Source organism: Thalassophryne amazonica, chromosome 15 (assembly GCF_902500255.1).
Source record: "Thalassophryne amazonica chromosome 15, fThaAma1.1, whole genome shotgun sequence".
In the NCBI taxonomy this organism is placed as follows: Eukaryota; Metazoa; Chordata; class Actinopteri; order Batrachoidiformes; family Batrachoididae; genus Thalassophryne; species Thalassophryne amazonica.
In genome coordinates, this window is record NC_047117.1 from 68,322,976 (window position 1) to 68,467,154 (window position 144,179).

Consider the following 144,179-nt stretch of genomic DNA (forward strand, 5'->3'; position numbering starts at 1 on the left):
AAGGAGATGATGGAACACCAAAGGAAATTTAAGAACATGTACATCAAATTTATTGTATTAATTCAGCATAAAATACTACCACAGCCTTGAAAGTCATTTCCCTGACGCCAATGGAATCTTCTCAGCTCTATAATAAAATTTATTTATTTATGGCTTTCCTCTGCCCCCCGGTGATTGGGGTCACCACAGTGGATCAAGGAAAGATCCACAGTGGGATTTTGGAGTTTTACACAAGATGGCTTTCCTAATGCAAATCCACTTGTACATGAAAAAACGTGTGCAGCAGCAGGATTTTCAGATTTCAGGGCATCACAGCTTGTATCATTCACTGTGTGAAGACCAAGAGCCGGGCCAAAGTGTCTCCATAGTTTTATTTCATCAGGGGACAAATTCAGACAACCATAACATCACTTTCTGCTCTACAGATGGGCCAAATATTTTCAAAGACTTCAAAAAGCAAAACAGGCCATTCTATAGTGCATTCAAAGGAGGAAAACAAAATCACTCAAGCACAGAGGACACAGATGTCCTCTGAGGAGCAGCAGTGATCAACGGTGCAGAAGGATCCACACTTTAGAAAAGTGCAAACTGAGCCAGAACTTTCAGGTTTCATCAAACCTGCTACTATTCTGTTTCTTACTGAGCAGGCAAACCCACAACAGTAGTAAAACTCCCCCTTCAGGGCTGCAGGTACAGCATCCACAATCCAAGCATAGTTTTTAAAATTAATCAAATAAAGACTGACACATTTGACTAACTTTGCCCTCATTTGCTGTCAGGTCTCTCTCTCTCACAGAGCAAATCGTTTCATCTCTCCAAGCTAATGTCAGGCCTCGGTGTGAATCAAGTGTTGCAGTCTCTTGCACAAGCTGCATATGAAGACCAAAGGTAATATAAGTAATGCACTGACGGAAACATGATCTGTCAGAGGAGAAGCTTTAACATTGAGGAAACTGCAGCATTTGTCCTCTAAGGGAGTTCAGGTTCCGTTTACGTTGTGCTCTGAACTGTACGTTTGGATTCAGCGGTGAGGGTGACGCGTTCAGGGCTGACTCTGGATGCGGCGGCGCAGCTCCTGGGCTTTGTCCCTCAGGTCGGGCCTGCTGTCTGTCTGGAGCGTAGACAGGGAGCGCTGCAGCTGCTCACGGCTCTTGGCAGACATAGAGTCCCACTGGTCGCTCTCTGCGGTGCCACACAAACACAACATCATTAGCATGTAAGAAAGTGGGAAAGGCAACAAAACCAAACACTGATGCTGTCTGTCAAAGAAGCAAGATGAAGTTTATTATGTCTCAGTCATACAAGGCCATTCTTAAACATGCAATACGAGGTCTATTAGAAAAGTATCCGACTTTATTATTTTTTTCAAAAACCATATGGATTTGATTCATATGTTTTTACGTCAGACATGCTTGAACCTTCGTGCACATGCGTGAGTTTTTTCCACGCCTGTCGGTTGCGTCATTCGCCTGTGAGCACGCCTTGTGAGAGGAGTGGTCCAGCCCCCTCGTCAGATTTTCATTGTCAGGAAATGGCGGAATGATTTGGGCTTTTTTTCCATCAGAATTTTTTCAGAAACTGTTAGAGACAAGCAGCTGGAAACCATTCGAAAAATTTATCTGGCTTTCGGTAAAAATTTTACGGGCTTCACAGAGAGTAAGGACTGTTACTACAGTTTTAAGGACGCGCCACACTCCAAGTCGCCATCAAAAGGCAGAAAACACCACATCATTTCTAAACGGATGGCCTATCTCGGCTATCAATGCTTACCAGCCCAGTGAGTATAAGAGAAATTGTGGAGAGCTGGGCATGTCCCAACTTGTCCCCTGGCACTCTAAAACAGAGGTGTTCCTTTGTCTCGCTCGATCAGCGAATTGGTCGTGACGCCAAAGCCTCCGCGCAGCTTTCCATGACAAAATCTCTTGTTAAAAGTGAAATCTGCCGGAAAATGGCTGATGTCCAGCTCTTGTGATAACCAGAGAAACTGCACACGACGGTCCTGGCTCCACACAGCCATCCGTTTAGAAATGATGTGGTGTTTTCTGCCTCTCGATGGCGGCTCAGAGCGCGGCGCACCGTGCGCCATTGTGGGGCATCCTTAAAGCTGTAGTAACAGTCCTTACTCTCTGTGAAGCCCGTAAAATTTTTACCGAAAGCCAGATAAATTTTTCGAATGGTTTCCAGCTGCTTGTCTCTAACAGTTTCTAAAAAAATTCTGATGGAAAAAAAGCCCAAATCATTCCGCCATTTCCTGACAATGAAAATCTGACGAGGGGGCTGGACCACTCCTCTCACAAGGCGTGCTCACAGACGAATGACGCAACCGACAGGCGTGGAAAAACTCACGCATGCGCATGAAGGTTCAAGCTTGGCTGACGTAAAAACATATGAATCAAATCCATATGGTTTTTGAAAAAAATAATAAGGTCGGATACTTTTCTAATAGACCTCGTATGTTCAAGAATTAAATTTCTAGGAAATCCAAATGCTTGGGTATGAATACAATAAAACTGCTTGCAGCAGCACTGGTCCAGAGTCATGTAGATTATGACTTGTCACAGGCTATCAAGAACAAACTACAGGTTTGTCAAAACAAATGTATCAGAACTGTACTCCAGCTTCCAGCCAGAACTCATCTAGATGACTCGCACTCTGCTCAACTTAATTGGTTACCTGTAGAGAAACGTGCAACTCAGTTTAATCTATGTTATCAAATTGTTCTTGGTAACTATCCCAAACATTTCCACAACTATTTTTGTTATGTCTCTGATGTACAAAGCAATAGAACTCGAGCTAGTCAGTCATCTTTATTCATTTGAAGATACATCACTAATGTTGGTAAAATTATTTTAAATATATTGGTGCTTTTAGCTGGAATCAATTGTTTGGTGTTCAAATTGTGATAATCTTAATTGTTTTAAGAGAATGGTGAAGTCATTTCTGCTCAATAGTGTTTTAGAAAGCCAGTCTACTCATTTTGTGTAAATTTGTCTTATTTTAACTGCTTTCTCTGTTCTGGTCAGTGTTTTTTGGTTTGTCTTTTCTTAATTTATTTTATTCTTTTGTTTATTTCCAATTGATCTAGATTTGACCAATCTTTGCCGCCTATTTTGTATTTGTTTTATGTAAAGGACCACAAGGGAAATAAGTCTTGACTTTTTGTGTTATCCTTGAAATTCCATAGTAAATGTATTGAAAATATGCATATGTTTTAACACACTGTATTTTATTGTACATCTTATGTGGAATTTCTAAAATCAATCAATCAATAGCACACTTGTGGTCAGATGTTTACATACACTCAGACATGAATATTATGACTACATTGTGCTTTGACTTATTACTTTCAACTGTTATTTTTGTGGTGCACCACAAACCTACATGTATAAAAAAAATGGTGCACAAATGTTACCATCCAGGACCCAACCTGGTTCTGTGGTGGATGAGACCTGTGTTGAAAGTTCCAAAATGTCCAAAGCCTCTCAACAACAACGATGGACTAAAGCTGATTATCTTCTCTGCACCAACATAAGGGTATTGTATTGACCAACACAGTCTGATCCTTAAAAGCAGATCACAAGTCTGTAATGTGTTTTGGATCCATTTTTAAAGACATGCAGACTGAAAGAACAGTAGCTCAAGCAATTATATGCAAGTACAAGTTATTGTGAGGTGGTCTGGAAGAAGATCCAAATTGTCACTCTCAACTGAGAGGAAACCAGTTTGGATGGTCAGGAATCCCTTGCCATGAATTAGAAGCTGCTGGAACACCAGCAGTCAAGCAGATGTTCTATCACTACAGATTGAGAGGCTGCTGTCCAAGAAAGAAGCTCTTCGAAAACAAACATCTTCAAGCTCAACTAAAGTTTCCAGCATGACTGTGGAAGAAGATTTTATGGGTAGATGAGACACAGAGTTTGGAAGAGTACAGTTGAAGCATTCAATCAAAAGAGCATTGTACCAAACATAAAGCATGATATGATGCTACCATCATGCTCTGGGGCTGGTTGGCTGCAAGAAAAAGTGGTGCATTGCACAAAGTAGATTAAATAAAGGAGGACTACCTCAGAATTCTGGAAACCTCAAATCATCAGCTTGATAGCTGAAGCTTGGACACCATTGAGTCTTCCAAGAGGACAACTACTCCAAACTCACATCAAAGCTGATTGTAGAATGGATAAAACAGTCCAACATTAAGCGTGACCTAAACTTTCATCATGACCTAAGCGTAAACATTTTGAAAAGTTTAGAATTTTAAAAGCTGGTGAGGTGAACTGGAAAATTTAAATATTGCCCATGTTTTCCTTGTAAAAGAGATCTCGATCTCAATGGGACTAACCTGATTAAATTTAATATTTACTAAAAAAGTGTGGCCACTGGCAGAAAACCAACAAATTTAACTGAACTCAACCGATGTTGCCAAGAAGAGTGGTCAACTGTCCAACCAGAATTCTGCCAGTAGTTTGTTGATGGCTTCCACAAGCTTCTATTTTCAATAACGAACATTCAAGCAACTACTTTGTGTGCTGTATGTATATTTTTGTTGTTAAGTGTGGTAAACAAAATTTCAAACTTCAGGCATGATTAAAATCCAAAATTGGACAGGATGTAAAGTTAAACATGTCTGTCTGCAATGAAAGCAAAGCATCACATCTGCAGAATTTGCCACCGCTGCTCATGACAGCCTTTTCATCCACAATTCTAGGATGACTTACTTTTGGTTACCAAATTTGCGCACATTAAATTATCTTTGCATTTTTCACAGATTCTTAACACAGGCAGAAAAAAAAGAAATACTCACCTGCAATTCTCTTCACAATCAATTCCACAACTGACAAGGCCTCCGTCCTCACGGAAGAGTAACTTTTGTTTTCTGGATACAAACAATAGAAACAATTTGAGGGACTGACACACACACATGAATGTTGCAGAGTGCGTCTGGAATGTGAGTATTTTACCTAGAGGATATGTAAGAGCAGCGCAGGTTTCTAACAGAATTTGGGACAGAGCACTGACATCTTCACTACCTTTGTCCAGCAGAATTAACCTACAAACAAAAACAATACCAGCTCACGCACATGCTCATTTATATATTTCAATCACATTCTCAAAGCAAACTAATTCAAGGCTCCTAGTGTGACTTTAAAAAAAAACACAAAAAAAAAAACAACCAAGTCCATGCTCTATTTAATTATTACCGCTGGAAATAAGGCTTCATGGACTGTAGAACAGCCAGCTGGACTTTCCAGGTGCTCAGCTTGAGCTTGTCACACATTAGACAGCACACGTCCACCTGGAAACAAGCTGCAGACAAACAGGAAATACACACACACACACGAGAATTTTCAACATGTGTGGCACAAGACCCAGGTGTAACATGGGACAGAATGGTCTCAATGTACAGGCTGTCAAATCTGTTTTTTTTGGAGATTTATTGGAATGAACCAGTTTTCATGAGGCCCTTTTTTCCCCTCAGTCGCTCAAATGAAAAGAACAGAGTGTATGTGGCCGAATGCAGCCACCTTGAGAAAAACCTAAACAAAAAAATCCACAGCACACAGCACCTATTTTTCATAGAATGACCACTCAGAGTGCTTTTAAGTTGAAATTACCTGAATTTTTCAGAAAGATGCTGTGATGTCACTACAGCACCTTACAGGCAACTGGGAGAAGAGGCTTTGACAGCACACTGGACAGACACTTGGTTCTTGCTGAGGGTGAGTACTTTTTAAATCACCCTACATTATAAGATAGCAGAGGTGGGAGTAAGTCACTGTCAAGTCATCAACCTGCAACTCCCAAGTCAGCTGTCAAACACTTGGTGGTCATTATGACTTGGGACTTGCTGATTCACAACTTGAGAGTGACTTGATGGTGACTTACTCCCAACTCTGTAAGATAGTAGTTAGCTGTTTATTGATGTTACAAAAACAAATCCAACATGTCACATTTCTTTTCCCACTGAAAACACTGAATCCACTGGGATGAAGAGTTTACTGGCTCAGCTCAGCGCATTTCCACCAGGGGAGAAACAAACAAACAAAACCTGCCTAAGAGCAGATTTCTTTAAATCTTCTGATGTCAGGTAGAAACTTACTCTGGGTCTCAGGGTTTCTGGGCCAAGTCTTCCCCAGAGTGTCAAAAGCACAGACAAGCGATTCAGTCTGCAGTTCCTTCTCCTTCATATCCCCACCATCATCATCATCACTGTCCACTGACCTCGGCGACACACCACCACTCTTTGGGCAATTCTGTTGGTAAAAATGGAATGAAAAAAGTTTATTAGAGCTTCATTAAAGATGATCATGGTCTGCAGATTTGTATGGTGTTGTTTTTAAACACAGCAGTAGCGTGTGACAGTCATTCTCTTACCTTTTTGATTAGGGGGAAGAGGATTTCAGCCATGTCCCTGAAACGGTCCTCCTGAGTGCTGTCAAGCACATCCCCAGCACAGCGCAGAGCAGCCAGCTTGTACACAGGGCTCTCCTTGCGGCATTCCTTCAACACGACCTCAAGCACCTGTGAGATCGTTGGCTGACCCGTGCACGGTTTCTGCAGCTCAGCGCTAAACCCGGACATAGAATGAGAAGAACAGCGTCAGAAGAACCTGAATGCTGTTACTCAAACTAAAATTCTATTCATGGTGACAACTTGCACCTGCATTTTGACACCACTGATCCGATGGCTTTCAACAGCTCCTCCTGAGCCAAAGGGAAAGTAAAGTCAACACAATGAGGAATTTAACTCCCATTCTGTTACCAATCAAGACAATGTTTTGTTTTTGAATGCGTGTTCTTCTGACATTACCTTTCCAGCCCATGTGCGTCCCAACAGTCCCTGCATTAAAGCAGTCAGCACCAAACCAAGGTGTGGTGCCACCAATGAACCCATCTGTTCCTTGGCAACAGTTGCCATGGCAGCTGCACCCTGAGCCTTCATCTTCCAGGACTGGGACTGCAGTGCTTTCTGTGTAATAGCGATTAGCTCTGTCATGTAGAGTCTGATGCCTCCAAAACTTCCTGGTGTCCAAGTAAAATTCAAAGAATAAATGTCAAAAATGGTGCACACAGATTATAATGACATATGATTATAGTGCAACAGATAACAGAATATTTACAGAGGAATCTTTCAAATGGTGAAACAAGCACCAATTCAGTACAATACTTTAGATATTACTCTTTTGAAAACAAAAAATGACTGCCGACTTGAATTTTCAATAGGTGGCCAGGTAGGGGTCAACTCAACAATTACACAGAGTTCAAAATTTTAAAAAGCTCCAATCGTATTGAAAACTATACCACATTATTTGTCTGATCATAAAGATTCCAAAAAGGTATAGTTTGGACTATCTATGGGGTGAAAACTGCAAGACTGGTGACAAAGGTCAATTTCAGTTTGTACAGAGGTCAAAAATTAAAGTTGCTCCAATTTTGGTAAAACGTGATGCAAATTATTGGTTGAGTTAAAAGGGTTTTAAAAAGGAATAGATAGCACCGTGTGTCGTGCTTAGTTATGTTATGGGTAACGTCACATGTCATAGAATCCAATGGACATCGACAATGTTTGACTTTTACTTTGCAGACCAAACATTTAACACAGTCAAAACTATTCCACTGTCTGATTCATATAAAAGATAATTTTTATACGCAAAGAGATAGTCAGTGACTTGGAAAAGTTCATGTATCCATCCCCTGACTTGTCTAAGGAATATTACTTTTAAACGAGCACTACAGAGATGATGTGAAACTTTATAGGAACCAGTAAATTATCTGTCATCAAATGATATTTACTGATGTTATGATAATGTATCCCAAAATATTTCTAAGCACAGTATTATGTGCGTGCCCACGGTAGGTATGCCTTTCCTTTTTACAGTGTTATTTACCTGGAACATTCTCCTGCCACACCTCAGACCACAGTGAGGCATCATGGCTCTCTCCTTTCTCCTCATCAGGACCTGGGGCCTGGTGCATGCCCAGGAAAGCCAGCGGCAGGGCCACAACTGCGTGGCTCTTCAACACATCAGGACTGTAGTGGCTGACGGCGTGCACGGTCAACGCACACGATGACTTAAACACTGGTTCTGGCAGTGAGAGATAAAGTGAGAATGATTTTATAACCCATGTTTAAAAATCAGGGCAGCACAGTGGCTTTGTGGTTAGCACTGTTGCCTCACAGCAAGAAGGTCATGGGATCGAATCCCACCTGTGGAGTCTGCATGTTCTCCCAGTGTTTGCTTCGACTTCCTCTCATATCCAAAAAACATGCAGATTAGGTGAATTGGAAATTTTAAATTGTCTATAGGTGTCCGTGCGGATGTGTATGTTTGTTTGTCTATATGTGGGCCTGTGACAGACTGGCATCCCGTGCAGGGTGTACCCCACCTCATGCCGTATGACTGCTGGGATAGGCTCCAGCCCCCGTGACCCAATCTTGGATAAGCATTTGAAGATGAGTAAATCAACATTTCAAACTATATGTTTTCCACAGTTGAAGATGAGTAAATCAACATTTCAAACTATATGTTTTCCACAAACTCACCCTCTTTCTCCAAGTACCAAGTATTAAGCTTCAGTAGTAGTTTTTCCACACTGCTGTCTTTTGCTGTCTGATAGAGGAAACAAAAGTCAATATTCTGTTTGAGCATAACAAAACTAATTAGCTGTTCTAGGGGCAAGCAGTGCACTGGTGTCATAGTCAGCACCAGTATGACAGTGCACCACAACATGACCTGCGCAATAACAATTTATTTATTTTTTGTTTCTTAAATGATAACAATGTAAAGTAACAGATGAATTCATGAATAATAATGCCAATTATCTAACAATGTGGAAATCAATAATCATTCAGCTGTATCTGAGGTTTAGATTAGCACTGCAGCATTGAGGCTGTGATGATCAAATCTCCATTCTCTTTACATGCAAGTTAAACTGCCTGTTAAATACTTTTCTGGCTATAAAGTCATTTTCACATGAACGCACAAGATAATGGTCATGGAAAAATACGAGGTCTGTTAGAAAACTATCCGACCTTTTTATTTTTTGCAAAAACCATATGGATTTGAATCACGTGTGATTGCATCAGCCAAGCTTGAACCTTCGTGCGCATGCTTGAGTTTTTTCACACCTGTCGGTTGCATCATTCGCCTGTGAGCAGGCTTTGTGTGAGCAGTGGTCCACCCCTCTCATCGGATTTTTATTGCAAATAAAGTGTCTGAACGATTTGGAGCTTTGCTGCATCAAATTTTTCCAGAAACTGTGAGAGACCTCCAGGTGGACACCATTTGGAAAATTCAGATGGCTTTCAGGGACGATTTTATTGGGATTACACAGATTAAGGAGTGCTCCGGCCGGTTTAAAGACAGATAGTCAGACGACTGAAAAGCCACCGAAAGCCATCTGAAAGCCGTCCTGTGAGACCAACACAGAGGTGGTTTTGTCCCGTGCCATGAGCGGCTCCGTGGCGCATCCCTCCGCTTCTCTTTCCATGACAAAAACTCCTGTAACAGTGGAATGTGCCGAATAAGTGCTGATGTCCACGTCTTCTGCCATTTCTGTGGAAGTCAGACGACATCCCGGATCAACAAAGCCTTCACTTTGGAAATGTTCTGGTTGTTTCAGCGGGGTTTCAGCCTGTCGATCGGCGCTCGGAGTGCGCCGCGCTCTCAGCCGCTGTGGGCGGTCTTTAAACCGGCTGGAGCACTCCTTAATCTGTGTAATCCCCATAAAATCGTCCCTGAAAGCCATCTGAATTTTCCGAATGGTGTCCACCTGGAGGTCTCTCACAGTTTCTGGAAACATTTGTTGCAGCAAAGCTCCAAATCGTTCATACATTTTATTCGCAATAAAAATCCAACGAGAGGGGTGGACCACTGCTCACACAAAGCCTGCTCACAGGGAAATGACGCAACCGACAGGCGTGAAAAAACTCAAGCATGCGCACAAAGGTTCAAGCTTGGCTGATGCAATCACACGTGATTCAAATCCATATGGTTTTTGCAAAAAATAAAAAGGTCGGATAGTTTTCTAACAGACCTCGTATACTTAAACTGTGATTCTATTGTGTGAACTGTCAGACCGTTGTACTGTGGGCCAGTTTAAGTGTCAACATTTGTTAATTAAACACAGGCGTGGATGTTAAATGTAAAACTGAAAATCATGATTCACAAGTTTTTCATCAAGATTTTCATCAAGATTTCTGAACGAGAAGATTTAAAAATGAAAACAGCAGATTTAAAGTCAAATAATAAAAATAGCACATTTGAATACAAAAATGTTAGAAGTTTTTGATCTACTTGTTACATTTTCATGGGTTTAAGGTAAAATACACACTAAATGCTCTAACTGTACAGCAGGTTATTAAAAGACCCCCCCCCCCCCCCACTGACACACACAGGACATGCTGTTATACCCAAAACCTGGGAAACATGGGCATTACACAGTCACCATCCAAAGTAAGAAATACTGTGCTATCAATTTTAGGCCATATCGCCCCATCCCTAAGATGGCCTATCAAAAATCTATGCTTACCCTGACCACGTGCCCCAGAGCGAAGGCAAATGATTTCTGAACTATAGCACTTCTGTCATGGACACCATTCAGCAGGGCACTCATCAGTTTACCTGGTGACACACAAAACACCACAGAGTGGTCTTCAGCTCAGTGAGATGACGTGGTGACCACATCTCGGGAACAGACACAAACGGGCACTCTACCTGAGTATGGGGTGAGATCCTGGGGACACTGTACAGTGAGGGAAACAATTACACTAGCACAGCCACCCTATGCACACAAAAGAGACAAACGTCAAGAGACTGGCTTGGCACACAAAATGATGTAAAATGTCAAGGCATGAAGGGATGAATGGATGACAGGCAGACTGACAGAAAGAGGAAGTGAGCAGATGTAGACGTGCGTGTACCTTGGTGCCCAAGCCAACTCCACTCTTCAGCAGTTCACAAAGCCTGGGGACCAGCTCTCCAAGCACAGAAACGTCCAGGTGCTGCAGACACTGAACGCAAACACAAACCAGCTGTGTGAAAATGGTGTCTAAACCTCACCGAGGTTCAATACAGCTCATGAGGCAGTTCCTTTTACCATGTTGATGGTCTCCATCATCGGGGAAGACTTGGCAGCACTAAGCCTGGCAGCATCCATGGTGCTCTGAAATAACATGGTGACAGTGATGTCACACCTGTGATAACTTTACACACTTGATCTGTCAGATTTAGGAGAGAGTAAAGCAGATTGTTGGAGTTACCTTTTCCTGTTCTGTGGCTCTGAGGCTGAGGTAGTTGAGGACCTGAGGCTCCAGGGTGCTGAGCGCCTCCAGCAGGGCCGGGATAAGCCGAGAAGCATGAGGCTTCAGTCTGGCACCAGCAGTCTTACTAACTTTTACCAGGGTTTGGATACTGGTGAGGACAAAGCAGAGTAACCTGAGAAAAGCACACCATGAGGACAACAAGCAAACGTTGCACAGCAAGACTGCACTCTGGGCTCAAACATAGGAGACCGTGTTAAAAAGTGTAACATCACACTGGTCTTCATATGAATCAGTACATAAAAAACACCATTAAACACAACCCTGTTCCAAAATAGGACTTGCGCTTTGGAAAAAAGACACCCATAGAGAGAAAAGAACGAACTGTATCAATGTCGATATACAAAAGTCTTTAAAGGTGCTTTTCACACATTCTCCATTCCATCTGTTTCAATCAGACCATGGTTTGTTTACTGAGATAATTCAAGTCATTTGGTCGAGGTTTTGAACACTCATCTGAACTCTGATGTGGACCAAACAAGAAGACCATGGCCCACAAGATGGAACTCATGTCTGGTTCCAAGTCATAATAATAACAATAAAAGTCAATCTTGTTTTGGGAGAATCTCTGCCCTGTTGCCCGTCATACATGATGTCCTGTATTACTGAAAGAGGGACACATAACAAAACCACAGATACAAAGACACTTTACCTGAGAGCTCGGACCTCTGCCACGTTGCTAACGATGCCTTTTTCCAGCAGAGTAGGCAACAGTACTGCTACAGTTCTCTGAGCAGCAACACCTGAAGACTCACACATCCGAGTACACACCTGGACACACAAACAGCGTTGCGCTATGAGTTTCTGGACAGGCGCATGTATAAACGTAGATGCCAACTACACAATGAGGCCAGTATTCTGGCAGTTTTTACCTTACTGAGTGTTTTCAGTGCCAGATCTGCAGCCTTCCTCACCGATTCCTGAAAAGAAACAAGACATTCAGAAATGAAACCCACTTTGTCCATTCTAGAACAAAGTATGCAATTTTTACTCTACAAATAATGTATGTGCTAGTGCACGTACACATCCTATGCTGGCTGTTTGATACGTACTCAAGAATAATGTTCTGAAACACGGGTGTTGCAAAGACTTTCAAATGTTGTAAAACTGTGTTTCGAGTTAGCCATCACACTGCCGTGCTACCAGGAAATTTTGGAACATCCCCAGCCACACATTCAATCCATTCTTTGTGTTTTTATTTTCCCATTTTGTTGTATATTTCTTCCAGTATATCACCACATAGTTGCATCACATTTCTCCCTGGAGTTGTTAGCTTAAATCAATGCACTGAAACGTGTGTTGCAAAGGTTTTGAAAAGTTGTGAAGCAGTGCTTTGAGTTAGACATCACTAATTTGCAGTTCTATCAGTTATTTAATTCCAGGTTTATTTTACAATTCTGATGTACATTTTGTACCATATTTGCCTTCATAGTGGGCATCATGTTTCTCCCACAGCTGCTAGCTTAGCTTATTAGCAGACATTAACGTGAAGATGAGCACCTCCACTAATGACCCACTAGTTGGCAGCCACGCCTATGAAACATTTGGAACATTACATAAAATAAACCTGCATTTTGGACTGACTGTTGCATCAAAGTTAACCACCATCAAATCACTTCACCTTCATTATGTTCTCTTTTAATTGGTGAGTTACAAGAAATATTTGAAGAGAGATGTTAAGAATCTTGTGTGTTCAGCTGTCTTGGAAAGAGCAATAAGGAAGACTAAAAAAAAAAAAAAAAATAGTGTTTCCTAATTACCTTGATGTCATCAAGGGCTCTGAATAGTGTCTCCCACATTTCTGCCAAGTGCTCAATGAGGTCATCAGCCTGGCGGCCATGGATTAGATCATTAAGGGCCAGACAGCTGAAAGAAGAAAAAAATGATACATACAAAGTAGAGCTCCTGATTTAACATCACAGTGCATGTTTCTAGCCAATAATCTTTGCGAAACAGTTGTAAAGACACTGATCAAAGTCACTCAAACCTGCAAAAGTCTGAATTACAAGACATCATGAAGGACTCGTAGTTTTGTTACTATCATTATTGTACCTTGACTCGCGGATCCTCCAGATGTTACTAGTCAAGTTGGAGATGACATCCTGCAGGATCTCCTTAAGGTATTTATCCACCTGAAACACGTCGGCAAACCAAACATGATCACATACATGTAGACCGGGAATCTCACTGTATCAACCTTTTGATGGTCAAACTGAACGTGATCAAATAAAGAACTGTACAGCGCTAGATGGTGATACGCTCAAATTACACACATGGTACACAATCAAATAATGAATTAACCTCAAAGTTTAAAAAGCTCTGAGTAACTGAGTAAGCAACTCCCTTCAGGAAGACTTGGCAGTAATTACACTCATGCACAGAGAACAGATCTAAGCCTGCTGATCCTCCATCTCTAAAGACCCTTTTTTGCCAAAACATCAGTTAGCTGCTGATTCTTAAATACAAACAACATTTCTTATACATCTAAGTTCACGTAATTCTTTCTTTCTAAGTGTATAAAGACTCACCAGTGTCTTGTCAGTGACTAAAGCATCCCAGATGCTGGTCATGGCCTGGCGAACGCTCAGGTTGGGGTCAAACTGGTAGCGGTACAGACGGGGCACAAGCTGGGGAAGAAACGGAGCTAGCTGCTCGCCGGCCTTCGCTGCAATCATGTGGAAGCCAAAAGCTGCTCCCTGAACAGAGGTGAGGTTAGGTGAGGAGTGAGACACAGTCCAGAGTAAGAAATGGGTGTCGTTAACAGATTAGGAAAACAGTTAATAAACACAACACATGGGTTTGATGTAAAATTAGAAAAAATTAGGACAAAAAATGTAAGTAAAAAACAAAACAAAACAAACAAAAAAAAAAAATTGCCAAAGTGGACATGTACATGGCATTTAACTGGTGCCACAATCTGTAAATGTGACTTTTTTTTTTTTAAAGATGAGGAACATAATTAATCCTGAGATTATGCCACACAGTTATTTAATAGGGGTGTAACAATCACCGATACAAATCTGAGATTGCTTTAAAGTCAACACACAGCTACATATGATACTCAATAAGCAGACTCCTGAATCACTGTAAACTTACTATGAACTGGTTGATGTCTCAATTTTAATGTTAAGAGTCAGATAAATTAAGTTATGCTGCTACATCTGCAACTTCATAATCTCATAAGTGTTTCAAGGTCAGTGTGAGGTACATCAATAGTGCAAAAAGAAAGATTTATCCTTAATTCCTCACCTTGGTTAAATAGTTAGCATACACATTATTTCTTACTAGTCTCTTATTTTAGAATCTGTCAAACAGGAGTCAATAAACACAAGCTGAATAATAAACCACTTTGTGTCACACAATCATAATACAGTAACTGTTGGGGAACTAGCATGTTTACGTCTCGTAGTCAACTGCATTTGCTGGCCGTACCTTGCGAGAGTTCCACATGGCGTGGTGATTGGCCAGGTTCATGAACTTGTAGACAAGATCTGGTTGATTCAGGTCACTGGCCAATGAGCAGAGCTCCTTGTATGTAGACAGGCTGTGGCTGCCGGAAATATTCAAAACAAGTAGAAGAGAATTTTAGGTGACTGATCAGTCCCACACATTTTCACAAAACGGCTAACCTTAACGTTAAGTTAACAAAAAAAGGGAGGTGTCAGTGTTCACTGCACAAATCTGACTGTGTTGCATCTGCCAGAGTAACATTTTATCCAATTCAGCAAATGATCATAGTTGTAATGTAGCATCAAATAAAAACGCTGTCTGTATTGATTTTCTTCTATTTTGTTTTGAGGATCAGTACTTTACTTGAGTTTTTAAGTTTCGGTCAATTTCCATCTTTATACAATGAGAGTAAGAATTTGAGTTGCTGGGGCAAATATTTTACTTTTGGTGTCCATTTCAATTTAATTTGTGTTTGTCTGTGTCTCTATAGTGCTTTCACAGTTTAAAGTTTCATTTAAAAGTCGCCATTTTGTTTGACGTTGAGGTTAGATGAATGCGACAAAGCTGCAACGGTCCAACAGTGAAGCATATTTCAAATACCTGGGATGTCCTTTAATGGCTTTTCTTTTCCCACCTAATCTAAAACAAAGTAAAAATAGTGCCATGGGCACTGTAGCTCACCTGGATGATACAAGACATCACAGTTTCAGCTACAAATGTGGGCATGGCCAAACTCCAAAGGTCATATCAAGGTCAAAATTTAAAAAAAGAAAGAAAAATCTTCTAAACCTTTCAGGTATGTTTTGGAACTACCTTCTAGCTACTACCAAATTGTAGCTCAGGGGACCTTCGGTGGAGGTGAGCTAAAAGTGATTAGTGCAGTACTGACTTTCATATTTCATTTAGGCATATGTTGTAACTGTGAGCGATGTCGTTCTAAGTGTCACATGATGTCCACTTGGACGCCGTACCATACAGAATACAGTATATTACTTTATAAAATACTGCTGCTTTACTCTTTAAAATAAGAGAATCTGCTTGTACTTTTTCTAACAATATTTATGTACTGTTAATGTCAGCTACATCATGTGATCTTCTCCAAACTGAATGATGTTTACCAAAGTAATTTTCTCATACGGTATCTTTACTTTTACTAAACTGTAGTTTTCTGGCATCACTGCAAATGCCCACTGAAAATGTGCTTGCAGTGTTTCACTTCTCCCTCTTTTCTCATCTTTTTGCAACATGCACATTTTTTGTCATGAACTTCTAACAGTGGTAACAGAATTTACCCATCTGGTGTTTTTCCCAATCCTTCTCCTTGAAACACCTCCGTGTCTTCTGAGACAGCATGTTTCACTCTGGAAAGAATGATCACATTTTGTAGAATTCTTTCTTACATGTTTACGCTTAAAGATTGGTGCAATTCCTTCACCTTTTAAATTTACTCTCTTTCTCACTTAATCAAGTATTCACCTTTTGCCAGTCATGAGCGTTTCCACCAGGGTGGACACCAGTTCCTGCTGGTCACCCTCTCCTCCCATCTCGTAGACCAGGCCAAGCCCTTTGGATGCCACATCCTGACTCAACTCTGAACCAAAGAGGAGAAGGGATGGATGTGAAAAAATGAAAAGAATAGAGAAGCATTTCTGTATTGTGGCAGACGTACATATGTTTTGGGTGTTGTAAAAAACAGATCAAATTAACAGAAAAATTTATGTCCCAATAAATTAGCAACTCACCATCATGGTCTGAGAGAACAGAAATAAATGCTGTCTGAATCTCCTTCAAATGTGACTAGAAAAGAAGAAAGGAAGAAACATTTTGAATTACTAAAGTGACTGATTTCACAAGCATGAAAGCAACTCAACTGGTTTTCTTTCTACATTTTGGTTAATTGTGCTTTCCAAATTAAAGACTGTAAGCCACTGGAGGGACAAAACCATGCTGAAACTAAACATGCTGAAGCCCTACAGCAGAGATTAGTTTTCTACGCCAGAGAAGAAAATATGAACAAATGTCTGAAAGGCAGCTACAAACAACAGACACCCACACTACTAGAAAGTAATCAATTAGCTACCTCAATCAAGAACATGTTTATATCTTTAATATTTCCAACATGTCTTCTTCAAATAAACCTCACTCATGAATTTGAATTCCACTATATCTAAGCCCTTTGACGGTCCTGGATCCACTTCTTTATTTGGTTCCACTTCAAAATTTATCTTTATATGTCTTTCTAAATATTAGTGATTTTCCCCCACTTTCATTAATGGAATAGGACATTTTACAGCCACACAATCTGGACTGTTATCTGGATCTGCACCAAATCTCACATGTTCTTAAATATTAGCACTCTACATATGCCTTTTGCCCCGAAAAAGCTCTGTCCATTCTCTTGAAAAATTATGCATATTGTTTTTACTATAATCCTGCTAACAGTCAAACCTAAGACCTAAACCCAATTATCTCTCCTGGAAAATGTTGGGTTTTTACTTCATGTAGTTTTAAGTTTCTTTAAAATCCATGAACTGGTTTAGAAGGTGTTGAACTTACAATACTTATGGACAAAAACAAAACAAACAAAGGTCCTCTGAGTGTGATTAGACAAGCTGTGATAGCCAACCAGCATACAAATCTCTATCCTGCCATAGTGTAACTGTCATACAGTAAGCATTAATTTACATCCTACACAACAATGTAAAATTTGAATGTACTTAGCATTTTGTAAATACCAACATTAAGGGTCCTGACTACTTTACAGTACCGTAATTTCCTTGTGCTGACTGAGTTTTTTGACCAGGGAGAGCAACCAGATGCAGGCCGCCTGTCGGACATGCGGGTTCTGGCTGGGGATGTACTTGGACAGGATGGAGTTCAGGACCCACGGAACCACATCATTGTTTTTCACATCTGACAGGGTAAAGAAGAAAGTGGAAATGTTTTATTAATTTATTTCATGATGTACATTTAACGCATCAGACTGGTGGGGCACATTTCTAAAATCAGGCAACAACTAGAGATCTGTGAACAACCTCAAAAAATGACCCCCTCACCCTCTCTGCCATAGTAGTTGTTTGTGGGTATTATATCCATCCTTGTCACAAATAATGAATGAACAGTGTGTGTGTGTGTTTCTTCGCTTTCTGTACAGTAATAAATTTGATCTTTTTTTCTTCATGTTTTGATCTGAAATAGAATGTGCAGTGTTCCCAATGCATTTGCATGTCTTGAAATCAATGCTATTATGAGGATTTTGAGCTTTACTCACTTTTTTAAACACATTTGTACACTCACACTGGTACTTACTACATGGTGGGCTGTACTGGTCTTCGGTGCATGTCCAGGGGTCTCTAGCAGCTCCAGAACTTGTGCCAATTGCACCGCTGGTGATAGCCTCTCCTACTGTGAACTGCAGCTCCACCTGCTTGGCCTGTTAAAGCGGGACGTTAAAGACAGAACATATTCTTCAATTATGACTTTGGTTTTGTCCTAGAAAAGCCTTAAATAGTTTATTTTAACCCAAATGCCTGTCACTGTGTTTCATACCTCTACAGAGTCCATGAGACCCTGCAACAGCTTCTTCTGGTGAGCAAAGTCCCCATCTCCCACTGGAAGGTAGCCCAAAGTCCGGATTGACCGCTCCTTCATCTGAGCAGACACAAAAACAGACCTTTAGGTCACAAATTATCCAACTACAGACCCACAGCCACTTCTTTCACTGGATTATCAGGTTACCTTGATGCTCTCTTTGCCAGAGGTGATGCGAGCCAACAGGTTGTCCACTGCGGACAGTTTGGTGAAACCATCACCCTCCGCAGGGATCAGCAGAGCCCCGTTCCTCCCGATTTCACCGAGCGCTGTACAAGCTGCTACTGCCAGCATTGTACTACTGCTGTCCAGGAAGGCACCTGGAAGGAAACACACCCAAATACAAATATGTGTAACCCCACATAAACTGAAATTGTTTGTTTTATATTTGGTTTCATTCAAATTACTTCACACTGGCATTAAACTAATGTAACAGGCTTTTTACAGAAATTCAACGTCGATGAACAACCCTTTAGAAATTTATATGCAGTGCATGCAGAAAGTGTCCACAGCGCTTCACTTTTTCCACATTTTCATGTTACAGTCTTATTCCAAAATGCATGAAATTTATTTATTTACTCAAACTTCTACACACCCATACCCCATAATGATGATGTGAAAAAAGTTTTGAGATTTTTGCAAATTTATTAAATAATTTTAAAAAAATGAAATCACATGAATATATTGTAAGGAAAATAAGTATTTGATACACTGTCAATTTTGCAAGTTTTCCCACCTACAAAGGATGGAGAATTTTTATCGTTCAACTGTGAGAGACAGAATCTAAAAAAAATCGCCAGAAAATCACATTGTTTTAAATAATTAATTTGTATTTTATGGAAACTTAATATTTGGTACAGAAACCTTTGTTTGCAATTTCAGAGGTCAGACGTGTCCTGTAGTTCTTGACCAAGTTTGCACAAACTGCAACAGGGATTTTGGTCCATTCTGCTTCAGGGCTGCCACTGGGTAACATTGAGTTTCAACTCCCTCCAAGGATTTTTTGCAGGTAACAAGTGCAGAATAGGAGGGCTGTGCGAGCCAGAGCTGTTGCTGGTTGGTAGGTGATCAAATACTTTGTCATGCAATAAAATGCAAAACAATTATTTAAAAATCATATAATGTAATTTTCTGGATTTTTTTTTAATTCAGTCTCTCATAGTTGTAGTGTACTTACAATAAAAATTGCAGACCTCTCCATTCTTTGTAGGTGGGAAAACTTGTAAACTCGACGGTGTATCAAATTCTTATTTTTCGCACTGTAAGTATTCACAGCCTTTGCCATGAAGTTCAAAATTGAGCTCAAGTGCATCCTGTTTCCACTGATCATCCTTGACATGTTTCTACAGCATAATTGGAGTCTAGCTGGGATAAATTCAGTTGACTGGACATGATTTGGAAATTGTCTGTAGACCTCTGAGACAGGATTGTCTGGAGGCACAAATCCGGGGAAGGGTACAGAAACATTTCTGCTGATTTGAAGGTCCCAATGAGCACAGTGGCCTCCATCATCCGCCAACTGTAGAACTCCAGATCCACCAGATCTTTTCCTAGAGCTAGTAGAGAGATGACCAAGAACCTGATGGTTGATCTGTCAGAGGTCCAGCATTCCTTTGTGGAGAAAAGAGAACCTTTCAGAAGGATAACCATCTCTGCAGCAATCCACCAATTAATCCTGTATGATAAAGTAGCCAGACGGAAGCCACTCCTTAGTAAAAGGCACATGGCAGCCCACCTGGAGTTTGCCAAAAGGCACCTGAAGGACTCTCAGACCATGACGAACAAAATTCTCTGGTCTGATGAGACAAAGATTGAACTCTTTGGTGTGAATACCAGGCGTCATGTTTGGAGGAAACTACGCACCATCCCTACAGTGAAGCATGGTGGTGGCATCATCATGCTGTGGGGATGTTTTTCAGAGGCAGAAACTGGGAGACTAGTCAGGATTGAAGGAAAGATTAATGCAGCAATGTACAGAGACATCATGGATGAAAACCTGCTCCAGAGGGCTCTTGACTTCTGAATGGGGCGATGGTTCATCTTCCAGAATTACAATGACTCTAGCAGACAGTCAAGATATCAAAGGAGTGGCTTCAGGACAACTCTGTGAATGTCCTTGAGTGGCTCAGCCAGAACATCTGTGGAGAGATCTGAAAATGCTATGCACAGACACTCCCCATCCAACCTGATGGAGCTTGAGAGGTGCTGCAAAGACAAATAGGCAAAACCGCCCAAAGATAGGTGCAACAAGCTTGTAGCATCATAGTCAATAAGAATTGAGGCTATAATTGCTGCCAAAGGTGCATCAACAAAGTAGGTGTGAAAACATATATACATGTGATTTCTTAGGTTTTTATTTTTAATAAATTTTCAAAAAACAACTTTTTTCAAGTTGTCATTATGAGGTGTTGTGAGCAGACGTTTTAGGGGAAAAAAATGAATTCACTCCATTTTGGAATAATGCTGTAACATAAAATGGGGAGAAAGTGAAGTGCTGTGAATACTTTCCACATGCACTGTACATCATCTTTATGGATTTCATGGTTATTGTACCATAACAGCTCATTGTCATCAAAAAACACAAAGCCACCAGAAATGACTAAAAAAAAAAAAAAAAAAAAAAAAAAGAATAAATACCGATTGTCTTGGTGGCCATGCCAAGAAGTTCATGATCCTCCTGGGACGTAATGCTCATTTGTTGCGCTAAGTTGCGGGTGTGATCACTGGAGACAACAGCTTTCTTCTTGCTCATGTATCTTCCCACCATATAGCCGAGTGCCAAGATGGCACCATGTTGCGTCTCAGGACTCTGAATTAAGAAAACAATAATTTAGATAATTTAATAGACTACCTATTAATTCCTTGACACAAGCAGCGTTCCCTACATGGTTGTCTTTGGTAGTTTTGATGAGATTGTTGACTGCTGTCTGCAGCTCATTGCCGGTCATCGTTGAAACCACCACGGCATACAGCTGGGCTGCCAGCTCCCGCATGTCTTCCTTGTTTGTGTTCATCAGACTCTGGAGAAGAAATTTGTTCTTACAACTGAATCCACTCAACTGCAATGTGCTTCATGTTCTCAACTTCAGTGCCAGAAAGCATCTGATTAAATTTGTAATAGTTGTTCAACTGATAAATGAACACAGTGAATGTCAAAATTTCTTTAACTCCAGTTGCAAAAATAAAGAGTGTACTCACTTTAATCCAGTCAATACGATTCGCAAATCTAGGAGCCAGCTTTTCTGGGCAGACTGACACCACTTCCAAGAGACAGTACATGACTGGGATTCCTGTTTGGAGGAAACTGATTGCAATCAAAGCTCAGTAAAAACACAACATACAGAGTGTACACTGAAGAATGCACCATTACCATTGTATATAGTAAAGGCAACACGCAACACACACACACACGCAACACACACACACACACACACACACACACTTGTGACTGCAAAAATATTAGAAAAGTAAAAATCTCATGTTCTAACAGTTACAACCCCTTGCAAAAATTATGTAATCACTGGCCTCTGAGAATGTTCATTCAGTTGTTTAATTTTGTAGAAAAAAAGCAGATCACAGACATGACACAAAACTAAAGTCATTTCAAATGGCAACTTTCTGGCTTTAAGAAACACTATAAGAAATCAGGAAAAAAAAATTGTGGCAGTCAGTAACGGTTACTTTTTTTAGACCAAGCAGAGGGAAAAAAATATGGAATTATGAAAAACAAAAGAACGCTCCAACACATCACTAGTATTTTGTTGCACCACCTCTGGCTTTTATAACAGCTTGCAGTCTCTTAGGCATGGACGTAATGAGTGACAAACAGTACTCTTCATCAATCTGGCTCCAACTTTCTCTGATTGCTGTTGCCAGATGAGCTTTGCAGGTTGGAGCCTTGTCATGGACCATTTTCTTCAACTTCCACCAAAGATTTTCAATTGGATTAAGATCCGGACTATTTGCAGGCCATGACATTGACCCTATGTGTCTTTTTGCAAGGAATGTTTTCACAGTTTTTGCTCTATGGCAAGATGCATTATCATCTTGAAAAATGATTTCATCATCCCCAAACATCCTTTCAATTGATGGGATAAGAAAAGTGTCCAAAATATCAACGTAAACTTGTGCATTTATTGATGATGTAATGACAGCCATCTCCCCAGTGCCTTTACCTGACATGCAGCCCCATATCATCAATGACTGTGGAAATTTACGTTCTCTTCAGGCAGTCATCTTTATAAATCTCATTGGAACGGCACCAAACAAAAGTTCCAGCATCATCACCTTGCCCAATGCAGATTCGAGATTCATCACTGAATATGACTTTCATCCAGTCATCCACAGTCCACGATTGCTTTTCCTTAGCCCATTGTAACCTTGTTTTTTTCTGTTTAGGTGTTAATGATGGCTTTCGTTTAGCTTTTCTGTATGTAAATCCCATTTCCTTTAGGCGGTTTCTTACAGTTCGGTCACAGACGTTGACTCCAGTTTCCTCCCATTCGTTCCTCATTTGTTTTGTTGTGCATTTTCGATTTTTGAGACATATTGCTTTAAGTTTTCTGTCTTGACGCTTTGATGTCTTCCTTGGTCTACCAGTATGTTTGCCTTTAACAACCTTTCCATGTTGTTTGTATTTGGTCCAGAGTTTAGACACAGCTGACTGTGAACAACCAACATTTTTTGCAACATTGCGTGATGATTTACCCTCTTTTAAGAGTTTGATAATCCTCTCCTTTGTTTCAATTGACATCTCTCATGTTGGAGCCATGATTCATGTCAGTCCACTTGGTGCAACAGCTCTCCAAGGTGTGATCACTCCTTTTTAGATGCAGACTAACGAGCAGATCTGATTTGATGCAGGTGTTAGTTTTGAGGATGAAAATTTACAGGGTGATTCCATAATTTATTCCTCAGAATTGAGTGAGTCCATATTTTTTTCCCTCTGCTTGGTCTAAAAAAGTAACCGTTACTGACTGCCACAATTATTTTCCCCGATTTCTTATAGTGTTTCTTAAAGCCAGAAAGTTGCCAACTGAAATGACTTTAGCTTTGTGCCATATCTGTGATCTGCTTTTTTTCTACAAAATTAAACAACTGAATGAACATCCTCTGAGGCCGGTGATTCCATAATTATTGCCAGGGGTTGTATAACCCTTGCAGTAGTGAAAGGTAAATTCCAGAAACACGTTTGTTTGTTCCACTACCCCTCAGACGTGCTTGAGCCAAGTTTCACAAAACTTGTTGTGTGCATTTAGGTTGAACTCAGAATTCCTTGGGCAACAGTCAAGGTCATTGGGGTTAAAGGTGAAAACTTTGGTTTGCCTGTCTGTTTTTTCCCAGACTCCTCCAAGGTCCTTTTGTAGATTTATATGAAATGTGTTAACTTAATGACGGTTGGCCACAAATTCTCGCTATCGTGTATAGGCAAAAATCGACCTAGAATGCATCGCATCATCAGCATATAGTGTTTTTTGTCAGATAGTCAAACTTTCAGTCACATAGTGAATAGTTTACTTCACAGCACCTGGCAACTATTTTTTATTTTTGCGGGTCTATGAGGAAGCTGTGCAAGTTTATCTGATTTTGGAAGAGTGTGAGCAGGAAGCCTTGGAGAGGAACTGGCAGCGGGTGACTACAGCAGACAGTTCTGTTAGCCATCTCAGCAGGACTGCTGCAATGTGGATAAAGGTCTTTTAAACAGCAAGCCTTGCTTTGTGTTTGCGATGTCTATACTTACCTGCTTATTGACTGTGAATGGATGAACGAAAGAATCAAGAAACATAAATGTGATGGTGCCTATTGGATGTTTACTTATCAGTCATGTAAAACCTGGAAGTATTGAAGCTTTGGAGCCTGTGACACCTCAGACAGCACAGTAATATACTGTGTGGTTGCCATGTGCCACTTCGGGAAATGTAAACACAACGGAATGCGCTAGTTTTGCTGGGTATGCATTCATTATTTATTACTTAGTTTGTCCAAGCCCGTTTACATGGACTGGATGTATTTTTAATGCTTTAAGAACACTGCACAAGTTACAACGCAACCAGGTGGAAGTACAGCTGGCCATAAATCTCTGCAAAATAAGGAATAACAATAGTGTGCTCCCTATGGAGACTCCTAAGACATGGAAAATTGCAGTGAAAAAATAAAATAAAATGAGCAACAGTCAAGGAAACTGAGTTTTAAGTCAATGTGGAAAACACTTTAGGTCAATCAGTTGGACCGACTGTCTTTATGCTCAGGCGTACGGTTACCTAGAACACAGAACAGCTTTATCTTCTCACCTCCTACAGCAGACAACAGCTGTTGCAGCAAATCCATGTAGACATGAACAGGGTTTGCTTCACATCCTTTTGACAGTGAGGGCTGAGGGTCAGAGGTCAGCATTGTGTGAACGTAGCGGCCAATAGCTGGCGCGTCATCCTGCATGTCTGCCAGGCGTGTTGACATGGATGTGGCCCCAGCGCTGTACGCCAAGCACATCCTCAGGTAGAGCACAATCTGTGAGAAAAGACGAATACAGAGACTAAAGGAAACATACTGGCTGAATTCTGAAAAGTCATTCCATGAAGAGATGAGGAAGTGTAGCAGAAAATTCACAGCCTAATATTTACCTCTGAAAATGCTGACGGATTAAATGGAATTGCAGAGGTTCCAACAATGTACTTTGCTGGAGTCTTGATTCTCTGATTGGCCTAATGGTGACAAAACCATAAGTAGAAAGACACTCAGAGAGTATGAACTACTGGCAACAGAATAACAATGGTCAACGCCAATATAAATGCCACAAACCAACAGAGGAGGGCTGTGCGAATAGTGAATTTTTTGCCCATGTGAAAAAAAATTTAATCCTGTTCATATTTGTGGTCAGACATCATGGTTTGGTGCAAGTTCAGTTTTTACTTTAATCAGCATGAGAGCTGCCATCTGCCATCAACACTGACACAAAGTGTAAATGTAAACTTCCTTGTTTCATTCAATGTTTAGAAACTGGATTTCAACTCTTACCATTTGTGTTGGGATGAATTTACTGCACATCGCGCTGTGTATTGTTTTTTGTTTGTTTTTATGTGAAGCTACACTGCCTTTAAAATTTCATAAATTTTATGCTTTACTTTTGCGCAAATGACTATCTCATAAAACATCACTCTGTACAGATTTGAAATCACTGTACACAGTGTGACTATTCGGTTAACTTCTCATCTGTGAAATTTTCCACTAATTCATACAAACATTAACTTTGTCATACGTTGGCGCCGTTTCCTGTCTAAACTCAAAAGCGGACTGACCGGGAACAGGGACAGTGACTCAACACAAACACGTATCAGTACGTTTTCGCTTTTAGATTAATGTTTCTGAAGAAAAAGGGAAAATAAGCAATTCCATTGATGCTTCTCAAGTTTCTGGGTTAAATAATCTGTTCACTTGCTTCAACTGGCCGTTTAAACGCAGCAGACTGGAAGGTGTGGCCACGCCTCCTGCACTGAAGTGGGAGAAAGACCCCGCCTTCCTGCACAGATCATGAAACTGGAGGGGACACAGTCTGTGGAAATGCGTGGAAATGTCGGTGAGTGATGGAAATAAATATGCATGTGTCTATAATCATTCTGTGCAGACTAATACCATGCATTCTGCGTGCATTCTGCGCATCGAACTGTCGCATGCGTACAGTATGGTTTAATACAAATATATGTAACAGTATTGTGACACCCCTAGTTATTATACATTAGTGGTGTAATGCCGCGTTTACACATAAGGACGACAAGTCACGAATGCCACAAAGTATACTTTCTTGGCTGCTGATCACGAATGTGATGATTTGAGGTAGAGGCATCAAGTGTCCTCAGGAACTGCTGCAACCTGTTACCACGTGTTACGATTAATGGCACGTGTTGCAGGAGAATTATCAGGAACAATTACACACGGTCAAGAATAATGTTCCGTGCTACTGCACGTAACAGCGCATCGTTACATTCTGTCACGTTGTGAATGAGGCAAATTGTCTCCATGCATACACCTATATTCATCCATCAGCTGCTGACGGACTGCTGTTAGTTTAAATGAGTCAACACCCCCGAGTCACACTAACTGCCAGAACGCTCGTAGCACGGGCCGAGGCGGAGGATTAGCAGCAATCTTCCATTCCAGCTTATTAATTAATCCAAAACCCAGACAGAGCTTTAATTCATTTGAAAGCTTGACTCTTAGTCTTGTCCATCCAAATTGGAAGTCCCAAAAACCAGTTTTATTTGTTATTATCTATCGTCCATCTGGTCGTTACTGTGAGTTTCTCTGTGAATTTTCAGACCTTTTGTCTGACTTAGTGCTTAGCTCAGATAAGATAATTATAGTGGGCGATTTTAACATCCACACAGATGCTGAGAATGACAGCCTCAACACTGCATTTCATCTATTATTAGACTCAATTGGCTTTGCTCAAAATGTAAATGAGTCCACCCACCACTTTAATCATATCTTAGATCTTGTTCTGACTTATGGTATGGAAATTAAAACTCCCTTCTGTCTGATCATTTCTTAATAACATTTACATTTACTTTGATGGACTACCCAGCAGTGGGGAATAAGTTTCATTACACTAGAAGTCTTTCAGAAAGCGCTGTAACTAGGTTTATGGATATGATTCCTTCTTTATGTTCTCTAATGCCATATACCAACACAGGGCAGAGTAGCTACCTAAACTCTGTGAGTGAGATAGAGTATCTCGTCAATAGTTTCACATCCTCATTGAAGACAACTTTGGATGCTGTAGCTCCTCTGAAAAAGAGTGCCTTAAATCAGAAGTGCCTGACTCCGTGGTATAACTCACAAACTCGCAGCTTAAAGCAGATAACCCGTAAGTTGGAGAGGAAATGGCGTCTCACTAATTTAGAAGATCTTCACTTAGCCTGGAAAAACAGTCTGTTGCTCTATAAAAAAACCTCCGTAAAGCTAGGACATCTTACTACTCATCACTAATTGAAGAGAATAAGAACAACCCCAGGTTTCTTTTCAGCACTGTAGCCAGGCTGACAAAGAGTCAGAGCTCTATTGAGCCAAGTATTCCTTTAACTTTAACTAGTAATGACTTCATGACTTTCTTTGCTAATAAAATTCTAACTATTAGAGAAAAAAATTACTCATAACGATCCCAAAGACATATCGTTATCTTTGGCTGCTTTCAGTGATGCCGGTATTTGGTTAGACTCTTTCTCTCCGATTGTTCTGTCTGAGTTATTTTCATTAGTCACTTCCTCCAAACCATCAACATGTCTATTAGACCCCATTCCTACCAGGCTGCTCAAGGAAGCCCTACCATTAATTAATGCTTCGATCTTAAATATGATCAATCTATCTTTATTAGTTGGCTATGTACCATAGGCTTTTAAGGTGGCAGTAATTAAACCATTACTTAAAAAGCCATCACTTGACCCAGCTATCTTAGCTAATTATAGGCCAATCTCCAACTTTCCTTTTCTCTCAAAAATTCTTGAAAGGGTAGTTGTAAAACAGCTAACTGATCATCTGCAGAGGAATGGTCTATTTGAAGAGTTTCAGTCAGGTTTTAGAATTCATCATAGTACAGAAACAGCATTAGTGAAGGTTCCAAATGATCTTATGGCCTCAGTGGACTCATCTCTGTGCTTGTTCTGTTAGACCTCAGTGCTGCTTTTGATACTGTTGACCATAAAATTTTATTACAGAGATTAGAGCATGCCATAGGTATTAAAGGCACTGCGCTGCGGTGGTTTGAATCATATTTATCTAATAGATTACAATTTGTTCATGTAAATGGGGAATCTTCTTCACAGACTAAGGTTAATTATGGAGTTCCACAAGGTTCTGTGCTAGGACCAATTTTATTCACTTTATACATGTTTCCCTTAGGCAGTATTATTAGACAGCATTGCTTAAATTTTCATTGTTACGCAGATGATACCCAGCTTTATCTATCCATGAAGCCAGAGGACACACACCAATTAGCTAAACTGCAGGATTGTCTTACAGACATAAAGACATGGATGACCTCTAATTTCCTGCTTTTAAACTCAGATAAAACTGAAGTTATTGTACTTGGCCCCACAAATCTTAGAAACATGGTGTCTAACCAGATCCTTACTCTGGATGGCATTACCCTGACCTCTAGTAATACTGTGAGAAATCTTGGAGTCATTTTTGATCAGGATATGTCATTCAATGCGCATATTAAACAAATATGTAGGACTGCTTTTTTGGATTTGCACAATATCTCTAAAATTAGAAAGGTCTTGTCTCAGAGTGATGCTGAAAAACTAATTCATGCATTTATTTCCTCTAGGCTGGACTATTGTAATTCATTATTATCAGGTTGTCCTAAAAGTTCCCTGAAAAGCCTTCAGTTAATTCAAAATGCTGCAGCTAGAGTGCTAACAGGGACTAGAAGGAGAGAGCATATCTCACCCATATTGGCCTCTCTTCATTGGCTTCCTGTTAATTCTAGAATAGAATTTAAAATTCTTCTTCTTACTTATAAGGTTTTGAATAATCAGGTCCCATCTTATCTTAGGGACCTCATAGTACCATATCACCCCAATAGAGCACTTCGCTCTCAGACTGCAGGCTTACTTGTAGTTCCTAGGGTTTGTAAGAGTAGAATGGGAGGCATAGCCTTCAGCTTTCAGGCTCCTCTCCTCTGGAACCAGCTCTCAATTCAGATCAGGGAGACAGACACCCTCTCTACTTTTAAGATTAGGCTTAAAACTTTCCTTTTTGCTAAAGCTTATAGTTAGGGCTGGATCAGGTGACCCTGAACCATCCCTTAGTTATGCTGCTATAGACTTAGACTGCTGGGGGGTTCCCATGATGCACTGAGTGTTTCTTTCTCTTTTTGCTCTGTATGCACCACTCTGCATTTAATCATTAGCGATTGATCTCTGCTCTCTTCCACAGCATGTTTTTCCTGGTTCTCTCCCTCAGCCCCAACCAGTCCCAGCAGAAGACTGCCCCTCCCTGAGCCTGGTTCTGCTGGAGGTTTCTTCCTGTTAAAAGGGAGTTTTTCCTTCCCACTGTCGCCAAGTGCTTGCTCACAGGGGGTCATTTTGACCGTTGGGGTTTTTCCGTAATTATTGTATGGCCTTGCCTTACAATATAAAGCGCCTTGGGGCAGCTGTTTGTTGTGATCTGGTGCTATATAAATAAAATTGATTTGAACAATTTCGATCGCTCCAGTTTGCTCCTCAAAATCTACAGCAGAAGAACTTTGTGACTGCATGCTGAGGAGGAGGAGACTGAAAGAGCCAGACGTGTGGCTCCACGCGGCTCTTGTCTTTCGTGTTTTCCCAAGCATCAGGTGCAGCAGGTGGAACACCTGCAGGAGTGCACTGATTAGCATTGGAATGAGACTTTTAGCCAACTTGGCGTCACTGTCCTTCTTCAGCATACTGCAGCAATGAAACAGAATGTGGTGCAGCAGGGTTTAATTGTGCGGACATCAGAGAAGAACCCCGTCACACTCTATTAAGTATCACCACTAATCAAGACGGATCAATACACTCAGTTACGACCTCCACGACATGAGGCAAAATGAGGGTGGTGCGTGACATTCGTGTAAGATTTTTTGACAGCCAAAAACATGCTCCACGAAAATCACGAATATCACGCACCAACATGCACTATTAAGAAACCTATTCAGAAGTGTTATGTCATGTTAAGAATGACGCAAATATGACATTCATAACACGTCCTGCCTATGTGTAAATGCAGCATAAAGCTTTTGTGATGAAATATCCCAATTAAACTGGTCAACCTACAAATTTAAGAAACCAATATAATTTATGGAGAAAAATACACACACACACACACACACACACACACACACAAAAGTCCAATTATCTCCCACTGAAACACTTATGTTCCTACATGGACATCTTCACATGGTGAGATACCGCTACATGACACTTCACTGACACCTACAAAGCAGTTTAGGAGTGTCCTTACAATGTCAATATCATACAATACAATGAACACAAGAGTCCAAGGCAAGTTGAAGGCTTTAGAAAAAAATTATTTTGCTTTATGCACATCTTTGCATGGTGTGCTGCGATTGTGTGACGTTTCACTGAAATCAACCCAACATTTTACGAGTTGCCCTGAAAGACGCATGAACAGATGATTAACAAACATTCCTAAATACCTGCTTTCCTGTAGATCTCATTTTCAGAAGCATAATTTAAATTTGTGCTACAAATTCTTGTTTATGATATGAAATGCCTTTGCTGTTATTGTATGTACATGAATATATACAACAAAATTCATCCTCTGTATTTTAATCTATCCTAATTACAGTAACACACAATCCAACCACTAGGATCAGAGGGCAGCCACAGTCTGGCTGCAAGTCTATGTGTTCAGAAGCTCCCTTGGTCAAGGGCAGACAAAGGAGCAGACCCTAAATGAGCATGTTTTTTTGACAGTGGGAGGGAACAAGAGAACATGCAAACTCAACACAGAAAGGACCAGGTGGGAAGCGATCCCAGGACCTTTTTGCTGTGAGGCAACAGTGCTAACCACCAAGCCACACTAACCACTACTAAAAAGGTTTTCTGCTCCAAAAAAAGAACAATTCAAAGAAATTACTGAAAGCCCAATACTGCTTCGACGTTCAAAGCCACAACGAGCATATCTAAACTTCTGACCACAACTATGGTATCATATTCCATTTAGGTCACGCTTATGGGAACACCAATGAAGAAGAAATATGTAGAGATTATAGCTCTTCCTGGTATCATGATATGGGCTTTTGAAGATGGATACCACACACAAGAAAAAAAAAACAAACAAAAAAAAACAGAACATCACCTTCTCCTGGACATAGTCCACCATGTCGGGAAAGGAAGGCATTGGCTTTTGTCCCTCCTTCTCAGACCTCTTGGCCGGAAAACCCCTCAGCACTCTCTGGGCTTCCACACACACCTCCTCCCTCCTACAAGGTTGAAGGTCAGCGAGTTTTCATGATTATTTTATTTTTTACCCGTCACACCTGCATTTTAGTTTGATGCTGATCTAAATTTTTTGTCGCTCTCAAATCACGTTTCATTCACCACAACACAGAATTTATCTACATACTGAGACTTACGAATCTCCAGCAGCCAGTAGTAGCAGGTATCTTGAAGGTACATGATCAGAAGCAAACACTGTGCTGGCAAACTTCATGGCTACCTGACGGACTTGTACCTCTGGCTGTCAAATAAATAAATACATAAAAAAAAACACCCCATCATCATCATAAAAAAAGACTGATTTGAGCAATGCTTCATTTCTTCTAACTCATATTTCCATTTTACCTTTCCAATATAAGCAGCTACTAGGGCCTCCATCAAGTTCAACAGTGCCCCCTGTAGATTGGCATATGCTCCAACCATCATAGACAAAGCTTCCTGAATGGCAAGACGAACATCGGGCTCTGCCTAAAGAAGTCCGTGCAAATAACAGAAAAATAATAATGAAACCACCGTCCTTTCTTATAATAGAGGCTGTGATGTATTTTATATGGAGCTGAGCTCTAAATACATTGCTTTTCTTTTGTTCAAACTTTAACCTACCTTGCACATAGAGTCAAAAAATTGCTGCACAAGTGCAACATCCTTCGTGAAAAGCTGTGGCATGCGGCTAGCAAAGGGGACATGAGATGCAACAATTACATTTTTAATGCCAGACGATCCTCTCAATATTAAGGAAAAATGATAAAATGGTAATACCTTGATAACTTTCCAACAGCAGAATATGCAACACACAGTAACTTGGGATCCTATAAGGACACAGACAGACAAGTGGGTATGAAGTCTTACATACACTAAATATTAAACATGTGCTGCCATTTATAGTTTTACCTCCTTGTATTCACTGATGAGTTTGGTAAGACCATTTAGCAGCATTAGTCCCAGTGGCTTGTTTGTGTCAGGACATCTGTAAACACAGGAAAAAGATTGTTTTCAAAATGCCAAAAAAGGTAATAAAATGAAATAAATCCTGCATTAGTTACATTAAAAAAAAAAAAAAAAAAAAAAAAAAAAAAAACATGTTCCTCTTACACCATGCAGATGTGATGGACAAACTGCAAAGTGAGAGACAGCAGTTTGTTGTTGGTGTTGGCTCCAAACAGGCCATCATACACAACCTAAGGAGGAAAGGAAACCAGTAAGAATGACCACAAAGTAGAACTGAGGAAAGTTACATGGGTTTTATTTTGTTGTTGTTTTGGGTTGGAAAATGTTTGGGAACCATTAGCACAGCTTCAAACAGTACTTTATAGTTGTTGGAAGTGCACCAGGAGATGGCAATTCAGCATTTTAATCATGACCCCCTGCCAGCTGATAGGCCCAGGACAGGGAACATGGACTCCAGCTCCATCAGTAAGTGTGCATGTGAATTCACCAGCCAGGTTTCATTTCAACATTATAACTGCATGTTAAAATCTTTGGTGCACATAATGAGACCAGTCTTGTCATTTTTTAATCACGGTTTGAATCTGCAGCAGCGCTCCAGTGCAATTAATGTGTCAAATTTGCAGATGTATTTATGAACTGCTTTGGAATCGTATGCTCCATTTTCAAACATCTACTGTTGTGTGGCACTTTAAGATGTACAGGTGTTTGCATGATTTGTATTGCTTTTCGGTCCACAAGCACGTGTTACAAATCTACCTGAATATTAGCAGGAAAACACTCTGCAGCAAGGCGTGAGCGCAGAAGATGCGGAAGGATCTTCAGTTTGACTCTGGTGCTTACTGGCTCATGTTTCAGCTCCTGTTTCACAGTGGTGCCCTAAAACATAATGGCAGTATGGGCAAAATCTGGAAGCTAAATCACAAGATGGAACTGAAAATAGCAAGAGTTCCATTTACGTACCTTTGTTTTGAGAGGAACATCCCCCAGATACACTTTGTACAGCTTATTAATAATTAGAGGATTGTTCCAATCTATGATGCTGGGGAAGGGAAAAAAAAAACAAACAAAACAAAAACAAGACATAGATACAAATAAATAATGTGTGTAAAAATACAATTCTTCCAGCAGGTGTTTTGAGCTTGTTTTGGCATATTTATAGAATAAGATTTATCAAATAATTATCACAGGTCTTTTCAATCTCAAGCTTTCACGGCCTGAAAGTAACAGTAATGCCTAAAAACAAATCATATTTGAGGTAAATGGTCTGTCACTTGTCAATTTGTAACATTCCCACTAAAGAACAGATCCAGGAACGATAATATCACCTGATGCGATCATAGAAGTCCACAGTGATTACGGAATGAATTCAAAAGAACAGACGGACATAAACTGGATAACTGATGCAGCCACAGGAAGATGAGCAACTGGGGAATATGTCAAACAGACAACAGGCAGAGATGTTGATGATCCAACCTCTATCACCTACCTCTGCTTGCTCTTCAGCTCCAGATCAGCGGCCGTGGCCACACTGTGTCGTGTGTCGCTGGACGCCACCACCAGGTGCACCACTGTCTCCACTTCAGGAACTTGCTTTGCCTCAATGAACTTCACAATTCCCAGCTTACACTGTAGTAACAAAACACACACAAATTAATTATCTGACAGTCAACAAAAACAATGAATTGCTGTCATGCTTAAATGGAGCATGTTATCCAACTTTTCAGCACACTAATATATTATTGGTAGCCCAATTTCTATCCCACACAGTCACCACCATTTTCGGTGGTCATAAACAACTGGACAAAGTAAATATAAGGATATAAATCATCACTCTTGAATTAAAACTGATCGTCTACATTATAGGCACTTCTTGATTATCTCATTTCAAGTCTTCTCTGGTGGTGCACAAGGGGAAAATTACAAAAAATTGGGTCACCATCCAACTGCTAATGAACCTGACTGCAAATGTTAAACAATATAAGCCCTTTATAGCAAATACGCACACTATTAAACAAGAGGTTTAAGATCAACACTTTAAAATTTGGTGAACAGCTATTAACTAAAAGCAAACAGTTTAAAACTGAATGCATCATCATCATCATCAATTTTACTGAGCAAAACAAAATGCACAGTCACACATATGCAACTGTGATCTTCTGTCAAAGAGCTATTCACCTGTTCTAATTGCTCAGGACTCCACTGAGTCTCCCCTATCACTCTTTTGGCAGCATAGACACTCATCCCAGGGGGAGGCTGGGGAAGCCCCTGACCTGAGGCAGACGTCGCTCCATCTGAGCTTCCCTGGGAGGAGGAGGAGGGAGCAGCACGAGTCAGGGATTCATTTAGCACAAACCTAGAGAAGTCAAAGTGAAAACAAAATCAACAGCTTTGTACAATTCCAACAAAATTATACTATTAAATAATCGACAATGTGAAAAACAGCATGATTTGCAAACAATAACTCTGATAGCATTTTGCAATGTCTCAGTAAATAGAACTTGCTCACTTAATCGCTTTCAGACAACTGCCAGACTCAAACATCTCACCTTCTCAAATATAGTGTATATGTAGACAGGTGTGTGCTTTTCCAAATCATGTCCAATCAACTGAATTTACTCCAGGTGGACTCCAATTAAGCTGAAGAAACATCTCAAGGATGATCAGTAGAAAAGAAAGGATGAACCCGAGCTCAACTCTGAGCTTCATGGCAAATATTGTGAATACTTATGTACATGTGACGTCTTAGTTTTTTATTTGTAATAAATGGGGGGGGGGAGACGACAAAGCTTTTTTCACATTGTCATTATGGGGTATTGTGTGTAAAATTTTGAGGAAAGAAATGAATTTCATCCATTTTGGAATAAGGCTGTAACATAAAATGTGGAAACAGTGAAGCGCTGTGAATACTTTCCGGATGCACTGCAGGGTTATTCAATGGATGTTGCTGAAAGGATCTGACTTTAGTGACTAAGTCTATTTCAGATATTAGACTACTTTTGTAACCTAAAGCCTTTGGTAAACCCAATATCAAATAAGTTCATCCACATGAATAAAAATGCATGAATGTAAATTGTCAATTCACACCATTTTTCTACCTTGCATATTCACTAAAGACTTGAAGAATTTTGGCAAACACATTTCACATTTTCAGCTGTAGAGCCAAATGACTTCTGTAAATGGTATTTGAGACAAATATGTCCTTTATTTGGAAATGATTGTTCTGAACATTTTGATATGCAATACATGAGCATTACAGCAAAACAAAGGATGTTAAAACATGAATTACAGAAGGTACGGCAAAATCAAAAAAATATCCATGGACCTCAGAGGATTAATGGTTGTCAAGCACAGACTGGTTGATTGCTACATCAGCTGTGAATTTACAAAAGTTTGTTTGGTACTTGATAACCACAGAAAGCTAGCTTCCTTATCAGTTTAATTCAGTTTGCAAAAATGCACTATAACAATACACACTGGTCATTGAATACCAAACAAAGACCAGAAACTCACCCATAAGGCATCAATAAGACATCCAACATGAATTCCAGTAGCAGCTGCACTGTACTTGGCCTTTCGGTTAAATTAAATGGAGAAGCATTTTTGGATGTATCAGCAGGATACTTCATATGATAAAGACTGGGGATCAGCAGGTGCATAAGGCTAAGATATGATGCAGAGAGAGAGAGAGAGAGAGCGAGCGAGCGAGAAAGAGAGAGAGAGCGAGAGAGATCATTACAAAATAGTTTACATTTGTCAAATAAGCAAAATGGCAGTGGCTCTGATATCTGCTATTTAGTTATACCGGAGCATAATAAAGCATTCATTATTTGTTCCCTCACCTGTCCTGCTGTGGCTGTGGTTTGCTTTCCATGGCAGTGAGCAGGGTGGGGGCCAGTTCACATTGTTTTTCTACCTCCAGGCGTGGGTAACCCATTTTGATGTAGATGATAGTAAAATTCTATAATGATAGATAAATTACAGAATAGTGTTCAATCAAAGATCATCAACTAAACCAATCAGATAAACTATTAATATGCAAAAAAAAGCAATGAGACCGTAATTACCATCTCAGCATTACTGTATATTCTGTCATGGTGCATGTATATTACAAATCCAGCTCTAAAAATCTGAAATGTAAAATGAAAATCTTACAGTAACAAATGAGGCAGCTGCAGGATCTTGGTACTGCACCAACAAAGTTTCTACTGGCAGTTGAATCTTTGGTCGACTCTTTATTCTCTTATTCAGGTGTACTAGCAACTCCATTACCTAGTAGAAGAGAGAAAAATAATTTGGAGGCACTGTAGCATGAAATTTGTTGCACAAATAAATGCTTTCTGACAAGACAGAAACATTCAAGTTTATCACAACCACCTATCATTCAGGATGTGGAGAGTCTGTGGTAACATTATACAAAACTAACTCTAGCTTTATGAAAGACTAGAATGCCCTGAGTGCAGATTATTCTTATTCATCTCACGTAGCAAAGGTTGGCTGGTGCATGGAGATGGCATCAGAAGTAATACGGCCAAAATGCCCATATTAATATTTTTTAATGTTCAAAGTAAATTTTCTTGATCAAATAAAATATTTTTAAAGGAATCATATCGTGCAAAATTATTGATCTAACTTTAATATTTTCAAGTATTTGAGGTTACATGTTTAACATAGCCAAAGTCCCACAATTCTTGAAGTTTTTTAATAGAGATTCTCCTGCTTTAAGTATAATTTGGGTCTGACAGTTTGTTTGAGACCCCTGTGACATATGCAACAGAAGTCATCCCCAAATACTCTAATTGTACCTCAGATTATTAAAAGACTCCCTCCACAAATTTAATGGATTACCAGGATTACTAGAATTACCAATGTACTCAAAAATCATGCCCCCCTCCTCCCCCCCAAAAAACCCTGATATGCAAAATCAAAAAATGCATCACACAGTCAAAAAAGTAAACACTTGCTACATCACACAGCAACACCACCTTAACTGAAATGAATAAAAAAATATCTGAAACTACACTCTGTAGTGCAGCAATTATTATATGGAATGAAAAAATTTGTCACAACAAAGAGCTTGTCTGTAAGACCTAATTACCTTTTTTCGTACACCCTCTTGAACGCTGGATAGTTTGAGTAGTACGGGAGGTAGGAATTTTGAGATAATGTCCTGTAGCTGCTCATCTGTTTCGGCATGGCCCAAACGAAGGAACACTCGTTCCAGTTGATCTGTGAGGAGGGGGGAAGAAAAATTACAGAAAGTATATTTGTATCTCTGGCTATAACCTACCATAAATTAAGTTAGAACAGAATTGGGTACTGCAATATTTGAATTACAAACATTGAGGGGGAAAAAAAAATCCAAAATGACTAAAGGGCTAAAACTCTGCAGGGTCTCGTTCAGCTGCGGTATTACTATAGTCAGATCCAGAAGTATATGGACAGTTAATATTGTTACAAGTTTGTTTTTATGCACCACCACAATGGAGTTCAAATTTAACACTTGGAAGAGGTTAAAGGCTTTGGTAGCTGTGACTATAGAAACAACATTGTGTAACTTTTGTCTGTTGCACCACCAGTTATACAACCTCATGTTGGAACAACACAGAGACAGATTTTTATCCAAGAAAACAGATCAAATCTCAGCTCAAGTTTATTTTTTCCTGTCATGCGTGTCGTGGAGGCTTCCCTCATGAGCCTATTTCTTGAACAGTCACTCAGTTTGTTGGAAGTCTCTGCTCCAGACAGATTTACTGTACAGATCACCTGTGCCCTGCATGTTTATCCAGACTGCAGTCTCATTTGAACCCTCCCATGATATCGCGGGATTTGACCACTTACGGGGACCTCCACGTAATATATACACAGCATAACTTCACACGGATAAATGGTGTACTGTTTTGTTTCCGCTGCAATCACCGAAGCAATTGTGAAAAGGTTTTCTTTTTCAGTTCCCAGTGGAGAATAAAAGATGAAGCGAGTGAGACACATTGTTTCGGTATGTGTTAGCATACACAGCTAACCAGAGTAGCTCCACTGTCTGGCCTACAAAACCACCTCAACACGTTTGAGCTCCAGATCATGAACAAACCGCAACATATGCCCACTTTCCCACCCCATCGTCACTTTTTCTGTGCATTTTCACGTTGTTTGCGGGCAATTTGCCCAAAAACCCATTTACAAAACTCTTAACGGTCTGGTTTAGACCTATTTATCCAGTTTACAACCCCAATTCCAATGAAGTTTGGACATTGCGTAAAATGTAAATAAAACAGAATACAATAATTTGCAAATCCTCTTCAAGCTATATTCAACTGAATACACCACAAAGACAAGATATTTAATGTTCAAACTGATAAACTTTATTGTTTCTGCGCAAATATTTGCTCATTTTGAAATGAATGCCTGCAACACGTTTCAAAAAAGCTGGAACAGTGGTGTGTTTACCACTGTGTTACATCACCTTTCCTTCTAACAACACTCAATAAGCGTTTGGGAACTGAGGACACTAATTGTGAGTGTCATGATTGGGTATGAAAGGAGCATCCCCAAAAGTCTCAGCTGTTCACAAGCAAAGATGGGGCAAGGATCACCACTTTGTGAACAACTGTGTGGAAAAAAATAGTCCAACAGTTTAAGAACAATGTTTCTCAACGTTCAATTGCAAGGAATTTAGGGATTCCACCATCTACAGTCCATAAAATAATCAGAAGATTCAGAGAATCTGAAGAACTTTCTACACGTAAGCGGCAAGACCAAAAACCAACATCGAATGCCCGTGGCCTTCAATCCCTCAGGTGGCACTGCATTAAAAACCGACATCACTGTGTAAAGGATCTTACTGCGTGGGCTCAGGAACACTTCAGAAAACCTTTGTCAGTTAACACAGTTCATTACTACATCTACAAGTGCAAGTTAAAACTCTACCAAAGCAAAAACCATACATCAACAACATCCAGAAACGCAGCCGCCTTCTCTGGGCCTGAGCTCATTTGAAATGGACAGACGCAAAGTGGAAAAGTGTGCTGTGGTCTGATGAGTCCACATTTCAAATTGTTTTTGGAAATCATGGATGTCGTGTCCTCCGGACAAAAGAGGAAAAAGACCATTCAGATTGTTACCAGCGCAAAGTTCAAAAGCCAGCATCTGTGATGGTATGAGGGTGTGTTAGTGCCCATGGCATTGGCAACTTACACATCTGTGATGGCACCATCAATGCTGAAAGGTACATCCAGGTTTTGGAGCAACGGATGCAGCCATCCAAGCAACGTCTTTTTCAGGGACGTCCCTGCTTATTTCAGCAAGTAAAAGAGTGGGGGTACTAGACTGGCCTGCCTGCAGTCCAGACCTGTCGCCTATTAAAAATGTGTGGCGCGTTATGAAGCGCAAAATACGACAACGGAGACCCGGCTGTTGAACTGAAGTCGTACATCAAGCAAGAATGGGAAAGAATTCCAAAGCTGCAAAGCTTCAACAATTAGTGTCCTCAGTTCCCAAACGCTTATTGAGTGTTGTTAGAAGGAAAGGTGATGTAACACAGTGGTAAACACACCACTGTCCCAGCTTTTTTGAAATGTGTTGCAGGCATCCATTTCAAAATGAGCAAATATTTGCACTAAATCAATAAAGTTAATCAGTCTGAACATTAAATATCTTGTCTTTGTGGTGTATTCAATTGAATATAGGTTGATGAGGATTTGCAAATAATTATAATCTGTTTTTATTTATATTTTACACAACGTCCCAGCTTAATTGGAATTGGGGCTGTTAAAGGAGATTTTTTTTAATGAAAGATGTGCGAACGGATTGTGAGCCGCCGCGACGTGCCGCCACTGGAAAAACACTTCTGTTGGAAGCCTTAAGGACAAGTTGGAACATGCCCAGCTGTTAAACAATTTCTCAGATACTCACTCCACTGAAAGCCAACAAAAGCCGCCTGGATTTTACAAATGGTTATCAACACGGAGGTGTTTTTCCTGTGGCGGAGTGTCACGGCGGCTGCAAGCCGACGCTGCAATCCGTCCGCACGTCTTTCATTAAAAAATCCGGAATATCCGGATAAAATGCTGAAACCAACTTCTTCTGAAACTTCTCTGTTCTCTCACGACGTCCTGGATCAATAGAGCCTGAAATGTGGAGGTTTTCAGCTTGAAACAGGCTGACAATGGCGCCTGGGAGCGCTGTGCGACGTCCCGCTCCGTGGGAAGTCCTTAAAGCGACAGTATCACCTCAAAATCTATCATCAGCCGTTAAAATTTTCACCGAAAACCAGCTGAATTTTTCGAACCGTGTCCACTTCGATGTGCCTCACAGGTTTTGAAAAAATTTTGATCAAACAAAGCGCCAGTCTCTCAGCAACTTCTCAGACAAAGGAATTCCGACGAGGGGCTGGACGACTCCTCCCACAAGGAGTGCTCACAGGCGAATGACGTCACCGACAGGCGTGGAAAAACTCACGCATGTGCACGAGGGTGACAGACCTTGTATATACACACATATATATATATACATATACATACATACACATATATATATATACATATATATACATACATACATATACATACACATATATATACATACATACATATACATACACATATACATATACATACATATACATACACATATACATACACATATACATATACATACACATACACATATACATATACATACACATATACATACACATATATACATACACATATACATACACATATATACATACATATATATACACATATATACATACATATATACACATATATACATACATATATATACACATATATACATACATATATATACACATATATACATACATATATATACACATATACATACATATATATACACATATATACATACATATATATACACATATATACATACATATATATACACATATATACATACATATATACACATATATATACACATATATACACATATATACACACATATATACACATATATATACATATATACACATATATACATATATATACACACATATATATACACACATATATACATACACATATATACACACATATATATACACATATATACACACATATATACACATATATACACACATATATACACACATATATATACATATATATACACACATATATATATACATATATACACACATATATACACACACTTCCGTACTTCCAGTCCCTTGCAGTAAAGAAGCAGGCTGGGGTTAATCGATGATAACACACTGTAATCAAACACAAAGTGTGGATTTTCCCCTCAGGTGCTCCTGCATTAATGTCCAGGGAGGAGCACCGCGCGTCTCATCAAAATAAGCCGTGTCTTGCTCCCCTCCAAACTTCCACCTTTCACTCACACAGCCCCACCGACCACTGAGGGACAAAGCAGTGCTCACTCCCAGCCTGGCACATGCCAGTCTGGGTGCCCCGTGCCCCGCCTCGCTGGAGGAGTTTCATTCATCCAGGAACAGTTGAGCGGAAATTCTACACTTTGTGTGCGATCACGTTGCAGTGTCAGTGGTTACAAATTGGCCCATTTTCGATTATGACTCGGGAATTCTCACACTTGTCTTTACTGAGGGACTGGAAGTACGGAAGCAATGTTATACACACACAAACACACACACACAAATAAATAAATAAAAATAGCCTGATCTCATAATTATGAGACCTTTTCTCAAAATTACGAGATCAGCAGTCAGATTTTTAATTTTTTTTAATCCAGTGAATGCAATGTGGTTTTTTCACCTCTATGGTTACACATCTGCGTCTGGATCTCTAGCATCAACTAAGAAAATGCGAGTTTTGCAGTATCATCTCGTAATTATGTGTTTAGTAAAACTAATGCAGCCCATGTTGTATAAAACCACATGAAATCTAAGCAGACATTTCGTGTCATAGAAAGAAAATCACTCACAAATTATCCAAAAATTGATTAATAAATCCAGACAGCCCTGTTAAACTGTGTCCTGTCAGCTAGCTAAAATAACACACACAAATCCACGCATTTCATCATTTCTGTCATAAATGAACAATGACATCATGAACAAATATTCCTAAATACCCCAACATATCTAAAGTTGAACTCCACACTTTAATCTTTCAATTAGTTATCATATATTAATAGCTAATGCGGTGGTTTCATTTTGCCCATGACTGAGCACACGGCCTTCTGGCGTTAGCATTCTAGCTAAGAAGCTAGCCACGATACTGCGCCGGCTTTTTTAAACAAACGCACCTTTATTGGTGGTGCGACGTTATCGCAATTGCTACAGTGAAACAAATAGGTTAAATATTTCACAAAGACTGCTGTGATATTTTCAGTGAATATAATCCACACAGAGCGAAACTTACTGAGTTCATCCTGGGCAGCCATGTTAGCAGAAAGTAAGAAGTCGCCCTCCCAGTTCACAAGCACACCAAAAAAAAAAACAACCAAAAAAACCGCAATCATTGACAATTCCCTCAGTAAATTATAACACAAAAATAAACATGAAAACCAGGAGGAGAACATCATTTATGCACATTTAATTAAAACTTTGCGTCAATATTAATACTGCTTTAAGCTACCAATTTTGTATATTTTTACTCAGATATTACATACTCCACAATGTATATTATTAAAATAGTTATGAATTGACAATTTTCCTATATTTTATATCTAAAAATCCATCTGAATTGTGTATTGTCTGTATATAAAATTTGCAGCTATTTGCTTAGTGGTTATCACTGTTGCCTCACAACAAAAAGGTCATGGGATTGATTCCTGTGGCCTTTCTGTGTGGAGTTTGCATGGTCTCCCTGTGTAGAGTGGGTTCCCTCCGGGTGCTCCGCCTTCCTCCCCACATCTAAAGAAATACAGGTTAGGTGAATTGGAAACTTTCTAATTGTCCAAGTCTCCCTTTCAAAAGAGATCTTGATCTCAATGGGACTAACCTGGATAAATAAAGGTTAAATTTAAAAAAAAATGTAAAATGATGCCCTTTAACTCACAGTGAAAACAACTCTTGGCATCACTTAGTGTGTAACACAAGTAAATCATCACTTTTACAGCCTGTTTAATTCAGACAATTCAGAGGATGGCTACATGAACATTTCATCACTGAATCTGTCTTGGACTTCATTTGCATCAATCATTAAGAAATATATATTAAGGTAAGCCTGTGTGGAGGAAGCCATATCTCAACAAATGAGTGCTGTGCAAGAAGAGGACTAGTGAGGAAAGCCAACAAGACACCCAGACAACTCAGAAGAAGATATAGGGTTCTGTGAGAGCAGCTGGAGAAATTGTGCATAGTGCAAGTTTTGAACTTTGTGTCATCAGTTACATAAGGTCATGGTGGAGTGGAACAGAGAATGATGTTCTTCAAAAGAAGATTTGAAAGCTCAGCAAGTTTGTTAAAAGGAACATTGGAGATGCAAGCCTAAATTTGATCTTTTTTTATTGTATGAAAATCATTTGCTGCTCAAATTGAACCCTGGGGACTCAAGACTCAACTAGGAAGCTTCTTTATTAACTTGGGCTCGGGTTTGAACATTGAAGACTTGAAACTCGAGCATATCAGCAGCAGCATATCTCACTATGTATCCCATTACTATGTATATCAAAATTATGAGCTACTAGAACTCATGGTAAATGTCCACCAGGTGGAGAGATTGCTCCATTTCAAGAACCTTAAGTACAGGCTGCTGTGGGACAGGAAGACAACCAACCTGTTGCTTATGGTAATAGATATCAAAAAAGAAAAAGCATTCCCTCTCTGTAACTGTGTAGGGCAGGGCGCTCCTCAACTCATTCCAGAAAAAGCTGAGATGGTGCAGGTTTTCTTTACAACCACACACTCCACCAGGTGATTTTACTGATTAACATCACTTTGAACAGATGGAATCAGTTAATTAGTGAAATCACCTGATGGAGTGTGATGCACCATACCAATCAAAAAAGAAACCTATGCCATAGTCATGTATGCTACCTGCTGGATGTGGCACCTGCCTATGCCTCAGCAGCTAATAAGTCAAGAGAAACATGATATCCAATTTATGGTTATATACTGCCTGAAATACACAACAGAATTTGAAAATAAAACCAGAATTAAAGAATGGATCGAATGTCAGAATGGGAGAATCAAATTTGAGGGGTGACATCAAAACTTGTCATTGCAATGGCAAATTAACGATGGCAAACTCAAAATTATAAGAGGGTAAAAAGTTTGAATAACACAAAATTAGGCTTAAAGGTGTATGGCCAATGAGCGTTTTTAAGATTTAAGTCATAAAAAGAATTTTCTTTGTTATCACTGTAATTTTATTCCTTAGCCTCTAAATAAGGGATTCATGAGATGGTATTGGCAATATGATCAAAATTCGCTCTTTCTGGAAAAACAACAACAACATTATTTCCCCTGAAGATAAAAATTTCAAACAAACAGATGGCCTTGAACTACTTATGGTAGCGACCATAGCAACATCATAGATCACATGGGGGCTTCCACCAATTTGCGCAAGGGATGCTAGGAAGCACATGATGACAGCCAATCAGAGTACAGAAAGTCACGGCAATGTCAGCTGGCTGCTTGCTGGAACAAAATAAATTGAAATTGAAGTATTTGGCCCCTTGGTATTTCACACATTTTAATTTATTTATGCCTTTTCAAATACAAAAAGTACATCGGCTTCTCAATCCAAAAAATTCTAAAATTCTCTTCCTTAAATGCAAACTCAAAGCAAATCTCTACAACTTGATATAAATAAATTAAAAATATAAAAGCTAAGATGATGGGTTGCATAAGTAATGGGCCCCTTTGGTATAATACCTGTAAATAAACAGTTTTATTGCCAGAATTTCTTCAAACAACTCAGGGGATGGATACATGAACATTTCCAAGTCACTGAATACGACTGGCGGAACCCTCTGTCAGTGAGGTCTTCAACTCCCACCTCCGGGAGAGCTTCTCCCAGATCCCGGGGGAGGTTGGAGACATGGAGTCCGAGTGGACCATGTTCTCCACCTCCATTGTCGATGCGGCCGCTCGTAGCTGTGGTCACAAGGTCTCTGGTGCCTGTCACGGCGGCAATCCCCGAACCCGGTGGTGGACACCGGAAGTAAGGGATGCCGTCAAGCTGAAGAAGGAGTCCTACTTATCTTTGTTGGTAGGTGGGACCCCAGAGGCAGCTGACAGGTACCGGCAGGCCAAGCGTGCCGCAGCCGGTGCGGTCGCAGAGGCAAAAACTCAGGTCTGAGAGGAATTCGGGGAGGCTATGGAGGAGGACTATTGGTCCCCTCGAAGAGATTCTGGCAAACCGTCCGACGCCTCAGGAGGCGGAAGCAGCTCTCCACCAGCACTGTTTACGGTGCGGGTGGGGAGCTGTTGACCCTGACTGGGGATGTTGTCAGGCGGTGGAAGGAGTACTTCGAGGATCTCCTCAATCCCATCATCACGTCTTCCGAAGAGGAAGCAGAGACTGGGGACTCAGAGGCGGACTCATCCATTACCCAGGCCGAAGTCACCGAGGTGGTTAGAAAGCTCCTCTGTGGCAAGGCTCCTGGGGTGGATGAAATTCGTCCTGAGTACATTAAGTCTCTGGATGTTGTGGGACTGTCTTGGCTGACACGCCTCTGCAACATCGCGTGGCGATCGGGGACAGTGCCTCTGGATTGGCAGACTGGGGTGGTGGTCCCTCTGTTTAAGAAGGGGGACCGGAGGGTGTGTTCCAACTATAGGGGGATCACACTCCTCAGCCTCCCCGGTAAGGTCTATTCCAGAGTACTGGAGAGGAGAATTCGACCGATGGTCGAACCTCGGATTCAGGAGGAGCAGTGTGGTTTTCATCCTGGTCGCAGCACACTGGACCAGCCCTACACGCTCCATCGGGTGCTCGAGGGTTTATGGGAGTTCACCCAACCAGTCCACATGTGTTTTGTGGATCTGGAGAAGGCGTTTGACCGTGTCCCTCGGGGCACCCTCCAGTCCCTGTACGACCGCAGCAGGAGCTTGGTTCGCATTGCCGGTAGTAAGTCAAACCTGTTTCCAGTGCACGTTGGCCTCCACCAGGGCTGCCCTTTGTCACCGGTTGTGTTCATTATTTTTATGGACAGAATTTCTAGGTGCAGCCAGGGTGTAGAGGGGGTCTGGTTTGGGAACCACAGAATCTCGTCTCTGCTGTTTGCGGATGATGTGGTTCTGTTGGCTTCATCAAATCAGGACCTTCAGCGTGCACTGGGACAGTTTGCAGCCGAGTGTGAAGCGTCCGGGATGAAAATCAGCACCTCCAAATCCGAGGCCATGGTTCTTGACCGGAAAAAGGTGCTTGCCCTCTTCAGGTCGGTGGCGTGTCCTTGCCTCAAGTGGAGGAGTTTAAGTATCTCGGGGTCTTGTTCATGAGTGAGGGACAGATGGAGCGTGAGATTGATAGACGGATCGGTGCAGCATCTGCAGTGATGCGGTCACTGTATCGGACCATCGTGGTGAAGAGAGAGCTGAGTAGGGGGGCAAAGCTCTCGATTTACCGATCGATCCATGTTCCGATCCTCACCTATGGTCATGAGATTTGGCTCATGACCGAAAGAACGAGATCGCGAGTACAAGCGGCTGAGATGAGTTTCTTCCGCAGGGTGGCTGGGCGCTCCCTTAGCGATAGGGTGAGAAGCTCGGTCACTCGGGAGGAGCTCGGCGTCGAGCCGCTGCTCCTCCATGTCGAAAGGAGTCAGTTGAGGTGGCTCGGGCATCTTTTCCGGATGCCCCCTGGACGCCTCGCTGGAGAGGTGTTCCGGGCACGTCCCATTGGGAGGAGGCCCCGGGGAAGACCCAGGACACGCTGGGGGGCCTACATCTCTCGGCTGGCTTGGGAACGCCTTGGGGTTCCCCCGGAAGAGCTGGGGGAGGTGTGTGTGGATCGGGAGGTCTGGGCGGCTTTGCTTGAGCTGCTGCCCCCGCGACCCGACTCCGGATAAAGCGGAAGAAAATGGATGGATGGATGGATGGATGGATGGATGGATGGATGAATATGTCTTGAACTTTATTTACATCAATTATAAAGAAACACAAACAGTACGTCAAATATGTTCTCAAACTGAGTGACGTGCAAGAAGAAGTGATAAAAGCCAACAAGATACCCAGACAACCCAGAAGTTATAGGCTTCTGTGGCTGTGATTGGAGAAATTAATAGATCATAAATCATAAATGTAAATAAATCATAAACATACTAAATATTTAGGTTTATGAGCTTTTGACTAGAGCGGAAATTAGCATGCATGCTGACATCCACGAAATGTCTTGTAAATCAGTCTAGAGGTGTTATCAGGTTACAAAAACAGCGTTTTCAGCTTTAGAAGTGTTTATTTCACACTAGCTTTTATATAATGACAGAGGTTATATTTACACACAAACAAAACAGAGTTTGTAGCATGTCACCATGTTAACATCCGCTAAATGTCCTGTAAATCACTTCAAAGCTGTTATTAGGTTCCAAAAACAGAGTTTTCAGTTTTAGAAGTGTTTATTTCTGGCTAGCTTTTACAGAATATATGAGTAACATGTTATATAAATACACAAATGAAGCGTTTTAGAGAGACCTGCCACCGACGTCACGGCGCCGCTCTAGTCTGATTGGCTATCACCTCCGCCACTCAAAACAAAAAATGGAACTGATTGAAACAGAATGTGACTTTTTAGCCTCTTAAAATAAGTCAAGGTTAGTCATATTTGAACTTGTCCAAGGCCTGTGCCCCAAGAACGTTCCTTGTGAATTTGAAGACTGTGGCAGTAATAGGACTGGATTTATGCTGAGCACAGACAGACGGACAGACACAAGTCTTCGATGACCATATTTGATGGCCTCGGGTAATAAAATATTCACTGCTGAATTCCCTGCCAGGTAAATATGTTCTCTTCAATAAAATGTGCAGTAATTTTGAAACACCTTTCAAAACTAAACCAACATTATCATGCTTAGATTTCGGTAGAGATTGAATTTAGTTATTTTTGTGAAATTTGAAAGGCTGTACAGCTTTAATTGACATAATATTATTGTTATTTCATGTGCTGATGGAAATGGCAGTTGTGTCAGTTGTTGCTTATATGACGTTATGTGTTTAGATTTAAATGAGTATTTTTTGTTGACTCATATGGTTTCCATAAATTATTATAATTTATTGACAATATTTTACACCATAGATTTATTTTATTTACCAGTATTGCACCCCGTAGATTTATTTTTACTTTACTGACCAGGATTGTACTTCATAGAATTATTTTATTTTATTGACCAGTATTGTACACCATATAATTGTAGTAGGCTAAGCTAACCTGCGGCTGGATCGTACAGAGCAGCTGTCATGTGAATCAGCTGGACGAACAAGGAAGGAGATAAACAACAACACGACTCCATCTTTCTAAATCGAGGTAAAATACGAGATTCTTGCGCCTAAACGACGTGTAATAAACTAGTAACACCTGTGCACAGCACCAACTTTGCGCTTCTATTAACTGTAGACGTGCATTTCGTGACTTGTGCTGAAATTAGTCAAGCTATCAGGCAGCTAATCGTTAGCAGCTAGTTAAGTTCAAGTTGCCACTTAAATGGTGACTCACTCTGTGTTACGTTTCGACAGTAGTTACTGGTTATTAGTAAAAAATACATATGTTTTTTATAAATAATTAAGTTATGTCACGTTCAAACATTTTGCACCGTTCAGCGTCACATAAGGCCTCTCTGCAGCCACCTTGCGAGGGACATTTAAACGCTGCTTGACTGTTGCTAATATGTTAGCTAGCTAACATAGTTAGCTTTTGCTTTGGTTTCCCCTTCCTTACAGCTGACAAAGTCAGCTCATATATAATTCAAGTTAGACGGTTTCCAATGAGTATGACATCTGAATATAAATCAGTTGGCTGGTGAGTTTTTGCGCTACCGAGTTGCGTTGTTGTGTTAGCCGTTAGCTGCTTTTGGTATCACAACACAACCTAGCTATCGACAGACAACAAAGATCAGCCAAGATAATAAATTACTTTAAACGCGCTGTTCTGTTTAAAACAATGTCTTGTACTGAATCGATCCTGTTTTAAATGTTAATGTAATAACATGTATTAAAACGCGATGATAGAGATTCAAGTTTTAGAGTGCTTTAATATTTTGGTGAGCCTCTAAATTAATAACGTCCAAAATTAGTAGCTGTTTTTTAAAAAAAAAAAAAAACTTGTTTCAGTTTGCAGTTGCATAATCAGACTGCATACCATAATGCACTGGTCTGTTGTGAAGTGGTGTTTTAAAATAAGGTTCGAAACCACAATGGGATTTCCTAATCCTTTGTTTCAGTACACTGTAAAGTCTGAGTTGGGAGTGGGATGGGTGGATGGGTCCGAGGACAACATCTCTTAAAGGATTTTTGGCATCAGGGAGGATCAAGCGTCGGTTCAGTATTTGTATTTGTTGAATCTTTATCTCCATCTAGTGGTCAAACTGTCAACAGCAAGGACGCGGCCCCCAGTTGTTTCACACATACGGATTGGTTACAACAAGCACCAGTGATTAGGAACGAATCGGGAAGCAGCCAAAATAAATGACGAAGTTTTAAGTGCATTTTTTTGTACTCCCCACAAACAAATGTGGGGAGTACAAAATCACCCAGTCATTCTATGTAGTCTTGTAAGCACAAGTCCTTCTAAACCAATTTATGGATTTCAGTGAAAGTTCACACAATGATAATTCCATTCCAAGGACTTTAAGGGGAGATAATTAGTGGTATGATTATTTATTTTTACTTTTTTTTTTTTTAAATCAGTCATACAGACGGTTGCCCAGTTCCGGATCACTTTTTAAAGTCCCTCTATACGGAGCCGTAATGCAACTGAATGTCCTTTAATTGTGTATTGTTGTATTGTATAGGTATTTCACAGCAAAAAATTACTCCAGCTGATATAATGCATTCAAGTGCAAACACTCATGGGAGAACTTTATTAAGTTTTATTTTAAGATTGGCCTCAACTATAACGCTATTAAGTCAGTGTTTAGCAGTGTCTTGGAAGTGACAGATATCACTTGAGATGTCTGCTTGGCACAAAAGGACACACTGGTCACAAAATGGACTCTGACATTGTGGTCTTGGCTGATTTAAATGTAGGAAAAGTTCCAGCTCTTCCTCCATGATTCTTCCATGGACTGTTATGATTGTCTAAATGACCACACAACCAGAAGTGAGCTACAGAGTCTTAAAAACAGCTAAAAAATTATCAGGACTGAATTTCTTTTAATTTGCAAGGGACCTCCCAATTGAAATCATCAAAAAATTATGGCTTTTGTCAGGTTTAAAAATGGTTGCACATGTTACTTATTTATCTTTCATCATAATTATTCCATTATGTTTAAGTATTTTAGGTGTGAAACATTTGCACAGTATTGTAGTTTTAAGTAAATTCTTATTCCAGAGACCAGCATATGTTTTAAATTGTATGAGCCGTTTTTTCCCTGAACCGGTAAAAGAAAAAATTAAAAACCCTGAAATGGAAACTCTAGATTTGTAACCATGTGCAGGGCAGTCATTGCAATAATCGAGTTAATTAAGCGTTGCTGGAATTTAACGTAAGAAAATGAAATGGACACTGAGAATGTTATGTTGATAGAAATGAGTTGCCAACAAGTTTAAAATAAAGAAAATTTTAAACCAAAATTATTGACTGTTCAATAATCAGTGATTATTCCATTGGTCCCATTACAGAATCTGTATTTGGAACAGTTTTAAAACTGCCGATTCTTAAGGTTACCTTTTGTGCCTCCTCCCAACCCACTCTCAATAATTGCGTATGCAAGAAGTGTAAGTGTTCTATGTGTAGCACGGCTAACATACATTTTAAAAGTCCTTTGTCATGACTAGATTTCAGCACAAATTAAATTTTCTAATTTTTGTGGAAAATTGAAGGAAATTGTATCTTTTTAATTACATTTCCTGTCTACTGGAATAGTAGTATTAGTATTTGAAAGCCACTTTTTTTCTTCTTCTTCTTCTTAGGATATATTTGGTGAGCCAGCAGGATGGCGGGAGCAGAGGTGGGTACCCCTGCAAACCCCACCTGCAAGATTATGACCTTCAGGCCAACCATGGAGGATTTCAAGGACTTCAACCAGTACCTGGTTTATATGGAGTCTCAGGGTGCACATCGTGCAGGCCTGGCTAAGGTAGGCAGTGGTGTGTTTGTGTCTTCGTATAAATGAAAGGATTTATCATCACCCCAGTTCATCAGTCAAATCTTATCTCCTTATAAAAGAAGAATTTAATCAAGAAAATATAGAATAGGAAATGTTTTTACTTTGATATTATTATATTTTCTGGCGTATAAGTTCCACCTTTTTGTGTGTGTGACCAGCTCTTATTTTTGGCATTTATTCTTTTATTATTGGATTCCTGGGAAAGCCCTATGTAAATGGGTGAGGATGATGATGATAATAATAATACTAACAATAATGAATTCCTGATTATTGTTGTTTTTATTTATCCATTTATTTATTTTGGTATGTAAGTCGCACCAGAATACAAGTCACAGGACTTCTCACACTGGTAAAAAAACTAAATAACCCTGCAACGTATACTCCAGAAAATATGGTAGTTGCTTTCTAAAAGATTTCTTAAGCATTCTTTCATGTTAATATGTGTCATTATATATATATATATATATATATATATATATATATATATATATATATATATATATATATATATATATATATATATATATATATATATATTTTTTTTTTTTTTTTTTTTTGACAAGCTGGAAAATACATTTTACCGTACTTGATAAGGAAAATGTGTACAGTAGACTTTACAGCTTCAGTTTGCAGAAAGTCTCCCAATATACCTTTTTAAGAGAGCTGAAAATTGCTACTCACTTTGGCAGCTGAAAAACAAGAAGAAAGTTTTATTTAGTCAGGAGTAAAAACATTGTGGTATTAGTTTTTATGTACGAAAACACAGATGGCCAATTATTTAAGTTTGACGCAAACTTGTGCTGATTGTAACTGATGAAATGCTGATTGGAAGGAGCAATTCGAACAAACTTATTTTATTTCTTTATTTACAGCAATGCTTTACTTTTTCTTTTGACTCTCAGGTGATCCCTCCGAAAGGCTGGAAACCTCGTCATACCTACGACGATATAGACGATCTAATGATTCCTGCCCCCATCCAGCAGATGGTGGCTGGCCAGTCAGGATTGTTCACTCAGTACAATATCCAGAAGAAGCCTCTGAGTGTGCAGGAGTTCAGGCGACTCGCTAACAGTGACATGTAAGTATTATGGGCAACTTGTTCCTTTGCTTTCAGTTTCTGATTGATTTGATGATGTGAAAAGGAAATGCTCCATAAATACATCCAAGAGTTAAAGTGGCGCTGTGATCATGTGAATGTTTGTTTCCACTGAATATGTGACTTTTGTACTTTAAAAATGTACCAGTGTTAAACAGTTTTTTGGCTGGAGAAAAGCCATATGTAGTTTAGTGGTTAAATGGTAAACTTGATGACAGAAAGACAGCTATGCTTGGGTTGTGTAATGTATCAGGAATATATTATATACTAAGAGTGTTCTAACATTTCTCTTCCTCCTGCAGGTATTGTACCCCTCGCTATCTGAACTATGAAGATCTTGAGAGGAAATACTGGAAGAACCTCACTTTTGTCTCACCCATATATGGTGCTGATGTCAGTGGCAGCCTCTATGATGAGGTAGATGATCCATTTCTTTTTTTTATGTTTGAGTTTTTCCTCTTTTCACCCTTGGATTTTTTTGTTTTGTTTTTCACTCTCATTGTCTAATCTTGCTAGTTTTAAATTTCATTCATTTTCGCATTTTTAGTTCTCTAGCTAATACCCCCGTCACACATAGCCGGAATCACACAGAGTGGCGTCAGACTTATGAATTGGTGCACATCCAAAAAGTATCGGATTTCAGTTTCAAAACGTTATGACAGACATCTGTGGAAGTCACCACAGTTGGTCAAAATCGGCCGGCGGCCCCGAGTGTAATGCACGTGTTGAAAACTCTCCGGGCGTCATCGAGATGGGACACCTATCTAATGGCAGTCCATGTATAATCTGACGACCATATGACCGCAATTTACATATTCTGATGGCATCAAAACAGCATCTGAAACAATCTGATCATGGTTGATTGAGTCCTGAGATCAGTCGGTCACAGCAAAGCCTGCCGAAATGCTGTGCCACGTTTTCCACCTCCATTGGACCCCGGCCAGGGAGGGTGAAGGAAATGTTATGTAATAACGTGTATGTGGCACTGCGCGCGCGTCAGAGGCTCGGTGCAGCTGAACGGGATGTCACCACTGTAATGCACGTATTATTACAGGTACTCCTCCTAAATCTGTAGCAGGTATGATGTGGAAATGCTTGCCCAGCACAAGACAACATAACTAAATATGTACCTCACGTTCCGCAGCGCAGACAGCTGGCCAAGTCCCTTTCACCCGGCTGCGCTGTGTGCTGGCAACATCAATCAGATGACAAATACATAATCCACCTCTGGTATGAATAAATCCCACGTGAAGCTCCGTCCCACAATGATAATCCAACTACAGTTATGTTAATATGCATATCAAGTGAAATGGCCACAAAAAAGAGTTTAAGAAAAGAGAAAGTCCACTGACTGCATCTGAAAGTTGCGCACATGTGGGAAGTTGGTGCACTGCCAATACAGTACAACAGCCGTTATGGAGTCCAGCCGGACAAATAAAATCTAGCAATGCAAGTATATACTGATCAAACACCTGAAGGGACTTTTCACCAGACTAACAGCAGGTGGTCACTGACAGCTGTCAACCTGTTTGTGCGCTTTCTGGATGGACAGCTCTTGTGCTCGCGTGCACACGTGGAGTGGCTGGTACAGCGTTTATGAATACATATACACGCAGCTGAGCAAACATTTCAGCCGCACACTTGCACACTGCTTTGATCACCTGTTCTACACACGCAGGCACACGTGGCTCAGCCATTGTTAACACACATGCGCAGGTGAGTGGACACATACACACTCTTCACTCGGATCACCTGTTGTACGCACGTACCCACGCTCACTCCGTCTTGTAAGACACGCTGATGAGGGGTCAGTTTAGCGCTGGGAATGTGAGGACAAGCAGAGATTTGATTGCGTGGGTGAGTGAGTGAGTGACAGCTCCAGTGTCGGTGTCGTCTGACAGCAGTCTGTGTCATCTGACTGTTGTCTGAAATATGTTTGGGTTGCATCCTGCAGTTGTCCATGAGGCAGTCCGGATGCATTCGGACCATGGCTGACCAGGCCTCTTCCTCCCGACTGTGTCGGATTATGGCAATATTTGCCGTGTCGGAATGTTTCCTCCACATTCTTGCTATGTGTGACGGGGGCTTCACTGTTCCACAATCCTGGTCCTTTGCACCCAAACTACTGCATGTTTTCTATTTGATCCTGATCTTCTCAGACCAGATCAGCTCAGTCAGGTGGGTTCAGCCAATCAGGAGCTGTGTGATCCATGAAATGCACCTGATTTGGCTCATTATGTGTAGTTAGAGGAGAGAGAAATGAAAAATGTGCAGTGCTTTGGGTCCTGGATAGCAAGGTTGCTCTGTCTTAGTCTGCACAACCAATCCATCATCCACCAACTATCCAGCAGGTGACAGATGTGTCTAATGGATAGTAGGAAAAACAAAATTGTTGTTTTGATTGAAGTGGTGCATCAAAAAAGTTTTTCTTTATTATACGTCCTAATTTGGAGGAGTACAAAAGTTTCAGGATTGATTGATTGTTAACACATAACTAAAAATCAGTCTGGAGGGGATGGACTCATTCATTCATTATAGAGAGTACATGCTTAAGCTTATAAAACTTTCCTGCGGCAATCCTCTGCAGACCCCCTTAATAGTTGGTCTTAATCAGTCGTCTCTGCATCGCCTCCAGATGGTGCAAAATGCAGCTGCGCGTCTGCTCACTGGAGCCAAACGGCACCAACACATTTCTCCTGTTTTATCTTCACTGCACTGGTTACCTGTTGCTTTTAGAATTGATTTTAAGATTTTGTTGCTTGTTTTTAAATCAATTCACGGTCAAGCCCCATTCTATTTATCTGATATGCTGTCATTGCACACTCCAGGAAGAGCCCTCCACTCCGCGGACCAGAGTTTACTGGTCTGTCCCAGGTCTAAGCTGAAGACCAGGGGAGACAGAGCCTTTGCTGTTGCGGGGCCCAAGCTCTGGAACTCTCTGCCATTAAATGTCTGACTGGCTCCTTCAATTGACTCTTTTAAGACTCTTTTAAAGACACATGTTTTTGCACTGGCTTTTAACACAAGATGAGGTGAATACTGCCACATCTTTTATTGTCTTGTTGATTTATTTTGCTCTTGTATTTAACTAAATGTAATTTTAATTCCTTTTATTGTACAGCACTTTGGGGCAGTGTTGACTTTTTGTAAATGTGCTTTATAAATAAACCTGACCTGACCTTGACCTTAATAATCTTCACACATCAGTATTACAGTAATAGGCACTTTGTCCAATTGCCTGCTCAAGTTGTCAGATACTCATTTATTTCCCCATATAGGGCTAATAAAGGAATATTTGATCTGATATTACCTTCTATTATTGTAATGTTCCCCCCACTCTAAAACATTCTTGCACAGTTTGGTGTGGACATTTATAAACATATCTAAGTAGTGTTAATCATATTTAATCTTTCAGGATGTAGAGGAGTGGAACATTGGCCACCTGAACTCCATCTTGGATGTAATTGAGGAGGACTGCGGTGTATCTATCCAGGGGGTCAACACACCATATCTGTACTTTGGCATGTGGAAGACCACCTTCTCTTGGCACACCGAGGATATGGACCTGTACAGTATCAACTACCTCCACTTTGGAGAGCCTAAGTCCTGGTTAGTGTGGAATGGGGTTTGGGTACAGACAGGGACAGATGCAGAGTGATACAACCCAATAAAATAACCCTTAAAACTATAGCTGTAACTCCCTGCAAGCATTCACAGGTGCTTCCAGGCAATCTAGGGTTTGAGTGCACATACAGACACTGAGCTGACAGTCACCTTTAAATACAGAAATGATAGTTTTCCAGATATTCATGGATGTTCTTCCTTTTTTGCCGAACCAGTATACAACCCCAATTCCAATGAAGTTGGGATGTTGTGTAAAAACAGAATACAATGATTTGCAAATCCTCTTCAACCTATATTCAATTGAATACACCACAAAGACAAGATATTTAATGTTCAAACTAATAAACTTTGTTTTTGTGCAAATATTTGCTCATTTTGAAATGGATGCCTGCAACATGTTTCAAAAAAGCTGGGACAGTGGTATGTTTACCACTGTGTTACATCACCTTTCCTTTTAACAACACTCAATAAGCGTTTGGGAATTGAGGACACTAATTGTTGAAGCTTTGTCAGTGGAATTCTTTCCCGTTCTTGCTTGATGTACGACTTCAGTTCAACAGTCCAGGGTCTCCGTTGTCATATTTTGCGCCCACGCGGTAAGATCCTTTACACAATGATGTTGGCTTTTAATGCAATGCCGTCTGAGGGATCAAAGGTCACGAGCATTCAGTGTTGGTTTTCGGCCTTGCCGCTTATGTGTAGAAAGTTTTCCAGATTCTCTGAATCTTCTGATTATATTATGGACTGCAGATGATGGAATCCCTGAATTCCTTGCAATTGAACGTTGATAAACATTGTTCTTAAATTGTTAGACTTTTTTTTTTCTTTTTTTTTCACGCAGTTGTTCACAAGGTGGTGATCCTCGTCCCATCTTTGCTTGTGAACGGCTGAGCCTTTTGCGGATGCTCCTTTTATACCCAATCATGACACTCACCTGTTTCCAATTAACCTGTTCACCTATGGAATGTTCCAAACAGGTGTTCTTTGAGCATTCATCAACTTTCCCAGTCTTTTGTTGCCCCTGTCCCAGCTTTTTTGAAACGTGTTGCAGACATTCATTTCAAAATGAGCAGATATTTGCACAAAAACAAAAAAGTCTTATCAGTTTGAACATTAAATAGCTTGTCTCTGTGACATATTCAATTGAATATAGGTTGAAGAGGATTTGCAAATCATTGTATTCTGTTTCATTTACATTTCACACAACGTCCCAACTTCATTGGAACTGAGGTTGTCTTTCTGGGAAACTGAGATTGCTGTGTCTACTTTGGTAGTTTTGTTTGGCTCATTTGAGTACTAGGTGGCGATAATGCCCCATTAAGCTGGATGGCTGTTGCTGTTAAACAACAGGAAGAAGATCTGCATGAGGGGGCATGGTGGGTCTTCGAAAACGAAAGAAATTAATAAATGATATTCTCAAACTGAATACAATGCTCTTGAATAAAGAAAGAATAACATTCATACTTCTTGGCACTTGACTTATTTACACTTAGTGGGGCAGCCAGAAAAAGGACAGTGGCTAGGCTAAGGTAAAGCTCATGATAACACTGGTCAACACAGTTTTTATTGCAAGGAGTTTTTCAACAGATCTTGGGTAATTTGGGGGCGATGAATCCGAATCTGGTGTTAGTTTTTTGCCAATTACGTCATGTTTTTGAGATATAGAAACGAATGTTTTTTTTTTTGTTTTTTTTTTTTTGACCAGTGAAATGTTTTAAAAAAAATTTTATAATAAACTTCAACAATGGGCTCATAAAAACACATAAAATACGCACACAAAAATTTCAGTGTATAAAAAAATAATAATAAAAATTAAATGTACATTTAGTGAGGTAGACATGCAAACATTTAGCTCCTTGATTTTTTTTTTTTTTTCATCATTCAGGACACAAAGCAGTTTATGCTCATGTTCTATGTGCCTTGTTTTGTAACATTATTTGGCTTATTTGCTTCTGCTCACTAACGCGGCCTTTACATTATATACAATAATGCGCCAGTTTAAATTAAATTTTTGTTCTTGAGTGAAGCAGTAGCACCATGGTTCAAAAATAAATGCAACTTGTAGACTGATGTGACTTAGGTTTTTTCCTCTTCATGACACATTTTTGGACAGATATGACTAATACTCTAATGCGATATATGGTTAGGAAAATATAGTAAATGTAATATACAGTTGTGCTGATACCTTCTGGATATTAGAGGACACCAACTGATATTATTTATTTTAATGACAAGGATGAGTCAAATAACCCTTCTGAATAAAGAATTTAATAACATTATGGTGAGTAACATCAAACAGCTATATAATTTGAGCATACAGGGTGTCTTCAAACTCCAAAGTAGTAAAGCCTCGGTCCCACCGAATAATGAAGGCTGAAGAAGGAGCCACGCATGGGTGTGTGGTGATTATTTGAAGAATGACCCACGTTTTCATCTTAACGCGTATCCACTATGAAGGTGCCTCTATGTGCCTCTCTGTACCCCGCATGTGCCGCGTAGCAGCCTCTAGTGAGCCACGACCGACCTGTCATTACAGCCTCGAATGGCTCGCATCAGCCACACTAAGCCATGATAGCACCATGATAACGCCATGTTGGCTCACATTTAGGCATGAGTTTGGGCCAAACCTCCAGCCCTCCCACACCTGGTCCCTTCAAAGTGTGGGTTTTCAATTCACAGATTCACAGCAGCATTTAAAGATGTCCCTTTTTTTTTTTTTTTTTTTTAAAGCAGTCCAAAAATAGACACTCCATCACAGTTCCGCAGTTGTGCACTGTGCGCCAGGCTGCAGTCCACCTGTAATGCACCAGACCAGCTAGACCCGAACCAGGGGTTCCTGGAGAGCCGCCTCTGTGCTCCTCACTGGCTCTGCGGCTCTCTAGCTGTTTTTTTTTGTTTTTTTTGCGCCTTTAAACACACAAAACTTTGTTTGTCCGTTTATTTCTGCAAAATCGCTCTTCTGCACGTGCGCTGCTGTTGTCCTTTCATGGACAGCCGCCTCTGCTCTTTCTGGCTTCCTTTCCATCCGTGGCTTGCTGGCTTTATTTTTTCCCTGGATTTAAGCACAATCATTTTTACAACGTGATTCCACTTTTGACTTTGTGTTTGTCTGTTTATTTCTGCAAAAGCGCTCTTTTGCGCGCGGTGCCGTTCTGCATACTGAATGAGGTGGCCGTTTTATTATATACACCAGTGGATCATTTTCAATATATATATTTCTTTATTTCTTCCGCAGCTTACAAGTCACCATGATACAACTTTTAACTTTGTGTTATGTCTTCAAAGTCGGTCCGCACAGCTCCTGCTCTTAGCTGCTCCACTGGAGTTATTATCTTCCATGGCTTTAAACACACATCCACTTTCACGCAGTCACCCAAATTTTAACTTTGTGTTCGTCCAATATTGACTGAAATATCACTCTTTTTTGAGCTGGCGTTCTGCCTAAATGCTCGTTTGAAGAGTGATGAGGAGTCACTACTGCCTCAGTGTGCACACACAGTGATCCATTAACAAGATATTAAATCAACATACTTTTACCTACAACAGACATCAACATACAGACATACTTTTATAGCAAGGAACTGTTTTATCAAGCTATAAAAAAACATTAAAAATAATTACCTTAAGCTGCTCAAAATACATCCCACATGGAGCAGGAAAGAGAGGAAAAAAGTGTCCAGATGAAACAGTCCTCTGTGATGCCAGAAGTGATTAGAAGTGTTTTCACCATCCAAGGTTTGGCAGAAAATGATTAATCCACTACAAAGTATATAGAGTCCAGCGCACAGAGCAGGTGCAATTGTGTGCGCAAGAGGAGGAGCTGTTCCAAAAATAGCCTCTCAGGTCCTGCGAAGGTGCCAGGCGCACGGATAATGGACTTTTTGCAGACTCGTAAGCACCACGCAAATGCCTCTAAGCCGTCGCAGTAACTCGAACACAAACTGCGCCACGCTGTTGTTGCTAAATTTTGAACATCTTGAAATTAGCGCCACGCTCAGAGAGGAGCCTCGTTAACTGAAGATAATGCCTCTAAGAGCCACTCTCAGCCACTATAATGCCACGATAGCTCACGATACAAAAAAACAGGGTGCGTGGCTCCTTCTTCACTCCTTCTTCACTCTGTGGGACTGAGGCTTAATCTGTTGATTGTATCAAATTGCTTGTATAACTACAGAAATATATATTACTTTAAGGGATTCTACTAACCTATCACGACTCAATGTATAATGTACTTGAAATTAAGAGTATGTGCTACTGTAAAATCTGCCAGAATGTTGAATCAGAATTTTATAGAAAAGATTGTTTTTACCAGGGCACACAATAACATAATGAAGTCGGTCACAGAATGGGAATTGTAGCAGTGTTGAGGTCTTTCTTGAAACTTGCACAGCCGAGTCTTCGAAGCACAGGTTGAAGTGATGGTGTGTAAGAAATGATAGAGACTAAACGCAGATCCAAATGGAGTTTGCATTTCATTTCTTTGTTAGTCTGACATGCTCCAATTCACTCTCCCTCTTGCTGTGGAGTGAGGTCTGCTCATTAGAACGTTGAGCTCTGCAACTCCACAGGGATCAGTGTCGCAGCCCCTCAGTGATGCACACACTCACAAAGCATTCCCGAGTGGATCAAATACCCACACATATGCATGCGGTTATCATGAACTGCACACAGGGTTGCATACCTTTTCATGTTGCTGCCATTTTGACATATTGTCGCTGGAGGGGAGCAGCTTAAAAATGCAGCCGTCTCCCGTCATCTCAATCCTCTGCCTGCCAATTTCCCATGACACCTCTACCTCAGGTTGCCGCTTCTTCTCACCCTGTCTCTTACTGTTCTTTTAAGCTGACAGGTGATATGTTGATAGAAATGCCACAGACCTGAGGGCAGATTGGGCTTGTCAAATGAAATGCCTCGCCAAATCTTGAGGGAATTCTGTCATTCTTTGGGTTTCCTGCTGGGGTCTTTAGGAATAGTTTAAGTTGTCTCAGTAGTGATAGAGGAAGAGGTACACTGTTCAACAAAATAGAAGCATCGGGTGTTTTTTATTGTTACTTTTCAAAAACTGAATGATGAAAAGAAGTCGCTGTGTTGTTATGTGATTGGTTCCTGATTTGTCAAGAGAAGACAAACCACATCATTTTCACTGAACCTCAGCAAAAACTGAAGTCTCCTGAAAAACACTGTTGAGCACCTTGAGAGCTGAAAGGAAAACCAAAATCTGGGTTTTCCATTCGCTCTACTATTCCAGTGATATCCAGAGAGCACTCGGAGAGCGCTTACATCTGCAGAAGTCCAACAGTTCTCTGTTTCTGTCTCTGAGTGAGTAGAAATGCTGGTGGACTTGCTGGGTTTGCTAGAGTACAAATGCGATGGTAGTGAATCAAAGACATTAAATTATTAGGTCTTAGTTACATTAAGTTCTTATTCCATTCCAGTTGTTCTCTAATTGCTCACTTTGAATCAGTTATCTGGAATTAATCAGTTATTGCAGTACAGGTAAACTTCATTAGTGTGTGCAAGTTGAGGTCTACAAAAACGGACCATGATGTCTGCGATGATGGCGGATGATTCGGGATGATCGAAACTGTGGCAGCCACGTGTGTAAATTCCAGCCCAATGTGAACCGACAGTAAGGATCTAAAGAGTCTCATCCAAAAACTTTGAATTGTCCAGAAACATCCGCACATAATCGTCCGCCCTTATCGCTGACATGCAGCAGCCGGAGGAGGAAGACGAAATCATCGTCCAGAATCAGCCGCACTGACGATTCCTCCCAAAAACACTCAAATCAAAACTATCTTTTATGCAGTACTCTAAATTCTCGGGGTCCACAAATCGCCTGCAAGTAAGGCCGAAACGTGATTTGCATGAAAGCACGTTAACGAGGTTTACCTCTACTTACTACAAGTTATTTAGTTTTTAAACCACATTTTACTGAAATTGGCTCATGTCATTTTGAGATATCCCACTGACAAGTGTTAAGTTTCGAAGAAGATTTGATTAAAAAAAAATAAATAAACACAATGTGTGCTCCTTAAAAATGGCAGCTGACAATAATTTAACTTGAAAAGACTGCCTGAACTCTTCATAGCAGTCAGATTTTGCGAAGGTCTAAATGATCTTAAATGAGACATTACATCTTTTCTGTATGTTGTAACAATATGGTCATAAAAGTTGACCAATGTCTATACAGATGCTCATTTATGTACAACTTGATGGTAGTGTCAAAGTTATAATGGTCCCTCCTGAAAAGATGTGAGCATCTGTCAGACAAAGATAAATGGTGTACAGTTCCATATGCCTGCTTCTCTTTCTAACAGGTATGCCATCCCACCGGAACATGGGAAAAGACTGGAGCGTCTGGCTACAGGTATTTATTATACCACACGCTTTGTAAAGGGAGGTAATTGCCATGCAGAGCTAACGGTCCCATTGCCTCCATTGTGGTTTTCACTGATCATCACCTCTTTCAGTTGAGGGCAGGAGCTCATCAGTGAAATCAGCTGCTAATGTGGTTTGTTGCTTCAAAACCTTTTTATGGCACATAATTACCCAGCCCTAATATGCCATAAAATGTTTCAAAATACTGCTACTGTTTTAACAATTTAGTTTAAGAAATAAAACCAACATATAATTTTGTTTGTATTTATTTATTATTCTGACACTGTTTGTTTTTGGTGTGTGCGTGTGTCCGTCTGTCTCAGGTTTCTTTCCAAATAGCTTCAAAGGATGTGAGGCTTTTCTTCGTCACAAGATGACTTTAATCTCCCCTTCCATACTGAAGAAGTATGGAATCCCCTTTGATAAGGTAGGTTTTGATTTTCCTTTACAAAGTGACTGTCTTCCTTTCTAGGGTTAAGTTTTGGTTATTTCTTTTTCGCTATGCCAATGATAAACTATTTTGTATAATGGCTTTTTTGTTGTGAAGGAAAATTTGAATGCAACTCGAACAATATTTCAACAACTTAAATATACGTATAGTTACAATTAAATACACAACAAATTTACACAAAAACATCATATAAAGCATTGTGTTGAAAACTACCAACCACATGTAAGCACTCTGTTTCCTCATTGGTCAAAAGGGCTGTGTTATCACAGCATTTGCTGTTTTTCCAGAAAGGGTTTTGTTTTCCGTAGTATAAGTAGGGTGTTTTTTAGCTATTTTGAGAGGCCCTGCAACTAATAGCCCAATGTGACTTATATACGGGAAAAAAAAAAATCACAATTCGCAGCCACAAGTTTTCTTTACACTTGAAATGAGAAACACACCATTAAACTGCCTTTTTAAGAGAGGCCTTGGTTACTTTCAGCATGCATTGAAAACAAAGTCAGGTCACACTTGAAGTGTTCTTTAAATGAGCGATCGACATGGCGTTACTGTTTTGAGCTTTCCCTCATGTCGGGCTCTAGTTAAAATACAATTAGCAGTCATGCAAGCTTCAAGGAAATAATTGTCTTTATCAAATAGCAAAGAATGCTGTCTAATGACACAAAGAACTGTGCTGTAAAAACACAGGAACGGGCATTCATGTGTGTGTGTGTGTGTGTGTGCACGCGCACAAATGAACAGGCGTGTGTGTGTGTGCGCGCGTGCATGCTGTTGCGGTGCAAACGAACAAACATTCATTTCCACAGCAGAGTAATGATGCGAACAGGAAATGGATAAATGTGCTGTGAGCTGATTTAAAACTGAACTTACAGTAAGTTTGCGTTGGACTGCTCTGTCACTTTGGGAGATGTTTCACATAGAATCCAGCAGAGATCAGCGCTTGTCTCAAAAAGTGTGTCAGAAGTCTGTGTAATAATCTACCGTTAATTAAAGTAGAGTAAAAGTGTCAAACAGCTGAATGTGCTCTGGAAAGAGACTCAAATAAAAAGTCTGTCCTCCAGATGGGCACCAGGCTCTTTCCATGGAGCTTCTCAGCTATGGGACTCCGTTTTGTGATCAGAGGGAAAAACCACCCGTGAAGCAGCCTGCCGGTCTGTACTTCAGCCGGTGGGAGAGTGGGGAGGGCGACGGGGCAATTCATTGCTCCCGCAGCCATGTCGTGAGCTGTGCCCCGCTTCTCATCCAAAATTATTGTGGGGCTAAATCTGCCCCAAGATGCCTTTCTTCAGGAAGGGCTTGTGGAAAAAAGGAACCACCAGAATAAGATCGCGAAAGGGGGGAAAAACAACAACAACAAAAAACGTTCTTTGTTCGGAAGAAATACCCTGTGTTTTTTACTGGAAGACCACACTTTTGAATGAAGATGTACTTTTTTTCTGTTTGGAAGAAACCTTATTTGAAAGTGCAAGGACAGCTCTTTTAACAAGAAGAAAATTAATGGTGAGTTTATTTTATAAATGTACTAAAAAGGAATTTAAATGGCATTTAAATTACATCGTATGTTCACCTCACATATGATCATATGTTCAATCGCTTAAAGATGCAGTTTGTGCTTGTAACAAGAGCATTAATTAGCTCTTAGCTTCCAGTGGCAAAGCAATGTTTATGTTGTAAATATATAAATGATGTACCGGGTTTTCAAACATTTCATTGCATGGTGCGTTTATATAGTGACATTGATTAGCTCATTAGCTGCTCTCCTTTACACTGCGTGTGCATTTATAAATGAATAATACAGTGATTTTAATCCATCTTGCTTCTTCTTGCATGAAGTGATAAATGTGATTTATACTCCGGTGTGACTTGTATTCTTTTTTTTCCCCTTCTCTTAAAGAGGCATTTTTGGACCACTGTCAGTTATACTCTGGTGTGACTTATACTCCAGAAAATACTGTTTATTATTTTTTTTAAATATGGCACTCTATTGCAGACAGGTGAAAACTCTTCAACTGTTTTGCATAAGTAGCTCACTTTATGCAGCGCTTTACGTTTGTGCCTTTTCACAACCTATGCTACTGTGTTCATGTGGAGAAAAACATGATTTATGTGCATTTGCACTCCACCTCAAACAGAGGGTCATTCTGTGGTGTCTTTTTATAGTAAAATAAAATATGTAGCATGCTTTACTCACATTTCATTTAATTATTTGGTCTGTTGATTCAGCTTGCGCAGTCACCACAAGTGAACAGCCCCAGAATTCATTAGGAACCTCCTCTCAAGGATATCTGTCTGGTTGTTTTGGGCCACACCAGAGTGTGATTGCTATGTTCATACCTGCCCAAAGAAGTCACAGCAAGGGGGAAAATAAGCAAGAGCCTTTTTTTAACTGGACAGATGAGTGTTTATTGTGGGCAGTCTAAGGCACACCTGTGAACTAATCATGGTGTCTAATCAGCATCTTGATATGGCACACCTGTGAGGTGGGATGGATTATCTCAGCAAAGGAGAAGTGCGCACTATCACAGATTTAGACTGGTTTGTGAACAATCTTTGAGGGAAATGGTGATATTGTGTATGTGGAAAAAGTTTTAGATCTTTGAGTTCATCTCATACAAAATGGGAGCAAAACCAGAAGTGTTGCGTTTATATTTTTGTTGAGTGTGTATGTATGTGTATATATATATATATATATGTGTGTATATATATATATATATATATCTCAAAGTGAGATGTAGCCACCCCACTCACGCCTTCCTCTTTTTCTCTTTCTCTTCCCCTTAAATCGTTAGATTACTCAGGAGGCTGGCGAGTTCATGATCACTTTTCCTTACGGCTACCATGCTGGCTTTAATCATGGTTTCAATTGTGCTGAGTCCACCAACTTTGCCACTCTGCGTTGGATAGACTATGGCAAAGTGGCCACCCAGGTAACCTGCTTGGAAAAGTAGATTTTCACATTTGAATACAAATAATTTCACTAAATGTAACTATTGATTCTTTATAAAATAACCACACAACAAATCATTATTTTAAATACACACCCAGTATCGTTTTTTTACTTTTTTCTGTTTTTCATCTTTTCCATGCTGTAGTGTACATGTAGTAAAGACATGGTAAAAATATCCATGGAGCCCTTTGTGAAGCGTTTTCAGCCTGACCGTTATGCTACCTGGATGCTGGGCAAAGACTCGACGCTGATTGACCACACCCTCGCCACTCCTAGTACAACTCCTGAGCTGCAGAGCTGGTTACACAGGCGGCGCAAGACTAAACCTTCCAATAAAGGGTACTGGATTCATGCTCTGTGCAAATTTCTGCACAATACAGTAGTAGTATTCAGGGAGAATGTAATTTGCTAGATAGTCCTGAGATGGAATTGTAGTGCTTTACTGTAGTACTACTATTTTCATATCATAAGCTGCATCCACTGATGACTGTGACCCGACATCAAATGTTTAATATGTCGCATGTGTTTAACAAATAGTCCAAATTAGTCCAGTAGTCCCCCCCCCAAAATTGGTCCACCCTGCCTTCACTGCGCATGCATCATTTCGGAGCTCAGTAGCATTATTTCTGAGCGTCACCAGTGATTTTCTGATTATCACCTTGTTTCTGCTTCAGACTGCACTCCAGCCATCATCTATCTCAGCGACAGATAGCTGAAGCTTTTGTACAACAATCATTTCCACATAAATTCAGTATTATTTCATCATAAAAGATGGGGGAGTGATTAGAGCGCCACAGCAGCACATCAGGCTCTGATGTGCTGCTGCACCTATGTCATTTCAGAGCTTCAGTACGATTCACCGATTATCGCGTTTCTGCGTAAAATTGACTTTAGAATGATTTAAGAGGTTTTACTTTTGTCAGCTGATGGTTCATAGTCACATTATTCCCTTTGATTGCTTTGGGTGTAGAGCGTCAGACTCAGATGTGCTGCTGTGGTCTGAAATGACGCATGCGCAGTGAAGGCAGGGCGGGCCAATCTTTAGGGGGGACCATTCAGTCTGCAACAATGGATCTTAAACAGTTAAGGTCTTAGATCCTGTGTCCATATTGTGTTTTGTTTTTTATTCTGGGCACCAGTGTCTTTTTCATTTAGTCTAAATGAGAGCAGAGTGAATGGAGCCTCATATGGTTGCCACAAAAAATGCTTTAGGTTGAGTGATTTCAGTTGAAAACCTTAGAATTTTTCAGAAAGGTACTGTGACATTGCTGCTGCGCCTTTCGGCAACCAATCAGATGGTGCACTCTCACAGAAGGAAAAGTTTTGTTTTTGACGTTTCCATCTATAATCAGCTGATATGTCCCATAAAAATCTGTCACAATAAACTAAAAAAAAAATAAAATTCATGTCTTGTCACAGATTGACAGATGCTATGCTCCTGCTGAGGATGAAAACTTTTTATCACTGTACATTATTAGCTAGTTGTTGGCTGTTTGCTGTCATAGAAACAAATTCCAATTTGTTTGTTTTTTGTTTGTTTTTCTTTAAGAAAGTGCTGTGATGAGATGCTGGAATAACATGTTTGTTGGTGCCCTCTCAGCACTTTTTTTTTTTTTTTTTAACCAACATAAAACAAACAAAGTGCTGTGTGGATACAGGGCCTTCATCATTCAGATCATCTCAGCTGTGGCAGGGAATTATTAATATTCAGTACTAAACTCCAACTAAATTCATAAAGAGGGTGATTTGTGTGTGTTTTGACGCTTAAGATAAAAAAAGGGGTAAAGTAGTGGTGAAAAAGGGTCCATTACTATAGAGCACATTTTCTCAAAAAGATGCGTCTAACCTGAACCAACAGCTATTGGTGGACATGTCGAAAGATGCAAGGCCAGCAACATTTCAATAAATACAGTTGTGCTCAAAGGTTTACATACCCTGGCAGAATTTTTGCTTTTTTGGCCATTTTTAAGAGAATATGAATGACAACACAAAACTTTTTTTCACTCATGGTTAGTGGTTGGGTGAAGCCATTTATTGTCAACAGCTGTTTCCTCTTTGTAAATCAAAATGACAAGAGAACTACCCAAATTAACCTGATCAAAAGTTTACATACCCCTGTTCTTAATACTGTGTATTGCCCCCTTTAACATCAGTGACAGCTTGGAGTCTTTTGTGGTAGTTGTGGACGAGGCTCTCTGATGGTAAAGCCGCCACTGAATATGTTTCGGACTTTATTTGCATCAATTACAAAGAAATGCAAACAATATGGCACTCTATGGTAAATCTGCATGGAGTAGACAGTTCTCAAAAACTGAGTGACTGTGGAAGAAGTTGAAAAGTGAGGAAAGCCACTTAGACAACCCAGAAGAAATTACAGGCTTACGTGGCTGTGATTGTTGAAATTATGCACAGTGTAAGCTTTGCATTTTGTATCACCAGTTATCCATCTTCATGATGAAGTGGTATAGAGGGGGATTTTCTTAAAAAGAAGACCACATAAGAAGCCACATAAGCCCATAACTTCTCCTTGGCTGTCTGGGTGTCTTGGTGGCTTTCCTCACTCTTCTCCTTCTTGCACAGTCACTCAGTTTTTGAGAACTGTCTACTCCACACAGATTTACCATAAAGTGCCATACTGTTTGTATTTCTTTGTAATTAATGTAAAGCTGTCGTTGATGTTAAAGGGGGCAATACACAGTATTAAGAACAGGGGTAGGTAAACTTTGGATCAGGGTCATTTGGGTAGTTCTCTTGACTTTTTGATTTAAAAAGAGGAAACAGTTGTTTGACAATAAATGGCTTCACCCAACCACTAACCATGAGTGGAAAAAAAAAGTTTTTGTGTTGTCATTCATATTCTCTTAAAAATGGCTAAAAAAGCAAAAATTCTGCCAGGGTATGTAAAATTTTGAGCACAACTGTACATGTATTACATCTGTTTTGGAGTTTGGTAGCACTTTATGAACTGTGATTCAAGTTTCTGTTGGCAAGATGAGTCACAAACAAAATAATTGATTTACAGAAATGTTGACTCTGGTCTGAATTCGAAACCACTGCATTTTGACTGCACATCTAGCCAATGAAGCAGTGCCATTTTAAATAAATTTTGTAAATATAAGACCCTTTGTTTTGAACTGGCAGAAGAATGCTTTTGAGTGAATCACCTTTGACTGTAGAATTAAAAGATTGCACAGTCTTGTATGAGTTTAATTTTACTAAATTTATTTATTTCAGGGCCCGTATACAAAATGCATTAATCTCTAGTTAGAGATCAGATGCTAGATTTATCTACTTTATCTAGAGTCTCTAGAATGTGATTTAAGTTGAGCACGTTTGTGCTGTGAGTGATGTTGACCGGACTCCAGGGTTGTCAGGTTACTTTGTAGAGGAAGGGAAAGGATTTTATTCAGATTGTATTTGTGCAAAAAGAAAGAGGGGGTAGATGCCAAAGCCAGAATTAAACTATAAGTATAATTCCGTAAAGTCTGACTTTAAGATCTGTTTAACTGCTGAATGAAAAGTTACTTGTTGGTAAATTGTCAGCCCTGTACAATTGAATGTTGATATGACTCATTTGCCTGATGGTCATGTTTGAGCATAAATAAATAGCATGATGTTAAATTTAGCTTAGAATGAATAATTCTGAATGAGTTTGCAATTTGGCACAAAATTGTCAGTATGTTTTGACCTCTTTCACTCTGTTACCGCAGCACCCACTCCCGTATGAGATCCAAGCGCCTCAGAACAACAGAGGAACCTGTTGGGCTTGTTGGCAGCTCATCTCTGAACAAGAAGAAAGTCCTGGGGGGTCCAATTAGGCCGAAGGTACGACGGCCAGCTGCAGCTACTAGTTGCAGGTCAGGAAAGGAAGCTGACATCGAGACTGGAAATGAAATGGAAGCTAAATCAAAGCACAACCAGAGTCAGAACTCCATTCAGATTCCAGGTAAGTTGAAAAGAGATCCTTAAAGGAAGCTGTAAAATAACACTGTTTCTTGTGTGCAGTGGAAGATGCCTCATTTTATTCAGCCTCTTTTGCTTGCACAGGTCCTTGCAGACAGATGTGTGTGGTCAAGGTAACACGTGTCGAGAGCGCCATTTTGGCTTGTTCTAATATGGAGCCACCCCAAATCTCTCAGTCTAACAACTTTCCGTCTCCTCCTTCACCTGTAAACAATGGCCCAGTGGCAGAGACAGCCACTCAGGGGACAACAGGGGTTACTGACAGGACTCCTGAAGGACTCGAACACTGGCCCGAGGCTACCCACGTGGATGTAGAAGTAAATGAGCCAAGACAACATCATCTTGACCCCAACGTCTCCATTTCTCAGGACTCCTGTGTCAGTGTCAGCACATCATTGCATACCACAAGCATTTCTGTTGAGGCTGACGTGGGCTCGTGTCCTGATACTGAAGTTCAGACATTGAATGCCTCTTGTACAGATGATGCTTTACAAGTGGCAGCAAACGGTGACAGTAATATTAATTCTGAGGAATATGATAACAGCTCTGCTAAAGCAGAGAAAATTGACTGCAATGACCCAAAACATATCAGTATGAACTCCACCACAGAAGCACTTTATGATCCTAGCACTGAGCCAGTAGAGGGGGATAGTTACCCGTCATGTAGCTCTTTCTCCTTTTCAGGGCATGATTGCAGTGTAGAAAGTGGCAGCACAGAAGAAAACCTTTTTCCCCCTCTGCTGCAGAACAGCGCAGTGGATATGCCACTTCTCACACCCGAGACAGTGGATAAAATTGGAGGGTGTCCTTTGCCACCAGTACTGACACAAGAAATGCCGTCACTTACACCTGCCAACGATGGACCAACTGATGTCCAGCCATCACAGTCATACACACACCAGATTGCACCTGTGCTTCAGCGGGAGACACCAACTAGCTCTGTGTCCTCACAGGAAGACCTAACAAAGTCAAAAGAAACTCTCGCAGTAGAACAAGCCAACAACTGGCACTTAAATTGTCCATATAAATGCGAAGAGGCAGCAGCATCTGGTTTGGACGGTAGTGCAATTCATTTAACTACCAATGCTCTGCACAAAATAGCATCTGGTGGTGGCAGTGAAATGCAAATACTACCAGTAGTTCCTGGTGAGGAGGACCAAACAAAGTTGGAAAACCTTATCCCTGCAGCAAGTAATACTGCCCATGACCAGTTCGATCAGAATGCTACAATCCAAACAGAGCATGAATCTAGCTTTAGAACAGTAACAAGTAAAAGTCATTCTCAAGATGCAGGTCAGAATGATAATGTGTTCAGTCTGGAAAACACAGGTTCTCTTTTAAATGACACTTCAAACATTAATGCACCGGGCTTTTCACTCCCTTTGGTTACTCAAAATGATAGTCAATCAGTTTTACAGTTCCACCAAATGGATAAAACTCCTCTTCACACTACATACTCCTCCTCGGATTGTGCTTCCCAGCATCCATACATGGAGCACAAACCTTTCTCCTCCAGCATCTGGAAAAACCTCACTTCCCAAAGTTCTGCGGTGCTTATTCAGAGTCTCCGACCAGAACTGCCTTCTGACTTCACCCATGACCCCCTACCTTACACCATGTGGACGGAGCCGCAGTGCAGAGAAGTCACAGACCTGGAGGACCCAGAACAGGACCTCCGTCAGGCAGACAACCATGGAGATGGTACATCAACTCTAACATGGGCCCAGTTGGAGCCCACCTCTCTAGTTTCAGTTGGTGCTGCAGAGCCGTTGGGGCTTTGTGGGGATTATGAGCTCCACAGAGGAGAAATGGAAGGAGCCGAAGCCCTCGCCCTATGCAGGGAGCTGGGGAGACAAACCCAGGCCGAGGGGAGTCTCCACCTAGATAGGGCTGTTCCTCCCCTACAAATTGCAGGAGGAGGACAGGATGTGGTGTCAGACATGGAAGACACAGAGTCTGAGGGAGAAGAGGTGGAGCAGCAATGTTGTATCAAAGAGGAGAGTAGCAGTGGCTCATCTGATGAAGAGGAGGAAGAGGATGAAAACTATATCAGCAACTACAAGTGTGATGAATCAGCCCTGGAACCCGGGGAGGTTTGTGCTGTGAGTGTCCCTTTACACCCAAAAATTCCTTTTCATTTACACACGTTCTTTGCCTGTGAATGATTTTTAACCATGGCTGTTTATGACAGTACTCTCCCCTATCGATGAAGAGGACCACTAAGAGCTGGCGTCACCCACTCAGGAAACCTACTGCCAGAGCTGTGCCCACTGCTGTCAAACAACAGGCTGCTAGTGATGATGGTAGGATGAACCAGGATAATGTTACTCTAAAAGCCTGTTTTTGACTAAAATGTATGTTTTTTTGTGTGTGTGTGTGTGTGTGTGTGCATTTTTTTTTTTTTTTTTTTTTATTAATATTTTCCAGCTGACAAGAAACTAGAGTAGGAACAAAATGGATGATGATTATTTTATTTTATTTTTTTATAAAATCACACATCACGATGAATAATATTTAGTAATGTCATGTAACACTTGTTTTGTACAACAGTGTGGTTATTTATTACATTCTCGTCTGTGCTCCCCACGTCCCCTCTTAATTTTTCACATTTTATATCCATCTCAAAATCTCTGACGTCAAGGCCCACATAAACCAAGCACATTTAAGTTCCACATCTACCACATTAAAATGACCTAGTGATGGATACTGTTTGTTTTTATGGGTTTAACAGTGAGGGAGGGTGACAGTTAACAACTATTTATGCACATATGCACAAGCAGTCACATTTATCATCTTATTTGTGAAGAAGAATAAGTCAGTGGCTATTAAAAGTGTGTGGTTGTAAGATGGCTGTTTTATTATGATTAAATGTAATCATTGAGGGCATTTTTATAAACCGAAGCCTCTCTTGTTACCCTTCATGTTTTCTCACTTGTGAGGTGACCAAGCTTTCTTCATATATCCTGATCTTGAGTCTCCTTTCTCCTCAGCCTGATTTTCTTTGGGTCTTGAATTAATCTGTCCATTCAACCTTCGCTTCAGCCTTCCGTTTATATTATTGTGGGGGGTGATGACTCAGTGGTTGGAGCATTGACCTTCTGTGCAGAAGGTTGCTAGTTTATTGACTGGCCGTGGCCTAAGGTGGGGAAGGAACCTGAGCTGGTGTGGCAGGCTGAATGATTAGGATGAATGCTCCCCTGATCTGAACCAGAGTGTTTTTTTTTTTCCCAACGTTGAACCATGAACCCACATCATCTGCACTCAGTAAATAAGATTAGCTGTTGATTTGAGTAAAATATCCTTTGTTTGGTAATATTTAATCTGGAAATGCCAAAAAGCAAGAGAAGTACTTTGCAAAGTGTGTAAAGCCAGCGTGTTGAAATTGAAAGTATGGTTGAGTCATACAGTACAACCCGTTAAATCACACACCTGCCGAGTTTTCACTTGAAGCAGTACCATCATGCTAGTCACAAGACAAGGAAACGCTGGAGGGATTATATGTCCTGTCTTGGGAATGCCTTGGGATTCCATAGGAAGAGTTAGAGAACTTGGCCAAGGCTAGGGAAGTGGGGGTTGAGTTGCTTGTTCTACTGCTACTGCAAACCCATCCTAGATAAGCTCCAGAAAATGAAAGGTTGTTGGGACTCCACCATGGCTGCCCCTTGTCATCAAGCCTGTTCGTGATTTTCATGGACACGCTTTCAAGGCGCAGTCAGAGTTTGGAAAGTGTCCAGTTTGGTGACCTCAGAATTGCATTTCTGCTTTTTAGATGATGTGGTTCTGTTGGCTTCATCAGACAGTGACCTCCAATGTGGATGATAGGGCTCGACAGTAAGAGAGTATGAGTTGTCTGCTCAACATTGGCAAGTGAACAATGCTCTAGGACTAGTGTTACATGTCTCTCTCTTGCCCAACATGACAAATCAATTTTCAAGCACATTTAGAACAAAATCTGGTCAAAAATCAACAGATTTCGTTGAAGTTCCTGTGGCGGCAGAAGCATTTTTCTGATAGACTAAATTAGGATAAATGAAACCTGATTCTCTAAAGCCGTCTTCAGTATGCAACACACCTCTATTTTAATCGCACGCATCATCAGCAGTGCATTTGCTATTTCAGAGCGGGGTGCAGATGCAAAAATAATAGGCAGTTCCTCTGGGGTTAAAACTTAAATAAAAAAAAAATAAATAAAATACATATTTCACTCTCCTTTTCTTCAAATATGCACTGTGTGTAAACACACACATCATGTGCCATCCAGGAGAAAGCTCTTGGATGGCACATGATGTAAACATCTTATCTTAGTACTGTTAACTTTAATCTTAATAATTTTTAATGTGCTTGCAATATGTTTCTTTGCAAGTGCAATATCTAGTAAACTACAAGTATCACATTGGGACTCTGTATTGGCAGATACTCAATATGACATATACTTGGTTAAATTAGTTTACTTGCCATGTGAGAAGTAGATTTGACCTCAAAATTTGCCTGGCATGGTAGGTGGCCTCTAGGGCTAAGTTAGAGCCCTGGATGAGTGGAAAGCAACTGGAGTGGTGATCAGCACCTCCAAATCCAAGACCATGGTCCTCTGCCGGAAAAGGCTGGATTGTCCCTTCTGGGTCAAGGGAGAGTTACAGCCCCAGGTGGAGGAGTAGTTCACGTATCTCTGTATCTTGTTCACCAATTGGGTTAAGATGGAGGGTGAGATCGATTTTCTTTTTCTCCTTTTATTTTGTCCAGCTTTGTAAACCCAAACATGCATTATAGGATTCTAATTTCTGTTCTATGTGCCTCTCAGTTCGGTTCTAGCTGGTCTGGTGCATTACACCAGATCAGGTGGACAGCAGCCTGGCGCACAGCGCACAACAGATTTTCTCTTGCATTTCCTTCACTGCCCACATCTTAAGCCTGGGTCCCACCAAATAATGAAGGGTTAATAATGAGCCACACAGCATGTTTTCTTTGCTACGAGAGGGTTTCTTCAACTATCGTGGAGTTTCTTGGCTCTTAGAGGCATTATCTTCAGTTAACGAGGCTCCTCTCTGAGCATGGCGCTAATTTCAAGAAGTTCAAAATTTAGCAACAACAGCGTGGCGCAGTTTGTGTACGAGTTACTGCGACGACTTGGAGGCATTTGCGTGGTGCTTACGAGTCTGCTAAAAGCCCATTATCCGTGCGCCTGGCAGCTACGCAGGACCTGAGAGGCTATTTTTGGAGTGGCTGCCCTCTTGCGCACACAATTCCACCTGTCTGTGCCCTGGAAGCTGTGCATAAAATTATTTTGTAGCAGATTAATCATTTTCTGCCAAACCATAGATGCTGAAAATACCTCTAATCGCATCTGGAATCACAGAGGACTGTTTCATCTGGATGCTTTTTTTCCTCTTTCCTGCTCCATATGGAATGTATTTTTAACAGCTTAAGGTTACTATTTTTAATGTTTTTATAGCTTGATAAAACAGTTCTTAGCTGTAAAAGTATGTCTGTAGTTGATTTAATATCTTGTTAATGGATCCCATGGTTCAATGTATCGCACACACAGCTCTGCTATGTGTGCGCTCTGTGCACTGACTGACTCATCACGAAAGAGTGATTTTTTTTTTTTTTTTTTTCATTTAATATTGGATGAACACAAAGTTAAAATTTGGATGACTGCATGAAAGTGGATGTGTGTTTAAAGCCACAGATGAAATAACTCCAGTGAAGCCACCTCGTGTATGCAGAACGGCACTGCACGCAAAAGAGCAATTTTGCAGAAATAAACGGACGAACACAAAGTTGTAAAGTGGGATCACGGTGTGAAAGTGAGTGTTTAAAGCCAGGAAAAAATAAAGCCAGCAAGCCACGGATGGAAAGGAAGCCAGTGAGAAGGAGCACAGAGATGACTGTTCAGGAATGAACAGGAGCGTTCGCCCAGAGGCGGCTCTCCAGGAACCCGTGGTTTGGTTCCAGCTGGTCTGGTGCATTACAGGTGGACAGCAGCCTGGCGCACAGCGCACAACCGCAGGACTGTACTGGAGTGTCTATTTTTGGACTGCATTTAAAAAATGTGACATCTTTAAATGCTGCTGTGACTTGAAAACCCACATTTGAAAGGACCAGGTGTCGGGGGGCTGGAGGTTTGGACCAAACCCATCATGCCTAAACGTGCGCCAACATTGTGTTATCATGGCGCTATCACGACGCTACGTGGCTTAGTGTGGCTGATGCGAGCCATTCGAGGCTCTAATGACCGTCGTAGCTCACTAGAGGCTGCTACATGGCACATGCAGGGTGCAGAGAGGCACATAGAGGCACCTTCATAGCGGATATGTGATAGATGAAAACGTGGGTCATTCTTCGAATAATCGCTGAACAATGAGAGTGGCTCATTATTCATGGATTATTATTCGGCTTTAGTCTTAGTCCCTGGTCTTAATGTGGCCTTCTGAAACAGACCTTTTAACCATTTCTTCAGTCACACAATATCCTCTTTCAGTTGTTCCATGCAGACTGCACTCTCTGTCAGTTGTTTCTGTATCCAAGTCTCCTTTTTGTGGTGAACAACACAAAATCATTTACAGCGGGTAAAATAAGTATTGAACAAATCACCATTTTCTCAGTAAATATATTTCTAAAAGTGCTGTTGACATTTTCACACCAGTAACAACCCAAGTAATCCACCAATACAAATAAGTACAGAAATTGTGTAATAAAATGTAATGACATGGGGAGAAAAATGCTGAACACGCTTCCTGAAATTTGTTTAATACTTCATACAAAAGCCTTTGTTGGTAGTGACAGCTTCCAAACCTTCTGTTTGTTCTGAGGAACTAGTCACATACATTGCTCAGGTGTGATTTTGGCCCATTCTTCGACACAAACAGTCTTCACATCTTAAAGGTTCTGTGGACCTCTTCTATGAACTCTGGTCTTTAGTTCTTTCTGTAGATTTTTACTGAATTCAGGTCAGGTGATTGGCTAGGCCAGTCTGGCAGCTTTATTTTCATTCACTGAAACCATTTGAGTTTCCTTGGCTGTGTGTTTGTGATCACTGTTTGTTTTTCTGAAATGTTAACCCTTGTTTCATCTTAATCATCCTGGTAGATGGCAGCAGATTTGTATTAACCCCTTAAGCCCTAGAGCCTATTTCACAAAATCACATACCCATACATTATGATTTATTTCTCAGCTTTTACAAGGTCAAAAATGCAAAAGTTTGGATCAGCTAAAAGACAGGTCCCCGGGGATGTTGTGGATGCAAAAAAATTTTAAGTAAATAATACTTGGTAGGAGTAAATGAGGTTTTTTTTTTTTCCCCCCAAAAATGAATTCTGATTCATGTCTATATTTGCTTGGCCTTTCAGCTGTGGTTAGTTGACATGTGATTGAAGTGGATACTTTTGTAGAGGAGACTTCACTTGACATTTTGATGTATAATAAGTGTAGGTTGGTGTCAGCATTGGTTAATTACGAGTGTTCAAATGTTCCAAAACAGGGCAAGTCCTCAAATTTGGGGACTCTACACTTTAAGAGGTTAAGAATCTTTCTGTATTTTTTCATTCATCCTTCCTTCAATTATATGAAGTCTGCCAGTGCCATATACTGAAAAACAGCCCCACACCATGATGTTCCCACCTCACATCTTAACTGTTGGTATGGTATTTTTTTGGGATGCGTTTTGATCTCCAAACATGGTGTGTGTTATGGCATCCAAAGAGTTCAGTTTTGGCTTATCTGACCAGACTATTCTCCCAGTATTTAACAGGCTTGTCCAAATGTTGTGCAGTAAACTTTAAACGAGCTTTAACATGCTTTTTCTTCAGCAATGGAGACACATACAGGCCATGGCATTTGAGTGCATTACTTACTGTTTCCTTTGAAACAATTGTCCTTGGCTCTTGGACTACTGTTTTGATAATTGTTTTCAATCCTCTCTCAGAAATCTTGTGAGGAGCACCTGGTTGTGGCTGATTTATGGTGAAATGATGTTCTTTCCATTTCTGGATTATGGCCCCAACAGTACTCATTGGAACGTTTAGAAGTCCTCCTGTAAGCAATACCATCAGTATGTTTTGCAACAATAAGGTTGTGAAGATCTTGAGAAAACTCTTTGCTTTTGCCCACCATGAGATGTTTCTTGTGTGACATCTTGGTAATGAGTTTCCTTTTTATAGACCATCAGTTGCGACTGAACCAGCTGATATTAATTTGGACTGACAAGGAGCAGGACGGCTTTGTAATTACTGATAGATTTCGGTTAGTGTCTTGGATTTCCATGTCTTTTTGCACCTCTCTTTCTTCAGGTGTTCAATACTTTTTCCCAGTGTCCTTTCACATTATTACACATAACTTAATTTATGGCCATCTATGGTTTGATTCCTTTGTATGTGTGAATTACTTGGGTTGTTACTGGCATGTGGTGAAAATTTAATGTCCATAGCACCTTTAAAAATATATTTACTGAGAAAAATGGGGACTTGTTCAATACTTATTTTAACTGCTGTATAAAATCCTTCCATCAATGGGCTTGTTCTTTACTCCACAATATTAGGATGACCATACCAGATTAAAAGGTAAAGTGCTTATAAAAGATTTCTGGTGCAGACCAACTCTTAACTGGTATCTTGCCAACATTGTTTCTAACCTACGTTGTAGGTGCCTTATATAGATCCTGAACAACCTTTTAAGTACTTCTTTGGCCCACTTTTCTTCCTTATACACCTCCAAACCTCTTGGCACAACCCATCATACTCCTTTGCACAAATGCCGTATGCAGATTTTCCCTCTATGTAAAAATGGCATCACTTGTTCTTGTAGCTGTCAAAGAATTCAACTATCCCACCCCTATGGTGATCTCTTTCCTTGGCTTCCCTGTAAAGTCCTTTCCTAGCTCTTGATTGTATATGACATCAGCTTGAACCCGATTGATTTAACATCTCTTTTTCATTTGCCTATTGGTATAGTCATGCTTATCCTTCAGTCTTCAGGTTTTATCCTGCTCATAATTCTCATACAACATATCTATTCATTATATTCTTCCACACTTTTAGTGATATTTCAGCCACTTGTGATACCTTTTTTAAATTCTTCATCCTTTCCAGTGCCTCTTTCACTGCCTTCTTTCTAATTCTTGTGGGCAGTCCTTCATTTGGAACTGTATCCTTAAATACCACCCTTGGGTTTTCTTCATTCGCTAGATTTTTCAAAGTTCCCTTTGAATCTACTATTGATTTCATCATGCACTCAAGAAAACCACACCGTGCTTACCTTTTATCTGCTAATACATTTCCCTTGGTGGTTTGTAGGCTTTGCTATTTTGAAACGTTTTTCTTTTCCTCTCTACCTCTTGTGTGTCCAGTCACCTCTTTATAATGCTTTGTGTCTCACTGATGTGTCCCATTGTTTTTGTTTTCCTCCTCAAACATCATTGCATCCTGCACCTCACTGTTCTAACAGCATATCTCTATTATCTTCTGGTGGTGCCCTTCTTTTCAGCCAAACTCAATACATTTTTTTTTTGACTACCATGTTCCTACATTTAAAATATTCTCCTTGAAATTGTTCTTCAAGGTTTTCCCTTTTAATCTTTGCCTCTTTACCATTGGCACAGCTTGCTCTGGTATTTGTTTGAATACGCTGATCTCCCAGTCTGTCACAACTGTTGTGATTTGCTGCTGAGTTTACTGCAGTTTGACCTTGCCATTCTTGCTATTTTTTTTTTTTCTTCAGTGTGATCTTCAACACATTGAGTACACTGAAAAGTAGCTCATTTGCTGTCTATCTGTCTGTCTATCTATCTGTGGATACACAGGAGAGGGAGAGCGCGCCGAGATGTGTAAATCAGTAGTGCAATAAACAGCTCAAAATGGCCTTCCTAGGCTCCTCACATCATCATGTCACACAGTCAGTCAGTTATCTCCGGGAGAACTTTCTGCACATGTATTCTACTCTCTGCTTTTTAAATCTTCTCTTAAAACACGTTTCTTCTCTTTTGCTTTTAACTCAGTTTGACATGTTTGCTTTTATTGTTTCTTGTTTTAACTGTGGTTTATTTATTTATTTTATGTATTTTAACTTGCCTGTTCTTATTTGTGTACAGCACTTTGGTCATTGGTATTGATTTTAAAGCCCTTTATAAATAAATTGAGATTGAGATGCAGGACTTCTCAGAAGGAACGAAGAAAGTAACTGTAGAGATTGAGTTAAAAAAAAAAGTCGTAACTTTTTTTAAATTATTGCTGGGGGGAGGGGGGCGATACTAAAATCTGTATAAATACAATGATTTGTTGTCACAAAGTGCATAAACTCTGAAGCAGGCACTGAGTATGTTAAGGGATGGTAATGGTCTAGTGCAGGGGTCCTCGAGATCTACCTTCCTGACACTCTTAGTTGTCTCCCTGCTCTTTTCAAGTGTTTTTTGCCACATCCTGCTGTTGGGTATGTATTTGACATGTAAAAGTCTAGTCTGTAAACGTAAGATGGCAATGGGGTCAAACATTCTTTGGCAAATCAAGTGCAATGGCAAAATCTGCTTTTCCCACCCCTTCCTTTGTACCTTCTCAATCACCTTTTTACTCCTTTTCATGTGCCCATTTACAGCTTCACTGACAATCACTTTTCCTCCCTCTTTTAATCCAAAGCCATATTCCTCATCTTCTTAGCCAACACAAAGAACCTATGATCCCATCCAAGGCTGTCACCCCTCCTTCTCACTTTGACTTCTCTATATATTTCTGCACAATTTCTACCTTCTTTGCTTTATTGCCATATTACAGCCTTGTCCCAATTCACTTGGCTTCTTTAATTTCCATTTAGTTTCTGGCACACACGGTACTGTTAGCTTCCTTATATTTGTTAAACCTGCCTCAGCCCCCCCCAACATTTTTTTTTTTTTTTTTTTTTTTTGTAACTACACATAACCAGAAAATTTTGTTTCAACCTCATCTTTTAGTTGTCCCTCCTCACTATTTGGGACCATTTGCTGGGTCATGTATATGCAGTTCAGGAAATAATATTTACAGTTACTGGAGTGGCTCAAAAGCCCCTTGCTCAACAATTAGTTTGGGCCCCTTCACACATAACATGAAAGATGCAGAAACAGGAAGAAAATCCGTGAACCAAACACGAAATGGGAACCACGAAACATTCCTCCTGCTGCTGTGAGGGTCGCACAGGCATGCACAACACACCGGCAACGGTGCAAGCAGCTGGAACATGTTGCACCACATCGCCGACACTCTGGTATGCCATGTGTGTTGCTTGGTAACTCCAAAGTCATGGGGGCATTTAGACAAATTCCACAGCCAGCTCAAAAGTGGTTGCGTGCTCACTATTTTCGTACTGACACCGAGAATGGCCGCACATTTCCTAAGTGTTCAGTGAGTGGTGTTAGATGTTTGTGTGTGTCACTTGGAATTTGGCCGACACCTGCCGCAAGAGGGATCGAATGGGCTCTCACAGGGCACTCTGTCTTTCGGCCGCTGGTGTGCGCGAGTACTTGTAGTGACAGGTGTACGAGACGTTAGAGGCAGCTCTGATTTTTCAAGACTGGCATGCTGTGTGTGCACAGTGGATTTGAAAGTGTGAAGGGACCTTTAGATGTGTTGCATCTGGAAAATATTCACAGCGCTTCAATTTTTCCACATTTTGTTATGTTACAGCCTTATTCCAAAATGGAGTAAAATAATTTTTCCCTCAAAATTGTATTCACAACACCCCATATTGACAACATGAAAAAGGTTTGTTTGTTTGTTTTTATTTATTAAAAATAAAAAAACCTAAGAAATCACGTGTATCTAAGTATTCACACCCTTTGCTTAGTACTTTGTTGATGCATCTTTGGCAGCAATTACAGCCTCAAGTCTTCTTGAATGTAATGCCACAAGCTTGGTGCACCTATCTTTGGGCAGCTTTGTCCATTCCTCTTTGCAGCACCTCTCAAGCTACATCCATTTGCCTGGAGAGCGTCTGTGCACAGAGAATTTTGTTTCTCACAGACTGAGAGTCCTTCAGGTGCCTATTGCAAATTCCAGGTGGGCTGCCATGTGACTTTTGCTAAGGAGTGGCTTCCATCTGGCCACTCTACCATACAGATTTGATTGTTGGATTGTTGCAGAAAGGGTTGTCCTTCTGGAAGGTTCTCCTCTCTCCACAGAGGAATGCTGGAGCTCTGACAAAGTGACCATCAGGTTCTTGGTCACCTCCCTGATTAAGGCCCTTCTCCTCCGATCGCTCAGTTTAGACGGGCAGCCAGCTGTAGATAGAGTCCTGATGGATCCAAACTTGTTCCATTTACATATGATGGAGGCCACTGTGCTCATTGGAGGTCATGTGCTCATCTCTTTGGCCTTTATTTTCTAATGCGTCATTAATAAGTAGTATCTCTCAAGATTAGGAAAAAGGTTATTCTGAATCTCATGGTTCTAAGAGTTATTACTGTTATATATTTTTTTTCATCTTACCTTAGAACGCGCTGAAGAAAGCATGCCGGAGGAGGAGGAGGAAGAGCAGGAGACAGAAGCGTGGGCTAAGCCGCTCATCTACCTGTGGCAGAGCAAGAAGAGCTGCTTCACAGCAGAGAGGGAGTACAATGCCCATGCTGCTACCATGCAGCCATACTGTGCTGTCTGCACACTCTTCATGCCCTATTATCAGGTGAAAAGGAGTCAAACAGATGTGAGACTTGTGTATTCAAAAGGCGTAACTGTTCCATTAATGCTGTTGCCAAGGAGATTGAGCTTTTTTTTTTTTTAATGTACATTCACACAACTCAAATACAATGTTAATAAAAATATGGGTGTGTTTTTAAATGAATCACATAATACTATAATTTGAGAAATCTGTGTTTGTTCCATTACTCCTCTGAGTTGCTTTCCCCAATTTCCACCAAACTCGCAGTGTCCATTTTCCTTAATAGGCTTGTTTTGGCGAAGAGCAAGGTCAGTGATCAAAATTTAAGTTTTTTTTTTTTTTCTTTCCCCCTCACCCCCCAATTTGTGTTGAACCACACATATGGGCGTGTATTCCGGATTTGTCCAGCAAACTCAAATATGCCAAAAGGTCAATCATTGGGGTCCAGATCTGTCTGTCTGTCCAGGTCTGTCTGTCTGTTGACTTATTCCTCCCAGGTTCTTTTGCTGATTTCTCCCAACCTTTTCGATGAAGACTGGCCCCAAAATTGCTATTCAAAATTAAATTAAGTCAAGAGCAAGGAATTTGATTTTTTTATCGACCTGATTTGTACCATATGTGGCACAATCATAGGTGGATTCCAAACTTTCCCTGGCAAAATGAGGCAGAGGTCAGTCATGTAGGTGAAGGTTGAAGTCAGTGGGGTCCAATGGCAGATCGTTGTAGCCATTTCTGTCTTTATGCCTACAGGTAATATTACCTAGTATGTTGTAATCAAAGCATGGGGCAACTGAACAACTTGGATAATTAATTTCCTGTACTGGTAAGACTGGAGGGTGTAGACGACAAAAACGCAGGTATGTGGGTTAGTCCATCCCAGGCAGCTTTTGTACATATAATAGCTCAAAAACTGTAAAGACTATCTTGATGTCACTCACCATATGAAAAGAACATATAATGAGGCCATAACCTATTGAATCTGGTGCCATTGGCAACAGATGTATTGCCCTTTCGATAAATTATGGAAAATTAAGAACAGCTGTGGTTGAACTTGCATGACATTTGTTTAGCTCTTGAATGCTGGGCACATTGTGTGCTTGTCGCTGTGCACTGTCTGGCTAACAATTTATGTTAGCATCTTAAACATGATACCCGCTGCGTTTGTAAATACTGGACCACATACATATTTTACAGAACAGGAAAGTTAAACCAGAACTGCAAAAATGTTTAGAACGTGTGACTGAGTATAGCCCTAAAACCTTTAATTTGTACTGCAGATTAGGGATGACTAACCAGAAGCACTGTTCCGGGACGTTTTGAAATCTTTGTTTCAAAACTTTATTCCGGACTCTGTATCAAAAGGAAGATACCAGTGGCTGTGCTAATTCGGGCTTCTACACTCAACAAAATTATAAATGCAACACTTTTGGTTTTACTCCCATTTTGTATGAGATGAACTCAAAGATCTAAAACGTTTTCCACATACACAATATCACCATTTCCCTCAAATATTGTTCACAAACCAGTCTAAATCTGTGATAGTGAGCACTTCTCCTTCGCTGAGATAATCCATCCCACCTCACAGGTGTGCCATATCAAGATGCTGATTAGACACCATGATTAGTGCACAGGTGTGCCTTAGACTGCCCACAATAAAAGGCCACTCTGAAAGGTGCAGTTTTATCATACAGCACAATGCCACAGATGTCGCAAGATTTGAGGGAGCGTGCAATTGGCATGCTGACAGCAGGAATGTCAACCAGAGCTGTTGCTCGTGTATTGAATGTTCATTTCTCTACCATAAGCCGTCTCCAAAGGCATTTCAGAGAATTTGGCAGTACATCCAACCAGCTTCACAACCGCAGACCACATGTAACGACACCAGCCCAGGACCTCCACATCCAGCATGTTCACCTCCAACATCGTCTGAGACCAGCCACTCGGACAGCTGCTGAAACAATCGGTTTTCATAACCAAAGAATTTCTGCACAAACTGTCAGAAACCATCTCAGGGAAGCTCATCTGCATGCTTGTCGTCCTCATCGGGGTCTCGACCTGACTCCAGTTCGTCGTCGTAACCGACTTGAGTGGGCAAATGCTCACATTTGCTGGCGTTTGGCACGTTGGAGAGGTGTTCTCTTCATGGATGAATCCCGGTTCACACTGTTCAGGGCAGATGGCAGACAGCGTGTGTGGCGTCGTTTTGGGTGAGCGGTTTTCTGATGTCAATGTTGTGGATCGAGTGGCCCATGGTGTCGGTGGGGTTATGGTATGGGCAGGCGTCTGTTATGGACAAAAAACACAGGTGCATTTTATTGATGGCATTTTGAATGCACAGAGATACCGTGACGAGATCCTGAGGCCCATTATTGTGCCATACATCCAAGAACATCCTCATGTTGCAGCAGGATAATGCACGGCCCCATGTTGCAAGGATCTGTACACAATTCTTGGAAGCTGAAAATGTTCCAGTTCTTGCATGGCCGGCATACTCACCGGACATGTCACCCATTGAGCATGTTTGGGGTGCTCTGGACTGGCATATACGACAGCGTGTACCAGTTCCTGCCAGTATCCAGCAACTTTGCACAGCCATTGAAGAGGAGTGGACCAACATTCCACAGGCCACAATTGACAACCTGATCAGCTCTATGCGAAGGAGATGTGTTGCACTGCATGAGGCAAATGGTGGTCACACCAGATACTGACTGGTATCCCCCCCCCAATAAAACAAAACTGCACCTTTCAGAGTGGCCTTCTATTGTGGACAGTCTAAGGCACACCTGTGCACTAATCATGGTGTCTAATCAGCATCTTGATATGGCACACCTGTGAGGTGGGATGGATTATGTCAGCAAAGGAGAAGTGCTCACTATCACTGGTTTGTGAACAGTATTTGAGGGAAATGGTGATATTGTGTATGTGAAAAAAGTTTTAGATCTTTGAGTTCATCTCATACAAAATGGGAGCAAAACCAAAAGTGTTGCGTTTATATTTTTGTTGAGTGTACATCACCAGTTGCTTTGAAACAATTTAGTTGATTTGCACCCTCTGGTGTTGAAAGATAATAAAACACAAGTGAATGAGCCAGGATAGCACTGTTTTTTAATTTCATATTTAAAGGTTGCAGTCAACGCAGGTTCTTCACGTACACTAGCATGTATGTTGCTTGTTTATCATGGCCTTGCACAAATATTTGTATGTTGACCATTGCTGGCCCCTGATAGTTTTTTGCCTTGCAGGAAGTGCTTGCTCTTGTGATTGACCTAGTCTCTGTGTTACTATGCTTGTGGAAATTTTAGCAAGTTATCTTTAGAATGGCCAATCCTATTTTGATCAAACTTGAAAAGAACATTGGGCCTAATGGATGGGATTTTCTCTCCGTGCTTGATGGTTTGAAACGCAGGTGTGGCGTGGCGGCGGTGTCTGAGAACATTGATCTTTGGTTGGTTTGTGCCTTTGTCCAAAGTTTCTTGTCTTCTGTTGTTTGTAAAAGTGTGGGTATCTCCTAAACGAGTGTTTGGCTGTCTGGAGGGACTGATTTATCTGTCTGTCTCTATTAATGTAGTGTACATGCCTAGTCTTTTCCAGCAGTAAACACTGTGGCTGTGATTGCCGGTTTAACCAAAAGATACTCATTTCTTATAGTTTGGTAATAGAATATTATTTCACAATTTGATCTATTAATCAGAATCCCTACTAGAATTAAATGAAATGCCCTGAATTTAATTTATAAGTATCTTAATACCCTTTTAATGTTAATGAGATTTAACTTTCCTGACATAAATGAATGTGGAAGAATGTAGGTGAGGTACATTTGTGTTATAAATTGGAGTGACAATGAAATTTTATTTTGTTCCCCCTCCCCAGGTTGAAGACACATTTGTTGACAATGGACATACACCACCTACAGATACACACAAGCCCTCATTTTCTATGGAAGAACCTATGCATACCAGTAGAGGTCTAAGGAGAACCAAACCCCTGATCCCAGAGATTTGCTTTTCATTCCGTGAACAGAACTGCCTCCCAAGTCCTACTAACCCTCTGCTCCAAGAAGATGGCACGTCTCCCCTGTTGGCCTGCCAGGGTTGCTGCTTGCAAGTCCACGCAAGTATGTATGCACAAGAAAAGTGTGTTCCTACATTTGAAAGTATATAGGTATTTGAACTTTACCGGTCTTTAGTAGCCACATTATCTAATTCTCTGGTTGTGTTTTGATGCCATCTTCTACAGTCATGTTCATGAATGTAAATGTTTCCATTCTTTTACTTTGAAATGGCAAAACAGTCAACATTTAATGCTCATTCAGCATAATACAAATGTTCCTTCATCATCAAAAATAATAAAAATAAATGGTGTATAAAAAGGAAGGTTATTGTGAAATAACAAAATGTTGATCTAAAAGTTTCAATCCCCCATTCGTTAAATGTCTTGTATGTCCCCCCCCTTTGCATTTATGAGCTTCTTTAACGTCCTTTAGGTCCCTCTGAGCACTTGTATGTATCCTCCCTTATAAATATATGGCACGATAAACCTGCATGAAGTGAGACTCGTGAGGGAAGGCACTTGCGACAACTCTGAAGGTGTTATACGATTTTGTGACTATGGTTGGACAAACTGTGGCTAATGCAATGTATATCTGTTGTTTCATGGTGGAGTAGGAAAGAGAAGGATTTTCTTAAAGCAGTGATGGGAGTTTTCCAGGAGTTCATGGAAATTCAGGTTTTTACTTCGGTGGCGAACGTTTCCGGGTTATTTGTGTTTTTCTGGCCCACGTCGGATTTGGTCTGTGGTCTGTCTTTATGATGTTTGTATTTGTAAAATACAATTTGTTGGGAAATGTTTCTGATGAGATGCCAGAGTAGGTGTTAATGGTCACATTTTCATGTCCTGATCTGAGACTGAAGGCGAAATATAACACGCCGCCTCTCAACCACACAGCGGCAAATGAGAGATGCTGTTACAGATTTTAAAATGCTGCATTGTGCACTGCATTGTGTTGAAATTACAAAGAAATGGAGGGAAATGTTCTGCTGCAGGGAGACAATTTAAAGTTCATCAGGAATAAATTCAAATGGGGCTGGTTCAAGCAAAAAGGACCAAAATATTGACCCTGACTTTTTAAAATCATCATTTACATAGAAAAGCCAACTCTCCAAGTAAGTCTTCAATCTTATTGTATTATGTTTTTGACAGAATTTGTTGTCAGTTATTCAAGTTAGTTCACACAAATCAAAATCTGTCTTTGGGATGAATTTACTTCAAACTGTCTCCATGCAAATGTGATATTTTAGCCTGCTAAATCGGCATTTTATGGTTTCTTCTGTTACAATGGGCATGAAATATTCTTGTGGTCAGAAATTATGGTAAACATTTAACATGCTCATAGAAGTCAAATGTTTGTGTATGGTTTTGCACAACACTTGTAAGTACATGCTGACATCAATAGTGGATGGAAAAATCTGTTACTGTGTTTCCCATTCATATAAGTGACTAAGAATCAAATTTAAACCTAAATCAGTGTTCCTGAGACCTAACAGTAATATTGGTGACTTAATGAACAGGAGGTGCAGCTTTATTTGTTTCAAATTTTATTTTTGTTTATGTTAAGGCTCGATCAGTTGTTTAAAAAAGCACAAATTGCTGAAGTCAAATGTTTAGATAAACGTAGAGAGAGAATAGTAACAGTCCAATGGAAATATCTGGTTTTATCAAATAGTAATAACACTGTATTCTAATCCATTTGACAGACTGTGTATTGTAGTTTTTGTCATCTTGGGAAAATGTGCAAGAAAATGGGACAGAGCAATAGCGCTTATTTAGCTTAGTAATTGCACCAAATTAATGTAATATTTCAAAATTTTCTTGCACAGTCACTGTTTTTGAGAACTGTCTGCTCCAGAAAGCTTTACCATAAAGTACTATACAGTTTATATTTCTATGATACAGACAAATAGCTTAACTAGTTACCATCTGCCGTGGCAGTTATCAGCCTGCTGTATAAAGTGCAACACTAATTTTTGGGAGGGTGGGGTCTTTCCGCAGTACCTCTTCAGGAACATGCATAAAGAGGAAACTAGCAGACATCAGAACGGTTTTTGGGGCAACATAATAAATTATCCAAAACATATAGTTTATTAATGTTCAAAGTTATTAGATAGAGAATTTGTGATGCATATATATATATATATATATATATATATATTTATATTATATAATTTTTTAAGTACTTCATACAAACATTTTGCACATTTTTTCAATAAAGTTTTAAAATGCAAACCCCTGAATGGGTTTTAGAGTGGATTGAAGCTGTTAATTATAGTCTTAGATTCTCAGTAATAATAACAATGTAATTTCTAAGTGAAATGTAATAACATACTCATTCTTATTTTGGTTGTGAAAAAGTACCTATAGCTATCTGCAGATATACTGTGTAAATTAAAAAAAAAAAAATTCTTGGGGGAGGCCCTGAATACCCCCACAACATCCCCACAAATCAGAAAAAGTGAAGAATAAGTGTGCAGTTCCCCCCCCCCCCCCAAATCTTTCAGTTTCTTCCTTAAAGGTACTCAGTCACTTCTCACTGTTTCCTTTCTCCTGCTATCATTTCATTTTGTCTTAATATAAAGCCTTCCCAGTGAAACCCTGACAATTCACAGGCTTAGTATCTCTTAAGCCCCGGTCACAACCCACCGTGCGTTTTTTTTTGCCGTACGTTTTCTGCGGATGTCACGGCCACTACGTTTTTGTAAAAACGTACGGAGGCTGTAGCAAGAGGAAGGAGGGAGTACGTTCAATGCACGTCTCTAGGAGTGTAACGATAAAGAGAGTTGACAATAAAGCAGTGTGTGTGTGTGTGTGTGTGGGGGGGGGGGGGGGTCGCTTTTCTTTTTTATGAGCGGGACCGGAGCGGCAGGTGTTTTTCGGCGTCGGCGATGCATGAGCATGTCCAGCCTGCAGAGGTCAGTTGTACGAGTGTTTACTTGTCTCAAAAAGTTACAGCTAGTTAACAGACTGAAGCTGTGGAGTGTCTGTGTTGCTGATGTTTGGAAATAAAGTCCAAGTTCAAGTGAGAAGCTGTGTCGCGCATGCAAGTCTGTCGGCCTCCATAGTATGTGGTGATTGCCCTAATCCGTACTGCCTACGTACGGATTTGGTTAATTGAATGAAAATGTGCCGCTTTGAATCCGTACTGAGGCAGTACTCACAACGTGCGTCATCTGTACTGCTGGTGAATCCGCAGCCTGACCGCAGCAAAAGTTCTGCATGCACTAAAACCTCTACGGCGTGTCTGCGTGCTCCTAAATTCGTACTGAGGCAGTACTTACGACATACGGTTCTCCAAATTTAGCCCACGTTTTTGCAAGTAGACTGCACGCACGTGCAAGTACGGCGGGTTGTGACCACGGTTTTACTAACATGTTTTACATACTGTTTTGGTTCTCTGTGCCACAGTCCATTTGTCTGTTTACAATAACAGAGTGGAGGTTTGATTTTACACATGCATGGAAACTTTAAACCAAAAAGAACATGACCGGTTGAAAACTCCGGTAAAAGCTTGATCGCAAGGTGGTGTGGTAATGGCTTGCACGTTGGACTGTGACGCTCACGATCCGTTTTCATTCCCAGATCATAGCCAAGCTCCCAACTGACCATTTCAGAGCATTAAAGTCAGAGATTAAGTGATAAGAACCAAAGCAAGGCAGTTGATTCCATGCGGAATTGGCAGATATCTTTGTATTTCATGTCAAATTAAGATCCCTTTAACAGCACTGACACCTTTTTAATGAAAGTTCTGCATACATATATTTCTGTGAGAAGATGCATAAGCTATTGAGAGAAGTTAGAGGAGCACATGAAGGCAACGCGATAACATACAAAGTATTAAAGGACATTTCATAAAGGGGAATGCTAATTTTTCCATTGATATTATTATTTCACTGTTTGCTTCTTTTTACACAGTTATTATCCATTTTTGTGACTTTAAAGGAACATCTTGTCTGAGCTGAATGGGCATTAAATGTTATGTTGATTGGGGGGGGGGGTTGTTTTGTTTTGCCTTTTCAAAATAAGATGTGCAAACTTTTGGGCTCAACTACATATCAAACCACATAGTTTTTTTTCACATGTGCTTGTCTCTCTGTCACTGTGAGAAGGTCAGTGGGTTTAAAGTATTGACTCACTCGATGTCAGTGTTCCAGCCTTTTTCTGTGTCTCCTCCTCTTTGTGGTTTGGAATATTTTATTTCCCTTGTCAGCTGAACGAGGGACGAATTCTCTCTTGCTCTTTCGCTACACATACTTCCTGTTCAAAAGCACCACAGTCATGCACCCCCCCCCCCCCCCCCCCCCCACACACACACACTCGCTCTTCAAACCTCAGAGCCGTTCACTTCCACTTCACTCACAGATGGAGTACATGACATCGCTGTCCTTTTGATTTATGCACTTTAACACCTCGAGATTTTTTCCCCAGAATGCACACACAGCACAATATCTTAAGCCTTCACAGAATCTGCAAAATAAATGTCTTCCCAAGTTACTTTAGTTTTTTATCTACTCTTTACTTACCTAATTTTTACATGGAAACATCTGTGTGAGGCATTATAAATGTATATCTGTGCACTTAGCTGTCACATTACACATGTATTCACTTATATGTCTGACAGGCGGGAGATGAAGTGTATGTGATTTGACTCTGATGAAAAAGCCAAAAGTTTGCTTTGAGACCCAACAATGAGTACATTTCAACACTATTTCTGTTGTTACTTGAACCTGGGAAAAGGAAAATGATGTGAGCATATACTTTGATTGGTTTAGTGATGGATAGCGGGGGAAAAAGAACAAAGACAGACACACATACTCAGACTATTAGGGTTTGTTACATATAAAAATTCCCCGAGCTTAACCCACCAGCTCATGGATTCTAACAAGCTGCCAGCTTTGAAAAGCATCACAGTTTGTCTTACTTTTGAGTTCTCTCTTTTTTATGCTCGAGGCTTCCAGTTTTTTTTTTTCTTTTTTAAAATGCAATATTTGTGGTATTGTTCCATGCCAAGGACATAGGCCTGATCAAGATTATTTACACAAACTGGCTTGGGGTTTTCCTGCTATTAAATATTTGGAGTGTCTGTCAGCCATGTTGTCACTGTGAGAAAAGGTTAGCTGTCTGAGTCTAAAGCAGAAAAGTCTGGCAGAGCTGCAGTCAGAACATTTATTTTTAGATGCACACACAAACAAAATGCACTTTTCAGCGTCAAAGCCGTAGACTGTATTGATACTGGACAAACCCTCTGTGATGTTACCCAAAGCTTTTTTTTTTTTTTCTTTTTTTGAAAAGCAAGTTTTGAAACTCAAATTTGGTGACTCCACATGTCACCATCTTGGCAGTGTCTGAGCTAACTCCTGGGTAGCCCATTAATGAGTAAAGATCTAGCGCATTAGCAAGAATGACATGATCTGGATGGAGCGAATGAATCCCAAACACACAAACATCCCGCAGTTGCTGAACAAGCTAAGGCTAACAGGCCAACTGTGGTTTGGGTGTTTGATTAGCGCATATTTTTGTGGATTGAGTTTCAGTTTTCAGAACGGGTGGACTAGGTGTGGGTATTAGAAATGATCACTGCCACATTGCCTCAGTAACCATTCCACCATCAGTGGACCTAATGATCAAAAGCTAATAACTGCTAAACAGTTGTAATGGTGCTAACCTACAAGTGAACTAATATGAAAAGTTCACTCCATGCAAATAGTGGAGAACCTCTTAGATGGTCCATAAGTATAGTTAAGTGCACAGCAAGCCATGCTATCTCAGATATATATATAATAAAATGCTCAGAACAGACAAACATGGTTGAACCCACAGCAGGTAGCAGTCACTGCTAAAAGGATTCTGGAGCCTGGACTTGTCTCCCCAGTGCATAATCGTCACTCAGTGACTGCACCTGTAGTTATTCATAGCTTTATGGCTTAAAATAGTTGATGACGTTACCATAAATTGTCATTTTTTGACAGCTTTCTCTAAATAAGTCAGGGATGGATACATGAACATTTACAAGTTGCTGACTATGTCTTAGACTTGATTTACATCAGTTATTACAAAATACAAACAGTATAGTACAACCCCAATTCCAATGAAGTTGGGACGTTGTGTAAAATGTAAATAAAAACAGAATACAATGATTTGCAAATCCTCTTCAACCTATATTCACTTGAATACACCACAAAGACAAGATATTTAATGTTCAAACTGATAAACTTTATTGTTTTTGTGCAAATATTTGCTTATTTTGAAATGGATGCCTACAGCACGTTTCAAAAAGCTGGGACAGTGGTATGTTTACCACTGTGTTACATCACATTTCCTTCTAACAACACTCAATAAGTGTTTGGGAACTGAGGACACTAATTGTTGAAGCTTTCTAGGTGGAATTCTTTCCCATTCTTGCTTGATGTACGACTTCAGTTGTTCAACAGTCCGGGGTCTCTGTCGTATTTTGTGCTTCATAATGCGCCACACATTTTTAATGGGCGACAGGTCTGGACTGCAGGCAGGCCAGTCTAGTACCCGCACTCGTTTACTACGAAGCCACGCTGTTGTAACACGTGCAGAATGCGGCTTGGCATTGTCTTGCTGAAATAAGCAGGGACATCCCTGAAAAAGACGTTGCTTGGATGGCTGCATGTGTTGCTCCAAAACCTGGATGTACCTTTCAGTATTGATGGTGCCATCACAGATGTGTAAGTTGCCCACGCCATGGGCACTAACACACCCCCATACCATCACAGATGCTGGCTTTGGAACTTTGCGCTGGCAGCAATCTGGATGGTCTTTTTCCTCTTTTGTCCGGAGGACACGACGTCCATGATTTCAAAAAACAATTTAAAATGTGGACTCATCAGACCACAGCACATTTTTCCACTTTGCGTCTGTCCATTTCAAATGAGTTCTGGCCCAGAGAAGGTGGCCGCGTTTCTGCATGCTGTTGATGTATGGCTTTCGCTTTGCATGGTAGAGTTTTAACTTGCACTTGTAGATGTAGCGACGAACTGTGTTAACTGACAATGGTTTTCTGAAGTGTTCCTGAGCCTGTTCCTGAAAAACCGTTTTACGTGGATTGTCTTCCTTTTGTTTTCCATTGGATCGGTTGCGAGGAAAATTCTCTCCCTCTGTGCCTTCACTGGCACACACCTACCTGTCACAGATCTGTGCTGATGTGGTTTTATTTAGCAAACATCATTGTTATGTGTAAATTTGTAATCATATTATTCACGCAAACCATAACTGAGAAGACCTTCATATTGCAATATATAATTAAATGTTTAGAGTTTAAATTTTTAAGAATGATTTTTTTAAATAAAGGTATTATTTGCACAGAAATTCTTCAAATAAAATGTTTAAAGGTTTTTAAATGTTGTAAACAGAGTGCAAAGAAATAATTTAAATAAATTAAGATTATTTTTTAATAATGAAAAGAAGAAGAGATGGAGTGCAACATCCGTAACTTACATGTTTGGCACAGATTCATACAAATTCACTCCAAAATGTTAATCAGTTACACTTTTAACAGTCACCCAAGTTAAAGATCTTGTAACTAACCGAAAGGTGATATGTGTTATTTTACATTAGTGTTTAACAGTAATCATAGGTATATCATGAACTAATTACTCAAAACAACTGCTCTAAATGTGTTCAATTTTTTACCCTCATCCAGCATGAACAGTAGTGAGTGTGACCAATAAAACATTGACATATGATTTCATCTTAGTGTATCTGTTACAAATTCCTTGGAATTGCTGTTGTAAATAAGCATATATTTTGTTGGTCTGTGACTTTGACCTTTTCATTTATCTTTCTCAGACTCTGTTCACCTTTATCAAAACCACCTAACCGCTGCATGTGGTTGCAGCACTATTTGCTTGGAACCAAAAATACACTTGAACAGGGCAACAATATTGAGTCAAAGTCTCCCAACTGTCTGAAATACTATTGATGGCAACAAACCGAATCACTGCAGATCAACTCAGTCTCATTTTGGTCAAACATCCAGTAGCACAATCGGTGTACTGTTCAAAATCTTTAGGGTCATAAGTTTGCTTTGTTTTTAGATATCTATATCACTACACATTGAAATGCTGCTGTTTAAAAGGTTTCATAGCCTGGAGCACGGTCATCACTAATTTTGAACTACATATGAGATTTGAAATGTTCAGACAAATCATTGTTTAACATATTTACAAGGATAATGAGGTTCTGTATACACTGCTGGAACTGTTGTCTTCACATGCCTATGGTTCCCCTCATGGTGCGTTTGCTGTTTGCACTTAATTCACTGCTGTGTGTATTGGCCACACTTCCACAGGAAGATCGATACTGCAGCAGCTCCATTCATTTATCTCAAATGTGCAAATGGCGAATCACATAAAGGTCTTTTCACTGTTTATTCTGATTGACAAAGTCAGTATGGTTAAAAAAAAAATCATTTTGAAATGCAAAATCTACCAGGAAAAATGTCAGAGCCTTTGTGAAATGGGATTTTTAATTTAAAAAAATGGACTTAAATAGGTTAATATTATGAACACAAGAAAAATTTCATAAGGAGTTTAGTTTAATGTAGTACTATTTCAAAGTTTGCAACTATAGTATTTCATAATGAATTGCTAAATTGTTTTAGAGCATTAAAACATTCCACATGTTGATGAATAGCCTATGATTTTGTCTTTTAACTTATTTGTCCTATATTCTTTAGGTTGCTATGGTGTTTGCGCCACAGACGTCAGTGAACAGTGGTCATGTGATCGTTGTGTGGAAGGAAGCTTTACTGCAGTAAGACCATTCTTCAGCCCACTTAACAAAGACAGAGAGAAAAAAAACAAGGATTTACATATGTGAGGACAAGCTAGAACATTTTAATGCTATGCTTTGTCTGAGGTGGTCATATTGCAGTCTCTCTGGAATAAAAAAATGGTTTGTTGTTATTGTACATGGCACAAAGAGCTCCGGCTCCCTGCTTGTTGTCGCCACTGAAAAAGACAGTCATAGGTGAGGTAAATGCGCAGTTTTATTAAACATTTAAAAACTTTTGTAATTGAACATTGAAAAACTTTTGTAAAGCATTTGTAAAAGACAATAGTCGTACCTTACCAACTTAACCTGGCTGATCTGCTTTTGCTGTTCTTGTTACACAAGTGGACTGCCAAGAACTGTGAAAGTTATATTCCGTCTTCTTATTCCAGAGAGTGGTCTTTCACATTGAGAGCATGATTTATTAAATTCACTCCTTCTAAAACAGAACATCTCTCATATCATCTTCTTCTTTCTTTTTTCCTTCTTCTTTCTTCTTCCTTCTTCTTTCTCATTTTCCCATAATACTTAAAGAATTGTGGGACATTAGAGATGTGTAACATTTAACCTCAATCTTTTGAAAATGTCAAAGGCAGATAAAAACTGGTTTTGCACAATACGACCACTTAAATTATTCTCATTTTTTTTTTAAATCAGGAAGAATTTGTTCCATGCTTTATCAAAAAATTCAAACTGGGAATTTGGTGTGTGTGTGTAAAAAGAAAAATCAGATTTGTTTCTTTCTTTTTTTTTTTTTTTTTTTTTTTTAGGAATGCTGCCTTTGCAACCTCAGGGGTGGTGCGCTGAAAAAAACCAAAAATGACAAGTAAGACACTTTTGTTCTCTGCTTTTTTGTTGCTCATCTCTCATACAAATGAGCAATTTCTATTCATTAATTGTGATTATGTGTTAATTTTGAGTGTTATTTGTGCTAAATAGGTGGGCCCATGTAATGTGTGCAATAGCACTGCCAGAGGCGAGGTTTAGTGATGAACTCAAGAGAAGTCCCATTGACACCAGCAGGATCCCCATGCAGCGATACAAACTGGTGAGGAAACACACACACACCAGTGCAGAAATTCCCCAGGTCCTTAAAGACCGGCTCAGTCCAATTAATGAAATGTTTACAATTCTAATTAATGTGAGACGAGCATGGCCGCAATCAAAGCTCAATAATTAACTGCTGGTTTGTGGGAGTGGAGCATGTCTGTGTGTGGGTGTTTACATACGTGGCACTATATGTTTGCTTAATGAGAGTGCTGGAGTGTGTCTCAGCAGACCTGACGTGTTGCCACTGTAGTTAGCAATCTGCTACAGGCACTGCGAAACCTCAGCAGAAATCCAGACAGGTGCATTTTTTAAAAATGGTGGATAACAACTGAAAAGAGCATATCTACATCCATCTTTTTTTGGTGTCCAAAAATGAGGTGGGCTTCATAGATAATTGGCAAAGCTTCTGGGGAAAACCTGGTCTTGTTAGGAGAGACGGCATCCATCCCACTTTGGATGGAGCAGCTCTCATTTCTAGAAATCTGGCCAATTTTCTTAAATCCTCCAAACCGTGACTATCCACGGTTGGGACCAGTAAGCAGAGTTGTAGTCTTACACACCTCTCTGCAGCTTCTCTCCCCCTGCCATCCCCTCATTACCCCATCCCCGTAGAGACGGTGCCTGCTCCCAGACCACCAATAACCAGTAAAAATCTATTTAAGCAAAAGAAAAAATAATATAGCACCTTCAACTGCACCACAGACTAAAACAGTTAAATGTGGTCTATTAAACATTAGGTCTCTCTCTTCTAAGTCCCTGTTAGTAAATGATATAATAATTGATCAACATATTGATTTATTCTGTCTTACAGAAACCTGGTTACAGCAGGATGAATATGTTAGTTTAAATGAGTCAACACCCCCGAGTCACACTAACTGCCAGAATGCTCGTAGCATGGGCCGAGGTGGAGGATTAGCAGCAATCTTCCATTCCAGCTTATTGATTAATCAAAAACCCAGACAGAGCTTTAATTCATTTGAAAGCTTGACTCTTAGTCTTGTCCATCCAAATTGGAAGTCCCAAAAACCAATTTTATTTGTTATTATCTATCGTCCACCTGGTCGTTACTGTGAGTTTCTCTGTGAATTTTCAGACCTTTTGTCTGACTTAGTGCTTAGCTCAGATAAGATAATTATAGTGGGCGATTTTAACATCCACTCAGATACTGAGAATGACAGCCTCAGCACTGCATTTAATCTATTATTAGACTCAATTGGCTTTGATCAAAACATAAATGAGTCCACCCACCACTTTAATCATATCTTAGATCTTGTTCTGACTTATGGTATGGAAATTGAAGACTTAACAGTATTCCTTGAAAACTCCCTTCTGTCTGATCATTTCTTAATAACATTTACATTTACTCTGATGGACTACCCAGCAGTGGGGAATAAGTTTCATTACACTAGAAGTCTTTTAGAAAGCGCTGTAATTAGGTTTAAGGATATGATTCCTTCTTCATGTTCTCTAATGTCATATACCAACACAGTGCAGAGTAGCTACCTAAACTCTGTAAGTGAGATAGAGTATCTCGTCAGTAGTTTTACATCCTCATTGAAGACAACTTTGGATGCTGTAGCTCCTCTGAAAAAGAGAGCTTTAAATCAGAAGTGCCTGACTCCGTGGTATAACTCACAAACTCGCAGCTTAAAGCAGATAACCCGTAAATTGGAGAGGAAATGGCGTCTCACTAATTTAGAAGATCTTCACTTAGCCTGGAAAAACAGTCTGTTGCTCTATAAAAAAGCCCTCCGTAAAGCTAGGACATCTTATTACTCATCACTAATTGAAGAAAATAAGAACAACCCCAGGTTTCTTTTCAGCACTGTAGCCAGGCTGACAAAGAGTCAGAGCTCTATTGAGCCAAGTATTCCTTTAACTTTAACTAGTAATGACTTCATGACTTTCTTTGCTAATAAAATTTTAACTGTTAGAGAAAAAATTACTCATAACCATCCCAAAGACGTATCATTATCTTTGGCTGCTTTCAGTGATGCCGGTATTTGGTTAGACTCTTTCTCTCCGATTGTTCTGTCTGAGTTATTTTCATTAGTTACTTCCTCCAAACCATCAACATGTCTATTAGACCCCATTCCTACCAGGCTGCTCAAGGAAGCCCTACCATTAATGAATGCTTCGATCTTAAATATGATCAATCTATCTTTATTAGTTGGCTATGTACCACAGGCTTTTAAGGTGGCAGTAATTAAACCATTACTTAAAAAGCCATCACTTGACCCAGCTATCTTAGCTAATTATAGGCCAATCTCCAACCTTCCTTTTCTCTCAAAAATTCTTGAAAGGGTAGTTGTAAAACAGCTAACTGATCATCTGCAGAGGAATGGTCTATTTCAAGAGTTTCAGTCAGGTTTTAGAATTCATCATAGTGCGGAAACAGCATTAGTGAAGGTTACAAATGATCATCTTATGGTCTCAGACAGTGGACTCATCTCTGTGCTTGTTCTGTTAGACCTCAAGTGCTGCTTTTGATACTGTTGACCATAAAATTTTATTACAGAGATTAGCGCATGCCATAGGTATTAAAGGCACTGCGCTGCGGTGGTTTGAATCATATTTATCTAATAGATTACAATTTGTTCATGTAAATGGGGACTCTTCTTCACAGACTAAGGTTAATTATGGAGTTCCACAAGGTTCTGTGCTAGGACCAATTTTATTCACTTTATACATGTTTCCCTTAGGCAGTATTATTAGACGGCATTGCTTAAATTTTCATTGTTACACAGATGATACCCAGCTTTATCTATCCATGAAGCCAGAGGACACACACCAATTAGCTAAACTGCAGGATTGTCTTACAGACATAAAGACATGGATGACCTCTAATTTCCTGCTTTTAAACTCAGATAAAACTGAAGTTATTGTACTTGGCCCCACAAATCTTAGAAACGTGGTGTCTAACCAGATCCTTACTCTGGATGGCATTACCCTGACCTCTAGTAATACTGTGAGAAATCTTGGAGTCATTTTTGATCAGGATATGTCATTCAATGCACATATTAAACAAATATGTAGGACTGCTTTTTTGCATTTGCGCAATATCTCTAAAATTAGAAAGGTCTTGTCTCAGAGTGATGCTGAAAAACTAATTCATGCATTTATTTCCTCTAGGCTGGACTATTGTAATTCATTATTATCAGGTTGTCCTAAAAGTTCCCTGAAAAGCCTTCAGTTAATTCAAAATGCTGCAGCTAGAGTGCTAACAGGGACTAGAAGGAGAGAGCATATCTCACCCATATTGGCCTCTCTTCATTGGCTTCCTGTTAATTCTAGAATAGAATTTAAAATTCTTCTTCTTACTTATAAGGTTTTGAATAATCAGGTCCCATCTTATCTTAGGGACCTCATAGTACCATATCACCCCAATAGAGAGCTTCGCTCTCAGACTGCAGGCTTACTTGTAGTTCCTAGGGTTTGTAAGAGTAGAATGGGAGGCAGAGCCTTCAGCTTTCAGGCTCCTCTCCTGTGGAACCAGCTCCCAATTCAGATCAGGGAGACAGACACCCTCTCTACTTTTAAGATTAGGCTTAAAACTTTCCTTTTTGCTAAAGCTTATAGTTAGGGCTGGATCAGGTGACCCTGAACCATCCCTTAGTTATGCTGCTATAGACTTAGACTGCTGGGGGGTTCCCATGATGCACTGAGTGTTTCTTTCTCTTTTTGCTCTGTATGCACCACTCTGCATTTAATCATTAGTGATTGATCTCTGCTCCCCTCCACAGCATGTCTTTTTCCTGATTCTCTCCCTCAGCCCCAACCAGTCCCAGCAGAAGACTGCCCCTCCCTGAGCCTGGTTCTGCTGGAGGTTTCTTCCTGTTAAAAGGGAGTTTTTCCTTCCCACTGTTGCCAAGTGCTTGCTCACAGGGGGTCGTTTTGACCGTTGGGGTTTTTCTGTAATTATTGTATGGCTTTTGCCTTACAATATAAAGCGCCTTGCGGCAACTGTTTGTTGTGATTTGGCGCTATATAAATAAAATTGATTTGATTTGATTTTGATCTTATATTATTGCTTAACTAATTATCAGTGCATCCAAAGTGGAGCTTCATGGTTTTGAGATGCATGTGCGAATGATCAGGATGTGCACCTTAGCTTTTCAAAATGCATCAATTTAATGTTGATTAAAAGCAGTGGTATCTACCAGACCTCAGGTTTGGAAATTAAAGAAATTGACAAACAAGCTCATTTCAAACTACATGTAAGTTCAATCACACCTGCTCCTAATTTCCATCATGCATGAGATGATAGATTATTACCTCTAATAAGCCTAGACGTGTCCAGGTATATGGTATGTTACATAAGTGCAAAAAAAAAAAAAAAACTTTTCAGTTATTCTGTGCATTCAAAGTTAACATAATTTTAATCACTTTAATCACTCATCCTCATTATATTTAGGGGGCGGTCCTACACTGTGAATTAACTGCAAAGTTTTAATGATGGATTGACATGTGGTTTGACTGTCGTGGTGACTTTTTTTTTTTAAGGTATTCAGTTGCTTCTCACTGTTTTCTGCTGTTATCAGCTAATTTTAGCTATTATGTAAAAGGTTCCCAGTGGTGAGGGAGGAATCACAATTTTTCAGGCTTAGTATTGCTTATTAACATGTTTTACATATAGTTTTTGTTGCTGTGTGTTAATATGCGTAGTCTACATATGTTTGTTTACATTAACATATTAACACAGTGGCGGTACAAGCTTGCACGTGCATGAAAACTTTAAGCCAAGAAGGACATTAGCAGGTTAAAACACTGGTCAGAGGTCAAGTGTTAGAAACAAAAGAAGGCTTTAAATTCAAAGAGGGATTTAACTAGAATTGCTCTTGGAGTGGAATAGGAATGCTAGTGCTACAGCTGCGTAAAAATTCAAATTCCACTGCTAAGCTAATGGAATTGACCAAATGTATTTGTGGTTTTCAACAGACTAATAAGAGGTTTTCATTGTTTTTATTATGTATTTAATTTTTGCAGGCGGTGAAATGATACTGTACGAATATTCGGTGTTTCACAGTTGTGAATCTTGCGCTGTCTGGCAGTCTGTGACTCGCGTGAGAGGTCTGTTTCAGCAGAGTTCTGATGTCAGGAGCTCAGCACTCAGTGTAAACACATCTTGTGAAGTATGGGCAATAAGACAACATCGGGGCACAGCAGAAGTCCATCACAGGTGCTACACCTCCTCTAGATAACCCTCTCAACTTGGGAGAGCGTATAATCATAATCGTACCTGTGTGAGCGCTTTGAGGCAACTCTGTTGTGATTTGGTGCTATATAAATGAAAATAAATTGAAATTGAATTGAAATAATCGCCCGTGAACTTGCTAAATTAGCGCCATCCACATCCTTGCTTTGCCATTGTTTACATGCGCTGTGAGACAGCGGAACTCTGCTGGCACCGTGGTGCATTATGGGAAATGCTGAAACACCAATTGCTAACGAGAGTGAATAGATTGTTTATTATTATTACCGGAATCAATTGCATGATGATTTAATTTTCCACCCCCCAAAAATGGCATTGCCTTTTAAACTGCTCTTCTAGTCTTTCCACAACCCAAAATTAGTTGTATTGTAATTATAAATACAATATTGCCAAACACAGACACCCATATTTGCAGTTATTTGTTTCACATCAACAAAAATATAACATCTTAGATTCACTTCTACTTTTTATTGCTTATCAAATCTTATTTCATGAATCACTAATAAATGGTAAAAATTAAACAAGCAAAACAGAATTTTCCTGAATGTGAACTTAAATCATACTGTAGTCCTGCATGTACACTGAATGGGAAACGTTATGGATGCAAAGACACTACTTGCACTGTATTTACAGGGATATGGGTTGCCTCTGCACACACCACTTTGAAATTAAGCTCATTTCGACATGAAAGCATCAACCACAAAGTCATTTTCACAAGCCAAATATTTGCACAGAATGAGCATTGCAGTCCACATTGGATAGACGGGACACTCCATAAAAAGGCTTTGACATTAGTTTGACAATTGCAAATATATTTTATTGGTCTTAAAAATTGTGCATTGTCTGTTTAGCTTTTAAAGTCTAAGTTCTTTGAAGTTCTGATTTATAATAATTATTTTTTTTAATGCATATGACTCACTTTGGCCTATTCTAGCTAAAACAGTCCAGCTTGGCAAAACGTGTTTAACTTTTATCTGAGAAATCTTTTCTCTCAATATACAGTTAGAAAATTATCAAAAGGTTTATGCGACAGTAACTGCATTTCTTGTTGGTGTTCAGGATGTTTTGCTGCTCATCTCCACAGGTTTTAACATGTCGCTGCTGCTGCTTCTTCAGTTTTAAAAACTGAAGGTCATATCTGGATGAATGTTTAAAAGTCTTAAAATCAAACAAGAAGTCCAGTAACTGGATGAACGAGAGAGTCACCTGTCATTCCCTTTAAGAGGCAGGTGCACCAGCAGCCGGTCCAAAGCTGTAGAGATGACAGACTCAGCAGTGAGAGGCTTTCTGAGGGGGAAAGGTTTTTCTATATGCAAATCACTTGAGCAGTTGGAAACCAGCAGTGACATTTGTGCTGTGCAGTGAGCAGCATTGTGCTGGGTGTACGGTGGGACCCAGTGCACCTGTCTCACTAAGCAATCATGGACTTCTGTAACATATGTCACCAAACTCTAAAAGGAGCTGTTTAAGGCCTAAATGTTTCTTAGAACAGGAGAACCTCAGGTTGAAAAAACACTCAGTGGATTTGGGGATATAGTTATCACAACACTTCAGGCATATCTGACTTTAAATGGTGGACAAAGCCTGATTTTTTTTTTTTTTTTTTTTAACAGTATGACCCTTTAAGGAAAAATCTCCACATGTAGGTAGAACAAAACTTGCATCCATTTCTGTTTAATGAGTTTTAAAAGGTCTTTCACTGTTATTTAGTGTATAAATGAAGCAGAATTATGAATTTAATATCTTTTCTTATCCTTCATTCATTTGTATGTTGGCTGTGTATTTCAAACGTTGTGTGGGACCCGTTGCCCCTGCAGCAGCCCATTGCATTCATAATTTACCATGCATACGCACGCACATGCACACACATTCATAATTTACTGTGGGAATGTTCTTCACGCATGGGTCAACATAGGCACCCAAATAGACCCCCAGAGAAGGCACAAGCATGGGGAAAGTGGGTTAGACTCACACGCCCACATTAAAACCTAAAGCTAGCTACACATAATGGTGTGGTTAACCTCTCATTTTAGCAGTTTGTTTCAAATACCAAATGTGCAAGATTGTTAGATGTGTGTTCACAGGCACACATTTCTAATGGTCAGTCAGAGTTTTGTCATACTGGTCTCAATGGCTGTGGAGTTTTTCTGAAGCTGTTTAATTAGTTATCTATCAGTTTCATAATTAGATGAGTGATTAGTTTTCAAAGAAAATAAAATTGCACATATTTGGTTTACTGTGAGAAGTCTGCTGGTTTGTTCCAGTATTATGACAAGCTGCATCTGAGTATCCCTGGCGCCTGCTATAAAACATAGTTTGCCACTTTTTCCTTTGTACTAGCATGACATATGCAACCAGAAGTCACTCAGAGAGCACATATCTCTGCCTGGGCTATATACCGTGCATCTGGAAAGTATTCACAGCACTTCATTTTTTTTCCCAGTTTTTTTTTATGTTATTCTAAAATGGATTAAATCAATTTTTCCCTCATATATCTACTCACACACCCCATAATGACACGAAAAAAGATTTTTTATTTTTGCAAATTTCTTATATATATATATATATATATATATATATATATATATATATATATATATATATATATATATATATATATATATATATATATATATATATATATATATATATATATATATATCACATGTACATAAGTGTTCACACCCCTTGCTCAATACTTTGTTGATGCACATTTGGCAGCAATTACAGCCTCAAGTCTTCTTGAATATGATGCCACAAGTTTGGTGCACCAATCTTTGGGCAGTTTTGTCCATTCCTCTTTGCAGCACCTCTCAGGCTCCATCAGGTTGGATGGGGAGCGTCAATGCACAGCCATTTTCAGATCTTTCCAGAGATGTTCAGTCAGCTTCAGATCTGGGCTCTGGACCACTCAGGAACATTCAGAGTTGTCCTGAAGCCACTCCTTTGATATCTTGGCTGTGTGCTTAGGGACATTGTCCTGCTGAAAGATGAACCTTTGCCCCAGTCTGAGGTCAAGAGTGCTCTGGAGCAGGTTTTCATCCAGGATGTCTCTGTACATTACTGCATTCATCTTTCCCTCAATCATGACTAGTCTCCCAGTTCTTGCCGCTGAAAAACATCCTCACAGCATGATGCTGCCACCACCATGCTCCAAACATGAGGCCTGACATTCACACCAAAGAGTTCAATCTTTGTCTCATAAGACCAGAGAATTTTATTTCTCATGGTCTGATAGTCCTTCAAGTGCCTTTTGGCAAACTCCAGGTGGGCTGTCATGTGCCTTTTACGGAGGAGGTGCTTCCGTCTGGCCGCTCTGACAGAGTGACCATCAAGTTCTTGGTTACCTCCCTGACTAAGGTCCTTCTCCCCGATCGCTCAGTTTAGACAGGCAGCCAGCTGTAGGGAAGAGTTGTGGTGGATCCAAGCCTTTTCGATTTGTGAATGATGGAGGCCACTGTGCTCATTGGGACATTCAAAGGAGCAGAAATGTTTCTGTACCCTTCCCAAGATTTGTGCCTTGCGACAATCCTGTCTGAGGTCTACAGACAATTCCTTTGACTTCTTGCTTGGTTTGTGCTCTGACATGTGCTGTCAACTGTGGGACCTTATATGTAGACAAGTGTGTCCCTTTCCAAATTAGGTCCAATCAACTGCATTTACCCCAGGTGGACTCCAGCTAAGCTGTAGAAACATCTCAAGAATGATCACTGGAAATGGGATGCACCTGAGTTCAGTTTTGAGCTTTTCGTATCTTTAATGAATTTGCAAAAATCTCAAAAAAAAAAAAAAAAAAAAATCCAACCTTTTTTCACATTTGTCATTATGGGGTGTTGTGTGTAGAACTTTGAGGGACAAAGTGAATTTAATCAATTTTGGCATAAGGCTGTAACATAAAATGCCTAAAATGTAAAGCACCGTGAATACTTTTCGGATGCACTGTATTCCTTAAAACCACTTCTGGTTCTGGATCCAGAATGTCTTCCTGGTCAAATTGAAAATGAAATCCCTCATTTTTTAGAACATTATCCATCTGCTCACCAAATTTCATCAGCATCCTCTCACATGCAAGTTTAAATGTTGCTGTGTGGCAGACATTATTCTGTATCCTAGTTCCAAAATATAGATCACCAGATCACCTCAAACACCACCTATTTCCCAGAACATTATCCATCTGCTCACCAAATTTAATTGAAATCCGTTTGACTTTTTTAGTTATTTGGGCTCAAAGTGGAGCGCTCAGAAGGGCCTGGAAAATGCAGTCTGTGTGCTGACTGGGAAACAAGGCTTTGGTAGCTTTAAAGCTCATTTTCAATTCATATCTTTTTATGTGGCTGTTAACATTAAAAAAAGCACAAACAGCATAAAGAAACCTGTTCTGAAAGGTCAAAGAAATGTTTGCTTGGTAAGAGAAGGAAGTTTTCCTGTCTTTCTGAAGTTTACTGTATGTGAAGTTCAATAAACAGCATCTCACATATTCGGCATGATGAAAATTCAAACCTGTAGAGCATGTAAGAATAAATGCGTCTGTCTGAGATTGGCAGATTTTGCAGCTGATGTTTGTGTGCGAGGTCACCAGTGACCCTTGTCATCGATATGTAACAGGCCCTCATTTTAAAGGCCACACTTCATTTTTTTCAAACCATCACATTCCCATCTGAGAGAATGTGAGCGCTGAGGCACATTCTCCACATGGTTTGGTTTGTCTGTGTGTGCATAAAATCTGTCAGCATACACAGGCATCAGTGTGGATTCACTGGAAACACATTAATAAACGACCTTCAGAGACGTGACACTGTAGTGCAACAGAACGGAAAGTGGAAGCATAAAAAAACCCACACATCGATGAACGAGTGCTGGCGAAGACTGAATTAATGGGTTGAGATGGGAGGCGTGCACAAAGGGTGAAAATGGAATGGGCAGCGAGCGGCGTTTTAATGGGCGCATGCCGTCACTTTTTCCCTTCAGTGGGAGAGCAGTGGATTTGTGGGAGCAGGAGACTGGAGATGCCACAGCAGAGGAAATAGACTTGATGGGCTGTTTGGTGCAGAAAACCGAAGGAGAATTTAGGTGTGTGTGTGTGTGTGTGTGTGTGTGTGTGTGTGTGTGTGTGTTACGTCATGTCGTGTACCACACACAGACATCGGTTATGGAGAGAAGTCTAACCACAAATGGCGCTGTTGTACTGGTTTGCTGTGGAAACCTCAAATGATGTCACTGGACTGGTCGCGTTTGTGGTTTTCCTGATATTGTAGCGGAGAAATATCGTTTCTGACTGAGAACTGGGCTCTCTTTCTCACAATGCTCATTCATCTCCCAGTTTTTCTCTCTTGTACAGTGTCTACGCTGTCAGTTTTATTTATATAGCACATTTTCAACAACACCAGATGCCCAAAGTGCTTCACATGTAAAAAAAAAAAAAAAAAAAAAAGAAACTATCAAAAACATTACAAAAAATAAAATAAAATCCAAAACAAAATGCATTTTCGAGTTTTGAACGGCAACTCTTGTTTATATCACTATCCAATAAGAGTTGATTAGATTACACAGATATGTTTATTTGATGCATTTAGTGAGTTTTAATGGTGTATGTTTTACAGCATAATCAAAAAAAATCACTGACTTTTTAACCTTTGGTCTACTGCTGGCAAGAACTCTTATGGTCTCCACAAAGTACCTGTGGTGACCCTAAATCTTGTACTTACTAAAACACTGAACACTACATTGTATCCTGAATAATAAGACAGTTACAGTGCATCTGAAAAGTATTCACAATACTTCACTTTTTCCACATTTTATATTACAGCCTGATTCGAAATTGGAGTAAATTCATTATTTCCCTCAAAATTATCCTTACAACACCCCATAATGACAACATGATTTTTTTTTTTTTTAATTTTTGCAAATTTATTTAAAAAAATAAATAAGAAATCACATGTGCATAATTTTCACACCCTTTGCTGAATTCTTTGTTGATGCACCTTTTGGCAGCAATTACAGTCTCAAGTCTTCTTGAATATGATGCCACAAGCTTGGCGCACCTATGTTTGGGCAGTCTGGGCTCTGGCTGGGACACTCAAGGACATTTACAGAGTTGTCTTGAAGCCACTCCTTTGATATCTTGGTTGTGTGCTTAGGATCCTTAGGATCATTGTTCTGCTGAAAGATGACCCGTCACCCCAGTCTGAAGTCATGAGCAATCTGGAGCAGGTTTTCATCCAGGATGTCTCTGTACATTGCTGCATTCATCTTTCCTTCAATCCTGACTAGTCTCTCAGTTCCTGCCTCTGAAAAACATCCCCACAGTATGATGCTCCCACCACCATGCTTCACTGTAGGGATGGTGCCTCGTTTCCTCCAAACATGATGCCTGGTATTCATGGCAGAGAGTTCAATCTTTGTCTTATTAAAATTTTGTTTCTCGTGGTCTGAGAGTCCTTCAGGTGCCTTTTGGCAAACTCCAGGTGAGCTGCCATGTGCCTTTTACTAAGAAGTGGCTTCCGTCTGGCCACTCAATCATATAGGTCTGATTGGTGGATTGCTGCAGAGATGGTTGTCCTTCTGGGAGGTTCTCCTCTCTCCACTTAGGAATGCTGGAACAACCACTGTGAGTGACCATTGGGTTGTTGTTCACCTCTCTGACTAAGGCTCTTCTCACCTTTCGGCGTGTCAGAGGACAGGTTTGGACATGTCTCTCGGCTTTCAATGCTTACCAGTCCAGTAAGTATCAGTGAAATTGTGGAGAGCTGGACATGTCCAAACTTGTCCTCTGACATGCCGAAACGGAGGTGTTCCTTTGTCTCGCTTCCAAAGCGAATCGGTCTTTACGCGCGAAGCCTCCGCGCAGCTTTCCATGACAGAATCTCTTGTTAAAAGTGAAATCTGCCAGAAAATGGCTGATGTCCAGCTCTTGTGATAACCAGAGAAAGAGCACACGACGGTCTCGTATCAACAGAGCCATCCGTTTAGAAATGGTCCGGTGGCTTGTGCCGCGTCGTTGCAGCTCGGAGCACGACGCGCCGAGCGTCCTTAAAGGGGTCCTTAAAGCAGTAGTAACAGACCTTATTCTCTGTGAAGCCCGTAAAAGTTTCACCGAAAGCCAGATACATTTTTCGAATGGTTTCCAGGTGCCAGTCTCTAACAGCTTCTGAAAAAATTCTGATGGAAAAAAAGTCCTTTTCATTCCGCCATTTCCAGACAATGAAAATCCGACGAGGGGGCAGGACCACTCCTTCCCAAGGCGTGCTCACAGGCGAATGGCGTCACCGACAGGCGTGGAAAAACTCACGCATGCGCACGAGGGTTCAAGCATGTCTGACGTAAAAACATATGAATGAAATCCATGTAGTTTTTGAAAAAAATAAAAAGGACCGTTACTTTATTGACAGACCTCGTAAGTCCTTTAGAAACTGTTATAAATACAACTGTCATAATTTCTGTTCAAATGTGAAAACAGTTGTTTATATACACAAATGATAGAACTAATTCATGGAAAAGTAATTGTATAAGCTTCAACAAGTGATATTTGTCATCCACTTGATACTGGGGCTTAGTAAATCACTTTCTATACTGATTCTGTGCCCCAGGTGCATGTGACACACATGAGTCATGTTTTCAAATAGCTGATCGTCTGGAGAAGACATAACACATGCTCATCAGTTGGACGGGGTAGTCTTCTAACTTACAGCAATTTTTTTTGGGGGGGGGGGTCACCTTTCTTCTGGTGTGAGAAATAAATACAAAGACACTGACATCCACAAAATTTACTTTTGAAAGGAAAAACTAATTTCACTTGCTACTTAGTTTTACCCTTAATGTATCCAAAAACAAAACACTAATTTATAAGGGGGATGTTTGTATGCATAAAAATTGGCATAACTGCTGCAAATACAGTGGGGTAAAAAAGTATTTAGTCAGCCCCTGATTGTGCAAGTTCTCCTACTTAGAAAGATGAGAGAGGTCTGTAATTTTCAACATAGGTACACTTCAACTATGAGAGACAAAATGAGAACAAACAATCCAGGAAATCACATTGTAGGATTTAAAAAAAAAAAAAATTATTTGTAAATTACGGTGGAAAATAAGTATTTGGTCAATAACAAAAGTTCAACTCAATAATTTGTAACATAACCTTTGTTGGCAATGACAGAGGTCAAACGTTTCCTGTAAGTCTTCACCAGGTTTGCAAACACTGTAGCTGGTATTTTGGCCCATTCCTCCATGCAGATCTCCTCTAGAGCAGTGATGTTTTGGGTCTGTCGCTGGGCAACATGGACTTTCAACTCCCTCAACAAATTTTCTATGGTGTTGACGTCTGAAGACTGGCTCGGCCACTCCAGGACCTTGAAATGCTTTTTTATGGAGCTACTCCTTCGTTGCCCGAGCGGTGTGTTTGGGATCATTGTCATGCTGGAAGACCCAGCCACATTGCATCTTCAGTGCTGTCACTGATGGAAGGAGGTTTCATCTTAAAATCTCACGATACATGGCCACGTTCATTCTTTCCTTAACTCGGATCAGTTGTCTTGTCTCCTTTGCAGAAAAACAGCCCCAAACCATGTTTCCACTCCCATGCTTCACAGTAGGTATGGTGGTCTTGGGATGCAACTCAGCATTCTTATTCCTCCAAACATGATGAGTTGAGTTTTTACCAAAATGTTCTGTTTTGGTTTCATCTGACCACATGATATTCTCCCAATCCTCTTCTGGATCATTCATATGCTCTCTGGCAAACTTCAGACAGGCCTGGACATGTACTGGCTTAAGCAAGGGTACACGCCTGGCACAGCAGGATTTGAGTCCCTCTCTGCATAGTGTGTAGCCTTTGTTACTTTGGTCCCAGCTCTCTGCAGGTCATTCATCAGGTCCCTCTGTGTAGTTCTGGGATTTTTGGTCACTGTTTTCATTGTCATTTTGACCCCACGGGATAACATCTTGCGTGGATCTCCAGATCGAGGGAGATTATCAATGGTCTTGTATGTCTTCCATTTTCTTACAATTGATCCCACAGTTGATTTATTCACACCAACCTGCTTGACTATTGTAGATTCACTCTTCCCAATGTGGTGCACATCTACATTTTCTTCCTGGTGTCCTTTGACAGCTCTTTGGTCTTGGCCATGGTTGAGTTTGGAGTCTGACTGTTTGAGGCTGTGTCTTTTATACAGATAAGAAGTTCCAACAGATGCCATTAATACAGGTAACAGGTGGAGGACAGAAGAGCTTCTTAAAGAAGAAGTTACAGGTCTGTGAGAGCCAGAAACCTTGCTTGTTTGTGGTTGACCAAATACTTACCTCTGCCAAGGAGGTTATGTTTTCGGTCGCGTTTGTTTGTTTGTCTGTCTGTCAGCAGGATAACTCAAAACATTTTGAACGGATCTTGATGAAATTTTGAGGAGTGGTTGGAAATGACAAGAGGAACAAGTGATTAAATTTTAGTGTTGATCCGGATCACGATCCGGATCCAGGAATTTTTTAAAGGATTCTTCACCATTGCGGGATAGGGGGAATTTTGACATTCTATGCAGAAAGGCTTGAAAAAAAATTAAGGTGTAACATAGTCAAATGTTCTATCAAACAACAAAGTTTGGTGATGATCGGATCGGATTCCGGATCTGGTGGTCCAGAATATGCAAAAATATAGGGAAAATAGAAAATGTGTCAGTGTGAGGTGACAAATGAAGCTAGAGATTCACAACTAACACCAAATTGTAGCTGAATCTGTACTGATTCAGTAAGGTGTCATCAGATTTGATGTAGCTTAAAATGTTATGGTGCTAGATCCAGAAGAAAATCGTTTTTATACAATAACTTTTCAACTAATAAAGACATAAAAGTGATTCCAAGTTCTAGTGGTATGTTTTCATGGTCAAGGATGTCAAATATACAGGAAAGAAAAGTGTATGTATCATAGTTTTGGTTGTAACACTGAATTGTTGAATAGATCACTGTGCCAAGGAGGGAATCTCTTTAGGGTCAGTGACCCTATGGCCTTGGCGGAGGTTTGCACTCTCTGAGTGCTTCTAGTCCACCATAATTTACAAATAATTTATTAAAATATCCTACAATGTGATTTCCTGGATTTTTTTTTTCCTCATTTTGTCTCTCACAGTTGAAGTGTACCTATGTTGAAAATTACAGACCTCTCTCATCTTTCTAAGTAGGAGAACTTGCACAATCAGGGACTGACTAAATACTTTTTTACCCCACTGTATATATGTAGTTTTGCAGATATAGCGACTGATTCACTGCGCCCCAGTTTCCCCGACTGAATTGTCCACACTGTCAGCATGTAGTCTGCAGATTCTGGGTCCAGCGGTAACTTTTAGTCATTTAATCTCTCCTCTGGCCTGCATGTCTTTACAGAAGTGCATCTATTGTCGTCAGCGCTGTGCGGGGAAGCGGCATGCAGGTGCTTGTATCCAGTGTTCATGCGGCCGGTGTCCCACCTCCTTTCATGTGACCTGTGCCCATGCTGCTGGTGTCTTCATGGAGCCTGATGATTGGCCATATGTGGTGTCAATCACCTGCCACAGACACCAGTCACGGAGTACCTCAGCTGTAAGTCACCGGACAGGTGTTTTCTGACGCTGTTGTCATGGTCATGCTCAGCAGAAATAAATCTGACAATAATTCTCAGTATGTACCACTTACAAATGATTCATACTTTAGTAGCTCAAAGGACTTGCCATATGGCTAAAGTGAAACCTTGGCTGATTTTAGTCTGAATACGTTCTTGGTTCGAGGCCTTGTTTCACGGCATGTGAACATGGTTTCTTGGGGTGAGGAATTTTTGGAAAGACTTTAATGTCCACCATTCTTATTTCACTACATCTTTATATAGAAAATAGTTATAAGCTGCTATATTAATGCCTTGACTTGGTCGATGACATGATTGAGAGGTTTTCTGGCGAGGAAGTGGATTTGTGCAAAATGTGCGATCAGTTCATTTACAGGAGCAGCAGCTCCTTGAGGTGAAGCAGGTGAAGTGAAGCGTTGTTCATGCAACTCCGCTTCCTCCATCTCCTCCTCTCCATATCCCATGAGGCCCTGTTGCCAGGTCTGTTTTGGTGTTCCCCACCATACAAATCCTGGGTTTGAAGACAACTGGTGTAAATATATGATACAACCCAGGTTTTTTAAGTTTTTGTTGTTTTTACTGTTAATTTTTTTCTTTTTCCCAATTCAGTTTTGTTTGTCATATAAGGGCATTAATGCACTCCTTGTGTGTTCAAGCAGAGTGTATGCATGTTGTGAACCTGCCTATGTAAGGTGTACCTGGTTATTGTGCAAAAAAATCTTTGCACTGGACATCAGAGCAGGCATTTCTTGGACTGTGCCTCATTTTAAGACCGCCAGTAAGATAGGGCTGCTTATGAGTGTAGCCAGCATAGAGCTGTACATCCAGAGAGTCAATAAAGCTTTGGAGACGTGTAGGATTTATATATAAAACAGACATTCTAAGATGCAGTATATTTGATGCCATTGTTTCCTGGACTGGAAGAATTAGCTGAAATCTGTCTTTTCAAATGTGTTATCATTTAAAAGGGAATTAATGTATCACTCCTTTAGTCATAGAATATTAAACTTTCCTGTTCTGTGTCTATGCCAGAAGCACCGAGTGTCCCAGGCAGCCATTACTTTGGGCCAGACGGTGATCTCCAAACATAAGAACCTGCGATACTACAGCTCCAGGGTCACACAGATCAGCTCGCAGACCTTCTATGAGGTCATGTTTGATGACGGGTCCTTCTCCAATGATACCTATCCTGAGGACATAGTGGTAAGGATGAGATTAACGAGGCACATGAGATCATTGGTTGATTCCTAGTCCGACAGGGTCATATAAAATAGTTAAATGCCTTTTTTCATGGTGGCGAGAGATATTCTATAAGCTTCACTTCACATTTTCTTTATCGCATCATTTGTGCAAAAAACATAATTATAGATGTTTAACTGCAGATGCTGCCATTTTTCCACATGGTGTGGATACCCAACCTGCATTGTAGCACCAGAACCCGCAGGTTTAGCCTAGCGTAAGTGAGCAGTTGAAGAATGGTGTTGTAGCTTCAAACCGCTGATGTCACACAGGAGAGGCATCAGGGTTCAGTGTGGTATTTTTTTACGAGGGAGAAATGTGTGCATATGTCCTCAGAGTTTCAGTGGGAAACTCGTACATGCTTCATTTTCTTAGCACACAGCATCACAAAAATGGCCAGGTCCATAAGTAGTTGGACAGTAACACAATTTTACACGTGCTTGTAGGGTAGACTATATGTTTTAATTCAGTGGATTAAAAAAAGATTCCATTAACCATTTAAGAGTTACAGCCATTTCTATACACAGTCCACTAATTTTCAGAGGCCATAAGTAATTTAATGAACTAAATATAAAGACTGTATACACAAATACAAATCATCAATTTTACAGACCGTTTTCTTTAAATATTTCAGGACATGGATATGTCTTGGACTTTATTTGTCAATCATTACATAATGCAAACAGTAGGGTAGTACATGTTAAATGTGTCTGGAGAAGGTAGTTCTCAAAAGCTGTCTAAGAATGAAACGTGAGGGAAGCCCCCAAGACATGTTTTGTGGACATACATTTAGGAACATCCTTCTCTGTCACTCCACCATGAAGCTGTACAACTGGTGATGCACCATTTCACCAGTCACATTCACAGATGCCCATACTTCTCTCAGAATTGTTGTGGGTGTTGGGTAGATGCTTTGTGCTTCAGTTTTGTTATGTGACCTTAATTGGAAAACCAGGAGCATGTTGTGGGTGTTGGGTAGATGGAACATTTTTAGGTCACTTATACGAAGTAACGAGTTGCTTTGGAGGCGGAGACCATCAAACTTTAATGCTTGCCCTTGACCAGAGTCACAGCTTGAGGGTTGCTACGCTACTTCCCGCTGTAACGGTTACAGTGGAAATGATGATCGTGGTAACAGCTAGTGTGTGAGATAACGAGCCAGTGGAAAAGTCCTGTAGAACATTTCAGATGAAAGTTTGCGGATTGTTCAGTGTCTTACAGATGTTAGAAATATGTTTGCCTTCAAGTTTTCCATGTGAAAATCCCGTGTGCATGTTTTTCTTACTGCATAGCATCACAAAAATATACAAAATTGAAGCGGAGAGCTTTGGGAGGAGGTGAGGGGAATTTTAAACATGCACAGCAGAAGTGGCAGTTTTTAATTTTACCAAATGTTCATTTTTCTGTTTGGTCAGGTGATTCAGCAGGTCAGTTAGTTGTAGTCATATTACACCTTTTATGTTTTTGTTTTTTTAAAGCTTTAATTGATTTTAGATTTTTCAGTCTTCAAACCACAAGTTCACTATTTTACAACTCTACTTTGATCTTTGCATTGTTTCAGAGGAATCCTGTTTTTCACAAACTGCTACAAAGAAAATACAGGCAACGCAATGCAGAGCCATGTCATAGAACTCAAACGGAATGAGAATCATGTTTTTACAAATCCTAACATTGCATAGCATAGTCATGAGCATGTTCTTAAATGTTAAGATTACATACTTCACATTGCTGGTGATGATAGTAAATATTTATAGGGATTATTTACCCTCAGGTGGTGCTTGCACTATAATAATAATAATAAAGAAAAATCAACATCTGGTTTGTCCTTGTTGCTGTGCTTTGCATTGTCCTGTTGAAAACAGTGTAATATCTGGTTTACACGGCTTAAGAGTAATGCAGCGTTACTGTAAACTGAGAAAAACTGTCCATATTTTGTCAGGCATCTTCATATTATAAACATACTGATGATAACAAACTAGCATTATTTTGTTGCTGTCTACAGTCTCCCCCCTCCCCGACTGTCATTCATTTCTTTGTAAACTGATGACAGTAACAAAAAAATTCTCACAAATGGGGAAAAAATGTGTCAAAGGTAAGTACAGTGATCAGAGGCTTGATTGCTGATTCGGTTCTGTTTTTTTGATGCACATCTGCAGCTAACTGTTTGTCTGTTTTTGTAGAGCAGAGATTGTGTTAACTTGGGTCCTCCTGAAGTGGGTGAAGCTGTGAAAGTTAAGTGGCCTGATGGTCTTTTTTACGGAGCCAAATACCTGGGATCCAGTGTTTCCTACATGTACCAGGTATACACATGTGCTGCCAGTTACACCTTTAGTTATTGATCAAATAGTTACGCAAGCTACGGATTTTCAGAAGTCAGGAAAAGTTCCCAGATCCCACAGTTGTGTTTGACAGTGAGACTGGAAAATATTTGATTTTAAAGTGTTGGAGAGAAAACTGCAAATATTCCCAGCTATTCACTTCTGCTTAAAACTGCAAATATTCCCAGCTATTCACTTCTGCTTCAGCACCATCAGTGTAGAGGTGAAAGAACTGGTCGATTTCAATGATTAGTCAGTTGACAGAAGTATAGTTGTTAGTAAGTTTAATGAGTAATTATGGGTCGTTGTTGTGTTTTATTTATTTTTGAGGAGAAATGCCCAACTTTGCTAAGTGCTGGTTTTATTAATTTATGTTGATTTATTTTGTGTGTGGCTGAGGATAAAAAGTTATTTGATGTTTTTGGAGTCAACAAAAAATTGAATTTGAAACTATCAAATATTATTCCAACAACAATCTTTATTTCTTCATAGGGTTACTTACTATATCCTCATTTAAAAAGACCACAGGTCGGAATTAGTTACATACAGAATTTTTATTTATATTTATTTATAGAGCTGTTAAGCACTTTTTTGTTGTTGTTTTTTATAAAATTTTTTAAATCACTTAATCACACTTGTACTTGTCAGCAATATAACAAACATCAACTCTGAGAAAGAAATACGCAACAGAGTGTTGCAGATTTTTTTTTTTCCTGCCGATGTTTCTAATAAAATTGCAGACAACATTGAACTTCGTGAACTCCCTCGACATCCTTGCTGTCGTGACTCCACCGACGTTATGAAGCTCTGCAGGTGAATGAAAGGTGGTGAAACTGGAAGAAACATAAAAACACTTAAAGTGGTTGAAGGTGCTGAGGTCATATTGACAAAATGGAGTGAATGTCATATGATGGGAAAAAAAAAAGAGGAGAGGAAAAGTTGCTCAGGTGCAGAGTGGAAGAAGGTGACGTGAAAAGAGGAGGAGGAAAGAGAGAGAGAGAGGGAGGGATAGACTGAGAAATGGCATATGAGGAGGAGGTGACAATCTGCATTATTCAAACTCACTGAAATATTCAGTAAGCTCAGAGTCGACCAGCTTCCACTTAAAGCTTTATTTAGTCGAGCTGGGCGTCAACCGTTATTTATGCACAAATGCATTTGTGATGACCGCTTGCTTTAAGGTGGGTCAGATTTTGGAAAGTGTCTCCACTTCAGAACAAGAACTTTCTATCATCAGTGTGTTATGAAACAAAGGTTGTTCTGTTTATTTTATTTTATTTTTTTTAAACTGAACTGAATTTATTGCCTAATAAATTCATATTATTAGGCACAAACTCATAGACAAAGTAGTTAAAAGAAAGAAAAGAAAAAAGAAAACAATGTACATAGTGCCCAAAAGGCACCATTTGAAACTCTAACCCACTTTTCATGATCTATATTGTGCCGTTTTAAAGCAAATTTTCTATGTTGGGTAGGGACATAGAAACCAGCGGCTTCTGTCTATGTTGGCAGGGAAAGGTCTACTGACCTTGACTTCACGGACTACGCTGTGATTTTTGTGTAATCGATGGATTCCCTGATTACAGCATTTGAGAGGCTGAGAGAGAAATCTGTTTGGGTTTGCAATTGTTTGGGATCAAGACTGAGATCCAGGCTTTCCATGACTTCTGGGCTCAGTATCTCGATGTGGCGAAAGTGTTGAACTTGTAGAGACGTTCATTTATCTCTGCAGTGACATTCATCTCGGCTTTTGTGGTTGAGAGATGCTTGAGAAGAACTTACGGAGTCATGAGGTTCCTGGACAGAGGTGTTTGGTGATGCTGATATCTTTGGAGGAGAACATAGGCCCAAGTCTTTCGAGTCCTGGTGCTTCCTGCGAGACTTGGACACTAACCAATGACCGAAGGTGATGGGTGGATGTCTTTGCTACCAGGTCTCTTTGGTGGATCCTGTACTGCTGGAATGACTTTGTGTCAAGTGATGCCACTTGTTTTGTGAGGTGATGTCAGCTGCGACATTTTGGACACGTGGCGCGGCTCTCTGGGATTGATCCAGTACATATGCACCTCATTGTTGAGAAGGCCAATGGTGCACCCATGTTCACCTGGCTGTGGCAGAGAGATGTTACTTATGAATGGTGGTGATGGATCGGTTGTCTGTCTGGGTGGTTGCCTTGCAGGACCCACTGCAGGTCCATGGTGTGGTAAATGCAGCAGTGCATTACGCCAGCACATGACACTAGATTTGGTTTGGCGTAAAGTACAAAGTATTTGTATTTAACCTTAATTAATCAAGTATGTGTTTTAGGTGTAACATGAATGAAACCACACTGTCATTCCCTTTAAGAGCCGAAGAAAGAGGAAATCTGGTGCAACGCCATCCAGATGGCGGACTCAGTACGTGACAGAAGTGAGAGGTTTTCTGGTGAGGAGCAGCTGTTTGTGCAAACTATCAAAGTGTGCGAGCAGATCAAGAAACAGCACCTCCCTGTGGTGAAGCAGTTTCCTGCTTCCTCCTCCTCCAACCACCTGATCTCCTTATCAGCCTGTGGTTATCCACGCCTTGGTGTTCCCCACCTGTGAACCCAGGGAGGATGAAAACAGCGTAAAAATGTTCTATAAGCCAGAGTAATGAAAGTTTTGTATCTTCCATTTGTTTAAATTTTCAGTTTGTTTTCAGTTAATGAATGATGAGAAGGAAAATGAGCACTTATGCACATTGGGATGTTGTGCCATCTCTGCACCCTTACTTTCGAACGAGGGCTCTATGATGTGAGCGCACAATGGGAATGCGCCAGCGCTTCTCCTGACCACACCTCATTTTATGGTCACCACCCACACATGAGCACAACAGTGTGGACTGCGCTCAGCATGAAAATGATGGCTGTCAGTTTGAAACTACCCATGAGGGCGGGTAAACAGTACAGCCCCAAATTGCAACTAAACATGTGCTTGTTCAAGAAACTATTTTTAATGTTGTGAGGGTTTTTTTTAATTTTTTTTATATCACTTGGCGAGCAGCAGGATTGCAATTTCCGAGTAATTTGGCAACAGTTGAAACTGTGCAGCTGATGACTTCACAGTATTTTCTTGATCTCAGGTGGAGTTTGAGGACGGCTCACAGGTGCTGGCAAAGAGAGACGACGTCTATACTTTAGACGAAGACCTGCCGAAAAAGGTGAAGCGTAGACTCGTAAGTACTCGACTCCAACCACGTGTGACGGAGGTTGAGTTCAGCTTCGCTGGGACGGTCGTCTTATTTACCGCTGTTCCTTCTCCAGTCCACAGCCTCAAGCATGCGTTTCCAGGATGCCTTCTTCACCACACAGGGGGAGAGGAAAAGGCAGCGAACGCCCAATTCGTGGTTCCAGAAAGACTTCGTGGCCCTGCCAGGCCTCCGTACAGCTGCCAAAAGCACGTGGGAGCCGCGCAGCCACAAAGGGAAATGAAGTCATGGAGAAGGATCAGAGAGGAATGGAGGCACTGACTTGACAGCGGCAGAAGAACGGAGGTTGTTTTGTGCGTCTTGAGTTTGTGTGCGTACACTTGTGTGAGTTTATTGGATCGCCTTCCACTTTATGTTCCCCACACAACTTTCCTTGGAACGGCTCAGAAGAGAGACTTAAGGGAATGGATGATTTTGGTGCAACTTCTACATAATACGTCAATGATTGGTGGGCGGATGCTGTGATGGGCTTTAGGAGCTTTCTGATTGGACAGTTGGACTCTGCGAAATAGGTTAATGGGCATCTGTTGCATCCGTTGCCAAAACGCTGTCACATCTATCAGGAGAAAAAATAAAAATAAAATCAGTGACATTGTCACATCACCTTTTTGGAAATAAAAACTTTTTCTTTTGTACATGAAAGGTTGAGAAGTTTGGGGTTTTTCTAAATAGCTTGCCGCTGTTAGCTTTTTTTTCTGGGTCCATCTTAATTTAGAACGTTTCTGCACTTTGCTGGCAGTATTTTGTCATCTGTTACCGTTTTTCCACGCATGCTAGACCTCGTCTCCTAACTGCTTCCGCTGAATTCAAACACACTACAATGGCTTCTTCTCTGCACATTTTTGAGTTCAAACTTAAAAAAATAAAAGTTTATGAAATTGAAAGAATAATTCCCAGAAGTGTGCCGTACCCTCGGAGGGGAAGATCAGATGTGAAATCATTCTACTGTGTTGGATTCTGTCCTATTAACGTGAAATGCTACTGTTGCTCTGTTGAATGAAACACATTGATGAAATTATTTAAAATTTGTATTTATTTTTGGCTTGCTATAGTTGAATATTGCTAACTGCTGTAAAAGGAAAGCAAAATAAAAACTCCACAATCATTTTCTATGAACTTGTCGTATGTCAATCATTTTTAACAAAAGACATTTCAGATGAATGCTTTGATAAATTTTACATTCCAGTACTTCAGGAAAACAGTTTGTTTGTCTTTAAACCACATTTAGATGTCTTGTGTTATTTGAACACTGGCCTGGTTATATGGACCCCGCGGAGCCCACGGGAACAATCACTAAAAGATATACAGAGATAACTAAAGGCACATTGACACTAAATGTTCAAAACTTCGGGCACGCATTCATTTCCTGAACTAGTTGTGAACATTGCGCAGCCTATTAGAAAGCACTGCATGTCACTGCATATCGTTACGTGCAGGGCATCTGAATGATTATGATAAGATGTTGCATTTATAATAAATGTAATGTTACAGATACATTAACTCATAAGAAGGAATGAAACTGCAACTGTTTTACCAATCTGTTACAGTATATACAGTGAGGAAAATAAGTATTTGAACACCCTGCGATTTTGCAAGTTCTCCCACTTAGAAATCATGGAGAGGTCTGAAATTTCATCTTAGGTGAGAGACATAATCTAAAAAAACAACAACAAAAAAAATCCGGAAATCACAATGTATGATTTAAAAAAAAAAAAAAATTTTTTTTTAAATAATTTATTTGTATGTTACTGCTGCAAATACCGGTAAGTATTTGAACACCTGTGAAAATCAATGTTAATATTTGGTACAGGAGCCTTTGTTTGCAATTACAGTAACGTTTCTTGTAGTTTTTCACCAGGTTTGCACACACTGCAGCAGGGATTTTGGTCCACTCCTCCATGCAGATCTTCTCTAGATCTTTCAGGTTTGGAGTTTCAGCTCCCTCCAAAGATTTTCTATTGAGTTCAGGTCTGGAGACTGGCCAGGCCACTCCAGGACCTTGAAATGCTTCTTACGGAGCCCCTCCTCAGTTGCCCTGGCTGTGTGTTTGGGGTCATTGTCATGCTGAAAGACCCAGTCATGACCCATCTTCAATGCTCTTACTGAGAGGAGGAGGTTGTTTGCCAAAATCTCGCAATACATGACCCCATCCATCCTCCCTTCAATATGGTGCAGTCGTCCTGTCCCCTTTGCAGAAGAGCACCCCCAGAGTATGATGTTTCCACCCCCATGCTTCATGGTTGGGATGGTTTTCTTGGGGTTGTTCTCATCCTCTAAACATTATAAGTGGAGTTGATTCCAAAAAGCTCTGTTCTGGTCTGATCTGACCACATGACCTTCTCCCATGCCTCCTCTGGATCATCCAGATGGTCACTGGTGAACTTCAAACAGGCCTGGACATGTGCTGGCTTGAGCAGGGGGACCTTGCTGCCCTGCAGGATTTTAAACCATGACTGCATCATGTGTTACTAATTTAATCTTTGTGACTGTGGTCCCAGCTCTCTTCAGGTCATTGACCAGGTCCTCCTGTGTAGTTCTGTGCTTTCTCAGAATCATCCTTACCCACAAAGTGAGATCTTGTATGGAATCCCAGACCGAGGGAGATTGATAGTCATCTGGTGTTTCTTCCACTTTCTAATAAATAATCATAACAGTTGTTGTCTTCTACCAAGCTGCTTGCCTGTTGTCCTGTAGTCCATCCCAGCCTTGTGCAGGTCTAGTTTTGTCCCTGGTGTCCTTAGACAGCTCTTTGGTCTTGGCTATGGTGGACAGGTTGGAGTGTGATTGATTGAGTGTGTGAACAGGTGTCTTTTTATACAGGTAACAAGTTCAAAGAGGTGCAATTAATACAGGTAAAGAGTGCTTCTTAAAGAAAATTAACAGGTCTGTGTGAGCCAGAATTCTTGCTGGTTGGTAGGTGTTCAAATACTTATTTGCAGCAGTAACATAAACATAAATGATTAAAAAATCATACATTGTGATTTCCGGATATCTTTTTTTTTTTTTAGATTATGTCTCTCACAGTGGACATGCACCTAAGATGAAAATTTCAGACCCCTCCGTGATTTCTTCAAGGTGTTCAAATACTTATTTTCCTCACTGTATATCATAAATAATGACCTTTGAGACAAGATTCCAGATGCGTTATCCACTATAAGATGAGCACAAGACAAGTGATTTCAGGTTAGATTATATTAGATAGCACTTCATTGATCTATGTTTAACTTTATTGATCCCTTGGGAAAACTCCCTCAGGGAAATTGCGGCTCCAGCAGCATTGTATAGCAGCACACAGAGTAAGAAGCACACAGTATCAGAAGTGAAAAAGAAAAACGGTTTGCAATATAAATACCAGACATACTGATCAATACTGGTTTACTAGCTACTACTGTAGCTCTCATTCCCGACCTCTAAAACAAGACAAATGAGGGAAGCCACCAAGACACTTTGGAGAAACTGTATGCTCTAATTATTATGCTTTATGCCACAAGTCACAGCTTCATGGTGGAATGGAACAGAATTATCACACAAGAAAACCAATCAAATCTAGGCTTGAATCTCCCATGTGCCTTTTATTAAACTTGCTGAAATTTCACATTTTTAAGAAAAACCTTTTCTGTGCCTCTAAACCATGATAACAGATAAAGGTACAGTTATTGCAGTAACAGCCACAGAAGCCTAATGGTTTCAGAGTTATGTATATCTTGGTGGCTTAGTGTCCGTCCAACATGGTCACTCAGTTTTTGAGAAGTGTTTACTCCAGACAGATTTACTGTACAGAACCATGCTGTTTGTATTTATTGTTTCATGTGACTTCCAAGACTTAGACATTTTTTGTCCATATTGACACAATGGCCTCATGTAGCTGCTGCACCATTTCACACCCACCAGCCTGGATTGTTGATAGAAAGCAGGATTAATCAAAGCTTTCATGTTCAGGAGAGAGCATATTTCACCCATATTGGCCTCTCTTCATTGGCTTCCTGTTAATTCTAGAATAGAATTTAAAATTCTTCTTCTTACTTATAAGGTTTTGAATAATCAGGTCCCATCTTATCTTAGGGACCTCATAGTACCATATCACCCCAATAGAGCGCTTCGCTCTCAGACTACAGGCTTACTTGTAGTTCCTAGGGTTTGTAAGAGTAGAATGGGAGGCAGAGCCTTCAGCTTTCAGGCTCCTCTCCTGTGGAACCAGCTCCCGTAATTATTGTATAGTCTTGCCTTACAATATAAAGCGCCTTGGGGCAACTGTTTGTTGTGATTTGGCGCTATATAAATAAAATTGATTTGATTTGATGTTCAGTGCATATGGAAAATATTCACAGCGCTTCACATTTTGCACATTTTATGTTACAGCCTTATTCCAAAATGGAGTACATTAATTTTTCCCTCAAAATTCGGCTCACAACACCCCATAATGACAACATGAAAGAAAAAAAGATTTGAAATTTTTGCATATTTATTAAAAACTACGATTACGTGTACATAAGTATTCACGCCCTTTGCTCAATGCATTGTTGATGCAGCAATTACAGGTTAAAGTCTTCCTGAATATGATGCCACAAGCTTGGTGCAACTATCTTTGGGCAATTTTGCCAATTCCTCTTTGCAGTACCTCTCAAGCTCCATCAGGTTGGATGGGGAGCATCTGTATGCAGCCATTTTCAGATCTCTGGCCACTCTACCATACAGGCCTGATTGGTGGATTGCTACAGAGATGGTTGTCCTTCTGGAAGGTTCTCCTCTCTCCACAGAGGAATACTGAAGCTCTGACAGAGTGACCATCGGGTCCTTGGTCACCTCCCTGACTAAGGCCCTTCTCCCCCGTTCAATCAGTTCAGATGGGCGGCCAGCTCTAGAAGAGTCCTGGTGGATCCGAACTTCTATTTATGGATGATGGAAGCCACTGTGCTCATTTGATCTTCAAAGCAGCAGAAATGTTACTGTATCCTTTCACAGATTTGTGCCTCGGGACAATCCTGTCACGGAGGTCTACAAACAATTCCTTTGACTTCATGCTTGGTTTGTTCTCTGACGTGCACTGAATAAAGGTGCAGAAATCGAGAGTCATCGGACCAGAGATGTTTTTCTAATCTTCCATTGTCTAATTTCAGGATGCTCGTGTTCACTGTTGCCTCAGTTTCCTGTTCTTAACTGACCGGATCTAGTGTAGGGTCATTTGTAATTATTATTTTTTTTTGGTGAAAGCAAAAACTCGATTTTGAAAGATGATATCATAAGCTTAAAAAAAAAAATTTAGGGTGCCATTTTTTTCTTCACATTCTAAGACACAGAAACCCAAGATGGCGTCCAAAATGGTCTCCGTTTAGCAATCATGCAATATCCGCTAATACACAAGATATAATTACAAAGTATCTAAACATAGGTTTTCTGACACAAGGAAATCAATGGAATCAGCAAATTGTGTAATTACCAGGATATAAAAGGGTTTAGTTCATCTAAAAACTGTTGAGATCAAAGGTTCTTCCACTGTTGATTTTGCAAGTTTTCCCACAAACACAGATTGGAGAGGTGTGTAATTTTTATCGTAGGTACAATTCAACAGTGAGAGACAGAATCTAAAAAGAAAATTCACACAAAAATCACATTTAATAACATAACAATTTAATAACATTTTAATAATTTACATTTGATTGCAAACAAAAATGTCAGCCTGTTTTTTTTTAAAGTAGAATCAGGTGAGTTTTTGCTTCACCAAAAAAAAAAAAAAAAAAAAAAAAAAAGCACAAATTTTATTTCATGACAAAAGAGCCTACACTAATCAGTATGCAGTGTGGTCTCCTGCTGCTGTCGTCCATCTGCTTCATGATTCTGTCTGTCATGACTTCAGAGAAGCTCTCATGTCGACTGCCTTTGTTCCAGCTCAAACCACTTGGCCATTCTTTTTTGACCTCTGCTGTCAAAAGTGCATATTTTCTCAGACAACCACTGCTGACTGGGTGCTAATTCTTTTGTGGATCCTCCATAGACTCTGGAGATCGTTGTGCATTAAAATCCCAGTAGGTCAGCAGTTTTTGAAACACTCAAACCAACAACTAATTAATTTCTGTATTTTCTGGAGTATTAGTTTCACCTGTTAAAAAAAAAAATGCCTCTTGAAGAGGAAAAATCCATATACATAAAATCCATATCCATATATGTCAGTTTATCATAGGTACACTTCAACTGTAAGAGACATAAATGTACCTACAACAAAAATTACAGACCTCTCCATTCTTTGTGGGAAAACCTGCAAAATTGACAGTAGATCAAATACTTATTTGCATATATATATATAAACATCATGAACACTAATATATAAAAATTTTACAAAATTAAAAACAACAGACAATTGGAGTAAATTGCATCTAACACTATGGGGAAGATGGTTGTGGCACCACAGATAAATTACCTAACTGGTATGATACCTACTGGTTTTCCAAAACAGTTTTTGTTAAGGTATAATAAAATGATAAAATATTTTTTATGGGGGGGGGGGGGGGGGACAAACAAACCTCGAACCCCTATGGATAAATTACACCAACCAAAAAAGAGAGGGGGTCTATCATTACCAAGCATAAAATACTGTTGTATTTCCTTTGAAATGTCAAAATTTGCAAAACACTGCTCTGGCACAGACAGACTGGCGTCCTGTCCTGGGTGTACCCCGCCTCGTGCTCTATGACTGCTGGGATAGGTTCCAGCCCCCGCGACCCTTAATTGGCCTAAGCGGTTGAAGATGAGTGTGTGTGTGTGCGAGTGAGTGTGGTCTGGCACACAACCAACGCTGGACTGGATCTTAATTGAATGGGAGCTCACCTCTCCTTTTAAACCCATGGAAGTCCTTCTGCAAACAATAAAACATGAGAAAAATTAAAAGTTTAATCCCATTTTAGTACATGCAGGAAATACACAAAAGATGCAAGATTTCTCACTGTACACAAAAATATGCATCCATATGACATAATCCCAAAATAAAAATAGATAGACAATATATTGGAGTCACTGGTTAAGAAAAGTTATGAAAACATTAGATGACTTTTTTAAGAGGGCAATTTTCTTTGCTGTAATAGAATAAAGGATAAATTCAGATTGGATGGACAAGGTTAGTTTTCAAACTATTTACACATAAGACGCAGGGGTGGTGGCCAAGTGGTTAATGCGCTTGGTTTCAGTTCGGAAGGTTCTGGGTTCAAATCCCACCCCTGCCACATTTCTCCATGTAATGTGGAGTTGCGTCAGGAAGGGCATCCGGCGTAAAACCTGTGCCAAATCAACATGCAGATCCACCTTGGATTTGCTGTGGCGACCCCGAGTGCAAACAAGGGAGCAGCCGAAGGGACTTACTATTAAAGAGGGGACCCTGTTCAGTCATTATAAAATAACACTCTAATAAGACCAAAATGATGGTTCTTGGTCCAGTGAGACATTGGCATCAATTTGACTAGCTAGCGCTTAGCCTAGGCTCATGTGTCATACATCACACTGACAAAGTGAGGAACCTTGGGGTAATTTTTGATCCTACATTGTCCTTTGACCTCCACATTAGAGACATTACGAGGACTGCTTTCTTCCACCTGCGAAATATAGCGAAGATTTGTCCCATCCTGTCTTTGGTTGATGCTGGGACCCTGATTCATGCATTTGTCTCTTCTAGATTGGACTACTGCAATGTTCTATTTTCTGGTTTACTGCAGTCCAGCATTAGGGGTCTCCAGTTGGTTCAAAATGCTGCTGCCAGGTTTTTGACAGGAAGCAGAAAGTTTGACCACATTATACCCATTTTGGCATCTCTTCACTGGCTTCCTGTCCCTGTGAGATCAGATTTAAAGGTTCTGTTACTAACCTATAAAATTGTTCACAGACTGACACCTCTCTACCTAGCTGACCTAATTAAACCCTACGTACCGGCCCAGGCTTTGCGTTCTCAGGGTGCAGGACTATTTTATGTCCCTAGGGTGAATAAAAAGTCTGCAGGTCATAGAGCTTTCTCTTATCATGCCCCTGTTCTGTGGAATGATCTCCCTGCAACAATAAAACAGTCAAATTCTGTGGAGACTTAAGGCACACTTATTTTTCCTTTCATATGGCTAGCATACTGGCATAGCACATTGCTATGCTTTTTGCTCTTTTAATTAATTTTATTAAGAATTGTTTTTGTAGTTTGTGCCAGTTGTTTTGTCAGTTGCGTGGCCCAAGCAGAGGGTCACCCCTTTGAGTATGGTCTGCTTGAGGTTTCTTCCTCAGAGGGAGTTTTTGCTTACCACTGTCGCCTGTGTGCTTGCTCTGGAGGTTGGTAAGATTAGACCTTAATTGTGTGAAGCAACTTTGTTGTGATTTGGCACTATATAAAATGAAATAAATAGAAATGGAAATAAAAACCCTGCAGAACACTACATGGAACTACAAACAATATTCCACACAGCTTCAGAATGGTATGAGTTGTGTCCCTGGATCTGATATGGGAAAAATTTGCTATGTACTCTAGATGAGAAAACATGGGAGGTGATTCTTTCAGACACTGAAGAATATATCAGATGGCAAAGGTAAATTTATTCAATATAAAATAATTCATATATATTATTTCACTCCACCAAGACTTCATAAAATGGGCTCAGTCTAAGATGACCTATGTTGGAAATGTAGAAAAGAACATGGCACATATATGCATGCATTATGGGAATGCCATATGGTATTTCCCCTTTGGAGGAATCTTATGGATTGCATTCTGGCTCACCAATGTTGTGCCTTCTAGGAGACAAATCTGTAGTGCCACATCTAAACAAATCTTTATATAGAGTCCTAAAAAAACTGGTCTAATAACTTGTGCACATGATTCTGTTGGAAGGAACCTCAAACTCTCATCGAACGTGGTGGAAACTGCACGTGGGAAGATGCTGAGCAGACTGAACTGTAAAATGAAGTGATCAATGAACAGTGGGACACTTTCTGTGAATATGTGTGAAACAATAATGTGACCACTTAAAGACACGGATAAGGGAAACTCTTGATATTTTGCACCGACACACTTCACTCGGACTTGATGTCAGCCTTTCTCAGTTTTGATGGTTGTTGTCTCTTGGGAGGTTTCTTGCCTTTATGTTGTTTGTTTATTTGTGCTTTTATTTTTATTTTGAGTGAGTTTGCCAGTTTGTGATGAGTATCATTAAATATAAAACCCATATAAACCCAGATCAGTAAGCTATCTTGAGGCTCAGCTTCAGGGACAGCTTTTATCCAACCGCCATAAGACACTTAAATGCAAATCAATAGAAAGAACTGTGCAATATAGAATGCAGGATGCAGAAAACACTGTAGCAACTTAATCCTTGTAGCATATTCATATGTGCAATATCCCATGTCCTTTATTTATCATTGCATGTTGTGTATACACAGACGCAGAGACAGTTATCGATAAGCTTAATAAAAAAAACAACAATTTATCACTATCACACACCTTGGACTGGTATTCTGTGCTTTATTCAGTGTTGTTATTTATTTGTGCAGTGCATCGATATTTCGGTGTGTGACAGCATCTGTGATGTTTTTTACTGAATGACAATAAAACAGAGTCTAGTCTAATTATATTAGGGAGGGGTGTTATTTCAAAAAATTTGTAAATCTAGAAATGTTTGCATGGAATATGGAAATATACACGGAATAAACCATAGCAGGATAAATTTTGGGTCATTTGGTTCCAAAAACCCATATGGATGGAGCCAGTGAAGATATCTGGTTCAAAACTTGCCAAAAATATCTACGAAAATGTCATATCTTGAGAACCGCTGCACCTAGAGACTTGAAATTTGGCTCCAAATGTTGCTTGACCCCAAGTTTATATTCAACTTCTATCACAATAAGCCCATCTGGTGTTTTTTAAAAGTAATTTACAAAAAAAACCTAATTTCAGTACATATGTTACGATCAATTGTAACAAACAAAATCTATGTAGCTTTTATTTCAGTGGAGTATAACATCAGTGGAGTATAATCATCACATGTAAAGAATGGCATGGCCACAATGAACTAATTATAAGCAACAGAGTGGTTTTCAGCGTCAACAGCACATATATACGACACATGCGTTACTTGAAATTTTCAAACGCTCCGTCCATATGGGATTTTGGAACCAAATGACCCAAAAATTATACTGTTATGGTTTATTCCACGTATATTTCCATATTCCATGCAAAAATGTAAAGATTTCCAAAATTTTTTGAAAATAACATCCCTCCCTAATTATATATATTAAAAAAGTAACATACTCCAGAAAATACAGTATTTTTTTTTTCTCTCCAATGTCTGGAATTACCAGCTGAGGCAAATTTTCCAAGTGTCAATCATTGGCGCCATGTTCATGTCCACCTGTCTAGTTTGTTCCCTGACTGCTCTCAGGTTCTTTTGCTGATTTCTTCCATTCTCAGTGTGTCAGTGAAGGTTGATACAAAATGTGCTGAAATATTATTTTTGGCAAAGCTAAAGGAATTTAATTCTCAACTCATTTTGGACCAAATGTGGTACACACTTAAGCTGATGCCAGAATTGCCCTGGAAAGGTCTACCATATGTCAAGGGGGGAGGGGGGTGTCATTGGGGACAAATGTCTGCTTTCCGTAGTTGTTGCTGTCTTCATGCCCATGGGTACTATTACCAACTAATTTAATACAAACAATGCCATGGGGCGTAAACCGCTTGTTTGTGGTTTTATCCACCTTTTGGGCCACCAGTTTGAAACCATAATGTGGACAGCACTTCAGTTTCCATGGATACACTAGAATCATAGGCTGTTAAAAAAAGCATTACAATGTGAACTGTAGTGAATGAATATTAAATACCCACAGATAATTTTATTCTGATGCTCCACTCCAGCTCTTATTTCCTGACTTTCCAAAAGCAGAACGCACTCTTCTGCCCAAATCTGTCGTAAAGCTTAAGGTTTTTATTCCTGGACAGAGTTTTCACCAAAGCATCATAAAACAACGGCATTAACTTTAATCCTGTAAACAACTAACACGACTTAAACTATAAAGTGTTACCATAAAACAGCAGCGATTATTTCACTTGAGTTTATTTGTAACAAATAAAACTTGTGTCAACAAAGAACAGAAACTCATACAGTCCTGTTTTTCGGTGTCACACGCTCCGAAAACTAATGTAAGGGAGGAAAAAACAAACAAAAAAAAAAAAACACTTGTTGACTCGGAGCGGAAAACAAGTTTACATTTACAAAGCGACTGGAGGTACCTGATCCAAGTAACACATAATTTTGTTTTTATACAATTCATAAAATTCACTTTTCTCCATCAACATGATACGTCGGGGGGCAAAATATAACACTTCTTTTTGTGAACGTTTTGATTTGTGGCACACCAACTTCACAATGTGATGTGTTGCACATTACTGCTGTGCCATAAACTGTGATTTCAGGTGTATTCTGGGAATTATATCACTTCTATATAGACTAAATCACTCTTTACCATAATCATTTACTTCATCATTTCTCAGTTTTACTCTGTGTCCTGTGTTATTTACATATACACAACTGTGATCGATACTGAGTTCAAGTAAACTCCTTGTTTTGGGAGGGAGGAGGGGAGTCAGAGATGACTGGATACTAATCTTAGTGCATAGTACAAAGATAGAAAGTGCAAGTCTTCCCGTTACAGGTGTGACCAAAGGGGCATCGCAAAAGTGGTACCATGCATTCAAAAAAACTACAACAACTGCAAAATGGCCTGAAATGGTCAACAATCCTTTATATGGTCAAGCATAAATGGAGATGGTGGGGGAATCTGTCAGAGACATAGCACCTGAACGCCTCTCAGTTTTGTTGTCAAACGAAGAATTCGATATATAAATGCAGACAAGACAAGAACGGAGAGTGAACAGTTCTGCTGATTTTCAGGGAGGACACACAAGTGCATCCACGTGGCTTCTCATTCGAGCAAACGTGGAGTTCTATCTGACGTGTGATAATTCCAGAAGACAAGCCGGGCAGCTGTCAAAGTCGGAAAATTTCTGACAAACTCCATCTTCCTTACAGTCTATTTTGAAACCTTTTTTTTTTTTTTATACTTTCCTCTCTGGTTGTCGATGATGCTGCTGTAGGGTAATATTCAACCATGTGTACAAAATTTTACAACCAACAAAATAAAAACATGTTACTTTCACATACTGGAATGCAACAAAAATCATATACACCAACATTCTGTTTACATCTGAGGATACATACATAAAATACACAAAAACCCTTCAAAGGAACTTTATCAAAATAGGCGTGTAATATAAGGCACTAGAAATTGAAATCATAATACTTATTAGATGCTGCTGAAATACGATCATTCGTTGGTTGCCGTGACATTGTGACACACAGGAGGATGACATCGTTGATGCTGGACATGGTGATGATGGTAGAGGACACAGATCCTCCTGTTTGGACACACTAAATAGTGGTGTAAACTACATTGTAACATCCTCGTGCCAGGACAGTGGTAACATCTTCATCGGTATCTTGAGCTTCGTAATGGCGCAAAACTGCAGTTAGTGACGTGACACAAACAACACAGAAAACATCGACTTATTGCACACGGAATCTGACTGAGGAAAAGACGTAGGTGAGCATTCCTGTGAGAAAACAACACCTAACCTCCTCAGGCGTTTTCTGCACCCTTTTTCTGGCATTCGTGAACTTATTTGGACACACAAATATAACTTTTTTTTAAATTATTATTTACCAATTTTGCTTTCCTTGCATGCTGCTTGGCTTGGCGAATGACAGGTTTTCCTGCTGTAACATCCGCAACCTGTAAAAATTCAACGGCCAGGCTCACCGATCTTGCAGGGCACACAAACTATGTTGAAGAGTACCGTGTGCGTGAAAATGTGCAGTGTTTTCAACATTTTCACACTGATTGTACACGTTAAAAACACTACCATATCACCTAAATAAAAAATTTTAACAAAAAACTAAAACGCAACTACTTTCCTGTGGCCATCGGGAACAAAACGAGTCAGAACTAAACAACATGCTGTCAGGATTAATCAGTTTTTAAAAAAATGATAATTACATATCTATATTTTTCTAAAAAACTAAATCAATGTTTTTACTTTGTGGTACGCATTTTAAACAACTCTGAAATTTCCCTTATCTTAAATAGTGAAGAATTAAGGTTGAACTGGTGGGTTTTTTTCTATTACTTTGTGATACAAATATCTTCTCTTTTCATTCCGAGGAAACCAGAGTCTGTTTCCCAATAGTGTCTTTTTTAGGGTGTGGGAGCGGGGGTGGAGGGGTGTTCTTTGTCTTTAATACTTTGTGCTCCGTGTTTTCAGTCCCCCGTTGGTGACTCTCGGAGGTCCAGTTATTCGGTCACCAGCTCTTCCAGTCCACCAGGCTTCTTCCCTAAAGTGGATTCTACACATTTCTAGAAAGTCTAAAGATACAAAACAAAACAAAACAAAAAATCCCAAATCCCTCAAAAATTTCCCGTGGGTGATGCTACGCTGGAGATTTTTATGAGGTGAGTTCCACACCCTGGAAAAAACAAAACTAAACATAAAGCAGTCTGTGTCATCTGCAATGAACAAAATCCATGTTTGATGAAGTATCTCATTTGGAACAACGGTTGAACTTGCGTCTTCAGACTGATCAGTTGGTGTGTTTGGACTGAGGGCGAAAGCAAACGCCCTTGTCAAGCAGGTTGCTATGGCTCAGTTTGGGGTGCTGTTTTCTGGGTACAGGATAAACCAACAAACCCCTTTCACTCTGCATGTGGTGGTAAAAAAAAAAAAAAATCTCAAATCTGCACCACAGCCTAGTGCGTCCACTCAAGCGCTGCGGGTCTGAAGAACATTTGCACTAGGGAGGATGTGGGGTGAGAAACAACCACTGTCTTTATGTTGCATAGTGATCAAAGCTTCCCAGGTACTCCAGACTGGCCCGATAACAGAACTGGTACTGGTCCTGAGCAAAAAAAAAAAATATATATATATAAACGACACTTAAGTGCTGGGCAAAGAAGAGGAGGAGGGATACTAGAAGAGTGGAAGTGAGAGAGCTGGCTAACATGATGGAGAGAAGAAAGGTAGACATTGTGTGTGTAAAAGACCATGTGGAAGGGAAGTAAGAGCAGGAAGATTGGCAGTGGGTTCAAATTGTTGCATCATGGTGAGGATAGGAGGAAAAATGGTGTTGGGGTCATTTTAAAGGAAGCATATGTTAAGAGTGTGTTGGAGGTTAAGTAAGTGTCTGACAGCATGATGAGTGTGAAGTTGGAAATTGAAGGGGTGATGATGAATATCATCAGTGCATATGCCCCACATGTATGTTGTGAGAAAATGGAGAAAAATTTTTTTTGGAGTGAGTTAAATGAGTTGGTGGAAAGTGTGCCCAAGCATGAAAGAGTGGTGATAGGAGGGAGAGTGTAGTTAGACAGCATAGGATGGTGGTTTGTAGGATCATTTCATAGGTGAAGAAGGGGAAGAGTCAGAGCTCAAGAAAGGATCAGATGGTGGAAGCTGAAGGAGGAAGACTGTTGTGTGAAATTCAGTGAGCAAGTGAGACAGGTACTAGATGGATGGCAAGCAGGTTTAGACAACCGGAAAGGTACTGCAGACGTGGTGAGTGTGACAGCTAGAAAGGTACTGAGTGTGACATCTGGACAGTGGAAAGAAGACGAGGAGAATTGGTGGTGGAATGAAGCTGTTCAGGAAAGCATAAAGAGAAAAGGTTTGACGAAAAAGAACTGGGACAGTCAGAGCGATGAAGAAAGTAGACTGGTACAAGGAGATGTGGCGTAAGGCAAAAAGAGAAGTGGCAAAAGCTAAGGAAAAGGCATATAGTGAGCTGTACAAGAGGTTGAACAGTAAAGAAAGAGAAAAGGACTTATACATATTGGTTAGACAAAGGGACAGAGCTGGAAAGGATGTGCAGCAGGTTAAGGTGATAAAGGATGCAGATGGCAATGTGCTGACAAGTGAGGAGAATGTGTTGAGAAGGTGGAGTGAATATTTTGAGGAGCTGATGAATGAACAAAATGAGAGAGAAAAAAGGCTGGATGATGTGGAGAGAGTAAATCAGGAATTCCAAGAGCTTAGTAAGGATAAAGTGAGGGCAGCTATGAAGAAGATGTAGAATGGAAAGGCAGTTGGTCCAGATGACATTCCAGGGGAGGCATGGAAATGTTTAGGAGAGCAGTGGAGTTTCTAACCAGATTGTTTAATAATATCTTGGAAAGTAAGAGGATGCCTAAGAAGTGGAGATGAAGTGTGCTGGTTCTTATTTTTAAGAGGAACCAGGAACAAAGATTTTTCAGTGTAATGTGCAGAGCTGCAGTAACTACAGAGGCATTAAGTTGATCAGCCACAGCATAAAGTTACGGGAAAGAGTAGTAGAAGCTAGCTTTAGAAAACAGGTGAAGATCTGTGAGAAGCAATCTGAGCACTACAGATGCAATGTTTGCTCTGAGAGTACTGATGGAGAAGTATAGAGAAGGTCAGAAGGTGTTTGAGGATTTAGAGAAAGCTTATGACAGGGTGTCAAGACAAGAGTCGTGGTATTGTATGAAGAAGTCTGGAGTGACAAAGATTTTTGTGAGGGCAGTGCAGGACATGTACAAGGATAGTGTGACAGCCATGAGATGTGCAATAGGAATGACAGCTTCATTCAAGGTGAAGGTGGGATTGCACCAAGGATCAGCTCTGAGTCCTTTCTTGTTTGTAAGGAGGAGAAGAGGGATGCCAAAGAGACATTTTATGAATGGAGGTTATGGTGTGACACAGGTGAATATACAGAGGACTGGATGAGATGGAAGCAATTGATCTGCTGTGGCGACACCTAACAGGAGTAGCCCACAGAAGGGCAAGAAGACACTTAAGCATACAGTGTGCATGATCATTAGGGAGGAAGTAAGAACTGGGAAGCTCACCTCCGTCTGAACGGTGGCAGGTCGCTGCGTACGCAGCATCTTGACAGTCTGGAAGATGTCAACCACACCCTCGTACCGCATCCTCTCCAGCACGATGCTGAGGGTGATGAACACCCCGGTCCTCCCGACTCCAGCACTAATCGCAGAAACAGAACCAGACTAGTCATGAACAACAAAGTTGATCAGTGCTGACATCTGTGATGTTTCTGGAAATTTGCTCTCTTGGTGTTTCACCACATCTAAATTCTAATGAACAAACACCTATGAATTCTAAAACATGTCTCTCTATTAAAATTTCAGCCAAGTCCTGGTACCTTTTCATTAAACAACCATCTCTATTGAAAGATTTAAGCCAGAACTGACCAAAATACAGTGACAGCTTGTGAGTGTCAAACCCCAAAATATGATCACTCTTAATTTCTTAGCCTTTATTTTGAAATGCAAACTAAAAACCTTGCATTCCTGCTTTTATTTTGACATGCCAACTAAAATGAGTTTTATTTTTCTACTATGCACAACACTCAGCAACAGGGAAGTCTTAGGCTACTACTCATACTAGTGTACACTCTATGGACAGAGACAGTGAACATATACACTCAGGGACATTCTGAGGCTGAACTGGCGCATGAAGAAGTTCGGACTCAGAGTGGTCGGCCAGTGCTGGACTCTGTGGAGAAGGTGGTGGAGCAGAGGATGCTCTCCAAGATCAGGGTGATCCTGTTCAATCAGAGCCACCACCTGAACTTGGTCTTCTCCCACCAGAGAAGCTCCGTGAGCTCCAGATTCCTCTCACTGAGGTACTCCACAGAGAGACTGAAGATCTCTTTTGTCCTATCTATCTATCTATCTATCTATCTATCTATCTATCTATCTATCTATCTATCTATCTATCTATCTATCTATCTATCTATCGATCTATCGATCGATCGATCGATCGATCGATCGATCGATCGATCGATAGATAGATAGATAGATAGATAGATAGATAGATAGATAGTATGCACATATCTGTAGGGTATCCCAGTACTCAGTATGCATTTAGTCGTAGGCGAATATTAAAAAAATTTGATAAAAATAAATCCAGCCGTATGCATAGAATAAGAGCTCTGTTACTTATACGTCAATTACTGAGATGCGCATAAAAAGCTTTAATCTCAGTAACAACTGTTCATAACCGTTATGTTTTTTTTTAAAAGTGGTAATAAAATTTTCAAAATCTTATTGTCTGGTGTTGGAACATTGTTATTATGATTTTTGCACTGATGATTGATGCACTTTTTTGTTTGTTTGTGTTTTAATGAGCCAGGACAAATCAGGGAGGGAGTCTTAATTTAAATGTTTATACCATTTCCTGACACTACGGGTCATTGTTATCTTGACAAACATTTACACAACAACGATGACAAGATATGAAGGATTCACATACCTGCAGTGAACAGTAATGGGTCCATCTTGGCCAAACTGTTCTTTAGTTTTGTGCACCTGTCCAATAAAATCAATGAATCCCTCCCCTGACTTTGGCACTCCTTGCTCTGGCCAATCAGTGAACTGGAACTGACGAACCGTCCGTGATTGGCCATCCTAGATGGAGAGAATCACATTTTGTTTTGGTTCTAGAAACAGTTGCCGTTCAGTCGTCACCCTAAGCTGGAAGAGGTCTCACCCTGGCATCGGTGACTTTGAACTCTCTGAGGATGTACTGGGGCATGTTGTACTCAGCCATAGGATCCACCACAAAGTACTGGTACCTGGCTGAGCGCTCCGCAGGCCAGTACTGGTGACACTTCTCCTGCAGGAGGGAAGTCAGCGTTTCTAGTCAGAGGTGTAAACCTTATTAAAGTGCACAGTGTGAGGATACTTTATCATGAATGTGTCAGCATGACTCAAAGCCATTTTTCACCTGAAGATAATGTTGGACCAGATAAGATATGAGATCGAGGTTATTAACCTTTCATTTATCATTCTGTCACTGTGTTGTGAACATTTTCAACTGCTCTCAGTGCCAACATTAAAGAGGTCATATTAAGCCATGTCAGTGACCTCAGAAAGGTCATCAGGAGACTTTAAAAAAATAATGTTTGTATCCAAAGATACCTCAGACAGTGAGGCGATGGAACCTATAATTAAAACTATCTGTGGGTCTTTCAGAGAAAAAGCAAAATGTTTCAACACCAAAGGAAGCAATTCAAGTGGAATGTTGGTGACCTAAAGGAGGACTCCAGACTTTATCAACGTTATCAATCTTTTCACTTGGGAAAATAATTTTGATTGGTTCAGTATTGATTTAAAATGTAAACACCCTCATGGGCTAAACAGCTGGAAAACGTAATGTTATGGGACAAGCTAAAAACACACAGTAAACTGGTTCTTATCGCCACTGAATATGTGAAAATGCCATAGCAGGGAGAGGATCCTCACCATGCACGTGTTAACCCTAACCCTAACGTGTTAACATGCGTTAATAAATGTAAAGAAACTTTTCAAAATGACCTACTATACCAGGGGTGGCCAAGTTCGGTCCTCAAGAGCCACCTTCCTGACACTCTTAGTTGTCTCCCTGCTCCAACACACCTGAATCCAATGAAAGGCTCATTAAAAGTCTGCTAATGAGTTAAATGTGACCTCAGACCTTGTGACCTTAAATGTGTTTCTTTGATACGCATTATGAAATAATCTAACAGACGAGTGTTGCAAAGGTTTCAAAACATTCAAGACATGTGCTTTGAGTTTGCCACTACTAATTTGCAGTAATGAAGAAAAGTTTTGCTGTCATCCCCAGCCACACATTCTATCTATTCTCTTAATTCTGCTTTTACTTTCCCATTCTGTTATATATTTCGTGGCACATTTGTCCATGGACTGAGTATCATGAGGTTACTCTCTGCAGATGTTAGCGTAACTTGTTAGCTGATACTGATGTGAAGGTGAGCACCAGTGGGTGGAGCATGCTCAGCAGGTGACAAACTGAATGTCATTTCTATGACAGCTATTTGTAAATTTTCGTAATCCAGCCATCATACACTCACCTTCCAGCAGGTGGCAGAAATGCATTTATAAGGCCATAGTTATCTGGCCAACATAACTGATCTGTTGCATCAAAGTTTGCATCTGGCAAACTTTGGTAACTGACAAGATGATTAGCATTTATTATTTTTTACAAACTAGCCTACCCAGTCATCAAAGTTTTTGTTGTCTTAGCCCTATACAGTTACCAGAGGGAACAGCCTATTTCTTTCTTTCTGTCAAAGTGGAGTTGGAGAAGCACAAACATATGAGCTGTTAGCTTCAGCTTCTAAGCATTGCTGTACTCCTAACAAAGGTAGAATTAAGGGTTTAGGTCCAACATGTACATCCTACATACTGTACTTGATGACAGTGGCGTTTAAATGTGGATGTTCCCGTACCCGTCCCATTTCTCTCAGTTTGGTTAGCATGACTACAATGGTGGAGTTGTGCTCCCATAACATCCTCCAGTAGTCCTCTGTGGTCTCAGCCAGTGGGCCTTGGGTTGCGATGTAGGCCTTCTGTTGCCTAAACAACAAAATATAAAGGTTTATACAGGATGGATGGACTCACAGTGTAAAATAAATTCACATCCTGCTTAAATATAAAGCTGTTTTTCAGCAGACAGCGCTACAGTTAGCACAAGCTAACCTCCATTATAAAATGGTCTACAGAATGCCAACCACCTTTCTGATCAGTACCCCATTTCATGATCAATCTTAAGAGGGGTGTATATCTTTAATCTTTTTTAATTAAAACAATTATTTTTATGTCTTATAGCACCAGTGCACACATGCATGTTTGCCTGCCCCAATACATATTAGAATTATGCAGCACTGTCTCTTGTGCTATATATATCAAATAATCAATCTATATATATCAAACAACCAAAAACAAAAAATTTTTGGCCCTGATTTCCATCCCAATTTAAAATTTGAGGGAACGGCCCATTCTTTTAAGCTAGTAGGCAAGATGTTGCCAAATACACCAGAGTATGTACAATTCCCATTATATTTTTATTATATTATTATCATTGGACATAATAACAAATTCTGTTAAAATAAATTAAAACCATACATGAATAATAAATGGAATACAGGTAAATTTTAAGATAGACCTTAAATAGTTCTATTGAAGGTGACCAAAAAACATTTGTAGCCGGGCTAGCGTCAAGCAGATGAGCATCTATGACTCCCACTGGGTGGGACGCTATTCTGATGCAGGTTACGTCTCCAGCCAAGACCGATGATGCAGGCTGAACAGTCCCACCTACAGATGGGCTCCCCTGCCTTCACTGCATCATTTCAGAGCATCAGCAGCGATTTACAGGTTATCACCTCATTTCTGCTATAAACTGCACTCCAGTCATCATCTATCTCAGCGACAGATCTCTGAAGCTTTTGTACAACAATCATTTGCACAAAAAGTCAGCATGATTTCATAATAAAAGACGGTGCTGGAGACCCTCCTGTCCTGTGCACCAAACAGCTTTTCCTGCGTATTCGTTTTGTGAATTGTTCTATAATTTATGTCTGTACCATGGCCCAAGCAGAGGGTCACCCCTTTGAGTCTGGTCTGCTTGAGGTTTCTTCCGCAGAGGGAGTTTTTCCTTACCACTACTCATCTGCGGGCTAGTAAGGTTAGACCTTACTTGTGTGAAGTGCCTTGAGGCAACTCTGTTGTGATTTCGCGCTATATAAATGAAAATAAATTGAAATTGAAGTACCGATCAGAGCGCGACAGCAGCGTGACTGAGACGGACTCTCTACACCCAAACCAATCAAAGGGAATAATGTTATTATTAACCATCAGATGACAAAGTAAAACCTCTTAAATCATTCTAAGGTCAGTTTTTTAGCAGAAACGAGGCGATAATCTGTTAATCGCTGCTAACGCTCCGAAATGACGCATGCGCAGTGAAGGCAGGTGGACCGATGAATAGGGGAGACCATTCAGTCTGCGACACCGATACCACTTACAGATGGGTGGACTGAGACAATGCAGATTCAGTGTCTTGTCCAAGGACACAGACAGGTTCATATAGTCTGATATCATCAGCATGGAGCTAAATTAACAAATCCAATGACTCAATCATGTTGTTTTGGTTCCCTCTCCAGGTTCTGGATGTTTGTCATCTTCTACAAGTAGTCAGGAGGAACTTGGTAATTCTACATGATGGTGCTCTTGGGAAACACATTTAGTTCATGAGTGTTTGCAAGAGAGTGTCTGTGATCTCTTAAGCCTTGATATGTTTTTAAGAAACTAGGTCCAGATCCAGATCCAGAGTTCATGTTAATTTTGGATAATTGAAGCATTTATTCCACAGCACTGATCGTGTGCATTGTTCCTGCTAACGCAGCTGTTCCTTCATTGGTGGTGGGATGTGGAAAAAAGTAGAGTTTGACTGAACCGAAATGGAAAATCTGAGCAATGCACACAGCAAAAACTGTCACGCACAGATGGAGCGCAGAGTATAAAGTGTGCAACTGGCACTGGGTTCTGCTGACCTGTACCCATCGATGAAGCTGGCGTTGATGTAGTCGGATCCCTCCACTCCCCTGATTGGCTGCAGACACACACGTGTGGTCTCGTAGGGCATGATGTTCACCAGCCGGTTCTTGAACTTGTTGCACGGCAGGTTGGCACTCACGAACCGTGAAGTATGGGCTTTGGCACTTGCCAGACGCTGGAACAAAAAAAAAGAACAATTTTTTAAATATGTTTTTTGGCTATAACCCTGAGCAACGTGTGCGGAAGGTTTCCCGCATCCTGAGATACTAACCAGTACAAGGAGGAAAGAGTTCATATTTAAAAAAAAAACCAAACCTCAGGCTGAGTTTCCTTAAACACTTTCAAATGTATTTACCACAAGGTTCTCGTCTGGCACGGCGGACAAATGACAGTTTGAAAACCTGCTCGACTCCGCGGGCCTCAGGATATTCAGTCAGACAACTTCAAGTGAATAAACAAAAGACGGTGAAGGGGGGAAAAGGCGGCGAGCAGGAATATAAGATGAAGGAGAGAAGGAAAAATAAAACGGAGATGGGGAGGGGGCAGTTAACCGCACGGCCCCGCTCTGTCTCCAAGTACGTATGTGAACCGCAGTTGATCCTGCACCAGCGAAAACACTGGAGAACACACGCATTTGTACGGGAGCACATGCTGCACTCTCTCACACTCCGTTGGGGCTTAAAAAGAAAGACAGAACAACAGAGAGCAGGCGGGGGGAAACCGCAGACTCAGGGGGGAAACAATGGGGACTCTTGAACTCACATTGGACCATTGCTGGCTACCGGAGCGTTGTGGGAGAAACAGCGGTACCTTATTTTCATACGGACAGACCACTTTGGAAAAAAATCCCACAACAACCACAAGTTCAGCGGTTCATTTGGGCACTCTGAACCCAGTTTCAGGTCCAGGAACTCTTCCTGACATTTGAATTTGAGTTGGTGTTATCGATAAAATCTGGCGCACACCGCGGAGCAGAACTCTTCTTTCGCCATCTGTTAGGTTTGGATACAATCGTGCCCCGATGGCAACCTCGCCTCCAAATTTTGTCTGAAGGGAAATTCCGTGTCCCAGTTGGGTTTGGATTACCAAAAACTGCCAGAACTGCTTTGATTTTTTTTTTTTTATCCTTGTCGTCAACACGCGCTTTTAACTTTCTGTGATTTTATTCGACTCTTTCAGATGGTGCTCCAAAATGACCCGTTAAGTGTTCAGCTGAGTTGAAATCTGGTGACCGGGACAACCGCGGTGTATGTTTTACATCAGCACGCGGCTGAGCAAACACTTCGCTGACATTCTGCCATCAGGACGGTAACGCTGCAGCAGAGTGGCTTTCTGTTTACTCTGCCCTCGGAGCGGTTCAGCAGATGGAACCCATTCCAGGAAAAATTTAGGCCACATGCTTTCAATATGTACCTATCCAGCGACAATTGATTCTCCTCTTCCCTGCCAGCCAACCGGGTCAGTAGTGAACTAACCTGGTGTACAATGGCTGATGCCCAACAACCTTTTATTATCAATTCTAACTTGCTAGCTTTCTTTGTTTTGGCACTTTGGTTGTTTGCAGCTCCCTTTACTTCAAATACGCGTGCTGAAATCTCATAAGTCTCTTTCAATCCAAAAATCAGTCCTGACAAGATTAAACTTTTATGAGAGTCTGAAAGAGTAGAGCCTCCAAAAGTCCTGAGAAAGACCCTCCTGCAGGTGATTATTGAGTTCAAGAGCAAATATTAACCTGTTGTGTTGTTCTTGAGGGCTTATTGAAGCTGGTGGTAGTGCGGAGCCACGGTGCTGCCCGCGTCTGTGTGTCGATGCTACATCAGTATGTTTTTAGGAAGCAACCAAGCTACACTTTACAAATCCCTCGTGTTTGAATAAAGTAGGATAATGTTTAAGTTCAAGGTCATGTATCTGTTCTGCAGTGTTCAACAACCCACATCTCTCTTCCAGACTCAGTCTGTCCATCTCTGTCTCTCCAGGTGTTTCTCTTTTTTCCCCCACTTCTCAACCTAACCATTCATGGCAGATGGCCCCTCCATATAGTCTGGGTCGGCTCAAGGTTTGTTGGGGGAATGTGTCTGGTTGTAGCAGACAAATGGTTGTTATAGAGATGTGGGAATATGCCGGTTGTCTGCCTGGGTGGTTATCATCTAGGTCCCAAGGCGATTCCGTGGTGTTGTGGATATGGCAAAGCAGTGCATGCTCCCAGACTTGACCTGACTTGGGGGAATGTTCATCCTTTTGGGTAATTTATATAGTTCAAAGTAAGGTCTCAGTTTCCTCTGTTAAAAAAAAAAAAGAAAACCTCTTGAAAGTACCGTATTTGCCACAGCCAGATGAAATGTGGGTGTCGGTTTGACCTTCTACATCTGCTAGGATCCTCAACACTGAAGCACCTGTGTGCTGGATCTTGCTCAGAGAAATGCGCCAAAAAGCGAAAAAGTCTCAGATGACGTTCCTGCTCAATGCAAGTGATACTCTGCATCTGTCTCCCTGAGCAACCGCTTCTTTAGTATAAAGATTTTGCAGTGGTATCCAAGGATCATCCAGTAAGACTAAGTACCAATGACATCCAGTTGTCGCTTTCTATTACTGGTTAGCATAAGAGACAGAATCTAAAAAAAAAAAAAAAAAAAAATATATATATATATATATATATATAAAATTAGGAAATCACATTGTATGATTTTTAAATCATTAATTTGCATTTTATTGCATGAAATAAGTATTTGATCATGTACCAACCAGCAAAAATTCTGGCTCTCACAGACCTGTTAGTTTTTCTTTAAGAAGCCGTCCTATTCCGCACTTGTTACCTGTATAAAAGACACTTGTCCACACAATCAATCACACTCCAACCTATCCACCATGGCCAAGACCAAAGAGCTGTTTAACGACACCAGGGACAAAATTGTAGACCTACATAAGGCTGGGATGGGCTAAAGGACAACAGGCAAGCAGCCTGTTTCTTCAGTCTGGGGCTCCATGCAAGATCTCGCCTCGCAGTGTAAGGATGAATCTGAGAAATACCAGAACTACACAGGAGGACCTGGTCAATGACCTGAAGAGAGCTGGGACCACAGTCACAAAGATTACATTAGTAACACATGATGCTGTCATGGTTTAAAATCCTGGAGAGCATGCAAGGTCCCCCTGCTCACGCCAGTACATGTCCAGGCCCGTTTGAAGTTCACCAGTGACCATCTGGATGATCCAGATGAGGCATGGGAGAAGGTCATGTGGTCAGATGAGACCAGAACAGAGCTTTTTGGAATCAACTCCCCTTACCATGTTTAGAGGATGAGAACAACCCCAAGAAAACCATCCCAACTGTGACACATCGGGGTGGAAACATCATTTTTGGGGGTGCTTTTCTGCAAAGAGGACAGGACGACTGCACTGTATTGAAGGGAGGATGGATGGGGTCATGCATCGTGAGATTTTGGCCAACAACATCCTTCCCTCAGTAAGAAAATTGAAGAAGGCTTGTGGTTGGGTCTTCCAGCATGACAATGACCCGAAACATACAGCCAGGACAACTAAGGAGGGGCTTCATAAGAAGCATTTCAAGGTCAGGACCTTGGAATGCTTCTTACGGAGTGGCCTGGCCAGTCTCCAAACCTGAACTCAATAGAAAATGTTTGGAAGGAGCTGAAACTCAAAACCTGAATGATCTGGAAAAGATCTGTATGGAGGAGTGG

General features: G+C 40.3%; 3 protein-coding genes across 26 annotated transcripts in view; 1 reads left to right on the forward strand and 2 right to left on the reverse strand.

Moving 5' to 3' along the window:
• Positions 1-347: 347 nt before the first annotated feature.
• ecpas (Ecm29 proteasome adaptor and scaffold) lies at positions 348-42,668 on the reverse strand. The gene is made up of 49 exons (XM_034187542.1): positions 42,647-42,668; positions 37,384-37,514; positions 36,441-36,557; positions 36,128-36,246; positions 35,799-35,948; positions 34,464-34,641; positions 33,775-33,914; positions 33,249-33,327; positions 33,045-33,164; positions 32,433-32,518; positions 32,232-32,307; positions 32,100-32,149; positions 31,944-32,010; positions 31,686-31,808; positions 31,478-31,581; positions 31,201-31,324; positions 24,981-25,061; positions 24,651-24,867; positions 21,559-21,650; positions 21,246-21,380; positions 20,998-21,169; positions 18,508-18,680; positions 18,319-18,420; positions 18,079-18,202; positions 17,537-17,682; positions 16,512-16,566; positions 16,246-16,360; positions 16,062-16,130; positions 14,752-14,869; positions 13,848-14,015; positions 13,372-13,451; positions 13,080-13,185; positions 12,192-12,239; positions 11,972-12,090; positions 11,260-11,410; positions 11,097-11,162; positions 10,921-11,010; positions 10,715-10,781; positions 10,530-10,621; positions 8,542-8,608; positions 7,886-8,083; positions 6,808-7,019; positions 6,658-6,701; positions 6,373-6,565; positions 6,098-6,251; positions 5,199-5,304; positions 4,959-5,047; positions 4,802-4,873; positions 348-1,182 (listed from the first exon to the last, which is right to left on the reverse strand). The coding sequence occupies exons 1-49, from the start codon at positions 42,666-42,668 to the stop codon at positions 1,043-1,045; spliced, it is 5,547 nt and encodes a 1,848-aa protein (XP_034043433.1). The 3' UTR covers positions 348-1,042.
• An 8,652-nt stretch (positions 42,669-51,320) lies between these two features.
• On the forward strand, positions 51,321-120,128 carry kdm4c (lysine (K)-specific demethylase 4C). Of its 3 annotated transcripts, none has more exons than XM_034189364.1 (21): positions 51,321-51,464; positions 52,397-52,572; positions 52,893-53,007; positions 56,006-56,199; positions 62,535-62,584; positions 62,919-63,022; positions 65,836-65,973; positions 66,139-66,331; positions 69,700-69,939; positions 70,041-72,058; positions 72,148-72,259; positions 82,405-82,592; positions 86,439-86,682; positions 95,323-95,399; positions 96,188-96,243; positions 96,357-96,465; positions 112,045-112,239; positions 113,291-113,461; positions 115,678-115,797; positions 118,915-119,007; positions 119,096-120,128. In XM_034189364.1, the coding sequence occupies exons 1-21, from the start codon at positions 51,321-51,323 to the stop codon at positions 119,261-119,263; spliced, it is 4,905 nt and encodes a 1,634-aa protein (XP_034045255.1). In that variant the 3' UTR covers positions 119,264-120,128. The 3 variants fall into 3 exon arrangements, 2 of the variants coding, with proteins under 2 accessions (XP_034045255.1, XP_034045256.1); XM_034189365.1 differs by having other exon boundaries at positions 66,139-66,332; positions 69,704-69,939; positions 119,096-119,263; XR_004565452.1 differs by lacking the exons at positions 66,139-66,331; positions 69,700-69,939; positions 70,041-72,058; ... (9 more) ...; positions 118,915-119,007; positions 119,096-120,128 and having other exon boundaries at positions 62,535-62,586; positions 62,920-63,022; positions 65,836-65,972.
• Positions 120,129-130,092: 9,964 nt separating this feature from the next.
• Positions 130,093-144,179, reverse strand: part of LOC117527150 (receptor-type tyrosine-protein phosphatase delta-like) — a 527,875-nt gene continuing 513,788 nt past the window's right edge. For all 22 annotated transcript variants that reach the window (XM_034189362.1, XM_034189358.1, XM_034189350.1 and 19 more), the window contains 6 exons: positions 140,478-140,656; positions 138,372-138,498; positions 136,631-136,756; positions 136,394-136,548; positions 134,968-135,103; positions 130,093-133,004 (listed from right to left, as the gene is read on the reverse strand). In XM_034189362.1, the coding sequence (XP_034045253.1) occupies positions 132,936-133,004; positions 134,968-135,103; positions 136,394-136,548; positions 136,631-136,756; positions 138,372-138,498; positions 140,478-140,656 (792 nt within the window). In that variant the 3' untranslated portion in view covers positions 130,093-132,935. The remainder of the gene's footprint in view (positions 133,005-134,967; positions 135,104-136,393; positions 136,549-136,630; positions 136,757-138,371; positions 138,499-140,477; positions 140,657-144,179) is intronic.

Excerpts from the sequence above, each read along its gene's own strand:
- ecpas (XM_034187542.1), bottom strand. The coding sequence starts at position 42,668 with ATGGCTGCCCAGGATGAACTCA. Across the intron at positions 13,186-13,371 it reads TGGAGGATCCGCGAGTCAAG|CTGTCTGGCCCTTAATGATC; the intron begins GTACAATAATGA and ends TTCTTCTTTCAG. Across the intron at positions 6,252-6,372 it reads TCTTCCCCCTAATCAAAAAG|AATTGCCCAAAGAGTGGTGG; the intron begins GTAAGAGAATGA and ends TTTTACCAACAG.
- kdm4c (XM_034189364.1), top strand. The coding sequence starts at position 51,321 with ATGGCGGGAGCAGAGGTGGGTACCCCTGCAAACCCCACCTGCAAGATT. Across the intron at positions 62,585-62,918 it reads ACTGGAGCGTCTGGCTACAG|GTTTCTTTCCAAATAGCTTC; the intron begins GTATTTATTATA and ends CGTCTGTCTCAG. Across the intron at positions 112,240-113,290 it reads AGTCACGGAGTACCTCAGCT|AAGCACCGAGTGTCCCAGGC; the intron begins GTAAGTCACCGG and ends TGTCTATGCCAG.